Raw genomic sequence first — 137,884 nt, forward strand, 5'->3', positions numbered from 1 at the left:
GCCAAATAAGGGGATAATTCCTCCTCCTCTATTGTTGTAAATCTTGTACTCTCCCTATATAATGCAATGGCTTCTCCCGTGGATGTAGGCGGTTTGCCGAACCACGTTAAATATTGTGTCAGTGTGCTTAGCCTCCAATGGGCAAATATCAGAACATCACCGGTCGGAATTCCCTACATTTTCTGTTTTCTCCCCTCGCTGTCTCGTTCCTCCCCCCTTTTTCACTGTCTTTCTCTGGCTTTTATAGGCCAAGGAAAGCCCTGCGGTGGTAACGGTCACCGGGATAGCAGCCATAAAACGTGCCCCATAATTGGAGCAATTTGCTGCAAAACGTATCCCTGTTTTACTGCTGAAACGACTTTCTTTGAAGGAGACAATGAATAGTGCTCTTTAAGGAAACGGCGCCGTTTCAAAATTTCAAAATGAATATTTTCGATTCGGTCCTTGGATGTTTTGACAATTTTGTAATCAAGCCCCCCGGATGAATTGTAATTGGATCCCTTGATTTTACCGCCTTTTCTGGTTTGGTCCTTGGTTTCGGATTGTTTCAATTAAGTCCCTAATTGGCCAACAAACTTTAATAATTATGCAATTAAGCCCCTGATTTGACCAAATCAACTTTTTAAAACTATAATTGAACCTCAGAACTTTAATTTCTTCCAATAAAAACCTAAATTGAAAAAAAATTAATTTTTCTTGCAATCAAACCCTCCATAAATTCAATTAAACCTTAGATAAAATTTAATTGAGTTCATAAACATCTGATTTTGGACTTTTTCTTCTCAAATTGAATTTTCCTTGTCAACAAGGCTCTCACCAGTCAAAAATATAATGTTAAATTTCAACATTTTGCTTTTTTTAATATTTTCAACCAATTTTTGACCTTTTTTCGGTGTTCCAGCATCCTTTTCTCGCTACTATTTTTTTTGGATTTCTTCCAAATATTTTTTGATATTTGTTTTTTGTATTTTCTCTTTTTTTTTCATGAGAACCCAAAAATGGATAACAACAGTTGTGTTGCACAACATCCGTTGAATGTATTTCAGTTGAAAAAAAAACATGTATGGCGATGAAAAGATTATTTTTTTTTTATTTATTTATTGAGCTTCCTTATAGCATGTTCTAAAAAAACAGTTGAAGGAAACAAAACGCATGCAATTATTTATCTTATATTTTTTAAATTAAATAAATGAACTGTTTAGGCGTTGAATCAGATGAATGATGTATTGATTAATCCTTACTTGAGAGGATGATAACCATAATATTTTTAATAATTTTGATTTTAGTATCCCATTTCAATCTTTGGATGATAATGATTTCAGATAGCACAATATAAGCATTGTTTTGCTTAGTGGATCGACTCGGGAAATCTATGATATGAAATCTAATCTAAGTTGAGTAAAAAAGAATATAGCCATTGACATGATCAACTCCACTGTTAATTTGTTTATAATAGCATATTTAGAGATGGTTTAGCAATCTATTTATATCGAGTAGAGCTGGCTGGTTATTATCATGGTCTTGCTTTCAAGATCAGGCAATCTATTTATATCGAGTAGAGCTGGCTGGTTATTATCATGGTCTTGCTTTCAAGATCAGGTAAAAAGGGAGAAAAGTGTTGATTCAAGTGTATAGAACAAATGGGAAGAACCTCTCAAGATTCCCCCACCCCCCTCCTTTTGCCAAATGACAAGCAGCTCCAGTTTTGCATGAAATATTTGTTCTAAAAACTTGAAATTTGCAACTTATGACTCAGGCCTGACACTTGTAAAGCCACACAACTGAAGCGCCAAATCTGGACATCAATGCTGAACATCAACATCTCAAGGGTGCTTTCAAGACTGCTAGGCTTGATCAATGACCAAGATCCTATTTGGAATAAATGAGAGCTGGAGAGTACCTACGGGCTAATGTCCAAAATATTTACAATTTTGGAAATGTTAGTTTGTGCCATGGGTTGCTGGAACCAGAAACGCAAAAGCTATGCGAAACCAACAAAATATCAGAAATTTTTTACTAAGATCAACCTACTGCATAAGATCATTTCAGAGATCAGGAGAGCAAAAGCAACAGATTTTTTGGGAAGCAATGGCATCGAACATCATGTTAGAAGAAGACGAAGGAAAATAAAAAAAGGAAAATCCGCCAGAATCATTTGCCCTCCTGCAGTTTATCTAGGTTGTCAGCAGTCCCTCCCAACCACTCCTCTAGCTTGGCTTCCTTATCAGCCTTGAAGTCATCGAAGTTCTCTGTTAACAACAATATATTATGACGTGGCAAGTTCACACCAAATTGATCCTCTTCTTCATCTAATTGTTGTCCACCAGCAGTCGGACTTGACAAGGGCAATTCATCAGCTTCCACATCAGGCAGAGACGAGCCAGTGCTAGTGACCGATTGTGATGAAGTAGGACAAGACAGTAGTTTTTCTGCCTGGTTTGTGGTTGATTCTTTCGAATCAAGTGGTGGCCACTTGAAATTGCTTGCCTTTTCTTTGGCAGTCTTAAATACAGTTGAAAAGTAATTGCTCGTCCTTTTGCCATCCTTCTCGGCATCATCTCCATTACGACCCCAAGTGCCAAGTCCCAGTGAGCTGGTTCTTCCCATCTGAAAACCTGAAACTGGGCTATTAATTAATCCTCTTCTTGGTTGTTTAGCTGACATTGTTGCTAAAGATTTCCTGATGTCTCTAATCATCTCATCAGCAACAGGGAAACCACATTCTTTCATTGACTTCACCATGGTGATACAATCCTCCAAGTCTTCAGTGTGCAGATTTGTTGCACGTGACTTCTCCACAACATTATTCTTGAGCCTAATGACATTCGGAATTGCATTTTGAGCATGCTGCTGAACATAGAAGAGCCCTACTGAGGGTTCATTTGCCACGTACTTAATCATCTCAGCCAAGCTTTCAGTTATCTCCACAAAGCCATCGACCGTGGAGAATCCATGCATCTTGTCAAAGGCCAATGGCAGCTCATCACTGGTTTTGTCAAAAATTACAAATCCAAGTGCTATTCAATGTGGAGAAACAAAGAATTCGAGTGGGATCTACTAATACAAATTATACAATAATAGCAAATCGTTCTCTAACATATTCTTTGACCATCGAAGATCAATTTCCCAATTGCTTTCCCCCTCCCTTCACTTAATTTTTTTCCATCCCATCTAACAACTACTTTATCAAATAATTTACTTATTTCAGCAGAGTTGATGTTTTCCCTGCATTCAATTGCATATTACAGTTCATTTTCAGTTGAGAAAATAAAATCCCATGATTATCTCACTGAACAGTTTCCAGACAACATTTTCTAGGAAACAGTGCACAAACAATAAGAAAATCGAAATTAAACCAAATATCAGGCATTTAAATCCTAGCCCACTTAAGAAAATCACCACAAAAGAAGCAAAACTCAGTTCTCATAACATCGAAGTATAACACATCGCAAAAAAAAGGAAGAAGGAAAATCACTTACAGGAAGACCTAGAAAGCGAAAAACAATTACAATTTCAGGTACTTGCTAGGTGAAGCTCAATCTTTCCAACTTTTCTTGTAGATTCAGAGATGATTTAGGCCAGATGGCAGCTTTGCTTAAAATATGCAGAAGATTTGAACCTTTTAGGGTTTGATTTCTTGTATGGCGTAGGTAAAAGTGGAAACAGATAATCAATCTTTCTGTTTATTACCACCGCTGACGGCATAAAGAAACAAGAGTTTTATGTTTCTTTGACAAAAACATGTTAATTTAATGTTATTTCAAAATAAGTATATTTTTAAAAAAATATTTTAAAATAATAATTATCATACTTTCATAATAATATCTTTTTAAAATTAACTTTTTTTATATATGAAGATTGATAATTTAAACTACTCGAAAAAATACAAGATTATTAATTAATTTTTTTTATCATTATAAACTCTTTTATAATTCATTGAGATGATAATAATATAATTGAATACCACTAGTTTATTATCTAGACAAATATTAAAATGATATTAAACTCGTAATGAATAAATATATATTACAAAAATAAATAAGATATTTTAATTTTTTATTTAATTTTACAATTGAATTGATTTTTTTTTTTGAAACAAATTCAATAGCTAGTCTGAAATTTGAGTCATATTTTGGTTATAACATTTCAAACAAATAAATTGAGCTAGCAATTACAAGATTTGAATGCTATTATATCGTACTTAAAAAAAGTTTTAGAGTTAATTGCATTTGGTTTCTTGAGTTATTAATTTGATTTGAATCCAAAAAAAATACGAGAAAAAGTCCTCTAAATGCAAAAATTCAAGCGTGGTTGAAATGTATAAAATGAGAAATCCAAAAAAAAAAAAAAAAACTAGAAATGCAAGCTTACCCCAAAAATTTCGTGACCATTACAAAAGGAAAACAAATTAGTGGATGATATTTTTTTCCCCTACGAGTATCTCTCCAGCTATATGTTAGTTAGCGCTTTAATTTTTTATATAGTACCACGCAAAGGAGAAAAGCATGGTCGTTAAAACTTATAAAATTATCTGATTTTATGAGTCAAAATATATAAATAGTATAAAATCAGGATTAAAATTTAAAAATTAGTAAAATTAATCAAACCCGATACTTAAAAACGGGTCAACTCGGAAAAAACATTAAAAACGTAACGTTTTTACAAGTTAACCAAAACTTTCAACAAATGCAGGATTTTGAAATGCCCTCTGTCCTCTGACTCAGCACAACAGTCTCTTTCTTCCATCCTCTTGAAACGCTCTCTCTCCCGATCGAAAGACCTCCTACAGTCCTATCGATTCCGCTCTCTCCAAATTCATCTCCTCAGTGGCTTAGTCTTTCCTCCTCATTTCATCGACTTTGATTTTCGTGATTTCTTACCCAATCGATTTCATCAGGTATATTTCTAAAATATCGTGTTTATTTTAGTTTTTTTTTGTGTGTTTAATTTTTGTCGATTATTATGCGTTATCCTTAATTTTTTCTTATCGAAACTGGAGTGGAGCCTTTATATTTTACATCATTTTTTCTTGTTCTGTTTCTGTTTTTCTGTTTTTATATTTTTTTCCTGCTTCTATTTTTTTCCTACTTTTATTTTTTGATCAGTATTTAGAAAAATTATATTAAGTTATAATTTTATTTTATTTTATTTCAGTTCTTTTTTCTTAATTAATTTTTTTTACTATGCTTCGATTAAGTTAAAAAACATCAGAGCTGGAAATGGAAGAGAAGTTATAACTAAATTATCACTGTTTTGAATTAATAGCCTCTGTTTTTAGAAGTGCTTCTATTGAATGAATATAAGTATATAACCATATTTCACTTGATAGTTCTTGAACTGTGAATTAAAACCAAAAAAAGGTGTGAATGGAAGAATATTTGAATACGGGAATGGAGCTTGAATTAAGAATGAGTGTGGAAAAGAGGGAGGACTTGTACAGGTGGGAGGAGTTATGGCACATATTCATTCTCAAGGGTCGGTTGTGTTCGGGTAACCATCGCTGCTGGTGCTTTCGTTTCCCTATTAGTTTAGCAATATGCTTAATATAGAATAAAATACCAGTTTTCTGTGTTGATAAGATAACGTTTTTTTTTTGTTCAATCTATGCATCTATGCTTAATATAGAATAAAATACAGTGCTTTGTGATTCAGAAAAGCTATTGTTATATGTAATTACACAACTAAACAATAACTTAAGATATTTCTTATTCATTGTGTTTATGAATTATATCTTATAATTTTTTTGTGTTGGGGTTTAGATGGGTGTTAGTAAATTAAATTAAATTAAATTTTTTAGGGTTTGAAAATGTGAAAGTAATTAATTCACTTTTATAATTTTTTTATGTATAAAAAACAATACCCCCTAAAATTCTTAGTTCTGCCCAAGGTTATTAAAAACACGTTTTGACTCGTAAAAGCGTACGATTTTACGAGTCAAAACATATAAAACATGTGAAATCAGGTTAAAAACCTGAAAACCAGTAAAATTGAATCAAACTCGGTCAAACTTGTACAAAATCGGTCCAACTCGTTAAAATCTGTAAAACCGACCGATTGCACGAGTTTGCTTAAAAAATTAAAAGTCTTCTGACTCTGCTCCCTGCTGACTCCACTCCATCTCCTGATTTCATTGCGCCCGACACCGACACTCCACCCACCCTTTTCTCCTTTCCCTTTTCCCCTTTCCTGGTTTCCCCAAATCTCAAATTCTCAAAATCTCAAGTCTCAGCCCTAACAAATTAATATCAGCATTCAGCACATTCAGGAGCGTAGAATCTCAAGTCTCGACTCTCCACTCACCAGCAGCGCAAATATATAACCAGGTTTGCTTGTTAGATTCTCATCTTTTCTGTCATGTTTTATTATGCAGAAGAGGGCATGTCTTTTTTCTGGCTGTATACAGTGTTTTTGTTGTTAATGGTCATATGACTCCTATCATTTGTAAAACATCACGCCAGCATCTCTGGCAAATACAGTGTTGTTGTTGTTGTTAATCGTCTCTATCTGTTGTTTTATATGACAAATAATCTTAAAAAAATCCCATTAGTAACTTGCGTTCTGCTATATTACATTATCCCTTTCCATTGAATTATCTGTTTAGCACAAAGTTTGTACAAAGGAGGAAAATTAGGAATATGAAAAAGTTATGTAATTTAGCAGTGGTACTGCAGTGCTCATAAGATTTTAATCTTTCATTGCTAGACGCTTCAAGTTCTCTCAGTTCATCCAAAACCATCTGCCTATTTCTGCACTCTATGCTACAAAAGCCTTGATCAACCCTGCAATCACATATATTCAACAACAGTTTTTAGAAATCTTGCATGAAAGATTTAATTACAAAATACAATCTCATATGAAACTAGTCCAGCTGACATGGCTATCTAATTAATTAGTATATACCTTCTTAATCAGGGTTATGTAATTTAGCAGAAAGGTAGAAAGATTCCAAAATAAGCTTTTAGCAGCTGGATGCATGGATCCCTTTTTATAGCTGACACTGATAAGATGATCACCAGGATAACTGGATAACATAGCATAGCATAGCAAAAGCAATAGCTTTTAGTTTGCGTGTTCAAGTTGAGCTCCTGCTGCTGCTGACCTAGAATCAAACCAGTGTGTGTGTGTTTTGACTAGCTAGGGTTGTCTTCTCTATAAGCATATAAGCATATTTTCCCCCCAGATTAGAACACCCTTCCATCTTAAGGCTTCTTAGGCAATGTTTATTAGCAACAAAACGACCCAGTTCATCACTGCATAGAAAAATCAGAAATTTGATCCAATTAGCAGTCATTTCTCAACAGTCTTTCATCACATAAAATTTAATTGGGCGAGGTGAGGAACAAGAAATTATATGATGCAGACCCTAGCCAGCAAATATGCTATTTGAAAAACTGGGAAACAGAACAAAGATACTGATTATATTCCTAAACAATCAGAGGGTCCCATTTTATCAGTTGTTTCATGCTTATATTTCGTTGTTGTTTAGCTATGTGTTTCATGCAAAACCGTCACACACTTTCAGGACTAAACTTCTATTGAAAATTACTGAACAATTAGAACTATGATGTTAGGCAGTTTGTGATGTGCGGCTTTACATAATTATATCAACAGGTAAAACAAAATGTTATTAATTAAGAGCATCTTTCTATCCAATCCACTTGCTATCCAATCCACTTGGACTTGTTCATCTTTAGAATCTGAATAAAGACCGGTGACCTGGAAAGAAACGAAAACAATTTTAACCCACATGACTGGATCTTGCAATTTAGTTAAATTTCATTTTTATTTTAATTGTGTTATATTATTATATATTACTTGACTGGATCTTGCAAATTAATCAAAATATTTTACTTGTGATTTTACGATTTTGGTTAAAATATTTTACTTACGATTTTACGATTCGAGTTTACGATCTGAGTTTATATTGTATGTTCCGTGTCGTGTCAAAAAAGCGTTTTTGACAACCTTGTAGGAAATAATAGCAGTGTTTGATTTTGACTGTGTCAGAGAAAATTGCATGATAGTTGACTGATTTTTTTCTTTTCCTTTTATTAATATCTATCTGTTTTAGGGATTGAGTCTTTATCAAGAGCCAAAAGAAAAACAAAGGGCCTTGCTGGGATGAGCAACGTGTCAAACTGTTGTTAAAGCAAAAGGATTAAGATTGGAATTTTTTATGGGTTGCCCATTCCTCCTGACAAAGCAGTAAGTCGTTTATTCTTTTATTTATTTCGTGGTGTTTTTGTAGAAGTAAGTATAATGCAAGTGTTTTACCATGTTTATTGACAAATGACAACTTTTCTTCGGTTGGAGTTTTGGTTTGTAGGTAGATTTCATATTTACAATCCAAGAAAAAGCCCACTCCAGGCAAAGTATTTATTTCTCGAGACCAATAGGCAAAAGCAAAAAAAAAAAAAAAAACACTAACAACAGCTAGGAAGTCAAAAAAATGGGGAAGAAGCAAAAACGCAACAGTGACAGTGACGAAGATGAAATATTTTACCACCGCTACTCCTCCGCCACCACATCATCACAACACCCACCTTCCTCCACCAAACCCCACGGCGGATCCGGCGGTTTAGCACCATCAAAATCAACCCTGTACGTATCCAATTTGGACTTCTCCCTTACAAACTCAGACCTCCACACACTCTTCTCCACCTTCGGCAAAGTAGCACGTGTAACTGTCTTAAAAGACCGAACAACACGGAAATCGCGCGGTGTCGCATTCATCCAATTCGTATCTCGCAGCGACGCGGTCACCGCCGTTGAACAGATGGACAAGAAGATTCTCAATGGGAGAACTCTGTCGGCGTCGATTGCGGCAGATAATGGTAGAGCGACGGAGTTTATTAAGAAGAGGGTTTATAAGGATAAGAGTAAGTGTTATGAGTGTGGAGAAGATGGACATTTGAGTTATGAGTGTCCGAGGAATCGATTGGGGATTAGAGAGAGGCCTGTGGTGAAGAGAGGGAGGGGAGGCGGTGGTGGAGGAGGTGGCGGCGGCGGAAGGGGCGGGGGAGATTGGGAGGAGGAGGAAGAAGAGGGCGAGTTTGAGGAGGAGAAGTGGGCTGCGGCGGTGGATGGAGGGGTGGAGGAGAGGTTGTTGAAGGGGGGAGAGGTGGAGAAAAAGAAGGTGAAGGTTAAGAAAGCTAGTTACTTCAGTGATGAGAGTGATGAAGAGGAGTGATTTCTGGGATTCTTTTTGGAGGTAATGTTGATTTTCTTGTTATTAAAGTATGAGTTTTGATCATGTTGGTGAAAAAATTTGGAATAAGTTTTGAGTTTCTAAGATTTGTCTATATATTTTTGATGTGATGTTTAGTGAATGTGTTGCTCTTCCTTCTGGTCATTAGGGCCTGTTTTGGTTTGCTTGAGTTTGCATTTAAGTTGGTTGTACAGTTCCTATGATGATTGGCATGTTTTGCTTTGTTTGAGTTTGGGTTTTTCAGTTATGTTAATTTGTTTTAATGGAAGATTGGGTGTTTGTTGGATTGTGTAATTGATTTGATGTTTGATTAATATGTAATCTTCCTGTTTTTTTGTTTCAGTTACCATGTTTTGGTGAGGGAGGGAAGGAGGTTATAGCATGTTATTACTGATACTGGAGATTATCTTCTTAGAGTTTAAAAAGAACACTGGCTAGTGTTAGTGAAAAACAGAGGATTCAATTTGATCATCTGTGATTGATATGGCATTTGTTGCGTCTTAGGTTTTTTTGTTATGACTTGTGGATGACAGTTGTGTTCTGTTTTTTTGATGGAGGAGCATCTTTATGCTGGTTAGTGTTACTGAAACTATTTTTGAGATTGATGTTCTTGGATTGTGAGGGAAATGCTGGTGAATCAGCTGTGACATTTGCTCATCTGATATTCCATGGATAGATGTTCATTTTGATAACATTAGCTTCCAAGACATTTAGCAAGCAGGGAGAAAAAGTTTCCCCCTGTTTTTGTGACTGAATTGATGGTTTCTGCTCTTTGCTTAGAGCTTTCTACCAACTTTCTTGTCTGGCGAGAGGTTGGGGGTGGTTCGTTCTTGCTGCAAAGTTAGAAGAGCTGAAGCCCAGAGAGGAAACCAAGAAATATGTACTTGTCACGTTAAACATGAGAATTGACTGTGAGATAGAAGTAAATTTGTTTTTTTACTCTTTTATTTTTGTCAAGAAATATGTATTTGTAACACATGGAGTGCGAAGATCAGTATAAAGACTTCCTAGATTTTTTCACCAGTGCCCACGACCTTTTGTTGCTTGTACAGAGCTTGAAAATATTTTATAGCAATTGCAGCTACTTGCATGGTTCAGGAAAATATTCCTTTGGAAGTGAAGTAAATATGTATCGTTTGTTGAGTCATTAGCATTTGCATTTAGAGGAACAAACTTTGAATCTTCGTCATTTAACTCACTGGGAATTCCTGCGTGGGACAAGCGAAGAACTTTCATTCAAACGTTACTATGAAGATGTAAACCTGAACTGTGTTGGGCTTGTATGATATGCACAAGATGCCTTCGCATATTCGAGATATCAATAATCTTCTATGAAGATTTAAAGAGCTGGGAAGGTATCTTGGGCTGGCCTTTGTAGTCATTTATCTGGGCTCTAATATGGGCTGTGTTCCTGGTGAGTGGGAGATTATTATCCTACCAGGCTTTGTTGAGTTCGGCCTCTCTCAAATAAACCCAATTTACTTTTGAAATATCTACCGCAGAACTTGGCTGTCGTCAGCATTGCACCCGTTTGTGCAACCTGTCTAGAGGATTTGTAATCTGGGCCACACATATACAGGGAGAGTTCAAATGCTCTGAACCGTACAAACATGCACACAGTATTTGTAACTGCTTTTGAGCATGCGAATCATGCTCTTGTGTGAAAATTGTGAAGTTAGTTTGTCTTGTTCCTTTGGAGTTTAGAGAGTCTATAAATATCCGGTGGTTGGTTCGAGACAAAGCCTGTGGTAAAGGCAAAGCCTGTTGAAGCCTCAAAGTCAAGAGTGTGTTGTGTGTGAAAATTGGAGGGAACTAAAGAGATGTCACTGTTTGTTTTGGTGCCGATTTTTGTTTAGTTTCTTTTACTTGATTCTTCTCCAACATGCAACTAAACGAATATCATGTCTTGGCCGAATGTGAGGATTGGAGGGAATTAAACAAGATTGCTTTGTTCTCTTTTTACTGTTTAATTTCCTCCAATATCTCATGTCTGACCACCTCTTCATTTATAATTCTCGGATATGTTTTCATCTATGGTTCTTGGATGCGATCTTGTTTCTTTTTCAGTGTGTGAGGATTGGATTAAACTGAACAGATTAAAATTGTTCCATGCTTTTTGTTTGGTTTCATAAAAAATTTCCTACCCTGCCTCATGCACAACCTAGGTTGCAAAGACTTTGGGATTTATGGTAGCTGAGACTCGTTTAGAATACTTTTTTTTTTTTATCAAAGCTTTTGACCAACTCTCTTATTTGGCAGGTCAGAGGCGATCGTTTTTCAGATCAATAGTCGTTAGCATTCCGAGAGGAGCCACCTTGGCTGCAGCCAGAATTGTGAAGAGTGTATATCTTGTCGAAGCTCAAAGGGAGAGTCTTGTGTTGAATTTCTTCCATCGGAGGGGAGAATTGCAAATTTACTTCCAGTTGGAGTCTTGTCGTTGATCACACATATAGTTGAATTCTGTATGTCTGATTTATCAGCAATATTGATACAGACATGATATATGAGAATGTACTGTGAAATATGTATCTGTAATGCATTGAATAGAAAGATCAGTATAAACTTTTAGATTTCAGTTTTGTGTGTAATCTTGCTAGTACTCAACCTCGCTTCCATGGTTTGTGCAGTAACGGGATTTGCTATGATAAAGCTTTGGAAGCAGGGTTCGGCTCCTGCTTCTTTTACTTGTTGATAATGATATTTCTCTCACCCTGAAAAAAACATTATCCATTCTGTAATATATGAAGTGATGTAGATAGCAGGTTTCAATACAGTAATAAATATTCTGAGAAAAAAAGAATTCTTCCAACTGATGCAGGCAGCTGTGACTACTTTTCTGATAAATCACAATCAATGAGAACTAGATTGTCCTGGAAACTCCAAAAACTACAGTCTCATCGAGAAAGTAATCTCAAGCCTTCAAATATCTGTTTTCCTTTCGCTTATGTTGAGATAGGTTGATCTGCCGTCTGCACAGGAAATTATATTATATTCGTTGGTGAGAACTGAGAAGATGCAGGATGTTTGCTTAGGAGTTTACTGAAATCAGCAAGATCAGCTTACCAGCCAGAATTCTTTCTATTAATTCTTGTAGTGGTTTATCAGCACTGTTTGGAACAAGAGCTGCAAATACAGCTGGTTGTAGTCCTGCATATATCCAAAAGGACAGGTTTACGCTTGTTGAATAATTCGTAAACTTAAAATTTTCATCTATTAACTAACTAGGAATTCCTGCAGGTGACAAGTGAAAAACTCAACTGAAGCAATACTAATTAGTAAACTTTGAAAGGGAGCCAAGGAAACCTTCAGCAGATGCTCTTGATGGGTGCTTAAGCTCCATGTGATGGCCAGCATCTCTTATTGATAGAGAAGAAACTGGTGATATCTTTGAGGTTGGGTTTGATGAAACCGAAGGAAGCAAAAGATCATGAGAGTTTAAACAATGGTTGGTTGAGAATTTAACAGCAAAAGCCATGAGAGCAATCACTTCTTTTCCTGGTCTTTCGGGAGTTAACTGTTCACATACTCCGTTGCTCTATGTTCTTGATAAAAGTAGCTAACGAAGGTTTGCATCTTTTCCAGTGTTACTGTTCCTTCCAACGTGTCCAACAGTAACTCGCCACTTCAAATTATGCTAATAGGTTTATGATGCGGGGTTCTAAGAGATTTTTGTGGACGCCATGGGAGACCTAGTTCTAATTTAATTGATATGTATATATGTGCTTCCTAAACATCATTATTAAATTCGCCCCAATTTGATGAGTCAATCCAATGCCCACTAATTTATAATTTGATTCAGTTCCAGATAAAACCTAACTATTTTAACTCCAAGACATTAAACAAATTCACTGTTACTAATATAACTCAGATATATATTTTTTTAAAATCAAAATTGTTTAAAACAATATTATTTCATTAAAAAAAACACTAAAACAACTTTGTTTTGAAATAAACTTGAATTAACCCAATGACCAAAAAATTAATCTGACCAGTATTGAAACAAGTTAGATTAGAGTGAATAAAAAATGTTACTATGAAATTACATGGTTCAGTTAAGTTAAATCTTATCCTCAAATAACAGGAAAACGATGGCCCGACATTCAGTACAAGGATCGATTTTTGCCCTAAAAAAATCATTATGTTACCTTAAAAAAAAGGTTTTTCATGCTTTGCATGGAAATAATCTCGCAACTGCAGTGAACAACCACATGGTCCCATATGGTAAGGTGGTAATCTGCAAAAACTGGCATCTTTGTCCTCTAAATATCGGGCTGAAGGAAAACTGTCAAGTACAAGCTGGCCAAAAGTGTGCGCCTCTGTAGGTAGTTGTGGACAAATGCTGCAGTCTCATGTTGATATATCCGGATAGCATGCTGTTAGATGCTAAAATTAAACAAACAGATATTTGCAATGTAAGATTTCAGCACAATGCATAAACGATTTACAGTCAGGTAAGAAGACATGCATCCATAAAACTCTCTGATTCTACGAGTCTATAACCTTCAGAGAATCAAAGGCCATTAAACAAACAGATATTTGCAATGTAAGATTTCAGCACAATGCATAAACGATATTACAGTCAGGTAAGAAGACATGCATCCATAAAACTCTCTGATTCTACGAGTCTATAACCTTCAGAGAATCAAAGGCCAAGATACCACATTGTCTAGGATTCTGTTTGATCGGTGAGAAATATAATATTTACAAGCGTAAAGGGAAACCACATATTACGGTCACTCTTAATAAAGCTAGATAAAAGGCAATCACATCTCAGCAACCAATTGCTGGGGCTCCTGTGTGACTTCCGACAATTTGCCTTGAGTCCACCTCTTCAGCATCTCTAATGAAGCCTCGGGCTGGTCCATGGGAACCATGTGCCCTGCATTGTGGACCTGTTGGCAGATGCATTGTGCAACTAGATTAGCACTGATTATAAAATAGAAGCTATCATTTTTGGCAAAAAAGTCAGAGGCTAATTGTTTCGAGAGAAAGAGAGTGACCTTAAGGAATGCGAGAGGCCCATAACTTTTCAGCACTCCAGCTTCTGAACCACTAACTTCAAAAGGAACTTCAGGAGATGCCACAAACTCTTTCTGACCATACCACTCCATGGCATGAACCCATCTTGAATTACCTGCTCATATAATATTTAACCTTAGCCTTGGATAAAAGTTAAATAAATGAAACTCGCTATACCCTGGTAGTTGGTATTACTTACCGAGCCAGTTGCAGATGAGATCATATTCTCCAGCATACACAAGCAACTTGACTCCATCCTCAAGAAGAGCAGGAATGCCCACTTCAAGATTCCTCATCCAGTCTGTAAGCATCGCCATATAGACTGTAGTGCTACAGGAGACAAAGTCTATATCCCCAACACCAAGTGCCTCCTTAACAGATTTCTGGCCCAGAAATTTCTCCATATTTGAGAAGTCATAGCAGAGGCTCCCCTCGCATTTCTTTCTAACATCATAATACTGCAGCGAGAATATATCAATGCTTGTAATTTTTTGGTTGTTTGTTGCACATGTATTCAGTACGCACATTATTTTCATGTCTATGAAAGTGACTCTGATTAACTTCCCTGAGAACATATTTTAATGAATACAGAGAAGAGTTCCTTCGAGGAGAGGGAGGTCCATTGGAATTTGAAAAAAAAATGATGCACATGAACACTCCAACAGGAGGGTTTATGAGGTCTTACATTTATATTACCAGCAACTGATAAGATGCTGCTGAATATGGTATTGCAAACTAAATAGGAGGCCAAGCAAGAGACTGTACCATCAGTGCCTGAGACAGAAAGCACATGTTCAAGCAAGGAACCACGGAGCTAAAATCAATAAAATAAGACCTCATGCACTGAGAAAACTTCGAAGTTTGAAACAACTAATTTGATTGATACAAAAATATGTGATCTAAAAACAATGAAACAATCAAGAAGGAAATTGATCTCTGAAAGGAATTGGAGCAAATTGAGATGCAACATTACCACAAAGCTTTATTGCCACTTCACAGGCTGGAACTATCTTGTTGATGCGATCATGCTCAGCTTGTTTAATTATTCCCATATCCAGTGCATAATCTGTGTATGCTTTATATTGGATTGCAGGATCAGTAAGCCCATTACCAATGGCAAATCCCTGCTCAAAATTATGAATTGCAATTAATAAAAGTTATACAAATCCATCAAAAGTCAGTATTAGGCAAAATCATTTATATACCTTGAGGTTTACATGAATTCCTTCTTTAGCTTTGTTTCCTTTGTGGACCCGAGCTGCAAAAGCAGGAATATAGTGTCCAGCGTATGATTCTCCAGTTATGTAGAAGTCATTCTCTGCCAATTCAGGATGCTCCTCGAAGAAGGCCTGGTGCCATACAAAGAATGCACTTGGTCCTTTCAATATGTTGCGTTAACAAATCTCAATCATTTCAAAACAACCACCCACCAATCCTTTCACGTTTCACAGTGTATGTTTAGTGTCCCAAACTAAGACTAGCATTCAGTATAGTAAAACTTTAGCAATTACAGTTCTTTCCTCAAGCTATTAATATATTAGAAGTTCATGGGATACCAGAATATCATGCTTTATCTCATTTCTTATCACAGCGAAATACAGGATAACTAACCTGTAAGAAGTCATATAGATCATTACTAACTCCACCTTCATTGTGACGAATGTCACGCCTATCACTACTATAACTGTATCCAGTACCAGTGGGTTGGTCAACATATAGAAGATTTGACACCTGCAAAATCATCATAGCAACATGTTAATTCTCTTGTCAGCAAGCAGGCAAGTTGCAGTTTTTCCAACCTCGTTAATGAAAAGGAATAGCGAACAGAAGTGGAGTTAATAGTGCTAGTGACAAACCATTTTTTTTTCCCAGAAAGCAGCGTTATTTTTATTTGTGCCTCATGTATATGCTAATAAACCATCACGACCAAATCAATGCACTAAGAACCAAGTTACAGTGATCCAGGACACAGAAAGTGCAAATGGGAGCCTAGGTGAAGAAAAACAAAATTTTAAAGTGCAATTATAATTATTTTGGTGGCAAATATTCACAAGATGCAATCAAGAAACTTAAACCAAATAAAACTAGTTGTTCACCAAGCAGCTAGTTTAAGTGTTGCCACAATGAAATCATGCAAATTGCAAAGTTTGTAGGTTGAACGGCTACAAGATAACTACAGGACATATCAATGGATTGTTACCCTAGGTCGATTACTGGCCAAAGTTTGTTAAATGATACACAATATGAAACACACTTTTAATAATATGGGGTAAGAAATTGGATATTTGATTCATTTGGCATAACATGATATGATTTTTCACAAATCATATTTTTTGCTAAACTACGGCAAACTTTAAAAAAAGTTAGGAACAAGAAGGAAAAGACTAAGAAACTATAGTCCAATATTAATTATGGCATCGGCTTAAGAGATTTAACAGCATCTTACCTTGTCCCAACCATACTCATTTCGCACAAGTGACAGGTTATTTGCAATAGTGTAAGGACCATTTTCATAAAACATAGCCAATTCACTGCTACACCCTGGTCCTCCTGTCAACCAAATGACCACAGGATCCTTCTTGCTGGTCCTTGATTCAAAGAAAAAGTAGAACATCCTACAAACCACAATTACACCAATAAGTCACCAGTAATTAGAAACCAACAAACAAACTTTTTAAAAGAAAAACCTCCGAAATATTATACTTCACACAAAATGAAAACCTAATCAGACATTCATTACATCATCATCATCATCAATCATCGGAAACCAACTAAATAAAATATTCCACTCTCTCAACTTTCAACAAAATCAAACATCCAATTACACGACACATTAAAAGAAATCTCAAATAATCACTAATCCACTTAATCTCCAACATCAAAAATTCAACCTTTACCCAAAACACAAAACTTCAAGCAAAATCAAACATTCAATTACATAACACATAAAACATCTCAAATAATCGCCAATAAACACCAACCTCAAAAATTCAACCTTAATCCAAAAAAACAAAACTTTAACCAAAACAAGCAAACACAAAAACCAACATAACCCATCTCCCCAAGCAGAAAACCAAAGAAAAAAAACCTAGGGTTTTTAAAATCAAATACCTAGCATCATGAGAATGCTCAATCTTGTAATAGCCAGCATGATGCCCCAAATCATCAACGGTAAAGCTTTCTTCCTCGTCACCAACTACATTAGGAAACCTAAATTTCCTCTCTACAATCCTCTTATTGTGCCCTGACTCGCTAATAGCACCAGCACCATCATCACCACCGCCGATCACGTTGACTTCTGATTTTGGAAACAAATTCAGCTCCCTTATCATCTTCCCTGCTTGTACGGACGGAAAATTCGACCTCTCGAGATTGAGATAAGGATTGTCTGGTATTCTCGCGTGAGATATCGCGATAAGTGACAGGAGAATGACAGAAAGGAAATTCAGGTTCTCCATTTTTCAGGTTCTCCAGGAATGGAGTGACAGATACGAAGGTAAGATCTTTATATAGAGGAAGTGTACTTTAGTTTGTTTTGGAGAGGGATACGTGGCGAAAGCGAAACTACTAGTCTTTAGAGGCCTTTTGGGAACACGTGGCGTTTTTTATAAATTAAAATTTTTGTTTATTTATTTATTTTTATTTTTTTTGTCTTTAGATAGTTTGTATTAATATTAAAAATAATTTTAAAAAAATAAATAACATTATTATTTTAATATATTTTTAAAAAATATTTTAAAAAATAATTATTATTCCATTCTTCAACTCTTTTACTATTTTAAAAAATGTTAGTCGTTAGCTTATGTGTAGGTTAAAGTACATTTTAGTTCTTATATGGCTCTTTAATATTCCATTTGAATCTTGTGGTTAAAAATTCCTTTGATGCCTAGTTTATTTAGTGAAACGTGAATTTTTTTTGAAAAATGAGTTTCAAGAAAAATATTTTTTAAAAAAAATAATTAAAAAAATAAATAAATTGCCTTTTAATGTTTTGTTTCGTCACGATAAGCTTAAAACAATTTTTCTATGTTTAAGAATGTAATGAAAAGTGAGCTAAACATATTTTAATTTTTAGTTATTAAACTCTTTAAAATATATAATTTTTTAGTTTTTAATTTTCTTAGGTATTATCTATTTATTTTAATTTATTTTTGTCATATTTAGTTGTGTAATGCAAAGATAAATTTATCTGTATCTATGTTCGATGCAATAAACAAGGGAAAAAAAAGCGTTTTTACGACCAAATTCATGCCTAGCCTCTTTTTATGGGATAGTCTTGCATAAAATATTACATTTGTACCATGGATCAAAATTATGTCCGTATCAACAATGTTCAAAAACAATCATAAACTACGAGGTCGTTTTAGAAGGTGGAGAAGAATTGAGAAAATAGTCTCTCATTAGATGTTGTTAACATTCAATAATGTTTGCACAATCCGACAAATTGGAGAATCTAGAATTCACATCGAGAACATTTAACTATGGGAATATAAGTGGAATATCTGAACAAATACAAGGACTAAATTAAACTTTCACCCTATGTTAGGGAGCAAGGGAAACGTCAGGGAGACGACGTGTTGGTGTTGACGATGATGTGGTGTCTCTTTTGCTTTGGATTGCGGGCGGTAAGATAGAAGGGGTTTTGATTACGTGAGAAAGGATCCACTGTTAGAAATGTGCATGCAAATTGATTGTATACACAAGGGACTGTTCTGTGTGTGTGTGTGTGTGTGTGTTCTGAAATTATCTGTTGATTTTATGGATTCAATTTGAGGGTTTTGCAAATCTAATTACTAACAAAGAACTTGATTATTTTGTTTGATGAATTTGTTAGGTCTCGAATGATGGTCAAGAGTCTCAAGACTCTAGTCTTTTGAGTTTTGACCAAGAAATGTGGGTCCTAGTGTATACTGATCAATAACTTTTAGATGGGAGATCATGATCGTTAGTTTATTGGAATTCTTGAAGTCAAGGTTATGAATGGTGAAGATCATTTTGGGTGCGACCATCCAAGTTATACTTGGAACAGAAGAAAGTGGGCTTGAATATAGAAGTGGAAGAAGGGGTAGAGATATTTTGATGGAGAGGAACATGAAATTCGTGCGAGTAATGCTATTCTTAGCTTAAATCTTTTCCAAGGTTACTCTCTGAAAAACCTCAACTACATTAGATTTTAGAACCTTGCTAGAACGATGGAAGAAAATCATGGAAGATGTGAAATAACATCGTGGTAGATCTTGAAGATAATTCTTGACTCCTTATTCAAGGATTTTCTTCTTTCCCTTAACAAGGAAGGTGAATTTAACTTTGGTTATCCATAAATCAAAGTCTTTTATTAATTCATTTCAGACAAATCATTTATTCTTCAGATTAGTATATTCATAACAAGGTTTTCTCATGGATTCGAACTTGAGATAATAAAGTAAGAAACAAATCTGTTTACCATCCCACAGTGCTAATCTCCTCGAGGCAACAGAGAAGTTGAAAAAAACAAATATTTTTTAGAATCAACGACAAATTTTGATTCTACCATATGATTTAAAAAAAAACAGCAAGATTAGAGATGTTTATGAATGTTCATTGTCGACATTGCAACACTTCGTAGACAATATCAATGCCATTACATTGTCGTGAACTAGTTTTATATTAATATCAGCAAAGAAAATTGCAGCTATATATTAACACGACTAAATCTCTAGCAATTTTATATAGTATCATGAAAAATTTGGAAGGAATTGCCTAACTTGCAAAGTTGTGCATCATTCTGCATGCGATGCCAAAGCTATCAAGAACTGAACGAAAGGCTTTCACAGTGAATATGCATCATTTTAGCACTGTAGTCGAACCACTATTTTAAAAGATCTGTTTTTTTCTTTTTAAAAAGCTTCAAATTAATATTATTTTTTTAGGATTTTTTTATTGTTTTAATATGCTCTAAATAGGCAGGTTGTTTGCTACCAACCAAAGTAAAATTACATCTGGGATCTGTAATCCAGGTGAGGATAAGCAGGAAATGAAAAATCCTTGCTAGTCTAATTTGAAATCAATTTCAGGTACATGGCTTTCCATATCAGATTCTACATGGAAGAATCAGTTTCAAGAAATCAGGCTGCCTTTTCGGGTTGTCAAAAATCTTTGTATTCTTTACCTTCTATAGTCTCCGTTACAGTAGAATTAAAACACTGTTTAATCAAAGAGGCCTTCATCATGCCATATATCAACTAAAAAATCTACCATCTCCTGCAAAATTCAACAATCAATTGAATTGTGATCAACAACTGCTTGAGAAAATAAGCGTAAAACTAAGTGGAATGTTCTGAATGATCTCAAAGAATCACCAGTCCAAAATCTTTAACCATGATCTTTCCTGCACATGCTCATGCACACTATGACTAAAAGAAGATTCAAATCCAACAAACAACAAAACTCATCTAGTGTAAGTATGCTTGTCAGAAGAGAGCTTACTGGTAAAGGGATTGGCTCAGGGAAGGGCTCGTGAGTTGAGAGCAAATCTTCATAGGTTGTTGACCAGCTGCCAGAAAAAAAATTCTGCTGTTATGTTTCATCTACCAGCATGTGTGGCTCCAAGGATGCAATGTTTGATCCACCATCTCATGTGAAAAATGCTCAAAGATAGTATTTCTTATATTCTCTCATATTGGTTCACACTTAGGTAGGACCATAAGTGGTAATGATCACTAATTTGAGTAGGTACAAGAAAAAAAATTAATAAACAATATCATAATGTCATGAACCAACAGAATATACAAACTAATTGGGAAGACATTAGCGCAGTAGTTAAGGGGAAAAATAACAACAAAGACCACATATGATAACATGAGCCATCAGAATACACAAACTAACTAGGAAGCCTGAACTTTCTCTTGGCGATGTGGCCAGTGTAATGCTGTTAGTCCTACTTATGAAGCCACTTACTAAAAATTCTTTTTTTTTTTTTTCATGTAGGTTTAGGAAGGACCAAAATAGTCCATCAACTCCCTACTTAACTAAGTTGGTACATGCATTTTTTCTTGGCTGAGTGCAGCAGCCTGCAAAATGCATGTCCAACAATTCATCACACTCTCCAAACCTTTTAGTAGTCTCCATTAACCCTGGTAGGGAAGTGCAATTGTTATTCTTATTCTTTCCCTATTAAATGACGAGAAAAGTTTTACTTCATGCACCTACGAAAACACGATATATGAAATTATTCAGACTAAAGAGCTTCAAGGCTTATAGATTTTAAAATCTCTTGGCCACATAAATAGAGCCCATAGCATTCAAGAAGCTTTACAAATGATTACCTTATAATTGGGTCCTTAATCATTCTTTGTGGCTGTTGAGATTGATCTCCAGTCCACTTTCTTCTGCTCTCATGCCATGCAATTGCAGCTAGACAGTTAATTTGGACAGGTTATGCTCATAGAAAAGAATATTATGCATTGAGAGAAACAAGAAAGGACAAATATGAATAGACAAAGGCTTGTTATTTGGATTCACACTAGGAGAGAAAGATGCACAGAAGTCTCAAAACCATGACCAGAGAGGTACTTACCTTTTGAGACTTTCAGACTTGACAAAGAAACCTATACGTCGCATTGATTTAGAAGGGAATACCAAAAGTTTCCAGGCATTATGTTGCACAGAACATAGTCAATAGTATTTACTCAGATTACTCCGTGATAGTCAAGGTTGGAGAAATAAACTTCTTTAGTCTTTCTCCTTAAGAAGCACAAATTCTCAATTGGCATCATGTGTATATTTTACATAGCAAAAGAAATCTCCAACACCACTTCTAATTAAAAAATATGTTACCATGCAAAAGTGATTTCCAACTCCAAAAAAAAGAAGTATAAAAACTCACATATACAAGAACCCTAAAAACCTGCAGATGTAAGACTATATAAAAAACTTGTGTCAAGCAAAATCACCAAGTGAGTTGTTTAGATGAAGATATGCTAGGCAGGAGATGAATCTAGTGAAATTGCTGACATTTATTACTAAGGCGAGAGACTCACCATGATTGATGAACACGGAAGCACTCTTCTCTTTTTCTGTGTGCTCATGTTCTCCATTGGTAGATGTAGAATGCTCTAACGGTTGCTTCTCATTGGAATGGGAGCGTACAGGATTTACCTCCATTGGCTTTAAACTGAATGAGCATTCCCTACGGCACTAACAGAATAACTGTTGACCAGTAGTCCTTTTAACAAGTTCCTTCAGGGATTTATCAGAAGATATAGCTACTTGGAATGAAGCAAGGCTTCCAGAACAACTGCTTAGCATAAAATAGTCCTTCTGTGTGATTGGCAAATCAAAAAAGAAAGGAAACAGTAAGGAAATACGAGTCAGAATGTCCCTTGAATACCAAGTGGCATGCTGGAAAAAAGTAACCACATTCTTCACGCTGGACTAAATATTAAACTAAAGCCAATTTTTCCATTAATCATATTTCTCTTCTTTCTGCAAAATCAATAATCTGTTAAATTTTTCTTTAAATTAATCACTAAAAGTTCCAGAGTCCACTTATGTTAACACAACAGAAGTCCCACCCTAGAAAAGCAGATGCCTTGGTCTTATCAGTATCCATATCCATCCTCTATCCTTCTTTCTAACATAAGATTCCTTGCGGGCACATAACATGTAAAGCGTTGCTTAAACCAAAGACATCATTGTTTGTCAGGCATCATTAGAGATGTTCTTTTCATCTAAATTCACAACAAAATTTTATTCTCACAGTCAACACAAATTCAGATCTGTTGCAAAAGTATCAGCTTTTCCAAATATAAACCCACAAAATGGAATCACCATATATTTACATTTAGTTCTTCACATCCCCACCAAGCCACTAGGAAAAAACAAGGCAAAAGGCCAACCTTTCCATTGCACAATTCACTAAGTTGGGCGCCAAATATTCAACTCAAATTCCACCATGCTACTATGCAATTCCTCGTTCTACAAATCAAATAATCTTTAACACAATAGATTTCAAGAACCTCATCATTCAATTAACTAACTTTCGCATTCTTAAAGCCAGTCTTCTTTTGCTCGTCACATTAGCCACAGTTTCCCTACTTTTACACTGCTCTTCCTGTTTTCTTCTAGTTTTTTTTTTTCCTTAAAAAAAAAAAGCAAAAATACTGTATCCAATAGGTGCTCAAAATGTGAAAACAAATCAAGCAGACCCTACAAAACAGACGCAAGACTTGAAAAAACAAACCCCATGAGCTCAAAACCATACCCAGAACCCAAAAACATGTCCCAGATTTAACAAAGCATGCATTTAGCCAATCTTTTTTTCTTTTTTGTTAAAAATAACAAACCCATTATGGTTTAAAAACGTAATCTTAAGCAAAAAGAAATCGAAAACCCAAAAAAGAATTGCACCAAGAAAGAAAGAAAAGGTTGGGCCATACCTCGCTGCAGATTCTTTACAAACGCATTGGATTCTTTTAGTGTTTATTTTAGAGAGGGAGAAAGAGAGGGGGGAGGAAATTAGGAGAACGCTCGGTTTTGACTTCTGGTAGTTATTGGCTCATGGTATGGTAATGATAATATAATAATCTTTGTATTAAAAGTAGAAGTCATTTTCTCCGGCTCAAGACTGTTCGAGGAATAACTATAATATTTAAACATATTTTTTTATATTTTTTTTCATTTTATATTTGTCTCTCGTATTGGTAATTAATCCTAAAACACACTAAAATTTCTCTCTCTAGTATACATTATCCTTTTGCTTTAATTTTTTTCTAACAAATATAAATATTTCCAGATCATCTTTCCTATTAAAAATTTAAGACTAAATCTGTCTTGGATTATCTATATCTAGATTAAAGTTTTTTATTTAATTTTTATTTAGTATTTAATGCAATCTTATTCTTACCTTAATTTTAAACCCTCATGGGTAAAAAAATGTCTTTTTAATATCTCTTTCCAGCTGACGTGGATTTGATATGGAATATTTGGAGTGGATGAGCTAAATTGTCTTTGTACCATAGTGACTGATATGCCCTTCACCTACTGCTCAATCCGATGAAAGGTGTATAATCAATGGGTGTCTTGGTCATTTCAAACTTGTACCAATCCAAAATCAACATCTACTTATACCACATGCTGTATTTTACTCTATCTGCCCTTTGCTCGCAAATCTGTCGTCTAGATTAAGGACAGAGGTTTGAACTTGAAACCTAATTTTTGGTGAAGAGTCACGGCTATAGTGGGGATTATGGCATGAGAAATTAATTGGATCTCGTAACTTATTATGTTCGAGCTTGTTTAGAAATATAGTACAAATTATATTTTTAAAAATTTTAAATTTATTTTTAAATAATTTTTTAATATATTTCTAGATCATTTTGATGTGTTAATATTAAAAATAATTTTAAAAAAATAAAAATAAAATTATTTTGATGTATTTTCAAGTAAAAAATATTTTGAACCGTCACAGTTATTACAATTCCAAACAGATGAAAAATAGAGTTTGAAGTATAACTTATTTTATATTTAATTATACTTTATTTTTTGTTTCATTTTTAACCATCTATATCATTTATTAGTATTTTTTTTTATTTGACAAAAGGGTATTTTAGAATCTAACTTAATTGTTGGTTAAAATTAAGTTTTTCTATACAAAATTTATCTTAAATATTAGTTTTAAGATTTAAAATAAAAAAATCAAGAAAGAAAAAAGTAAAATTCCCTCACCACCAATCAATTGAAAATGTACAATTTATTAGTACCTTAACCGACAAGCAATCTTATAAAATTGAATCGAGTTACTGTGTTTATTAGATTTCCAGGACTAAAGAAGGTTATCTTAATTTCTCCTTTTGCTCGAACAAACCATCACCCCTAAGTAACAAAGCTTTGATGCCACATTCACTCACCATCCAACGGGGTCAAAACTCTTCTGAAAACGACTACATAGGCTATCTCGAACTACTAACAATAAACCGACCTTAGCTCAGTTGGTAGAGCGGAGGACTGTAGTGGTTTCTGTAATCCTTAGGTCGCTGGTTCGAATCCGGCAGGTCGGAATTTTTTGCCTCCTCAAAACTTCCCTCATTTTTGACCCATCAAAATTTCGACGATTTGAAAATATTTTCCTTTCTTTTTTTTTTCTTTTTTCGATTTTCCTTGAAAATTCCTTAAATTACACTTTACAAAAGATTAAAATCCTTGAAAAAATTACATTTGGCTAGATTACCAGGAGAATATCTGATACTCATGGGAGGACCAAAACCTTTTGGTTTCCAAATTTCTTCATCTTATGCAACTTAAAATGCTTTGACATTTCCAGACCATGCACGCATTTTCTTCCCCTGCTCTGTCCTGAACACCTCTTCGGTACGTGACAATAAGCAACATCTTGTTTTATGAACAATACATATCTAGTATCGAATTTTGCAGAAAAGGTACAAGTTTTGTCATTCTAAATATTCCTGTGCCCTGGTTAGAAGATGCTTAACATCATCGATCAGGTGATGATGCGGTTCCAGGTTCTACAGGCAAACAACAGGAAGCAATTCTCCATCACTTCACTGCTCACTGCAAAAGTAATACGCAGCCTGACATCGCAAAGCAATGAAAAAAGCTATTGAATTAAAATAAAATGAAACTTGAAAAGAAAGAAACGCAAATTTCTGCCAGATAACTTATCGTGAATGGAAGGTTTCATATCTTCCATTAAATAAATTACAAACATCAAGAAGAACAGGTACAACAGAACAAAAACGGTTGCCTGCTAAATTCTGGATGTCTATAGCCGCAGGTCATTTCACACTCAGAACTCACATTTGAACTGTTGGGACTTGGGAATGAATAAAAGAATATCACACAGGCAATGATGCATTGCTGCCCGTCTTCATCTTCGAAAGAGAACCTTCTTTGATATGATGCTGATTTGTCAAAGTGAACATATCGTGATTCTGTATAATGGCAGATGATTACAGGTGGTGATTGTAACTGCCTCAGATTATTCCCGTAAAGGGTTATCAATGTGCACGATGAAAAAATATTGTGAATGTACAGTGTTGTGTAAGAAAGCTCCGGAATCATCCTTCTCCGTCGCCACCAGTCTGGAACTTCCAATCGCCTATTTCTATGTACAGCAAGTTGAACCCCTGGAAGCTTGTGCTTTACCTGCTTCCATAACATGTCGACTGCATCTTCTTTCATTGGGGGGGTACTGGAATTCAAAGTGATGGGAGATCTTCTTAAACTGCCTCCACATTTTAATCCATCTGTCCTTTGGAAATTGCCGGAGCTGATTAACCATGTAGTCTGGTTGTATTGCCTCGTTTATAGAGAAGAAAATTGAGAATTGGCTATAGTCAATCTCATCCTTACAGGGGAGCTCGATTTGATCACCCATGATGATTGGAACACAGTGGCTAACAATAGCATCGAAAAGCCTTTAGTTGATGAACGAGGAAGGAGTGTCTCCAGCAATGAGTGTAGACAGAACTTCGATGAACGCATCCCTTTAGTTGACTGGTATTTCATGAATGAAAATGAATGAGAAAAAAAAATTAAAGAAATTACTTGGATAAGAAATCAAATGACTTGGGGCTACCCTATATTGAGAAAATGACAACGTAAATTTTTATCATCTCCATCACTGAGTTCATAAATTAATTAACTTCCATAAATGCACCATCTCATTTAACAAGTGAATTTCAGTGAAGTATTTACATATGTCCTAATTTAAATTAATGTAAGAATAAGAAAGAGAGAGTCGTATGCTTCAAGGGAAAAAAAAAAAAGAAAAAGAAGAATACAGTTGATAAATTTGTCTATCATCTCTCCTTCCATTTTTAAAACATCTCCGTGAGATGGAAATGTATAGTTTTTTCATGTTAAATCCCATACCAGATTCATTTAAAAAAAACAAAAGAAGAAAATCATAAGGAAAGAAGCAAATGAGCTTTGAATCATAGTTATAAAATTCAATCCAAAACTCGAACTCGAATTGTGAATTAGTTGAGTCAACTCTCGAGACAAAAATCAACCCAACAAATATTTCTAATTTTTTAAATGAAATAACATCATTTTAATTTTTTTTTAAATCCGGTTTAAAAATTAAATCAATGGATTGCATAGCAGGATTGGACCGAGTGTTATAAATATGCTAGAAACACCTGAAATACTAAACAAGTAGTCCAGTCACAAAACAAAACCAAAGGCCACTTGCTTGAATCCCAGGATACATTCAAGCACAATTGCAATTTGCACTTGTTCTAATTCTGCTAATCTCTCCCGCCAAATGTTTTTCTAAGATGTATGTATCCCTTCTACTATAATATACACATCATGTACAATCTAACTGGCTATCTATTTACATGAACATCGCATATGCTTGAATATACTTAGATTCACTACTCTTGTATCTTGCGACTCATCGAGAAAATTGTAAACAAGACCTCGAAAGTGCTCCAAAAGTCTCTACCTGATCATTGAAAAAGGTAGCATAAGATAAACAGAGTCCGTGAGCTATACTCATCAGATAACAAAGTTACAGCAGTATAGGTTACCATCAGATAAACATACCTCTTTTGTAACAGTTCCGCGGAAAAAAGTTGCAGTTTGTCTTCGCTCACAGAGCCAAGAATACCTGTGTCCTGGTTATGCGCATACTTCACATCAAGGATGGGGTGATGATGTGGTTTAAGATTCTGGGTCACATTGAAACTTGGTAATTCTTTCAACCTCAATCCTCGGGTTGCTTCATCTCCATAGGCAAACAAGGGGAAGCAATTCTGCATGTTTATAATCGCAGTCCTTGCCATTTGACCATTGCTTAAATAGGCAGATGTAGATCCCAAGTTACGATAATGGCTATCAGCTATTCTCTTGACAAGAAGTTGAGAACACAGTGTGGCTGATCCTGGAAAAGGGGATGAATCTGGATCTATACATTGGGAATTAACCGTAGCATTTGATTTCTTGGATTTGGGATGATATGAAGCAACAATGTCATCGCTTAATGGACCATAAGCAAGTGAAGTGCAAATCCCTTGATTTTCAAATCCAGGAACCAGAAATGGCCTTCAGCAAAAGTAAAGGCAAGTCAGGACTGGCCATCCAAATTATTTATGAAAATGAAGTTCAAGTTGACTACCTTTTTCCAGCATCAGTGTTCCAGACGCATGGTCCCAAAGAGGAAGCTGTAAGCAGTTTCTGAGAATTGGAACCAAGAACAGGGTTTTGTGCAAGGGGGTGCATAGTGTGAATTGGCCCGGGCACTGGTCCAACCATGGACTGCAGAGGATTCAGGGTCCCGCGCATGTCAAATACTAAAAGCATGCCATTCTGCAAAATAAAATAAAAAATGATAACATTGAAGCAGTTGTAGAACGTCAAATACCTAAAATATCTGATGGACGTCTAGCAAGTGGAAGAGAAAACAGAGAGAAGAGAAGGGCTTCATCTGATGATTCAAGGCGGGAATCCTAACAAAATTTTAGAAGTGGAGGAGCATGGTGCCATCTAACTTTTCACTCTCTCAATAATATCAAGCAATAAAACTAAGAATATGATAATCTTTCGAATATTGTGAATTACATCACTAAAATATATGGAATGCTATACACAATTAGGGATCAAACCTGTAAGCCAGCATACACATAATGAGGGCTGTTTAGATCCCATGAACATGACCAAGCTGGGACCTGGAAACACAACTTGTAGGGTTAGGAATATCCAGAAAGGTTAAATTGGGAAAATTTAAATAGTCAAGGAAGCCAAACCCTTAGATTATAGGTCACGACAATATTGTTGCTTTCCATGCTAAAACAAAAAAGAACTTGAGTTCAATTAGTTGCAATAAAGAAGTCCAAAAAATGAACTCACTGAACAAAAGGACACAATGATTCACCTAAGTATTGATAATTTCTTCCCAAGTGAAGCCAAAAGGGTGAGTTTACCACAAGGAGAAATTTGTATATCCTTGACAGCTTTGGTGCTAGGAGGAAGCTGTATATCTTCATTTTCACGAGGATTAATCAAGTTAATCTGTAAAAAAATAAACCTTAAACCCATCAAACTTCAAACAGTATAAATCAGATGTGTGTGAATGTTACTAAACTCAGGTTTGTTCTCCCTGTTCAACCAAGAAGTTTACCTTGTTGAGCATATGCATCCCACCCATCCCAGCAATTCTTCGAGTGAGAATCAGATTTTGATAAGAGAAGTCCATGGCAAACAGCCTTCCACCTTCTATGGCCAACTCATGCTGTCAAGGTTAACAACTATTCAACAAAAGAAACAACTTGAAACATAACACTAAGAGAAACCATGGGATTTAAAAGACCACAACCATGTATGGGAGAAAAGAACATATAAAGTGAACATATTCAACAAAATGGGGGAAAACTTGATGGGCTGATGTTGTAAAAGTCTATCAGATAACATTCCAATTCTTTCTTGTCATATATAATGTTCAAACATTATCTAGGAACACACGGTCACCATTGCATCATAAACTCTTAATTAGCCTTTCATACTAACAGTCTAACACTCACATGAAAAAATTTAACTCCAGAATAGTTGAAACAGGCACCCATCGTGTTTAAGAAAAATAAGGAAAGAACAACAGAAACAAACAGACCTGTAATTTAAAGTTGCAATGGAGGAGTTGTTTGGAAGAATATGAGCCGAAGGAACATCCTGCATTATCGAATAACAGCAATTAAAATCAACCTCTAATTCTGTCATGTTGTCACACTATAGAATATCAGATTCATTGAAGAATAGCAGATTTCTTCCAGATCAGTAAAACACACATACGATTTGTTTGTAAATATTAAGGAATAGGAAGGTTGCATTATTTCACAAGAATGATTCAATTCACAATGCTTAGGAAACCTTCTACAACTAAAGATGGTAAAAACCAGATATCAAGAAGGTAATATATATGTGTATCTGCTTTGGAAGCTAACAAGTTGTAAAATGCTTGGGAGAAATCATACAATTAGACTGAAAAAAGAATCTTTACTATTTGTAATCGACGTTTTAAGTTTTTTAAATCCACATTTTACTAGTAAGTCTTTTACTGGTTGTACATCTGCATTTTCACAACTCCTATTGTATATTTTTGAATTGTCATGCAATTTTAACTACATAACTCAGCCATGTCTCCTATTACTTAGCAACAAACTTCCATATGAATGTGCTTATCAGGCAATGGATTAGTCAATCAAAACACTCAATATAAAGATGAACTGCACAAAAAGATATGAAATCTTAGTTTGATTGAACAAGGAAGCCAACAGAGATGAAAATGAAAAATATATGAACTGCAATCATATTCATTAAGTTAATCATGCAGAGATATTACCAGATTGTGCACCCTGAGCTTCTTTTGCATTAAAGAATTGATGAGGTTTACTTCCCATCTGCTCAAATGATGTGTTCTCTGTACAAGCTGGTTTCTGGAAAACCAAAATCAAGCCCGTTAGGACAGAAAAGGGGAGAATGAGGAAAGCCTTATAAGAAACTAAGACAAGCTACTATGTAAGGATACAGCATGCTCGAATCAGAAAAAGTTTGATGCATCAAGAGAGCATGGCTGCTAGGAGAAAGTTATTGATACTTTTAAAAGAAAGTAGATCATTAAGAAACTCAATACCATAATAAGTAGGAATTTAAGATGACATCTTTAACATTTGTCATTGAAAGCTATTGTTTATACATTTAATATTTTTAGGGAAAGTTAACTTCCAACAGAAAACAACAGTGTGATGCACCCAGGAAATTAAGATAGGAAAGAGATAACACGGCGTTATTACTTTTCGTATCATAAAAAGGAACTGATTTTTAAGACCTTGGAGCATTCAGGACTTAAGCCACGAGAATTAGATCCAGGAATTAAAAATCACAGTTAAAGATTTCAATTGGAAGACAAAACAAGATTCTCTCAATGACTATTGACTAGAGGCCCATAACCATAACTGACTCTTTATCGACTATCTAACTACCCCATATTCTTTAGAAATATCTCTACAATTTCTGAAATTCTGATTAAAAAGATTAAGCAGTATGCCATCAAAGTAGATCATACTTCCTTGAGGTTGCGTAATAACTTGAGCAAATTATCTTGTATTTCGAGCAAGTTATCTTGTATATCAAGCAAATCAGATTTCTGCATATAAAAGGGGGGAAATTATAGAATATCAGTTGCTGTTCTTGCAACAGACAAACTAGAACAAACATCCAAAAACAAAATAGAGTATTTTGTATATCATAACCATCGTCATTAATTATCTTACCTCTGTCTTAAGGGAGCCAATTTCATCCTCAAGAGATTCAACTTTCTGCAGAAAGATAAATCTTTATTTAGTTTATATTTCTACATATTTACACAGAAAAAAATGTCATTCCCAAAAGACAATGCCCGAGTACAACCTTTTGTAGCCCTTCATCAATAACTACCACTGGTGTTGTATATAGCTTTCTAATATCCTTGAATTTGCACTTTGCATTGCATTGAGGACACTACGAAGAAGAAATACACCAATGGATCAAGAAAGAGATAAATGACAGCTTCTATAAACTTTTCAGTAGATGACAGGAGTATACCTTCGTAGTAGGCACCGGTCGTTGAAGCCACTTACTAATGCAAGAAAAACCGTACAAATGTCCACAAGGAAGGCAGCTGCCACATTTAATCATTCAAGTTAGATGATTGGGCAAATACATTAAGCAACAATCAAAATAAACTATAAAATAAAGGTGAAAAACTAAAAATATGAACCCATTTTTCAAGATAACAACAGAATTTAGCATTCATCACAATTATCTGCAGTTTAATTGCTTTATATACCACATATTTGAAACAAAGTCCACATTCCAAGAAAACCCAGAAATTAATCATCTTCAGTTGACAATCATTAATCATAAATTCAAGAACATGGTCACTGATTACTTTGTGCATTATTATTGGGGGGGGGGGGGAACTAAACAAATTTTGATCACCAATCATTAATAAAAGGCTTAAAGAACAACCCTTGTAAAATCATGATCAGTTACTTTTTCTAACCTGACTTGATGATCACCTTCAGACCTCCAAGGCTCCATACAAATAGCACAATTCAATCCATCCAAATCATATTCCTCCACTGTATCTTCTCTTCTCTTTGCTTCTTCAACAGTACCCTCATTCTCTTTCCTTGTTAAAGAAAACCCATCTCTCTCTTCTATTCTTCTTTCATTGCTTCCTCTTTCTCCTCCTTCTACAGATTCACTGTCAATCACCATCGGAGTACTCTGATCACCATCACCATAAGTGGTAGATGATCTGGAAGAACGAAACATAAATGGAACTTCTCTTCCACCTTGTTCTTGTGGTCGAATTTCTATACGTAAAGACGCTAACATTGTACCGATGTTTTCTTGTCTGTTTGTTGAACCAAAAGATAAGTAACTGTTGCCATGGCCGTTGTCAGCCATGGCTAGACAAGAAACAGAGACAGGACTTGGTTGGTTTTTTTTCCTTGCATATTTATTGGAGAGAGGCTCTTCTTATATATGACTCGAGTTACCTGACTTAACTTTGACTCTGGGTTTGTCCATTGGTCAAACTTGAGTCGGGTTTCTGAGAATTTATTTACCGTTGGATCATCATAAGTTCTTAAGATTTGACGGTGATTGTTTAGATTTTGACAAGTGAGGTGACCTGTATGGAGCTGAAGGGTACACTAGTTTTCCTCGCGTTCGACTTTATTAATGAAAAAGAAAAGGTCGTGGGATTCCGGTGCCTTTGTCATGTTGTGACTTGCAAGCCATGAAAATAAATAAATAAATAATTCATTAGGGATGACCTCAAATTAGTATCCAATTTTTAAGCTTTTTTTTAATTTGATCCCGAACCTGTGTTTTATGTAATCTGGTCCCCAATCTTTAACCTTAATTTGATCCTTCTCGACCAATATGCCTAAATTTGCCTACAGGCTGGGTACCAAATTGAGAAAAGGCTCAGGCACATTTGATGGTGGAAGGGTCAAATTGTGAAATATTTTGTAGATTAGGGATCCAATTGAGATTGTGGATTCAATTAAGGAGATGCCCCCAATTTATCACATACTTTGTTATGCTAGGATTAACAAGAACAGGAAAAAAAAGAGGAGAAAAAACATAACTGATAATTGCACGCTCCGATATTTTGTTAGCTAGAGAAGAAAATTTCTTATAAAATTAAGAATGTTAATGAATATTTATGATTTTAGTTTCTATTATATTTCTATTATGTTTATTATTTATTGAATAAGAATTAAAAAAATATATTCTATTTATGATTTTGAATATTCATTCAATTACTTATTATCCACGTATAATTTATAATTAAACATAAAAATAAATTAACACACACAGTGCACGAACAGAATATAATTGTAATAATCGCCATTCCTAAATAAAACTTTCATAAGGCAACTGATAGCTATTAACTTCAGTTTGTTTTTAAAAAAAAAGTATTTTTAAAAATAATTATATTTTTTTATTTTATTTTAAATTAATATTTTTTTTATATTTTCATATCATTTTGATGTGCTAATATTAAAAATAATTTTTAAAAAATAAAAAAAATTATTTTAATATATTTTTAAATAAAAAATATTTTAAAAAACAATTATAACCAAACTTTTAAAATTGGTTTGTCCTAACTTATATGGCCTGGGTTCTGGTAGCATAATGGGCTTCCGAATTTCTTGGACTTCTTTTATTTTTCCACAACAAAGCGAGTTCACATCTCATAAGGCCCAACTCCAGAATTTACAGCTCATCGGCCCAAGATAATATATTTGGTCCAAAAGATATTCTGTTCGTCCACTCCTACAGCTCAGCTCCCATATATTATTTTTTTCACAAATCGGGATTTTGATGTTGTACCAGTAATTTATTTATTTATTTATTTATTTATTTAGACAGGTACTTAGTTTTACACATTTTGCAAACTAACAATCTCTGTTTCTTCTCCATGATATTTTTAATAGAGATTTTGCTCACGTTTTCTGATTTCTTAAAACGAGCATTAATTAATCTGCGCTTTATTTCTTTATTTATTTTTATCAGGGATTGACTTGTGCTCTTAATTCTTAACAATATATTTTATATTGTTGACTACTTAAACCGTGTAATAAAGGTCCATTATATTAATTAAACAAAGCATTCCTTGTTTACTACTACTATACGTGTGAATTCAGGAACGAGAACCATGCTCTGCCTAACTACTGTACTACTCTAGTTATTGAACACCGTGCCTCAACATTGTATTCTCTCTCTCTCTCTCTCTCTATATATATATATATATATGAACAGGAAGAAGACCGTGCCTTAATGGAAAAACCTTTTCATTGTTTAATAGGGTTGGATTTGGACCACTCCACTTACATGCCGAATTCAAAGCCTCTCCCTTATAAATACCGCCTCTCCTATCATCCTTCTCCATCCCTCATCCGAGTGTTCTTCTTCCATTCGAACGCTAACCCAATCAACATCTCCTGGTCTCCTCTCTGAAGATGAAGTTCCTGCACATTTTCTTTGTTCTTATCATCATCACATCTCATGTCCTCGACATTGCTTCATTTCCACTCGAGGAAGATCAAGTTCACTATAATATTGACAACGAAGTGATTGAAAGCTTTTCTCCTCGCCAAAATAGAGGAGTTAGCCGCTTTCTTGCTCGTCACAAGAAACCGAAAAATCGAAAACTAACTTGTAATAAGTTCCCTAGGATTTGTCACGCCAAGGGAAGCCCAGGACCTCATTGCTGCAAGAAGAAGTGTGTTAATGTGTTAGCCGATCGTCTAAATTGCGGCTTATGTGGGAAGAAGTGCAAGTATAATGAGATATGCTGTAATGGAAAGTGTGTGAATCCATCGTTCAATAGGAGACATTGCGGGGCTTGCAACAATAGCTGCGGCGGCAATGGGAACTTATGTGTTCTTGGCCTTTGCAACTATGCATGAACTAAGAGCAGTGGATAACAGTCTTTGATTCATTTATTTTACATGCAATTCTTTGTTTATCTAAGCAAGAAAGTTAATATAAATTTAATTTTGTATACCTTATTATTATTAATTAAAAATAAATCTATCTCTAAAATAATTTTAAAAAATAAAAGGAAGAGATAATGGAAGAGATATAAAATAATTATTTTACATGCAATTCTTTTGTTTAGCATAATGGAAGAGATATATATAAAAGGAATAAAAATAAATTTAATTAAAAATATAAAATAAATCTATCTCTAAAATAATTTTAAAAATAAAATGTATTTTTTCAAAATAAAAAAAAATAAAGATACAATTTCTATCTTTTATGTCCGAAAATAATAATGAAACGCTATGTGAATGACGTCATCTTGCAATAATTAAAACAATTAATATATATCATCATCTCCACAGTGCTTCCTCCCCGATCTTCACAGATCACCCCGCAGTTCATGCTGGGAAAGAATTCATTTAAATGTCTAAAGTGTGAAAATTAGAGGTTGCTTGCAATCCTGCTAGTTTCACTCTCCGTTGAAAACACAAGATTAACTTTCTCTTGGTGTTGTGTATGTGAAATGTTAACATGTAACTTCAGTAGTAGATACAGAGAGGTTGAGTGAGAGACGAGAGAAAAATGAAAACCTTATTAACCTTCTTCTTTTCTGTTATTCAATCTTCTTGCTTTCTATAGTTAGTTAGTTATTTATATATACATGCACTGTAACAACTTAACTGCATGTAACTAACTTTTCTAACTAACTAACTAACTAACAGATTTATTAACCAATATTACACTTGTCATTCACTGTACTCTAACATCCTCCCTCAAGATCAGGCTCGTGAAGAAGTAAGCCTGAGATTGCAGCAATGAGTGCGAAATAGAGGGGCACTCAACCCCTTCGTGAGGATATCTGCAAACTGTTCCCGTGAGGAGACAAATTGGACTGACAATTGCTTCTGTGAAACACGTTCACGAACAAAATGCACATCAACCTCAATGTGTTTGGTCCGTTGATGCTGAACAGGATTAAAGGATAGAGCAATGGCAGAGAGATTATCACAGAACATAACAGGAACATGAGGTAAGGTAATATGCAGGAAGACTAGTAACTGCTTGAGCCAATCCACCTCAGCTGCAGTAAAAGATAACGCACGATACTCAGCTTCTGTGGATGATCTGGACACGGTTTGTTGCTTCTTGGAGGACCATGATATAGGATTGTTTCCCAAAAAGATCACCAAACCAGTCGTGGAGCGTCGGTCATTAGGGTCCCCTGCCCAATCAGCATCACTGAAAGCCTTTAACTGCAAATCTCCCTTTGTATAAGAAATACCAACATGCAATGTGCCCTTAAGATAACGTAAAATTCGTTTCACAGCAGTGAAATGAGACACCATTGGATTCTGCATAAATTGGCAAACTTGATGCACAGAAAATGCAATGTCAGGACGTGTAAAGGTCAAGTACTGCAGAGCCCCTACAATGCTGCGATATACTGTAGGATTAGGATATGGTTCCCCATCCTCTTTGAGTAGGCGATGATAAGGGAGACATGGAGTATCACATGGTTTAGCATCAACCATCTCAGATTTAAGCAGCAAATCCTCAACGTATTTAGATTGGGACAGAAACAGACCAGTAGAGGTGTGAGTAATCTGTATGCCCAAGAAATAATGAAGGGAGCCTAAGTCCGTGATATCAAACTCAGTAGTGAGAGCTCGGATAACCTGTAAGATTGCTGCAGATGCACTGCCTGTGATGATAATATCGTCCACATAGAGTAGCAGCACTACGATATGAGGACCAACATGCTTGACAAACAAGGAAGAGTCAGAATAGGTTGTGGCAAAACCTAAGGAAGGCAGAAACTGAGTAAATCGATCATTCCAGGCTCTAGGCGCCTGTTTTAGGCCATAGAGGGATTTATGCAGTTTGCATACAAGCTGAGGATGCAATACATCTTCAAAGCCAGGGGGCTGAGACATGTAAACTTCTTCTTGAAGGATGCCATGCAGGAATGCATTTTTGACATCTAGTTGTCTGAGGGGCCAACTGAAATGAGCAGCAAGTGCAAGAACCAGGCGGACGGTGGCAGGTTTCACCACAGGACTAAAGGTGTCACCATAATCCAAGCCAGGTTCTTGACTAAACCCTTTTGCAACCAGCCGTGCCTTGTGTCTAGCAATAGATCCATCCGAATGACGTTTAATCTTGAAAATCCACTTGCATCCCACCAAGTTCCTTTTTGCTGGTAAGGGAACAAGACTCCAGGTGCCTTGAGTATGTAAGGCATGAATTTCATCTTGCATGGCCTGTAACCATATAGGAGCTTTGATAGCAGATTTGTAAGTAGCTGGTTCTATCAAAGACAGATCAACTGCACTGGAGTCCTGAATACTGGCTAAGAAGGCCTTCCGTTTATTAATGCCACTTTTGCTTCTGGTTTGCATAGGATGCAAATTTAGAGAAGGAATGGACAGGACCACTTGCAAGTTGTCAGGAGTAAATGCAGTAGAACTGATACTAATATCAGGCGCCACAGGAGGAGGAGAAGAAGCTTGAGTGGAAGCAGTAATGGATCGAGGACTAGGAGAAACTGTAGATAAAGCAGGTGTATGGTAGGAAGGAGAACCAGGGAAGGAAGGAATAACTGTGTTCTCTGTATTAACAAGAAGCACAGGACATGTGGAGGAGGAATATGATGGTGAGGACTGAACTGTGGGTGAGGAGATATGGGAGGATTCAGGATATGGAAATTGTTTTTCATCAAATATAACATGTCTTGAAATAAACAATCGTAGAGTAGGCACATGATAGCACAAATAACCCTTGTACTTGATGCCATATCCAAGAAACACACACTTTGATGTTTTTGGCTGCAGTTTGCTATGATTATAAGGGCGAAGGAGAGGAAAACAGGCACAACAAAAAATCCTAAGGTGATTAAGAGCTGGGGAAGACCCAAATAACATCTCAAAAGGAGACTTGTGAAGAAGAACTGGAGTGGGCATTCGGTTGATGAGGTATGTAGCTGTTAAACATGCATAAGACCAAAATTGAGATGGTAATTTGGCAGTGTGCAATAGAGTTATTGTGGTCTCCATAATATGTCTATGTTTCCTCTCAGCTACCCCATTCTGTTCAGGGGTGTGTGGACATGAGAGGTGATGAACAATGCCTTTGTTAGTGAGAAATTGTTTCAGACGATTGCAGGTGTATTCCCCCCCCCCATCAGTCTGCAGAGTTTTAACAGTGGCAGAGTGTTGTGTAACAAGATAGGAATGGAAGGCAACAAATGTAGAAAACAGATCAGACTTATTGACCAAGGGAAATAACCAGCAATAACGTGTACATTCATCAACAAAGATAGTGTAATATTTATAACCATCCACTGAGATACATGGTGCAGGTCCCCATAAATCAGTATGGATAGTGGAAAATGGAGAAACGAATGTATGATGATGCTTAGGGAAAGGCAGTTTGCTAACTTTCCCTGCAAGACAGGGATGACACATCATAGGGGAAGAAGTTTTAGGAACATGAATATGAGCTTTATTCAGCATGAGAGAAACGACAGAATTTGTGGGATGTCCTAACCTATGGTGCCATAGATTGGACTGAACAAGTTGGCCAAGAAATGCCTGAGCTTGTGATGGCTGAGTAGAAGACGCTGGTGAAAAAGCATGGATAGGATATAGGCCATTACTGCACAAGCCTCTGTAAAGAATCCTCCTGGTGGCTTTGTCCTGAATCCAAAAGCAAAATGCATCAAAAATAAGCCAGCAATTATTATCAAGGCAAAGCCGATGGACTGATAATAGATTCTGAGTTAATTGAGGAACAAGTAGCACAGAAGCCAACTTGAGTGAAGACATAGAAGAATTAATGACAGACTGACCAACATGAGATACTGTCAAACCTTCACCATTGGCAGTTTGAATTGTGTCTGTGGTTGGATATGGTGAGGCCAATGTCAGATTATTCAAATCTGCTGTCATGTGATTAGTGGCACCAGAATCAGTGAGCCATACTTGAGAGGATCCTGAAGCATTGGATGCTGGCGGTGCAGAGTTGACCATGGTGTGCATGGCTTGCATAGTAGGCTGTGAGTCTGGAAAACGAGCAGAGGAGAATGAGAGATGTGGTGATGGGGCTCGATATAAGGAATGCTGCATAGTTGGTGATTGTGTGGGATAGGACTGCTGAGAAGGATAAGCAGGAGTAGGATGCATGCCAATATAGTTTGGTCCTTTGTCATTATAGAAGCAGAACCAGGTAGTGTGATTAGGTCTGCCACATATATGACATTTAGGTTTCTTATAAGAAGAAGCATCACAAAACGGGGCAGTATGTCCCTCAGAATTGCAGAGTTGACAGATTGGCATCATGGATGCAGGGTGACTGTGAAATTGCTGATTAGGTGAAGGACCAAGAACGCCAGGATTAGAGTGTGGATGTTCATTTGCCATAGAAGGAAACACTGGTCTAGAGTGAAAGTGTCTTGCTCCTTGAGAAAAACGACCTCTACCAGTGTTTCTATTTCCACTATAAGGCTTAAATCCTCTGTTAACAGCCTGAGATGAACTATGATTCATAGAAAAACCTGTAGTTGCAGCCATTGCTGTCATTAGAGGAGCATGAGGTGATGCCTCTACAATCACTTCCTCTGCAAGCAATTGTGAACGAAAATCATGCAATGAGATCACACTCTCTCGTCCCCTTATAACACATCTAAATGTGTTATACTCCATAGGCAAGCCATTGAGAGCCAGAATAACTATATCTTCATCAGCAAAGTATACACCAGCAGCTGAAAGATAGTCCCTGGCTTCTTTAATACGATGAAGATATTGTGAAATCGAATCTGCTCCTTTTTTGATTGTTTGTAGATTAGATTTCATCTGAAAAATGCTGGTTCTAGATACTGTTGAAAACTGCTCCTTCAGTCGATTCCACAGATCCTTGGAGCTGGTGCTACCAATTGCACAAGACATAGCAATAGGAGATAATGTAGCAGTGATTAATTGCATGATGGCTCGGTCATGCATTTTCCAGACTATGAATTCATCATTTTGAGAAGAAGCGATTCCAGACTCGCATGAAGCTGAGCTGAGTTGAGGTGGACAATGAATTGATCCATCAACATATCCCATAATGCCATTGCTTTCAAGCAAAAGTTGCATCTGAAAGTTCCAATTGAGGTAGTTTGAATCATCCAGCTTGACATTAACAGACGTAGGAATAGAAGGAATGAGAGCTGTGATTGGAGATTGCAGAAGTTGAAGTTGTGAAGCAGTCACCATTGAAAGATTAGCAGATTATCAATCAGAGATCAGAATGTGGAGAAGGAGCAGATAGAATGCGGAAGCAATCAGAAAGGATCTTCAAGCGTGAGCTATGAGCTCTGATACCATGTTAACATGTAACTTCAGTAGTAGATACAGAGAGGTTGAGTGAGAGACGAGAGAAAAATGAAAACCTTATTAACCTTCTTCTTTTCTGTTATTCAATCTTCTTGCTTTCTATAGTTAGTTAGTTATTTATATATACATGCACTGTAACAACTTAACTGCATGTAACTAACTTTTCTAACTAACTAACTAACTAACAGATTTATTAACCAATATTACACTTGTCATTCACTGTACTCTAACATGAAATACATGGTATTTTTTACAGACAAATCATCAAACACCTAGAAAGCAACTCCAATACAACGAAAAATATTACTGTCAAGAAGCCCCAATTTAAAACCAACAGCATAAACAATTCCATGAAAATAATTTAACGTTGTTTTTCGGGCTCTCTTACCCCTTTGATTTCTTTTGATTTTTGCATTGTTTTAAATTTGCTGTAGAATATTGTGACCAAAATACACTGCATAATGAAATCCTGAAGAATAAGAAATAAAAAATAATAATACTATTTGCTAATTAAATAAATTCAATCCAAAAAAAATGTGATTCTCAAAATACCCCTCTTAGTATCACAATTTTTTTCCATAAATTTCCATAGTTTGTATCCCATACCTAAAACAAATCGTGAATGCTTCTAGCTACCAAGTATAAAATCAACTGCCCAAAACAAATATTTCACATGAAACTTACATAAATATTTATTTATATAACTAATCATTAGTCAAAAAGTTACAAGTTAAAGATATACGCTCGCTCTAATTAGTTTTTTCCCTCTAATTAACCTATCTATGTTCATTAATTAGTTAACATCTCTAATGCGATTCTAGTTTTATTAAAGAACTTTTTTTTAATGAAAGTTAAAACATATTTTAAACCATGAATTTCAATTGTTTTGTTAATGAAAAATATTTTTAATCTCTTATTTGATCTTATTTTATTTTTTCTGGTTTATCATTTAAACTTAATTTTATTACCAAGGGAATGTTTAATCATATTTAATATCTCTAACTCAGAAAAGTATAATTTAATATTATAATAATTTATTTTTTATATATAATTCATCCCTATTTTTTATTTATAAATTTAATTATTTTGTAGACATGAAAGAAAAAATAAATTTAAATGAAAAAAGCGTTATTATTTTTAAAAGAAACCAGCTATAAGAGCAATTGCTTCAGGTTACATTATTATGCAAGTAATTAACTGGCAAAAATCTACCTTAGGAGGGAGAAATTGCACGAATTAAATAAATTCAAAAAGAAGAAAATATAAGCATAAAAAGCCCGTCTAGCTCAGTTGGTAGAGCGCAAGGCTCTTAACCTTGTGGTCGTGGGTTCGAGCCCCACGGTGGGCGTTTGTTTGTTCCTATTTTTTCTTCCTTTTGGTTGCTTGAAGAAGATTTTTGTGTGCTACTCTTCGAGATGAGATCTGCCATGAAGACCCCAGAAATAGGCGTATCTTTTATTTTTTTCTCAAAAAAAAATAAAGGTAGATAAGAGATCATTAACGCTACTCCAAGAAACGCCACAAGGTATTACAATTATCAAAATGATATTGGTTGAAGTTTTCAGCTTTGTTGATTTGCTGGCTATTTAACCCACGTTTTTTCATGGGTTATAATTGTTTTTAAGAGAATATTGATTATGAAGGTTGCTTTAATTTTTTTTTATATCAAAAATTCAAAGTAAGAATTGAAAAGTTTATGCAATCATCTAACTAAATAAATCAATAATTATTTATATAAAAAAAGCTATTAAGAATAACAAAAAAAAAACTATAAAAATAAGACATTTAACCGATTGTGTTTATTAAACTTATTTATTTAAATAAATAAAAGATAAATTCACTCTAAAATACTCATGAATTAAACAATAAATACAAATAAAATTAATATAATAAACTCATACCATAAAAAATATTACGTAAGGCCAAACACATCATCAAAATATAAGGAATAAACCCATGACGATATGATGAAAAATTATAAAAAAAAACACCGAGCAAACTCAGCAGTCAACCCAGGTCAACAAATCAAACACATGACTTAGGACATAAAATTGAGATGACCCCATTAATAGAAAAGCAAAAACAAATATTTGAAAAAAAAATGCTTTTAAAAAAGATCAAAATCGATTCAGACTTATTTTTTAAATTTATGATTCAAGTCATGATATCGGAGTGACCCCGTTAAAAGCAAGTCCAAAAAAGCCAAGAAACAAGATTCTTAATCATACAAGTATTGAAAATAAGAAATTGAGAAAAAAAAAATCAATAAAAAAAATGATGCAAAACAAAACAAATAGCAATTAGAAGAATCAGGACTAAATTCGATAAAAAAAAAAACAAATGAAATTAAATGTTTGTGGGGAAATTAAATGTCCAGGGATGAAATTGAAAAAAAATCAATTAAAATAATTATAACCGAATTTGACATGAAAAATTAAATGAAAAATAAATGCTTATGGATGGAATTGAAAAAAAAAACAAATAAATTAAGAAAATGACTTAAAACGAAAAAAAAATAACAATTACAAGAATAAAGACCAAATTTGATTAAAAAAATAACATAGTTAGACCACTATGGATGACATCGAGAATAAAATCCAATTATAAATAATCAATGTAAATAAAACAATTACAATGAAGAGAAGAAGGATTGAATCAAAAGAAAAAATAAATTGAAGGGTTAATATAATTATTTGCATGACCGTCACGGAATCCAAGGAACAAAGAGAAGGAAAGGAAAAGAAAATTGGCACTAAACCATACCTAACTACAATATACGCGCCACTCAAAACAAAAAAGACGACAAGACAATTCAAATGATGTTGTGGCATCACAATTACCATCATTGTAGTCAACCATATGCGCTGTCTAAATACGATGGAGAGGCTAACACGCTAACATGTACAAGGCACGTATCAACAACTTTTTATTTGTACAAAAACAAAAATGCTCCTGGTGCTAAACAATAATAACGAAAAATACCATTATGGAATTACAACTAAGCCACTGAAGTCAGGGTTAAAAAAATTAAACAAAAGAGTAATGTAGTAATTCATCTATTTATTAAATGTACCAAAAGTTCTCATTGTTAAATTTTTAAAAGTAGTATGGTAATTGTACTATTAAAAAAAATAAAAAAATATTATTACTCCAAACAAATAAAAAATGATAAATTGATAGTGTATAAAGATTTTGACTAATAAAATAAAACCTTATAAATTAAAGGGTGAATAGTAAAATAATAATTTTAATAACCTGAAATTCATTTTACTGTGGATTAAGGGACCCTAAAACAACCATGTTATTTAGTTATTTAGTTAATAGTTAATTAGATGTGCACCTGAACAGATTCAGCTGATGAGATATTCCTCCACAGAGTTTATTTGGCTTGCTCATGGCAGTGGTTAAATAACCTCCGCAAAGTCTGGAAGATTTAAATCCTATAAATCTTGCAACTAAAAATAATCTTCCAGTTATTAAACTTAGTTCGTTCGGTAAGTAATAAAATAAATTTATGATTTAAACTAGATTTTAATTTTAATTAAAAAATATATCATGCTCCTAATTTAATTGATCCTATCAAACATAATCAATCAATTTTTTTTAAAAAATATTATTTTAATAAAAAAAAAGGATTAATCCGAGTATTTTTAACAGTCATAGTTAATCTAACAACTCAATCATCTTCTATCCCGAATCCAGAGTAGGGACCGAGCCTGGAAAGTTAATATTTTAGCTTATCGAAAAAACAGTATTTTGTTAGGTTTAATGCTACAAAAGCCTAGATGTCTATAGAGCTGGACTCCAGAATGGGCCTGACACGCCCACAGGTTTTGAACTTAGTCCACAAATTGAAACAACACGGGATTATCGACTGCTATTAAAGTTCCTGGGCTTCAACGAGTGACCCAGAAAAACACAGATGGTGCCGGGAAGAGAGCGACGGTGAAGAGAAAAATAACAAAGCAAATACACGTTTGAATGAGCTCGAATGCAAACGAAACATAGCAAAGAAGAGAGGTGGCTTCGTTGCTGTCAATTTTGCTTTCTTCCATTTTGATCGTTTAATTATATATTAGATATAACTAATAGCAAGAAAAATAAGGAAATGAGAGTGCAAGCCCTCACTTCTATCACACATATTCAAGTCCTTGAACGAAAAGGCACATAGAAACAAGATCATCCTCAACCTCAACATAAATTTCTTCTTCACGTTGACAGAAATTGAAATGTAAGAATGGATTGTAAGAATGGTGAAGAAACCGACCTGTTTATTGCAGACAGTAAATTCACAGCTGCAGGTTCAGAGGTTCAGACTTCTATTACACATAATATTTAAGTCCCCGAGCAAACAAAGACATAGAAGCATACAAAATAAGGCTAGTGCTTATAGAAGGCCAGTGTGCACTTGCAGTTTTATTCTACTCCAGGAAACAGGCACTTCTGCTCCCTCTGGCCTGTTGAACAACTCTCATTTTCCACTTTGATCACCTCGGTCATCTACAGCACAAAACAGAGTGTGAAGTAGCAATCAATTTAATGGATCATTGGTAAGTCTGGTTGTGAATAATCTTAGAATGAATATCAATACAATGATAAGGCTTTACCATCTGCTGAGACGAGGATATCACGCTATCCATGCCTCCTAGTTCCCAGGAGAATGCCCCTAATTCGGTGCAGTTCAGCCACGACATTGCTAATGTTTGTCCTCTCTCTTGGCAAATCTACCGAACAAGAAACTCCTACCTCCATAATTGAAACCAAGCACTCCAGAACTTTGTCATTTCCAATACGCTTCATCCCATCAGAGGCATTAGCACTTGTTTGCTCGATTTCTCTCAGAAGTATGGGATCAACAACCTCCACCACACGGTCAGGCAACGCCATTTTAACATACTTGTGCAGGTTCAGCCCCTCTTTGAACGAGCCATCAGTTGGCGTCTTTCCGGTAAGTATCTCCAACAACAGGATGCCGTAGCTGTACACATCCCCATAAGTTGACACCTCGTTTCCGATACCGTACTCTAAAATTTATATGCATGGTTGTTAACAACCCTGGAAACTAGTAATAAAATGACACTAATTTTATTGCTTCTTTAAGTATTTCAGGACGCTGAAATGTTCAGGGATGTTTATGACTTTGGCAGAAATAATTGTTATCATGTGGAAAATAGTTATATCAATTCGTCAATGCAAGCCAATGGAATATTATTCTAATCACTTAAAACTAAAATAAATCATGTAAAATCTGTCTGGCATTACCTGGGGCAGCATAGCCAACAGTGCCTTTTAAACCAATAGAGCTGTTCTGATTTGATGATAATTGAACTGAAGCTTCTGGACGGAATCTTGCTAATCCAAAGTCTCCAACATGAGCAGTCATATCACCATCAAGAAGAACATTGCTAGGCTTCAAATCACAGTGAACAACAGCCATTTGACAGTGGTAGTGCAAATAATCAAGGGCACTAGCTACATCAATTGCAACGTTTAACCTCTGAATCAGATTCAGGTTTCCTTGCTCGCGTTCCTCGTCTGATGTATGAACTGGATGCAGCCACTCTTCCAGGCTCCCATTGACCATGAATTCATAAACCAGAGCTTTAAAATCATTGCCTCGAAAATCAAGGCTAGAACATGCAGTTAAAATTTTGACAAGGTTTCGGTGCCTGATGTTTATCAAGGCTGCACACTCTGCCATATAGCTTTTGGAAGCTCCTTTACGTAGCAGGTTGAATACTTTCACTGCGACAATCATTCCATCAGGTGCGAGAATTGCTTTGTACACAGACCCGAAACTACCTCCACCAATAAAATTGGATGAGGAAAAGCCACCAGTTGCTTGATAGAGTTCTTCATAAGTCACTCTCCGAAATGAGACCTCCCATGAAGCTCCAGAAGCAGGCTCATTTTTTGTTTTTCTCCAGGAATGGATAAGTAGAGAAGAGATCAGCAAGAGTGCAATGATAAAACCACATGGAATTGAAATTACCAGCTTCAACTTGGGAGAAAATTTTGGTTTTCTCAACTCATTGGACGTGCATCTGGACAAATTCAACTGAGATATTCCTCCACAAAGCTTATCGTTTCCCAAAACTGAGACTGCGCTTACATTCCCGAAAACTCTTTGTGTAGGCATCTCACCTTCGAGGTGATTAAATGAAAGATCCAAACGCTGCAACAACTGGAAGTCTGCCAAAAACCTTGGAATTTGGCCAGTCAAGTTGTTGTAAGAGAGATTGAGATATTGAAGTGCTCTCAAAGAACTCAAAAGCTCCGGAATAGACCCTTGCAAAAAGTTCCCCTCCAGATGCAGATATTCTAGCATAATGCAGCTTCCAAGACTTCCAGGAATTTCACCTGATAACCTGTTATGTGAAACATCTAGATATCCTAGGTTCACTAACCTGCCCACTTCAGAGGGAAGGGGACCTATCAACTGATTATGAGATAGGTCTAAACTCACGGATAAAGAAGCCATACCAATTACTTGTTTGGTTAATGGACCGCTCAAATTGTTTTGAGCAAGCTTTAAAGACATCAAATTTTGGCAGTTTGCAAGACTTGATGGGATGCCTCCTTGCAAATTATTCGCAGATAAATAAAGTTCGACCAATGAAGTAACATTGCCCAAAGATGAAGGGATATTTCCAGAGATTTTGTTTTCAACGAGGGTTAGACCGTGCAAATTTTTTAATTTACCAATGGAAGTTGGTATAACGCCAGTCAATTGATTTGTTTCCAACATCAAAGTATCCAGGCTGATGAGGTTTCCAATATCAACTGGAATGCTTCCCCGCACTTGATTTCTTCCCATGGACAATGTTGTGAACTGTGATGAGAAGTTGCTGATTATTTCTGGAAACATTCCTCCTAAATTGTTATCACTCATACCCAATTCTTCCAAATTGGTGTAGTTTGCAAGGCTCTGGAGAAAACTGAGATCACCTTCCTCCCCATTTCCAAGTTCATTGGAATCAATACCAAGATACTGTAGATTAGGCAGGTTTGCAAATGGGGGCACTTTCCCAGTAAAGCTGTTGTTTCCGAAATCAATAACAGAAAGAGTTGAGGCATTGGAGATCGTCACAGGTATCGGTCCGTTGAATCGGTTGGCATAGAATACAAGCACTTCAAGGCTTGGAAGCTTTTGGCCTAAGTCAGAAGGAAGACTCCCATGAAATTGGTTAATCGCCACAGAGAAAAGTGTAAGAGAAGAGAGATTGTATATGGACGGGGGAATTGTACCACTCAGATTATTTAAGGGAACAGACAATTTTCTTAACCTTTTCAATTTCCCGATACCATAGGGAATGCTTCCTTGCAAATGATTATCCCCCACACCAATAATCTCAACAGACGAGAGATTTTCAAAAGAAAGCGGTATCTCGCCAACTAGATGATTAGTTACTAAAAGACATGCTTGCAGATTTAATAACGACCCCAGTTCTGCAGGAATTTTGCCAATCAAGTTGTTTCCCTTTAAATCAATCAACTGAAGATTAGAGCAATTCGAGATATTGGCAGGGATTTCACCGCTGAATGTGTTGTTTTCGAGGTTCAACTGCTGTAGACGAAGCAGACGACCCAACTCCTGTGGAATATTTTGGCTGAAGCTGTTGTTGCTCAGGTCTAGTATCCTGAGAAAACTCAGGTTGCCAATGTGAGGAGAGAGGGAACCCGCCAGCTTGCAAGAGTGGAGGTCAAGTTCTACAACTCTCTGATGCCGGCGTCCACATTTAGCGCCTGACCACTCACAGATATGCAAGGATTCATTCCACGAGCTGAGTGCACCGAGGGGGTCATCAGTAATTTGAGCCTTAAAAGCTAACAGGGAGAGTCTATCTGTTCCCCCTCCAGATAATGAGAAGGAAGAAGAGATCAGATGCATTATTTGCAGGAAAAGAAGCCAAAACATGCACGAACTCATGCTTGGTAACTCCAATTTTAATTTGATCTAGAGATTTTAGTGATGAAGATGTGGTTTGCAGAGCTCCTCTGTTGATACAAATATGCAGGAAAAGGATAGATGGAGGCTTAGGATTTGTTCAGACAGAAAACATTGTTCAATTACGAATATTCAAAGTCATGAGCAAGTAAACTTACGAGTCAACAGAAGTAGTGCAAGTTAATTGTCTTGTGACTTGTGACAGGTGTTGTATAGTAAGACATGGATTGTATTGTAAATATAAATTAGAAAACTGAGTAAGACAATTATATTAGTCAAATAATAATCATAATAGAGGAGAAATTTTGCACGGACCTCACTATTTATGATCATGAACCAACTTTAAAGCAACTTCCGTAGTTGCGCGCTATAATTTTTTTTTTTTATTAGTGTGTGGTGTTCGGGTCAGCTTGCGCGCATCACGACTAGTCCCCACGGCCCACTGAACATCCTGCAAGCCCAGTGAGCAGGTAAGGCACCGCGGGGATGACAGGCGTGCACATAGAAATCGAACTCGGGCGCGGAGGAAGGGGACAAGCCCCCCACACCGCTAGAGCGCAACCCCAAGTGCGCTATAATTCTATTTTGGTTCGATGGTATGGTGATTTTTTTAAAAAAATATAATTCTTTTAAAATATATATTATATCTTTTAAAAGTAAAAAATATACCTTTTAAAACTAAAATTACATATTTTTTATTAAAAAAACTCACCATACCTCCCACCCAAACACACCCTACGACACAAATGCACACTCCACGAGGTCTATACTTGCAGCAACTGTTATCACTATTTTTTTTTTTGTTTGTTTCGGGTTGATTGCTAAATAAATTTTAAGTTTATAATTTATGGGTATATTATTTGATTTAGATATTTGATATTATTTTGTAATTGATTGAAACTTTGAAATAAACTTGGCCTTTAATATATCAAATGAAAATTAAAAATCTAATTCATAAAAAAAAATGATATTAAACTAGAGCATGTAATGATGCAGGCCTTTAATATATCACAACTCAGATCGCATGCATGTTAATTTGGTGGAAAAATTAAACTAGAGCATGTAATGATGCAGGCGTGTTCATTCAAAGTCGCAAGTGAACATGTAACAAAATGTCAACAAAATATACAGAACTCACCTTTGAAAAGTTTGAGCCCACAATGTGGTGGGGCGTATTCAATTTGTTTGGTCCTAAAATGTACAGTGCGACTAGCACCCAGTGAAAATGAGAGGGTCTGAGGGTGGCCTTGACGTTTTTTCTAAGGTGCAAATATATATTTCTGGCTCGTTTGGTTTGGTATCGTGCTAGCTTCTGGTTTTTTTCAACTATTAAAGATGGCTGATGTATAATCTCCTTTTCTTCTTTTTTTTCCCTTGAAATCAAACATGGAAAAACAACAACTTGAGGTTTCTAAGGATCAGATTTTATGTGTGAAAGTAAGAAAATCCTATATGCGACAGACCAATAAAGAAGACGGTTCTAGAGAAATAGAAGCATGGAAAAAAGCAAGTTAAAACATCAGATCAACTTTCTAAATAAAAACAGAGGGAGACGAACCAAGAAATAATGGAGAAACTCCATCACTCTACCTGTTTATTTTGATTACGCAGTGCATAATTCATAACCTGTTTATGCTCATGGCTATCGTTTGTAAGCAGCAAAATAACAAATATAGCTAGCTAGACTTGACCAAATTTAGCAGACCAAGTTTAATCTTTATTTTCTTCTTCTTTCTTCCCTTTGGTTCGGCTTGCATATGGATTCGACCCTCACAATACCAAAAAGAAAAAAACACAGGTCAAGGTCCTCCACTACTACAGTACTGATTAGTGTGGAAAATGACGGTTCAAAACTCAAATAAATATCTCTAAAAACTTGTTAGTTTTTGTGTTTTAAAAATATTTTTAAAAAATTAAATTTTTTAAATTTTTAGATTATTTTGATGTGTTAATATTAAAAATATTTTTTTAAAATTAAAAAAATATTATTTTAAAATAAAAATACTTTAAAAAAAAATATTACAAAACTTTTAAGAGATAATGGCATCGATTGAACGGGGCCTTGATTCAAATTTCCGACTTCCACGATACGGGAACCACTCGAAGATGCATTCCGAATTTGATGAGAATAAGTGCTCTGATTCGGATGGTTCATTCTGCAAGCTAATCATTGTGGAGGTGAAAAGTCAGTGAATATTTAAGCAATTAATTATAAATTGTATCCTTATGCATATAATTATAAAAACTTTGTATGGAATATTTCCAGCCTTTTAGCTTTTTTCCACATCATATAAATTGAACATAATTCTTTTTGGTGGATTTGAATTTAATAAAATGTTGTCAAATAAAATCTTAAAATATATTTTAACCATTCATTTATTTTTTACAAATTCTTAAGAATTAATCTTTTTTTTTCCTCGCATTCCCTTATAAAATTTTAAATGGCATATTTTCAGCCACGTCACAGTGTTAATTCTTTATCAAAATCTAAAAAATAAATTGAACTAATTATTTTTTCATGGCTTTGAATTTAATAAAATGTTGTCAAATAAAATCTTAAAAAATCAAAATCAAAATTAAAAATGAAACTTATCGGTAATAAAAATCCAATATTAATAACAAAAATGATGAAATATCTAAAATAGATTTTCGAGGGTTCTTGAGCATGACTTTTTAACGAAATGCAGTACCTCATATTTTATTAATTTAATGAGCCCTTAAAAGTTAAAACCACACAGACGAGCCCTAATTAATTTCGTGTGTCATCATTTACTTCTTTTGTTTTAAGATTAATATTATTCAAATTTGACTAAATCATTTCGAACGTTAATTTAAGCTGATGAAAAAATATAATCAAGTTTTGTAAGCGGACTCGTAGTAACAACATTCAAGGCCTGCTAACCAGCACATTCCTGAAAGAGGCAGCTGAGAACCGGGGGCCGTACAGCGGCAGGGACGGATGCAGCCACCACCAAAGACACAAAAATTAAATTGAAACATGGAGAGGTTTTCCGCACTGGAAGTGGGATATTATGTGACCACAGAAACAGAAGCAGCATGTTGGATTAGATTCTTGCTCTGTGTATAACTATACATCATATCCCATTTTAGAAAATTCTAAAATAACAAACATTAAACTAATTGGAAATTCTTCTGACTTAAGTCGGGAGTTTTTTAAATTAACTCGGTTTTGTTTTTATATTTTTTTTATTGATTTTATTTTAATTTTATCCTTTAACATTGTAATGGTTAAAAATTAGAATTATAATTTATTTTGATTTATTTTTTATGAAGTTATCACTCTTATAATTCGAGTCATGGATTTAACATGTTAACTTGAGTTGACCTATATCAATCTAATATATGTTGTTATTTTAATATTAAAAAAGATGTCATCTTGAAGAAACAAAATTAATCAAATTATGTTTTTACGGGTCATCTAGGTTACTTTTGAACCTGTAAAGTCAACAGGATCACATCGAATCAACACCCATAATTTATTTTTTTTCATTAAAAAAAACAGTATTTGAATATTTTTTTATATTAAAAAAATTTGATCCAACCCATAACATAACGCGGGTGAATTATCGGGTTCATGTTTATTTATAACAATTATATTACAAGTTCTCTCTTTTACTACTTATAAGCAAGTCCTTGAGCAAACACAGAGATTTTACAAAGTATGTATTCTATAGACTACGGATAAACAATATGCATTTTCAATGTCAGTCTACATGACCGCAAATGTGAAGATACGGGCACCACTACTCCCTTTTGAATGGCAGCTTTTGTTCGCCCTTTTGATTGCCTCAGGCACCTAAATAGTGCATAACGGATATCGTTACTATAATAGTCTTGGTCTGAATATAGATTAGCATAACGTATCAACTGTACCTTCTGGTAAGACAACGATTTCGTGGTGTTTATGCCTTCTACCGCCTAGGAAAATGTCCCTGATTCGATGCAATTCAGCCACAACAGTGCTCATGGCCATCCTCTCTTTCGGGAGGTCTGCAGAACAAGCCAGTCCTACGTTGATTATTGAAGTCAAACATTGAAAATTCTTGTGAGCTCTAACATCTTGCTTCCTACGAGGGGCATCAGAACTTGTTTCCTCAACTTCTCTCAGAAGTATGGAATCCACAACATCAACTACACGGTCAGGCAATGACATTGCAGCGTAAGTGTGAAGGTTCAGCTCGTCGTTAAACATGCCATGTGTTGGTCTCTTTCCCGTGAACATCTCCAATAATAGGATGCCATAGCCGTACACATCCCCGTAAGTTGACACCTTGCGCTCCATACCATACTCTGCAATCATATTCATGGTTGCAAATATCAGTGATTGTTTATGAAATTTGGCAGGAATAAATGTAATCATGTGCCAAATATCTATATGTGACCTTAAGAATGGAACCAAAAACGAAGAATTACAATCAACCAAATAATGGGAGATTATTCTAATGTTACCTGGCGCTGCGTAGCCAATGGTTCCTTTTATACCAACAGAGCTACTCTGGTTTGAAGATGATTGATGGGAGGCTTCTGGACTGAACCTTGCTAGTCCAAAATCACCAACATGAGAGATCATATCACCATCAAGAAGAACATTGCTAGGCTTCAGATCACAATGGACAACAGGCACTTGGCAACCATGATGCAAATAGTCGAGCGCAGCAGCCACATCAATTGAAATGCTTAACCTCTGAATAAGGTTCAAATTTCTTGCCTCGCATGCCTCGTTTGATACATGAACTGGATGCAACCACTCTTCTAGACTCCCATTGACCATAAACTCATAAACAAGAGCCTTAAAATCATTACCTTCAAAATCAACACCAGCACATACGCCGAGGACTTTGACGAGGTTCCGGTGCTTGATGTTTATCAAGGCTGCACATTCTGTCATAAAGCTTTTGGAAGCTCCTTTACATGGCAAGTTGAATACTTTGACCGCAACAACTGCTCCATCTGATGCAAGAATTCCTCTGTACACAGACCCAAAACTGCCTGCACCAATTATATTGGATGAGGAGAACCTATCAGTTGCTTGAAAGAGTTCTCCATATGTGATTCTCCGCAATGAGATATCCCAAGAAGCTTCAGAAGCAGACTTATCTACTGTTTTCCGAAAGCAACAGACAAGTAGACAAGCGATCACACAAAATACTCCTAGAAAACCACACGGAATTGCAATTAACAACATCAGCTTGGTAGAAGTTTTCGGCTTTTTTGACTCCTTCAACATGCATCTGGATAAATTGAACAGAGATATTCCTCCACAAAGCTTATTGTTTCCCAAAACTGAGACTGCACTTGCATTCCCGAAAATTCCTTGTGTAGGCATCTCACCTTCAAGGTGATTAAATGACAGATCCAAGTGTTGCAAGAACCTGAAGTCTGCCAAAAACCTCGGAATCTGGCCTGTCAAGTTGTTGTAAGAGATATTAAGATATTTAAGTGCTCTCAAAGAACTCATGGACTTTGGAATAGAACCTTTGAATAAGTTCCCCTCCAAAAGCAAATTTTCCAACACAACGCAGCTTCCAAGACTTCCTGGAATCTCACCTGATAAACTATTATGTGAAACATCAAGATATCCTAGGTTTACCAACATACCAACTTCGGAGGGAAGGGGGCCTATCAACTGATTTTGAGATAGGTCTAAACTCACTGACAAGGAAGGTATACCAATTACTTCTGGTGGTATGGGACCGCTAAAATTGTTTTGAGAGAGATCCAATGACAACAAATCCCGGCAATTTCCTAGACTTGACGGGATGCTTCCTTGCAAATTATTTTTGTCTAAATAAAGCAAGACCAATGCGGTACTATTGCCAAGGGAAGATGGTATATTCCCAGCAATTTTATTTCCGCTAAGAGCCAGAGCACCTAAATTTTGTAACTTACCAATAGAAGTTGGTATGATGCCAGTCAGTTTGTTCGACTCAAAACCGAAACCCCGCAGGCTTATTAGATTTCCGATCTCATTTGGAATGCTTCCGCTTATTTGGTTGTTTCCGAATGTCATGAATCTAAGCTTTGATGAAAAGTTGCTAACTATTTCCGGCAGCGCACCTCCTAAATAGTTATAATTCAAACCGATCATTTCCAAACTGGTGTTGTTTGCCAGGGGATAGAGAAAGTTTAGATCGTTATTCTCACCATTTCCGAGATCATTGAAATCAAGTGCCAGCAACCGTAGATTATGAAGCCCTGCTAAAGTAGGCACTTGCCCAGTAAAGCTGTTGAGTCCAAGATCAAGAAGAGAAAGATTAGAAACATTGGAGATTGTTACTGGAATCAGTCCACTGGATTGGCAGGTGTGAATTCTAAAGATTTCAAGGTTTGGAAGAGTTAGGCCTAAGTCACGAGGAAGACTCCCATGAAGTTGGTTTGCTGGCACAGAGAAATGAGTAAGGGATGAAAGATTGTATATGGAGGTAGGGATTGTACCGCTCAGGTTATTTGTGCCAAAAGAGAAGTGCTTCAATCTTTTCAATTTCCCGATACTCTTTGGAATGTCTCCTTGCAAATTATTCTGTCCTCCCGGAATTTCCTCGATGTGTGAAAGATTTCCATAAGCAGGTGGAATCTCACCAAAGAGATTGTTCCTTGGGAAATAAAATGCCTTCAGCTTTGATAATGATCCAAATTCTGCAGGAAGTTTGCCAGTAAGATTGTTGCCTTCTAATTCAAGGCTCAAGAGATTTGAGCAACGCGAGATGTTGGCAGGGATTTCACCACTGAACGAATTGTTTGTGAGGACCAAAGCCTGTAGCCGAAACAAACTACCCAGTTCCTGAGGGATATTCTGGCCGAAGCTGTTGTTTTCCAAGTTCAATGTCCTGAGGAAACTCATGTTGCCGACGTGAGGAGATAAGCTGCCCGAGAGCTTGCAAGACTGTAGGTCAAGCTGTACAACTCTCTGATGCTTCTTTCCACATGTAACACCAGACCACTCACAGAAGTGTGTGGATTCATTCCATGAGCTCAGTTTACCTAAGGGGTCATCAGTAATCTGATGCTTTAAGGCTAGGAGGGAGAATATATCTGTCTCATTTCCTTGAGCTAAGGAGAAAGAAAAGGAGAGTTGAATTATTAGAAAGAAGAGCGGCCAGACTGTGAATGGACTCATGCCTGTAACCTCCATTTTTTATGTTGCCCTAGAGCTCAGCTGTAGAAGATATGGTTAACTAACTTTGCTGTGCCGTTGGTAAATAAATAGGGGAAACGATGGATAGAAGACTCGGATGCACTCGCAAGTTCATACATTAGTTCTCTTACATATTACTCTTTAATGATGATGATTAGAACAAACAAATCAAGCATAGAAAATACTATTCAGAGCGCGTGTTTGTGGAAAAACTTAACCTGCAAGGATGCATGTCGTTTTCTTCATTCAAAATGGCAAGTAAACATGAAACAAAATGTCAAAAAAATCAGGATTAAGAGTTTGAAAAGTTTCAGCCCGTAATGCTTTAAGTCGTACTCAATTTGATTGGCAACAGGGTGTAATATATAGTTTCCATGAATTGATGGTGGCCACGACGTTTTTTTCCAAGGTGCAAAGACTTCAAGACGACGGGTAATATTTTCTTCCTTGCAGTCAAACATCGAAAACAACTTGAAGTTTCTGAGGGTCAAATTTTATGATTGAATCAAAGAAAATCCTCTGTCCGGCCACCAAGAAGATGGTTCTGGACAAGGAGAAGCGTGAAAAAAGAGCAAGTAAAAAATCTAGAGAGAGAAAGAGGGAACAAGATACTCGGATCCTGCACTCTAAAACCAAAGGACAATGATCTGACTAATTTCCTACTTCTATTCTACAGTAAACTACTTTCTCTTTTGTTTCCCAAGATAAATTTATAACATTGCTTTCAGTTGAAGCTGATAGCGAGATATTGCTTGGCCATTTGCCCACAGGATCGCGTTTACTGAACAAATGTTGGCAACTGCTTAGACAATGGGTTTTTTATCCAAACTCTATCTTTCCTCTGCATTTCTGAAATGAAATAATATATTTTTCAACAGTTTCTTGGTAGGTCCAAAACTACTCAAGCTTGGTGAGGAAACCAAGAGGCAAAGCATGGTATTTTGATTACGTAGTGCATAATCCATAACCTGTTTACACTCATGGCTATCCTTTTTAACTAGCAAAATAACAAGTAGCTAGCTAGACTTTAACTAGATTTGACAGACCAAGTTTAATCTTTATTCTTCTTCGATCTTTCGTCTCTTTGGTTCGGCTTGCACGGGTATATTTAGGCAACCTTGGTTACCACTGCAGAGACCATCTTGTTCATGCCACACATACCATGTCCCCTGCAAAGCCGGTAATATCCCTTCTCTCCCCAATGGTTTCCCCATGAGTTCTTGATGATCCAATACGGCTTGTAGCCAAATCTAAGAATGGAGTACCCTCTTGCACCATACCCGACAAGCAGAACACCATGGTTAAGCCATTTCTTGCCGCAAATAAGTGGGCACGAGACTCCCCCGATATAAGTTTGCATGAATATTGCATTCAATCCAACTGCATTTTCCCAGATAAAATGTTTATCAGTATGGGCTATCGCTGACTACGACATACAAATGACAAATACGATGTAATATCGCAATCGATGATATAATGTAATGGAAGACGAAACCATATGTATCCATATATGCTACTCTTCATGATAGAAGGCAACTCACTTGCAAGAGGTCCGTGGTGAACTAAATTTGCCGCAATTTGGTTCTCGTCAACAGCGATACTGGTGAAATTAGCAACTTTTACAGCTATCTTCTCAGGATCAAACTTGCATTCGCCACTTTTACCTGTATAAGGGTATGAACTCTCCTCTTGTAACCCCCCTGCTTCAATCAAATACCTGTAGGCATTGGTCATGAGTCCTCCACCGCAACCATCGTCGCATGAAGCCTTGTCTGTCTTGTCACACTGCGCAAAAATCCAAGGAAATGACCAAACATATATAATAGAGCTTTCAGGCCTTGATCTATATGATAAAACCTCTTCAAATTGAGGTGATGTATGGAGACCAAAATTATTGGTGCTAGCTGTGATGGTATCTAGGTGATCAGAATAAGATATTGAGAGGGCGAATCGGAAACTAACCACCCTGTCACAATCAACAAGCTGTTGTTCACTGAGATTGAGAAGCTTCCCTGTTGCAATAAAATTTGCTCCTTCAACAGATCCAGTGGTACTAAAAGCCCAGCATGATCCACAAGAACCCTGCATTAGACCCACAAGCACATAAACAAATGTAGAAACTATGAATTTGCACATCTCCCCAGCCCTTTTCAGCGCTGCTAAATAAAATTTAGAAAATTAGCCCTCCAATCTAGTAGAAACCGCACCTGAATCTTGACATCAGTGACAGCTCCTTTCTCTCTCCAATCAAAACTATCAGGCAAACCACTTGCATCCATGAAAGAAACAGAACCTTTCTCCACTGGTACAGTACCACCACCCAAAACACCAGCATACATTCTCTCGAATTCCTCCTCGGTCAAGTCCATAAACGGAGTGACCCCATGAATTGCAGTGGGGTCCAGTGCCTGGTGCTCAACAGCTCTGATCAAGTTCTTGCCGAAGATCCCAAAGCGGTGCACGTACTCTTCTCTAGTTGCATATTCTTTGTTGTGCTCTTTTATAAACATCTTGAACTTCTCTTCAGTTCCCAGAAGGTTAAGACCATTTTTCATGAACTTCCTGTTGTCAAGGGTAGGATTGTCTGTGACTTGGAGGATTGTTGGGTCCTGTGGGTTGTCATAGAGATCAGTTACAGCAACTGATACTGATGAAAAGGCTAGGAGTACTGTAAGGATTGCAGTGCATGTTAGAGCTGGGGTTTTGTGGATCATATCTTCTTGTTTGATTTCTTGCTCTTGGAGGGCTCTGGTGTAAGAGAAATGGCAATGCAAGGAAATTTGACGTTTCTTTTTCCGTTTTCTAGATGTGGCTAATCTAATTACTGTCCTATCCTTGTATAGAGAAATTTGACAATTAGTTCTTTACAACTTAAGATTAACTATGTTAGATTATACCGATACTTGAATCAACAAAAACCCGTTTTTGCTTTTATGACTTGATCCATGTGATGGTAATTTCTAAATAAGGTGGTGAATTTATTCTGGCTTGATGGAAATTATGGGAAAGGAGCAAGGGTATTTGAGGAATTAAGTGAAAACGTTGTTGCATGCAAAGGTTATGTTTTCGATGGAAGACACGTAATGGGGCGCGTGTACTATTTAGGATGGCATCAGCTTCAATGGCTTGAATGGCCGCTGAACCTTGGAGGTGCCGAGTGAGAGCTTATCTCGAACAAGCGCACCAACTTTTAAGGATCGCTGCAAAATTTGGTTTTATAAGTTGTTTCACTGTGGCTCTGAATTCCATCTGAATTCAGTTTTAAATTAATTGAAAAAGACATCAATTTAATAATAATCAGATTATCTAGTTCAATGTCAAGAAATTCAGAAAAATAAAATAATATTTTTTTTAATTAAAATATCATCCATGTTAATTTAATAAGCATAGGAGTTAACTCAAACCTTATTACAATATGCTTGGAAAAACAAACTCATAAAGAGATTATATAATGTTTGGAACCGGTTGAAATTATATTTTTAAAAAGTTTTTTAAAAAATTATTTAAATTTAAATTTTTTTATATTTAGATTATTTTGATATGATGATATCAAAAATAATTTTTAAAAAATAAAAAATATATTATTTTAATATATTTTTAAATAAATTAAATATTAATATATTTTAAAATAAATAGTATTTCGATGCTATTATGGGCTGCAGGCAAATTCAGCCTTCTGGCTTAGATCCATCAATAAAGAAGGGCCTTATTTAGTTCTTTTCTTCATCTCTGTAGACTCGGCTTTGTCAAAATCAGGAGGAGCTGGAGGTATATGCATTTTTTTTTTCACAGCTAGAGGTATTTGCAGCCAGATCTTGCGTCCAATTATCTTTCTGACCCAGTGAAAAGTAAACTGTGCACGCTGGAAGTAGGGGATTTATGAGAATATTTTTTTTTTAAGTTGATTAAGGAGTAAAATAATACGTCTTGTTATTTGACCGTATAAATATTGCGTTTTCTATGAGGTTACAGATTAGCAGCTTGTTGGTGTGAGACCAAGCTTGCCTCTCTGGGAAGAAACCTACAAGGCTACAATGGTCACAGAGGACCATCCCCTTCTGGCCAAGAAAAACAATACTGCCGATGTTGACTGGTAGCTAGAGTGTAATGAAATTAGACAGGAGAGAACTGGGCTATGAGAGTTTTAAAGCCCAGTACGAGGACTGGATCGGTCACCTCACTACTCCTTTATGTTAGCTGGTTTCCTTGGTGGTGTTGCGGCTCTAGGCAAATTCAGCCTGCTGGCTGGACCCATTAATAGCTTTTCTTTTTCGTGCTGTCAAGGCAGGCAGGATGCCAAGCTGTTCACTTCAGCAGTAGCAACTAGGAATTTCTCTGTGGAAATTAGCATCAATCTGTTGACTAATTAAGTAGATGCTTTTATCAGCAACTTGCTGGGGTGGGAATCATTCTTGCCTCTCCCGCAAGAAACCTGCACTGGTCAAGGAGTACCAGCCCGTTCCGTGTGAGAGAAATAATACTGCCGACGTTGACTGGTAGAGTGTGATTTCTCTCTGTTAAGCTAATACATAAAAAGGTTGTCTGATTGTCCCCCATTGTAAGCAGCACCTTCTGGATTAATTTGTTTGACTACATACTTTTTTTTTTTATCATGAACGTACGAATGTTTGATTATAAATCCATTCTTGATCATTATTTTATAGTACTAAAAACAGAAATACAAGAGGTGCGTGGTTACTGTTCATACGAACAGTAAACCTAGCACCTCACTCTAGCGGTTGTGTGGCTCGAATTGTTAGTAGATTTATCATCGTTAATATTTTAATTTAAAGGGATATTGCTGCACACCACGTCAGGAAAGAGGCTTAAAGACAAAAGCGTCTATGGAAATTTGGTGGGTAGCAAGATTCCCTCGCAAATGCCTGTTGATTTGGTTTCTGAAAGTTGGATCATGTGGTTTAATTTTGCCATAAAATTATAAGTGTTTTTTATTTCCTTGCCATAAAATTATCACTAACAATTTTATTAGGTCTGATTAATTTCAGTTCGGGTTTTATAAATAAAAAATAATCAAACCAAAATCAGTTCAAACCGGCCGGTTTGGTTTCGGTTCGGTTTTTTATGACAAAAACCGGTTCAAACTGGTTTGGCTCGGTTTTTTTCCGATTCAGTTTTTCGGTTTTAGACTTATAAAACAGAACCAGTCGGTTTTTTAAAATTTTAATCGGTTTTTTTTCACAGTTTAATTTTTTCAATTATTTTTTTTTCAGTTTTCTCAATTTTTTAGTTTTTTTCTCTATTCTAAATTTTATTTCCCCAGCTCATGGTATTTTTTTTCATTCATTAGCTTGCGATGAAAATGGCATGGACGTAGTTATTATATCTAGTCTGGTCTATAAATGGATCCAGTGATATACTTATATAGAACCTTGTATGAGCTAGATTTTTTTTCAAACCATCTTAAACATTGACCAGTCAAAATCAATGATTTGGTTGGTGACTTGTTGATTCGATAAAATTTTGGATAACATTTAACTAGGTTAATTTTAATTTTTTATCAAAAAAATAATATAATTTTATTTAAAAAATAATATTGACACTGTTATTTTTTACTAAGCCAACTTGAAACCTTAATCCAATCAGATCTTATAAACACGGATATAATTAAATCATGCATGCAAGAACATACTCCTTCAAGATCCGTTTATTTGCTAGAAAGTAGTTTCTTTTTAGAAAATGAATTCCGGAAAAATAAATTCTGGAAAAGTGAATTATTTTAAAATGTTTGGTGGTGTAATGGAAAATAACATGGAAAACACTTTCCAGTGTTTGGTTATGTCATGAAAAATAAACTGAAAAATAACTTATTAATATTTTATTTTTTTCAAGTTTATTAAGATAACGAGGAACAAATCTTACAAATTAAAAGGTTGAATGAGAATGAAATTGAAAAAAATATATAATTTCATAAATTATCTCAAAAAAAATAAATAATAATCAAAATAATAGAGATCAAATCTAAAAAATGAAAAGATGAAAAGATGAAAAAATTAAAATAATAATAATTAACATTTCATAAATTATTTCAAATAAAATAAGTAACAATCAAAAGAATAAGGATTAAATTTGATATATAAAAAATTTTAATTAAAAAATAATAAGAAAAAAACAAGTAACAATTATAAAAATGAAGACCAAAATTAATATAAAAATTAAATTCTAAGAGATGAGATTGAAAAACAAAATATATATAGCAATCAAAAGTTTGAGGACCAAATTTGATATAATCAGCAAATAATATGGCATTTTTAATTTTTTCACAACTTACAGAAAATGTTTTCCGCCCAAAATAAAAGGAAAACACTTTTCTAAAAACCAAGCTAAATTTTTTTTGACCGGAAAGTGTTTTCCGTTGACCAACTTTTCTAATGACAAACAAATACAAGAAAGTTAAGAAAATAATTTTTTAGAAACCACTTTTCAAAAAATAAACGCAGTCTAAAATATGCTTGCGTGTGCAAGCATGCGGATAATTTTATTTTTTTTTCCTTTTCTTTCGCTTTTGAAATACTTATTAAAATATTGTTATGATTGTAATAAAATATAAAAAAAATATACCACACAAACTATTGAAATTACTTTTAATTTGGACTTCAAAGAACCAATTAAAAGATAGTTAGCAGCTTGAAAATGTCATTGTAGCCAACAATTTCATTGAGTGCTTTGGACTTGTTCCACCGTGGTCGATTATAAAATAACAACATGGCAAATCAGTCAAAATGACTTGTCAAGCTGTGGAATTGCGTAATTCACGATTATTTATGTGGTCGGTTTGAATTAAATCATTATAAATCATAGGTTATAAAATAAAAAATAGAATTTCAAATCTGATAGATGGCATCTTTCTTCCCGTCTAGTATTGTATTTCCCTGCCTATCCAGCAATTTAAATATCATTAACTAAATAGTTATTCCATTAATTGCAGTTCAATTCACACGTCATTCATGTATGTTTTTTTAAATACTCAGGCTCAACCTCTTGAAAAAATAGGGTAACATTGAATCAATTACTAGTAGCCGAAGGACCAGATGAAACCCTACTCGACAGGTTGACCGTGGGGGTCATGCTTTATTTTGCCCCGAAATCAAACAAAGGAGTGACATGTCGCTATCTGATTGGTAAATCAATTACCTCGCAAAACGGGGGCAGTTAACAGGATATTTTAATCGAGCACGTGCGTGGACAATGCAGAAAGCATCCACGTGGCAGTAACCTTGTTGCGTAAGAAAACGGATGGGTGGTAGGTGACCAAATATCCACCAAACATATCGTGATACGATTCGTTTCTCGATTGTAAATATCGTATTCCAGGTTTCCCGGAAACGAGTTTTGGAATCTGACTGGAATATTCACATTGGTTTTAAAGGAGATAAGCCAAGAACCGGCCGGGCCTTGCCTTACATGAACCAGTCGGCTCCAGCGAAGAAACTTGAGTCAAAATACAAAGCTTTGCCAATTTAGCTTTGATTGTAATAGGTTGTTTTTTAAAATATTTTTTATTTAAAAATATATTAAATAATATTTTTTTAATAAAAATAATTAATTTTAATATTAGCGCATCAAAATTATCTAAAAACACCAAAAACATATTAATTTAAAGTTAAAAAAAAATTAAATTTTTTCAAAAACGCTTTTAAAATATAAAAATAAACAGAAACTGAAAGTTTGCTATTGTGGTTCTATTTGGATAGTGAGTGAGTATTTGGAAGCATGACCACCTTTGTTTTTATTGGGTGTATTTTATTTAAAAAATATATTAAATTAATTTTTTAAAATATTTTTTATGGTTTTTACATGCTAATATTAAAAATAACAAAATCTAAAAAAAATATTAAAACACTTTCAAGTAAAGGATACTTTTTAAAAGCACTCTACATCACAATACCAAATATATGCTTACTGATACTACCATTTACTTCCTTAATTTATTTTTTATTGTTTATAAAATCTGGTAAAGAGATAACTTTTTTATAAATATATTAGTTTTGATATAAATGACATATTTAAAATTTGCTACGATTAAATTTAGTTTATTTGTTTAGAATTCAACCATCATAATATTTATTTTAGTTGCATGTAAATTTATTCAAGAATAAGATTAAAACTAGAAAAAGGAAATTACTACTGGTTGTTGAACCACTTCTTCCTTGCTATAACTACACACATATAGATAAATGGCTTGCATACGAGCCAGGTTAATTTTTTATAAGCATAAAAAATTATGTTCATGCGATATCAATATTTTTAAATAAATAAATAAAATATAAGAATTCGACAATTTAAAGAGATTGCATGCGCTGTCATAATAGTAATTTGAAAGGCAAAAAATAAAAAAAACTTTGGGTGGAGCTTCTCATGCCTACTCCCATACAATTAATTTGATTTAATTAAGAAGTAAAAGTCCCTTTTAAAAGGCTAGATTAAAAAAAAAAAGTTAACTCTAGTAAGTTCCAAAACCACGAGAAATCTCAGAAACATTGAATAAAAAAATAACAAAATGTAGGTGTATGCAAAAAAAAAAAAGAACTAAAAAAAAAATCAAGCAAGTTCGAGTGAACCTTTTAAACCCAGGTTATTGTTTCAAACTCGTGGCCTGTTAAATTGGAGACCTGAGTTAATCCAAGAAACTCAACACCCACCAAATTAAATGTTGAGGGATGAAATTAAAAATTTTAATTTAATTTAAAAATAAAATTCCTTTTAAAAAAAGCTAAATTTAACGATGACCAAAAAAATCATTAAATTCTCGACCCAGACTCAACCTAAAAGTTCAACACCTGAAGAATTAGATGCTGGAGGATTAAATCAATTGATTTAATTTAATTTAAAAATAAAAATCTTTTAAAAAATCTAAATTCAACAAAGACCATGAAAAAACCAACCCGTGTTATTTTCAAAACAACTAAAAAATCCTATAAAAAATGAATAAAAAATAACAAAATGCTGGAAGATGAAGAAAAAACTTTAAAAAAAGGAAAAAAAAACAAGAAAACCCGTGTCAATTCTGTAAATCCAAGTTAATCTCTTAAATATGCAACCTATTAAATTCTAGAATCGGACTTGACTAGAAAGTTAAATACTTGGTCAATTAAATATTAGAGAATGAAACAATAAAAAAAATTGATCCAAAAAAATCTTACAAGGTAAAAAAAAATTAGAAGCAGTGTAAAAAAACAGAATTAGATTTGATTGAGAGAAAAAAACTCAAGAATGATGAAATTGTAAACAAAAAATTCATAAAACATGTGAAATAAACACAAATAAATTTGACATATTAAAAAACCTATCAAGGATGAAATTGAAAAAAATTATTAATTTCATAGATTATTATGGATAAAAAAAATTACAATAAAGAGAATAGAGTTGAAATTTCGATAACATCAAACTTCTAGGGTTCATTTGATTTTTTTTAAAGGTTAACACAAGCACGAGTGAGGGAAAAAAAAGATCACAAATGCCAAACAATCAACAACTAAGACACACGTGCCACTTGTACATGGAGGGGATGCCGAGATGCTTCGAATGCCATACTAGAAGCAAGTTTTTGGCCACTGGATGGTGTCACACACACCATCCAAACCTAGTGAACATTGCTAACATGCTTCTATATTTTTTTATTTATAAAATTATTTTGTTGTTCTTAATAACACCCAATATCTATAAAAAAAAAAAATCAAATACAAAGGACAAAAGAATCCCAAAATCAAAGGCAAGACTCTTTAATTTCAAGGATAATGGCATAATTTAATTGTTTTAAAATCAAGTCAAGGATTAAAAAGTCCCTTGACTAAAATTTAACTTTTTGTTGTTGTCAAGATTATTGAAGTAATTACACTGTAAAATAAAAACATAAAAAAACTGTCTAACCCATTAATTCTCATAATGATTAATGAATTCCATGCAAAAACCTCTCCGCCGCTAAAACAAAGCTAAAAGATTGTCAGTATGTTTTATATATTTCAATGCTATAGTAATAGTTTTTTAAATTAACTAAATTGTCAGTATACTGAATTCACATATTATTTTAAAAGGAATGGTTATATAAATTCACAGGGAAAGATATAATTTAATATTAACATTAATTTTTATATATATTTTTGGATTATTTTAAGATGTTGGTTTTAAAATTAAATAAAAAAATATTTATTTTAAAAATCACTATAACATTCTTAAACATCCGGTCATGTGTCAGAGATTTATTATGTTTGCAATAGAAGAGTCAGACCCGCCACTAACATGTGGGTGTCCGAGAAATTCGAAACTGTTGGTAATTAGCTAGTTGCTTTGAAAAGTATTGCCTAAAAAATGGAAATTTAAAGTATAGGGAAATATATATATATATATATAACTATTCCTTTTAAAATAATATGTGAATTTAGTATATCGACAATTTAGTTAATTGAGCAATTAAAAAACTATTATTATAGCATTGAAATTACATGGAAATAATAACAGCGCACCTGCTCAAGAATGAGATGATTGCTTACTTCACTCGTGCGTGTAAAATGCATCATAAAAATTGTAAAATCATTATATTATTCGCACTGATCACCGTTATAGAAATTGTAAAAACAATCAACGCCACAGTCCAACATTAAATTCAATCAATGCTATTATGCTAGCATGATGGGCTGAGTTTCTATCAAGTAAACAATAAATTAAATTCAATCTCTCTGGTTGATCTTGTAAAGATTTTGTAATAACTCCGAGGGATAGGAGTTAAATGGTAAAGTTTTGTGTTTGTTTTTTATAGAGATTATCGGTTCGAGTTTTATAAATTTTAGAATTATTATAAATTTACATGGTCGTTAATTTTAAAATTCATATGATTAATTGAGATGCGTATAAATTAACCTGTACTTCGTAGTAATAATAATAATAATAATAAATTTTATACTGCCTTTTAAATCTGGCACAACAAACACGTTGATCCGTGGATAGTAATAGGAAAGATACAATTACCTCAAAACACGCAGATTTGGAAAAAAATTCGAATACTTTCCAAGGAAGACCTATAAAGAACGTGCCATAAGTGAGGTAAATTAGGGCCATGCAGTTCCTTTAAAATCAATTAAATAATCTTGACTGGATTTCAAAAAGATTTTGAAATAGGATTATCATTAAATCCCAACTGGATCCAAAAAAATAATCTGCGCTTGAATCGGCACGTTTATTGGACATTAATACATTGCTTAAAGTTAAATACCCTCCTTTTAACTTTGTTTTTTATTTTATTTTTTTTATTTTACGATCATAAAAAAGGATTTTCATGGTTTTAAAACGACATTGTCTTGTGAAATATTTCAATGGCACCCTGAATTGGATAATATTTGTTAGAACACGTGTTGAATTCTCATTTTTCTAATAAATTTGTTGGTAAAAAATAAAACAAAACGTGCAAATTTAAACCAGATATAAAAGGACAGTGTTTTTCTCTATAAAAAAATAAAAAAGGGACTCAATCGTTATTTCGATATAGAAAGGAATCTTCTAAGCAATGTAATTTAAATTTCCATTTTTCAGGCAATGCTAATCAAAGCAACTCGCTAATTACCAATGGTATCGAAATTCTCGGACACCCACACGTCACTGGCGGGTTTGACTCTTCTGTTGCAAACATAATAATAATCTCTAAAATATGGTGGGGTATTTGAGAATGTTCTGGCATTTTTTTTAAAAAAAATATTTTTTATTTATAAATATATTAAAATATTTTTTTTTATTTTAAAAAATTATTCTAAATATTAGTAGCTCAAAATTATCAAAAGTATATAAAAAAATTAATTTAATTTTTTTAACTAAGCTCTATTTAGCTGTAATCCCAAAAGGTGGGTTGTGTCTTCGTTAAATGAACGTTTGGAAACGCGGGTCAACTCGTATTTTAAAAAAAAATTAATTTTTTTTTGTATATTTTGGATTGTTTTGATGCGCTGGTCTCAAAAATAATTTTTTTTAAAATAAAAAAAAATATTATTTTAATATATTTCAATATAAAAAACACTTTAAAAAGAAACTACACTTAACTTCCAAACAGGCAAACTGGTGTAGTAGCTGATAAAATGAAAAAAAAAAAACTTTATTTCAGTACCTAATGTTCAGAAATACCCAACTCTGACTCCAATAAATTTTTCAATATTAACTCCTCAGTCTTCAATAATAATAATAATAATAATAATAATAATGCGATCAATTAGTTTATAGATGCCAGATTTAATAGCAAAATCACTTGGTTTAAGCTTTTTTACAAGAAGTAAATATAAAATTAATACTTTTGTGAAATAGTATCATATATAGTTAGGGTTTGGAATAAAAGTTTAAAATTAAAATGAGAAAAACTCCCAGAGAAAAGATGAAAATTAGTTAATCCATTTTGATGAATTCTAGATAATACATAGGATTGAAAACAGAAAGATTTTGTTGGATATAATCATATTCATTAGGATTTAGGAGAAAAATAATAGATACATACAGGGAAAAACAGAATCTACCTGGTCAATTTATCTTGCTATTCATAGTTTGAGAGCCAAAATAAAATCTTCTGAAAATTATAGCTATTATTGAAAAATGTGAAAGTATAAGAGCTGAAATAATATATTTGATAATTACAAGGACTAAAAACATAGAGTTAAGCTATAATATCGCTGCATTCGACGTTAGCAAGGAAACGAAAAGGGACGAGAAATTGAAACCCTATGGAAAGACAGTTGAGAACTTGAGATATTATTTTGCATTGCGGTTTAAACAAGATTGACTAAAGTTTAATATTTTTATTTAAAATTTTTATTTTTATATTTTTTATATTTTGATATATTTATATTAAAAATAAATTTTAAAAAATAAAAACAATATTATTTTAATATATTCTTAAATATAAATCACTTTAAAATATAAATGTTACCGCACTAGAGACCAACATCCATTGATTCCATTCATCAGTTCTCTTGTTGTTAAAGTACTTTGGTTTCTGCTAACTTTTTTGGGTCTCAAAAGTCTTGAATATCGCAGCAACAAAGAGAAAACACAGTAGCTAGAAACAAATACCGAAAAGGATGAGGGAAACTCCGAAATGTAAAAAAAACAAAAACAAAAGCAACCCTTCTTGTTAAATCTTGCTTTTTTTTTCCTTGAAGGCAGAGAGAGAGAGAGAGTAGTGAGAATGGGGATATTGCAAGAGGATGTTGTTGTGATAAGTCAAGCGGAGAAGCCTGGAGAGCCGGCTGTGATTACTGTGAATTGTCCTGATAAAACTGGACTTGGTTGTGATTTGTGCAGGGTTATCTTGCTTTTTGGATTAAGCATTTGTAGAGAAGGTAAGTTTTTTTTTTTTTTTAATGTTTTTGAAATCATTAATTTTGAGTTACTTTAGTTGGGGACTGTGATTTGTAGGAAAAAGATTGCTGAGTGTTTTCTTTTTTTTCTAGATTTTATTGGTAGGATTTATTTTACTGTCGGGATCTAATATTATTAATGAGAAAATAAATAACGATGGTTCTTATGTTTTTGTAAATTTGCTGTAGCTGAATGATCAATTTGGTGTTTTGATCGAATATCTGAAGGAGAACTAAATAAAAGGGAAATAATATATTTCTTGTTGGCACCCTGCCTTTATCTCTGCTTTGAAGGAGGTAGTTGGGATTTGCAGTTGAAAAAGTAGGTAGTTAATCTTACATTTTCTGTCATACTGAAACATAAATTGTGCATATTTAGGTTGCTGATGTTTTGTCTGATATCAAAGATAAGTTCATGGTAAATTATACATGCATCTAACTGTTTTTTCCTTGCTGTTTTTCCAATTTCATATCATTATTTGAGATAGTTAATGAAACATGAGATTGCTCCTGGAGTTTTATTGTTTGTACACTTTTTCCTTAATTTCTCCTAATCCGTAGTTGATTAGTTTTTTTGAATTGATTTTGTATGGTGAAGATGCACAAACGGACGGGAAGTGGTGCTATTTAGTGTTTTGGGTGGTGGGGAAGCCTAACACAAGGTGGGATTTGTTGAAGAAGAGGCTATTGGAGGTGTGCCCGTCATATTTTTCAACCTCAGAATTTGACTACTACAAGCCTGAGAACCAACAGCCAAAGCCGCCTGATGTATTTCTGTTGAAGTTCTGGTGCGCTTATGACCGTGAAGGCCTTTTACATGGTAACCCAAAAATTCTTTCTGGAGAAATTGTGCCAACTTTAAAATCGGCTCTGCCTACATGGGAGTTTTGCTTTATGAGTATATTATTTCTAAAAATGCATGCCTGTTGAAATCTTTTGAGAACTTGGGAGAAGGAGTCTTGCTATATGAAGTATATTGTTTCTCTATATGTATGCCTGATTGACACCGGGAAGCATTGAGATTCATAACGTAATTACTCTGTTCTGATAGATGACTTTGAAGTGGATGGAAAGGGAATGATTTAATGAATTCCTTCAGCCGAAAATTTTTTGCTATTGGAAATATAGGAAAGTAGTGATCTTTCTCTTAATTTGCCTTAAAAAGGAAAAATGACCTCCTCGTTGCGCTGTACTGTAATTATGTTTGTTCCTTTTACCCCTATCTTCTATAAATGAGCATTCTTATCCATTATATGTGTTTTAATATAGGATCACAGCATGTAGAACAATCTCCATTTACCAATCTTTGCTAACTAGGTGTGTTTTTTATTTTTTTTCCTATTTAGATGTAACTGAGTTTCTATGGGAGCTGGAGCTAACAATAAAAAGAGTGAAGGTGTCCACTGCTCCAGATGGGAGAGTGCTGGACCTCTTTTTCATCACAGATAATAGGTTGGACATTCTCCGAAACTTTACTCAACTATGGTTATACATTTCTGTTTCTCTGTATTCCATTTCTGCTTTTGAAAGTGTAATATTTGTAATTATATGTTCTTATGGTTGCTTTACCTAAGGAAAAACAAGGCTAATTGCAATATGAAAACCACACTGTTATAACTTCTGAGTCCAGAAATTGTCTTCGGTAACTGCAAAAATGCTATCCACTCTGAATGTGCACTTATAAGTAATGGATTTGTGTGTTTGGAGAGAGAGAATCTGATGGTTCTCTTTCTTTTCACTTGCTAATCGATGGAATTTGACCATTTGTTATTAGGGAACTTCTTCACACAAAAATGAGACAGGAGGAAACAATTCATTATCTGAAGAATGTGTTAGGGAAGGCCTTGATTAGTTGTGAGATCGAATTAGCTGGGGCAGAAGTTACTGCATGTTCTCAATCATTTCTTCCTCCTGCAATCACAGAAGACATGTTTAATTTGGAGCTTCCCAATAAACACCGGAGTGGCTTTCTTGCTCCCAATCCTGTCTCTGTTACAGTGGACAACACCTTCAGCCCTTCGCACACTCTCATTCAAATTCTCTGCAAGGATCACAAGGGTCTCAGTTACGATATAATGAGAACACTAAAGGATTATCATATCCAGGTAAGTAATTCGAAGTATGAACTATTTATATGTACTTGATGATTATAGCCTTTATTTAGACTAAAAAATCATCATGGCTTTGCTCATGGAACCTGGTGCAGAACTCTTAGAAAAAGGTTCTGGGTTTCATTGAGCAATGGAAGTTCCCTAATGCTTCTCTTTCCTGGTGAGTCTCCCATTGGTTACCAATAATATTTATATGTGAAACATGAATTTATCTCAGATTTCTTATGGGCGTTTCTTTGCGAACCGAAAAGGAAACTGTGAGGTGGACTTGTTCTTAATGCAAGCAGATGGCAAGAAGATAGTTGACCCCAACAAACAGAATGCCTTGTGTTCTCGTTTGAGAATGGAGCTTCTGCGTCCTGTAAGACTTGCTGTGGTTAGTCGAGGTCCTGATACTGAGCTGCTTGTTGCAAACCCTGTTGAGCTGTCTGGCAGAGGCCGGCCTCTTGTCTTCCACGACATTACTCTGGCTCTCAAGACTCTAAACACCCGCATCTTCTCGGTACCATTCTTCTTCCTTTCTTTGAGTGCACACATGATTCTATCCAAGATTATCTCACAGTTTATGCAATCTTTTATTTTCTCAGGTAGAGATAGGGAGACACATGATTCACGATCGGGAATGGGAAGTCTACAGAATACTACTCGATGAAGGGGATGGTTTACCTGTGTCCCGGAACAAGATTGAGGAGGGTGTTAGAAAAGTATTGATGGGCTGGGAATAGATTGAGATGTTAACTTCAGTTAGGGCCCCTCACCGTCTCCGTACAGTTTATCCTTTCGAGTCTCTAGTACAGCTAGGCGCTAACCGCATGCTAAATACAGATCAAGAAATTTCTCAGGAGTAATGACAAGTTCTTTTATCTCTGTTGAAATGTTAAAAAAAAAAAAAACATGATGCAGGTGCATTATTTTTTCTTTTAAAAAGCTAATATCTTTTTCATGACTTCTTGTTTTTGGTCTTTGTGTTGATAAAAGCCATGCTATCATTGCCGCCATTACCCTACGGACATCACTAGCTCACCACAACCATTACTATCACAAGATTTATGACGAAAATGCTCAATGACATTACACTGCCATTTCTCAGGACACTGATCAATGGTTGATGATAGGAATCTTGTTGATGACGCTAGTTGGTTGTTGACAAGAATGTGTCCCAGAATAATGATGCCAGCAAGGTTATTGTCTCACAATGCGCCGTGATATTACAGTGATCCGGTCACCAGAAATTACAGGCCGTGGAGAAGATATTTTTATATTTTATAACAAATTATATATACAAGTTTTTTTTTAATGTACTTCAATAATTTAAAAATTTTAAATTCAATTTTTTTTTAATGAATGCATGTAATCCATACACAATTATATATATATATATATATATATATATATATATATATATATATATATATATATATATATATATATATATATAGAGAGAGAGAGAGAGAGAGAGAGAGAGAGAGAGAGATTGTTTTGGAAAATAAGATCATGAGTTAATTAATTGTTTGTGAAATGCAGTAATGATCTAGAATCGTTGTCATCCCATTAAATTGTTTTGAAAAGTGTCACATTTACTTGATAATTATATATCCATTTCGAAATATTTTACAGTTGATTCAGAAAAGAAAAACGCAAAACAAAGTGATATTCCAAAAGCACGGTAGAATTTGGAGTAAGCAATATTCTATATTCAGCGCAAAGGAGGCCACTGATGTTGTGTTGTGTTATTAATTCTTTTTTTTTTATTTGATGGGTTAACACGTGATTATTTATTAATATGGTCTTTGATTAAGGTTAAGTTTTAAATTAAATTGGATAGGAATTAATTTGACCATGATTCGATTGACCTGAAAAATTATCTTGTGGTTAGATCAATTCTTTCAAAATCTAATGCGAGCTTCTCAAAACAAGGTTATTTAAACTTCTAAAAAAATAATATTAAAACAAAATTATTTTAAATTACCTTGGATCATCCATAACCGGGACTTGAGTTGGAAAATTATTTCAAAACTTGGTTTGCGAGTGAAGAATAAGAGAATATTTTTTAAAAAATGTTTTTTATTTTAAAAATATATTAAAATAATATTTTTATTTTATTTTATTTTTTAAAATATATTTTTAACGTTGACAAATCAAAACAATCAAAATATAAAATAAAATAATTTAAATTTAAAATATATTTTTTATGGAACGATAATTACATCGTTGCACCAAACACATAATATTGAGAGTGTTTGATTACATGGCTAGTTTTAGGTTTTTCTATTGTATTTTCTAAAGACACATGCTATTAAGAAACTTTTAAAATTTAGGGTTTTTAAATTACAGGGGTTGTTAGAGTGAAATTTTCTGACTATCTTATTTGTCCACTGGGAAAATCATAATTAATTGATTTCTCATAACGTGGAAATAAAACACGAACCTAATTAATAATAATTTACTCTCTAAATAGACTTTTTTTTTTGTTCTTATATATAGGTAGCTTCAATGTTTTTTCACGTGATATACTTAAATTGGATTTTTTAAACTTTTTTTTGTGAAGTAATATTTTTTACTCGATATGGTTAAATACAATTATTTTTATGAATTTGATGACCTGATAGAGTAAGAAAATCAATTTAGGAAAAGATATTTACATTTTCTTGTTAATGGATAAACAAGAAAATAAAAATATCAATATTTTTTAATATTAATCTAATCTAACTCGAGGAATCTAATTAAAATTTACTTTTAACCTCTAGATTTACTATAGTTACTTTAATTAATATCCTACATGTAGTCACCTTGAAGTCCTTGCAAGTTTCATTCCATTCAATTGTCTTTGCAACTTAAAATTTATTCATAATTGGGATTTTTTTACTAGAAAAAGAGTGCATCTTTTGGAAAACAGTAAAAGATGGAGGCTAAATGGAAAGGATTGTTACTTCATTTCTCCTATCCTATGGAATAATTAAATCATTTTTACGAACTATAGGTCTAATTTACAATTAACTCTTTAGCTATTGATGGTTAGGTTGGAAAGGCCTAAAACTCTCGAGGCGGCCCAACTTTGTCGGTTGAGGGCTTGAGGCCCATATACTGAAGAGGGTGGGCATGGGCGTCCATGTTTGTTTGTTTTAATTTTTTTAGCATTTCCTGTGGGCTGTGGCCATCTTCTTCACTGTCAGTGTCTTTTCCTTGCCCTCTTTTGAAAACCGGTCCATGGTCATAAGTTATGACTCATAACTGCTCCATGTGTTTGGGAGTTAACATGGTGATTGTTTTTGAAAAAACTTTGTATTTAGAAATATATTAAAATAATATTTTTATTTTAAAAAAATTATTTTTTATATTAGTACATCAAAATGATCTAAAAAAATAAAAAAATTATTAATTTCAAGAAAAAAAAAATTCAAATTTTTTCAGAAACATTTTTTAAACGTAAAAATAAATAGACCAATCTTAAGTCAAATACAAGAGCCATCATGTGATGATAGTCGAATTCAACTTATGACTTAAAAAACTTACTCGAATTAAATGAAATATAATACATTCTTTTATAAGTAAATGTTTGATTAGTATTTAAAAAAAACCATGTCCAAATAAAAAAAACATAATTGGTTGAAAAGACTCCAACATGGATATAAAATAAATTTATTTCTATAATAATTTCAAAATAAATTTATCTCTTTTTAAAACACAAGTACAAAATGACATGTCCTCTCTAGTTTTATTGTTTCTATATTTTTTTGTTTTGAAATCATAACAAGATAATATATAATAGATTTTTGTTGGTACATAATTTAAAGTTTTCTTTTTATTTATTTTATTTTTTATTAATGTAGATGTCCAGGTTAATTTGCGTGCATTTCGACTAATTTCATAGGCTATTGAATTAATGACCATATAAGTTTTAAGTGACTGTGATATTAATAATCATAGAGTTCGAACGTATATAGCATGCGGTATTGCAATCATATGAAGTTGCTGGAAAGGCTGTGGGAAAAAATTATAAACAACTAAAAAAAATTATTTTATGTCGCTTTTATGTTATTAGTATGGCAGTGAGACTTTTAAACACGAACTCAAGAATTTTCCAACCAGCCAGGCACCAGACTTGAGAATCCTTTTGCATTAGAAAATATCTCATTGGCTGAAAAGGAATTATGCTTCAAGCAGACGGAAAATTCCTCTTGTCCTTCCCTCATGTCTTCCCTTGTCCGCTTTGAAGATTGCTGTTTGAATAAAGAAGGAAAGAAAAGTCTTTCAACACTCGCATCTAAATCCTTTTTATTTTTAAACACAACGATTAAAATACTTCATGCAAGGCTTTATATATTCAAATCAAATGCATGTTTGATACTGATTAATATATATTCCAGTCGTCAACTTTTATTTTTTTATGTGTTTTATTTGAAAATAAATCAATTTAATTTTTTTTTATGTTTTAATGTGTTGGTATTAAAAATAAAAAAATATTATTTTAATATATTTTTAAATAAAAATATTTTAAAAAAATACCGTAAACTAAAATATCAAACACACTAATGTGAACAGAAACTATTTAAAAAAAATGGATTTGATTTTGAAACAAAGTATGATGACCCTTGCTTGTAAACAAAAAACACATCTACTTTTCCGTAGAGTTTATTATTTTATTTAATGGAAATAATAGTTTTTCTTGGTATTCTTTAATCACACAACAAGTATTCTAGTATTTTTATGTAATTATATTTCAATATTTATATACAATTTATTTTCTCATATATATTATCATTCTAATATTTTTTATAGTTTTTTGGATAAAAAAATCATTTTCACAAGAAAAACATGTATATATCACACGAGTTTAAGAAATAAAAAATTACTTTATATAAATAAGAATATTTTTAATATGAAATGATAATTATTAATCATTTTATATCTTAAAAATACAATTAAATAATTTAATAAAATACTAGTTAATTTAAAATATTTATAAGCATAACAAGGCAACCGATTATAAAAAATAAGATGGCTTGAAGAAGGGCCTCACCTTGAGAGTTCCATTCAACGGAGCCCAGTCTCCAAACACAACACGAAACCAACTTCCTCTCTGCCAGAACATGTGGTCCGCAGCCACCACGTGTCCCCTCATTTCTCTTACACGAGCGGTCGTTAGTTGTTTGTCCTGTAGTGTCTTTCTACTTTTGTTTGTGGACTCCACTCTCTTCTCCAATCCAAGAGGAGATCCCTTCGAATCTTCCTCCATTACAAATCTCCCCCTCTCCATTCTGCTCCGCTTCAAAAAAAGCGAAAATCAGAAAACACAGAACAGAAAAACAAGAGACGACTCATAACAATAACAGAAACCTTGAAAGAAAATGAGATCAATGAATTCGCGTTTTTTACTCATTGATCTACAAAGCTCATGTTATTCAGCTCGGCAAATCCCACTATCAACAACACTCACTTACCTCTCAACAATCACGTCATCATTTCGTCAAACACGTGGTGTGCAGCGTCGAATTGCCTCCTCAAAGTCACCCACGCCGTCGGTTGTACGGGCTCCGGAGATACGGAGACCGGGGGATCGGTACAGGACAGGAAATGGGTCGGTGATAGATTTGGAGAATTCCGCTTCTACTTCGAGTTTAGTGAATAGTAATAGTGAGTTGGATTTGTTTCTTGAATTGTTGCCGTTGAGAATGAAGGGTGAGTTATCTGGGCACAGAGAGATTGGCGAGTTGATTGAAGTGGTACTGGATTTGGGAAGGAAGCCTATTGCCAGATTTCCATCTGGGGATTTTGTCATTTGTGAGCAGCCAGTGAGGCACGAGGATTTAAAGCATGCTATATCAAAGGTGATATTTAAGAAGGAATTTAATCGTTTGTTTTTCAAGGTTTTGATTTGATTAAATTTATACGTAAGTTTATTTATTGGTGTCTTTATTAGTTTGTTTGTTTTATATGGAAGATTATCTAAGCAAATGATTTGTTTACTTTTTTTATCGTGACATTGCTTAATTTGCCAGACTTATTTTTTTATTTCTATCCTATGATTGCATTATTTGTGTGAATATATAATTATATATTACCTGGTTGTGAGGTTTGACACCCTTTTAGCTTTTTTATATATGAAGCTTCTCTGTTTGTATTATAGCTAATCAGTGACACTGTGCGCATGTGTATGCACTTTTTGTAGTGCAAATCCAAAACTGTATGTTTTAGCTAAGCTTGTGTAGAATGAAAGTGATCCAACAATGCCTTTCTGTCGAGGAATCTCAGTAGTGACATTTGTGTGATTGGATATGCTGGTTATTGATTCATCTACATGAAATATGGTGTTAGCGTTAGGATATTTGTTGGGAGGAGATTGTAGTAAACCTCTTGTCTGAAGTTAGTTGTTGTTTGTGATTAGGTTGGTGATTTTTCTGATGACAACCGTTCGGGTATTGATAGTTCTTTGCATCGTATAAGTGCCATTCGAAACCGTAAAATGCAAATTATTGGCCTTACTTGTCGGGTTGGTCGTGCTGTATCTGGAAGTGCTGAAATTATCCGTGACTTGGTTGAGGGGGGAAGTTCTATCTTGGTCATAGGTCGTCCAGGAGTGGGTAAAACAACCTTAATCAGGTATTGGTGTTTTCATGTTTGTAGAATTGAGATGCTGAGATGAATTTCATTTTGGAATATTATTTCATGGATGCTAGATTGGTACTATTGAACACATGCATGTGTATAGTTCATGTATAACGCTTCCATTAAAAACTATGTAATATTGAGAATTCTTTATACTAGTTATGATAATTTATCCCGTTTCACTTGTCATTTTTATTTTTGTTTCCTTTAACATTAAATGTTCTATCTATCATGAACTTGGATCCCCATATGTTATGCTAAAAAATCTGTAGTGGGAAAACTGGAAAAAAGAGAATAAATGGAGATAGTCTAGTCATTCAAGTTTATAGAAACTCTTAGGATAAATTTGAGGTGCTGAGAATTCAAATATTTTCATATAACCCTGTGTTAATGCCTGCTTTCTTTTGTTTTTTTTTCTTGCGTGCACAGAGAAATAGCCAGAATGTTGGCAGATGACCAGCGGAAACGTGTTGTAATTGTAGATACATCAAATGAAATTGGGGGTGATGGGGATGTTCCTCATGCAGGAATAGGTCGTGCAAGGAGGATGCAAGTTCCAAATGTTAATATGCAGCATAATGTGAGCATCAAAAAGCCTCATTGCTGTGATATTGCACAAATCACTAGAAGCTTCACTTATTTTATACCATCGCTTCATGAACTTCCATGCAGATTATGATTGAAGCAGTTGAAAATCATATGCCCGAGACCATCATAATTGATGAGATTGGAACAGAGCTTGAAGCCTTAGCTGCCAGCACTATTGCTCAACGTGGAGTTCAGCTGGTTGGAACAGCCCATGGAATGACCATAGACAACATAATAAAGAATCCTTCTTTGCAGATTCTTGTTGGAGGCATAGAGGTATGATTAGACCTTTTTTATTTAATTATACAATCTCATGTTGATGTGCTTATACTTCTACCAAGATTGTGCTGTCTGTTGACTGTGCCATCAACATAATTTTTACTTGGTTCCACTTTGTATGGTGTCACATACATAGGGGATCCCTGTGCATAAAAGTTTCTGATTAATCCGATGTTCATTCATTTGTGTGCAGAGTGTAACTCTTGGGGATGAGGAAGCAAGGAAAAGGAAAGTGCAGAAGACAATTCTTGAGAGGAAAGGGCCTCCAACATTTACATGTGCTGTTGAGATGATAACTAGAACAGAGTGTCGTGTTCATCACAGATTAGATGCAACGGTAGATGCTATATTGGCTGGTATGTCATATTTTAAATTGAGAAGCTCTTATTACACAATGTTGTACCCGCATAACTTCTTTTCTGTAATAGGAAAATCTCCTCTGTTTGAAATCCGACACGTAGATACTGAGGGTGATGATTCTCTTAAGTTAATTCCAATACTTCAAGAGAACCTTATAGAAGAAAGTGATGATTCTCTCAAGTCCATTTCAATACTTCAAGAGAACTACGTAGAAGAAACTGAGGTGATAATTAGTGATAAAGAAAGATGTGATGAAGTAGAGTCTGATGAGGAAGATGAAGATTATTGTCCAAAACAATCCAAAACATGGAAATCCAGTGGAACTGAGCGCAAGAGGAATTCACCAGTATGCGTATACACTTGCAAGGTAAACTAGTCAAAGTTTCCTTCCTGAAGTTTCTTTTGCTTTGTGATTTTTTCGAAGTTGCTTTTAGGGAGTCAAAAAAATTCGGAGCAGGTAGTTTTAATCTTTTATCAGATTCCAAAAGAATATTTCCAAGAGTGACAAACTTCCTGGTAATATCAAAATTGAAAGATGGCATTGACAATCATTCTGTTGTATTTCGTTGTGCTTAGATTGTTGATTCTGATCTACTACAAGTGGCAAAAGTAATGGGGATAGAGAATGAGATAGATGTGACTGATGACATTGGAGCAGCAGATGCAATACTAGCATCCAGTTCAGAAATGAAGCAGAACCCATGGATCCGTGGTGTTGCTAAATACCACCATTTACCTGTATTTGTTATCAAGGTATTGCTCATCGTTTGTTCTCATTCAATTTTGAAGTAGTTATACTTGTCACAACATGATATCTTAACAACTTTCACTGTTTATGTTGGAACTTGGAACGAGCCCCCATTAACGATGATATATTTACTTGCACGCCAGCTTTGCTTTAGGATCAGAAATGTTCCATAGAAGGTTACGACTTGCGATTAAAATTTTACCCATTGAAAAAATATTGCAAGAATATTGTATTCTTTCTATATTAACGGATGGTGTATATTTAACGTCATCATGGTTTTGCAGTCAAATACCATGGCACAAATGGTGAAGGCACTTCGTATGATTCTTGGAATGGAATCGCTTGGCTCTTCATTACAACAGCCACTCAAAAGTTCTTTTGACATAGAAATTGAAGATGATGCACCAAAAAGGAAACCTACCTTGGAAGAGATTGATGCCTTGGAGGTGCAATTCCTTTGAGCATTTTGCTTTCTGTCTTCTCATTTTGTTTCATAACATCCAAGCATTCAGGTGTTGCATTCTTGTATGAACTCCTCTCCTTCTCTCTTACAGGAGGTTCGCCTGGCAATTGAGTATATTGTCATCCCTGGCGGAGAGCCAGTGGAGCTTCTTCCTAGACGCTCTGAAATAATTGCTCGGCAGCTAGAGCTCGTGGAAAGCTATCAGTTGACAGCAGAAAATTCAGGCACTGAAGTTAACCCTAGGTTGCAGATTCTTCCCATGAGGACAAACAAGAAAACAACATCTAGACCTCCAAAATCTAGTTCAACTTCACAGGCAGTGACAAGCTTGGAATCACTAACTGGAAGCGGTGGCACTAGTGTGACCAGGCTGCCCCTTCTTCCTGAATAATCTACACCACCTTCCTAATTCTTACAAATTTCATTGCAACCACTGGTTGATACATGTTCATTTCCTGTACAGTCGTGTAAATTATGTATCTCCTGAGATGCAATTATTTAACGTTGTTAATGTGTAATTCTATTATTGTCACTGTTTCATCAAATGGAAAATCATAATCTCTCATTGCAATTCAGACCATGTACCATGATGTAATTACAAAATCTATTTCACATACCCGAATCAGATGCATCTTATATCAAGTTGACCTATGTTATAGAAATTTTCTTCGAGGAAAAATATGAACAAAAAATTGAACTGCCTGTTTCATATTAACGGTGTTTTAGGAAACTTGATGCAAACTACGTTCTTTTAAAATTTGAATTGTTTTTTTGGTTAAAATAATTTTTTTTATATATTTTCAGATTGTTTTGATGTGTTGATGTTAAAAATAATTTTTAATTTTTTTTAAAAAAATTAATTTTGATGCATTTTAAACGAAAAGTATTTTGAACCATCACTGTTACTACAGTTCCAAATACAAAAACATCGACCAAAAGAAGCCTATAAAAATTAATTCTCATACTAACAAAAAAACCTAGTTCAAGTGTAGGAACACATGAGGGTTCGAATAGATATTAACACTGTTCCATTCATTATCATCTCTCTGTGTCAAATTTCTGTAAGAAAAAACCGTCAGTCATGACTTTTTTTTACAACAAGAGAAGAGAAGAAATATATTTAGATTAACTCATATCAATTTAGATGAAAATACATTTTTTAAACAATAATAATAAAGATAGATTCCTACGACAGTAATTTTATACGTTCTAGATAAATAAATTACATGATGATGAGATGAGATGTTAAGTTCTATTTAGTGATGAATAATTTAAATTAGAACTAAAAGAATTTATTATTTTAAATTCAAATTCCATGTAAAAAACATGAAAAAGGAGAAATTATCGTGTTTATAAATTTTATAAAGATTGTATGAATTTAAATAAAATCTGTTTTGTTTTTTAATTTACATCTAATATGCTTTTATTATTATGTGGGCCATGAGTACAGGCCAGCCGTAAATTTAATATAAGCCCACGGTCCAGGGTCCATCTTTAGGAAGATACTGATAAAGTCTCTCTCAGAAAAAAAATAAAATAAAATCATAGATTATTTTAGGGTTTCCACACGAGCTGGGTGAGGCACAAAAAAAGGTAACAAATTTCTTCTCTTTCCTTCTCTTATTTCTTATTTTCTTGTTTTTCTCTTTCGCCTGTTCAATTTCTTGCCAAAAAGGGGATCGTTTTTCGCAGTTTTTATATGATATAGAGAGAGAAATGGCCGGAAAGGAAGAGAATCGGATATTTGTCGGAGGTTTGTCATGGGACATCACTGAACGGCAGCTCGAGAATGCGTTTGATCGCTTTGGAAAAATCGTTGAGAGTCAGGTACGGTACTGTTTTTTCTTTTCTTAAGAGATTCTGTTTGGCTGGTGAGAAAACGAGGAGAAATAAGTTGTGAAAAATTGAAATTTTATAGGTCCTTTTAATTAATTAAATAAAAAAACTTAAGAAAAATAAAGTGTGTTTGTCTCTCTGTGTTTTTTTAATTATTTATTCAAGTTTCTGTTTCTGTTCTCGTTGATTTAGAGGATAATAATTATAATTTCTCTGAATTATCTTTATGGTTCCATCTTATTAATTCTTTCCCTTTGTTGTTCTTGGTTTGCTGATTTATGATCTTTTGAGATGCTGTGTGTTTAGAGATATTTTTCCACCAGAGTGGTTGCTGAAGCACAGCGACATTTGTTTGATGGATTAGATTAGTTTGGTCGGATCCTTATTTTAGTTTTGCAAGCAAGGATGTAGCAGTGGTTTCTGGATATGTGGAATTTTGAAGTTAATACGCCTGGTTTTGTTTTTTTAAAATGGCTATCGGGGTAAAGAGTTGTTTTTTGAGGAAGATATGTTGTTGGAAAAGGTGGGAATGAGCATGATTGTGGTTTTTCTGGTCAAGTGATTGATTGGCTTTGACAGTTACAGTAGATCTGGATTCATGGATGATGTACTGGGGAGTCTAGCTGAAATTTCATTTACACGAAGAGCTTTATTTTATCAAGGATCACGTACATTCTCTTTCAGTTGGTGTTTCCCATGCTAGTTGGACCAGAACATCAAAAAGGTTTTGGGAGAAGATTTTTCATGCTGGACACTTGTCTATGCGGTTCTTTCTTGGATGTTTGTTAATGGGCTTTTATGTCATGCTTTCATTCTCTGAGATTCTCGATGGTTACCTAGTGCCGTTTGATTATCACTCTATGGTATAGCATTCGGGAAATTTCTGTTAGGACTTCTATTTTCTCTTGTCTCTTTGCCGTTCTTGACTTGACTTTTCCTCCAATGATAATCAGAAATGCTGCATCCCTTATGTTTTGACCTCTTTTGTTATGGTGCGCATGCGCGAATTTTGACTTTGATATGTAATTTGGGTGAGATACATTCATGGTTGTCCCAAGTATAGAAACCTAGTTCTGATGCATCATCATTCTTGATGCTGCAACTCATGTGAAGCAGTTAAAGCTGTCTCTTTCTGCATGGAAATGGATCCTTTTACCATGGTAGTGCTGTTCGAGTTGAGGTTCCAGCTTTTCATCCTTGCATTTACTCCTCATCTTTGAACTGCATTCAGCTTCTTGCTTATTACCGATAACAAGATTGCTGTTGGTGGACTTATCCATTCAGTGTTCAGGATAATTTTTCAGACCATGGACATGGCTCGTTAACATTGATTAAATCGCACACTGCATCCTGCATTCCAGCATATGTAGGTCACCCTGTTCGTGGGCTTTGTTTGTTTGTAAATCCCTTGCATTTACTTGTGTCTGTTGGAAGCCTCAGGAGTCCTAAATTGTATTTATTGCTTTGATGTATCGGAACTGCATTCTGCATGGAAGAGGACAGATTCAGTGCCTTCTTGGCAATACAGAATTGGGTGCCTTGTAGCTTGCCAGTGACTGTTTTGTTAATCTAAAATCTGCCTTTAACAGTTAGTAGCAGAGCTGTCTATTCTTGGAAACTGGAAATGCTTATATGTGGATCTTTTCAGACCTGCACATTGAATATATGTAGTTTTTAGCTGCTGGAGTTGTTTCCCCTCTCTCTGTCTCTCTCTCCTCGTTTTCACCGCTCTTTATCCGCTTTGTAACTCCTATGGAAGGAATGGACATAGGCCACCTGCTAGCACAAGCACTGAAAGTTTTCAACATTAAAGCACGTGACAGTAGTCCTGGTTCTCTGGTTTATAAGGTTTCACCTGAGTGGACCTGGACAAATCCACGACTGCATAATTGACTATTTGAATCAAGTTTAAGAAGTCCTGCTGTTTGTCCATTCATTGCGTGGCAGATGCGTTGGCAAAAAAATGTTGTTTCTTGATTGCATGGTTGAGTTGATTCTTTTGTCAGCTTGCCAGCGGAATGATGAGCTACTGAAGAAGGATCCAGAATGATGGAAATGGTCATGTCCATTCTGTATTGGTGAAGGATTGATTAGTTTGAGATGTTTCATAGTGGATAATTTGGTTTTATGAGAGCCATTAGACTGATATGATGTTTAAATTATATTTTGGGATTTTATTTTAGTGAGATTTGATGACCTAGGCTGGAACACGATCATATTCAGTAGAATACTTGCAGGGATAACCATCTTTAGTGGGATGTTTGATGAAGATTGATCCATTCAAGTTTATGGAAGGTATGCGATGGTTATTATGGAACCCTTATCTTGGATTCTGTGGAACATAGTGGTCAGAGGTCTACTTGCTAGATATCAGTTACTGTTTTGAAGATTCTTCTGTTTTCCTTAAGAACTCTTTGCAAAATCAAACATTTGGGATCCCTTACCATTCCATATAACAAAGTGAAAGTAAGTTATCTACCTGACTATCAATCATCTTCTTCCTGATTATTTTTTCATGCAAATCAATCTCGTGCTGTTTGTTTTTTGATCCCACCTTTCCCTTTTTGTTGAGAGAAGATGATATCACATTTGATAGCACATTCTAAAACCAATCACTCAGTCATGTACTTTAACTTATGTGCTTTTGCATCAGTATTGCAGGTTTGTTTACTGGTGGTGAGCTGAAGTTATTTTTGTGTTCTGTAGTTTTAAGTTGGGGTGATATTTTTCACCCATTATTGTTACTCCCTGACCTGTTTTGTTGGCCCAAATCCACTTCCTTTTGTTGTCCCAAAATTTGTCCATAGTTGATAGTCGAATGTCAAGATTTAAGAATAAAAATGAGTACATATGAAGTGTATTCAATGCTGTTCCTTGATCATTGTGCTGAAAGGAAAATGGACCAACATAGCGAAATAAAGGGAGTAATGTATTGTGTTGGTACAGTCCAATCTGAAAGCTCTCTCGAGTCTGATAATTGTTTTAAGAGAAATAGTATCTCCTAAATAGCATGAGACAGCATATAGCATCCTCTTATTCTCTTCATGTAATAATCCAATCGCATCAGCTGGTTTTCTCCAGCATGTTTCACCTGAATTGATTGATCTTTCATCATCTCCTGCTTCAAGTATGCACAGCTTCAGGTTTTCCTGACACTGCTAAAATGATAAAGTGAATTCACTGTATAGCAGTATATATACATTCTAGCCCTTCATGTTCAATATGCATCAGATAAAAAGTGTTGCTGCGTCATCCTTTGCATAGTATGATTATTGCACTTCAGTTACTGCCTGATTTTCTTACATTCATATAATTGCCTGCCGTATCACGTTTTCCTATTTGGTGTTTCTGCAGGTGATGTTGGAAAGAGATACAGGCCGTCCACGTGGATTTGGATTTATTACATTTGCAGATCGTCGAGCCATGGACGATGCTATTAGGGAGATGCATGGGCGGGACTTTGGTGACCGTGTCATCTCAGTGAACAAGGCCCAACCTAAAATAGGAGGAGATGATTCAGACCATGGCTACAGGGGAGGCTACTCAACTGGAAGCAGGGGAGGCTATGGGGGAGGAGACAGACCTGCTGGACAAGATGAGTGCTTCAAGTGTGGGCGTTCAGGGCATTGGGCTAGAGATTGCCCTTCAGCTGGTGGCCGAGGTGGTGGTGGAGGTTTAATCTCTTCGCGTTCTAGGTTTGGAGGGGCTGGAGACCGTGGGGATCGTTTTGGAGGAGATCGTGATCGATACATAGATGACCGCTATGATGGGGGACGCTATGGTGATAAGGATCGTTTTGACAGTAGAGACAACAAGTATGGGGGCCGTGATCGTTATGCTAGCGACAGGTACCTTAAGTTTTGAGGATTTGAAAATGCTAGAATGGTATTGCATGCTTCGTGTCTTTATCCTTAGTATTGTAGTAATTGCTTGCTTTTATCATTCTGCCACCCCTAATATTTAATTTTGTCGTTTGCTTCTAGATATGCATGTTGGAATTCGATTGCGAGGCTTTACCCTTTTTGTATTCTAGGGACATCCCTGGACGAATTCATTTATCCAGTACCTTATGTAGCATGATGAACTAGTTATGCCTTTTACTTTTCATAAACAGTGTGGTTCTTAATTCGTAAACCATGCAGGTACCCACCAAATGGAGATCGATTTTCTGGGGATAGGTATGGTGGGTCAGATCGCTATGCACAAAATGGTTATGGCAAAGACAAAGGCTATGATAGGGATGTTGGTCCACGAGGGGGCAATGATAGGTATGGAAGTGGAGGGCCTCAACGCAATGATAGGAGCAGCTACAGAAACAGGCCAGCACCTTATGACCGCCCCAGCAGAGGTGGACACCCGTCTTCTTTTGAGCGCTACTAATTGTTTGCTTGTGGTCAGTGTTATCAAACTTGTAGATCTATGCTGTATTTTACGTAATCAGTTTGAACAATCTGTGATGTAGGATGGATGGTCTGTCTTTAATTTTCAATCTGTCAAGTCTTGTGTAGGATGACGCAATTGTTAAAATAGTTGCATTCAGATCTGATTTTTTGGTTGGCTTCCATTTTTAACTTAATCGAAACCGAATGAGTGCATTTGCAAACTATATCATCCTTTTACTGCTGCTTTTTTTCTGAAGGGACCAAGTTACCGTGATGCTTGTTTGTTTGGCTAATTACTGTTTGTTTTATAAAGTTTATAATATGTGTGTGTATTAACAAAAATAATAATAATAATAATGGTAAAACTACCATTTGGGGTGGTGAGCTCTTCACTGAACTCTGTATCTTGCCACAACGAGTCGGGTTTACATCTGACTTTATTTGATTTCGATCAGTGGAAGCCTGATCTGATCAATGGATATGTGGTGATGCATTAGTGCTCTCGGTATTCGGTATTGTGATAGTTAATGTTTTTCCTCAACTGATAAAAATAGATTGGCTAGCTAAATAACATTGGATTTCACGTGTAATTGTGTTTTAGATTTAATTTTATAGAAACTAAAATAATTCTTTTTTAACCGGACATTAAAATCTTTTTGTTTTTTTTTTAAAAAAAACCTCTGTAACTAGAAGTGTATTTTTAAAATTGTAAAAGCTATTACAAAGCTATATAAAATCTCTCTACCTTACCATGAGCTAATGATCTGTTTGGCTGTTTAATCCTCCTGAGAATCAAACTAAATTTAATCCGGTTAATGAGTCAATTCAGGTTCTTAATCAGCTTAGCCAGTTCATTTCTTCTATTAATTTTTTTCTTTAACTTGGATCGGTCTGAGTCTCTCATCAATTTTGGTTGATATGGGTATTACAATTATACATGTGTGTGTTTTATGTCAATATCAAGATATGTATATGTTATATTGTATTAAAAAAAATCTAAATTTTTTATAAATATATCTATATAATATAAAAATATATTTGGAACTAGGTTCAATTAGGTTATGATAATATTCATACTTTATTTATTATCAATTAAATAACATAAATATTCACTTATTCGGTTTGAATCTGATCAAGTCGGTATCATCTTCTTATCTTCCTTAAATTCACATCCTTATTGGACAGGGTAATGATAGTTTTAAATTTTGTTGAGGGTATCATTTTCTTATCTTCCTTTTTTTTAATTCAATATTGTTTATTCTTGGATTTAAAATTATAATTTTTACATGTTAATATAAAGAAATTAAAAAATAAATATTTTAATATATTTTCAAATAAAATTAATTTTAAAAAATATTTTACACTGTAATAATAAACTTACAATACGAGGAAAATATCCCACCATTCTATCAATCCAAGATATTCAAACTTATCTTGTCAGTCACAATGGATTTTTGAGACTCGTTTTTTTTAATTTTTTTTTTTGTGTACAGATTGATCAAGAACACAACAAACTAATAGCAATAAATAAAAAAATTAAAATGGGCAAACGAATGAGTTATGCTTGCTGCATTTACAGGCCCAAAAGTTCTCTTAAAGGTGAGAAATCCACTTTCCTTGTGTTCCATCGAGTACCGAAACAAACGATTTTTTCCAGATGTGCAAGAAGGAGAGCTGGCAATTGACATAAACTGCAGTACCGAGGTTAACTCAAGTGTCCTTCGTGTTTTTTTATATTTTAAAAATGTTTTTATTTTTTTTAAAATAATATTTTTTGATATTTTTATATTATTTTAATGTATTAATATCAAAAATAATTTTTTAAAAATAAAAAAAATATTATCTATCTATCCATCAAAAATTAGAAATGATATCAAAATTTCACTTAATGTGTTGATTGGTTGCTTGAATTGATTTATTTAAAAAAAATAAAACAAATAATTAATTTAATTGACTAATTAAAAATTTAAGTTAACTTGTAATTCAATTCATCCGAGGAAAAAACATTAACAATTAAATTTTTTTATAAAATAATATTATTTTTTTAAAAATTAATTTATCAAATTTATGACTTGAACCAACCATATATCAAATTTTAATATTATAGATTTTATGATTGTTTAAACTATATATTAATTTTTTTATTTTTTAAAATTAATTTTTAATTTTAGTATATTAAAATAATTTAAAATTATAAAAAAAATTAATTTTAAAAAATTCATAAACTTTTAAAATCACTCTTTCTACACAAAAACAAACTCTTGTGATGAAGCCCATCAGCCATGAAGAGACCTGTTTCAAATTTTAAGACATCTAGGCTTCTAGCTAAATGGTCACTCATTTTTATTCCTATTTTGCCCATGCAAAAAGGTTAAAAAAAAGAATGCCATCCCTGAAAGGAAGGTCACTAGTGTAAATCAATAAATATTCCTTCCAACAATTATAACTGCCAGAGCTCAGTGACTCCCAGTCTCTCACACACCTAACACGCTTGTACAGTTGTACGTTGTACACAGAACCCAGACAGTCTCTCTGTTTTTCTTTCTTCTATGCAAATCTTTTTCTCTGTATTTGTTTTTCTTAAAACGAAAAAATAAAGACAAAACCCTGACTCCTTGACATTGTCACGGCAAAATGTCGTCGAATGGGAAGGGTAAGGCCGTCGCCTCCGGCGGAGGAGAACGGAAACGTGGCAGTGGTGGTGATGACGATAAGACTGGTGGTGGAAATAAGAAGAAGAATCGCGCGGTTCTTCGGTTCTTCGAAGATGCAGCTGATTTTAGTGATCAAGATAGTGATCGCGACAGCGATGATAGTGATCTTAATTTCGACATTGAAGGTTTTAAAAAAATTTCTCATTTCGGATTATTTTTATGCTCGACTCTCCTGGGGTCTTGAGCTGGTAAAGCGGTGGTGTTTTTAAGGTTTTTGAATTTTGATTCGTAAAGTTTGACATTTTAGGGTTTTGACTGAAAATGAGACTGGCACTTGGTGGCTTAATGTGTTTTTTTTGGCGGTGCATGTTGAATTTTTGGTAATCTTTGTTTGAGTATTGATTTTTCAGGTAAGGTTTAGGGTTTTGAGTGGAAACGTGTGTTGTTGTTACGATTCTGAGATGGTATAATGGGGTGTTTCACCTTTATTCTTTGTTACTTGTCTTGTTTTTGTGCTGCACGATGGTTCATTAGGGTTTGCTTTAGGGTCTTCTGTAAGGTTCTTTTAGTCTAGGAATTTCTAAAGAAATTTTGGGTTATTTGTTATCCCTGTGAAGTGGTTTTTTTTTCAGTCAAGGTTTTTGCTTTGGGGCTTCTTGGTCTTATATGAAAATGATGTTGCTTTAAGGTTAAAATAGAGTGTTTATGTAAAATATGAAATGTATGGATGCTTTTTACCTGCTCACAGAAAATGGAAAGTGCCTGTGTTTTTAAAAAGTTACTTGTCTGTGCAAATTGGTCCGTGTAGTTGTTTTTGAGCTTGTTGTGCTGTAAAAATGTTCATTGAGGATACCGGAGTATTTACTTGTTGGAACTTAAACGGATTTGCTTGATTTTGCCACAGATCCACTGGAAAATTTAAAGAGATAGGATTTAGGAATCAATATTACAGAAAATTCAATGGAAAGATGGAAGCAGTTAGGGTTTGTTTTGCATTGCGGAGGTTCATTTTGAGATTTGTGTGCACAAAATGAGTAGTTTTGTTATATTGACCGGGTTTTGAGTTAAATGGAACACCTTTTTGGGGGGTCATGCTTGTACCATGTTCCTTTTCCATTTCCAATGATACAATATCATCCAGGTTACCTTGCTTCGCTGCTTTGGATCAGGAAAGCATATTTTACTAACTTTAATCTTCTCCTAATTGTGGAGAACAGATTTTATGGACGAATAATATGATGTAGAGTTGAAAGTCAAGAATGATCCACCAATATCCCAAAATGTTCCAATTGTTCCCAAAGAGGAGGATATGGATGAGCGAGAATTTGATAAGATGATGGAAGAGCGTTACAAGAACAATCCTAGATTTCGCTATGCCGAAGATGCTGATGAGGCTAAAAGATCCATGGAAAGAAATTTTCTCGAGCCTTCTGCAAAGGACCCAACTGTCTGGAAAGTCAAATGCATGGTAGGATGTTCATTATATAGGCAAATAGCTTGGTTCTTGCCATTGTATTTTGAATTGCATTCCTTAACATTCTCCTGCCATTGCCTTTACATGTTTTATTTGACTGACTTCTTGGTTGTAGGTTGGACGCGAGAGGCATTCAGCTTTTTGCCTCATGCAGAAGTTTGTTGACTTGAAATCTCTGGGTACCAAACTTCAGATAATATCTGCATTTGCCATTGACCATGTAAAGGGTTTTCTTTATATTGAAGCTGACAAGCAAATTGATATTATTGAGGCAAGGCACATTTTTTTTCATCGAATAAGCAATGAGGAATTTATCCTTTTTAGATTGTTTTGCCAGCAAACTAATATTGTTCTAATAATTCTGATCTTAGGCATGTAAAGGGCTTTGCAGCATATATTCTAGCAGAGTGGCACCATTTCCTAAAAATGAAGTGTCTCATCTGATCTCCATCCGGAGAGGTTGTAATCAAGTTACCGAGGGCACATGGGCTCGTGTAAAGAATGGGAACTATAAGGGTGACCTGGCGCAGGTGCAGTGCCAATGAGCTTGTTAGCTGATTCCTCGCTTTGTTCTGAAATTGAATCTGTCTTTACTCTGAATTAATTTTGTTTCTGTAGATTGTGGCTGTAAATGATGTGCGGAAAAAAGCAACAGTGAAGCTGATTCCAAGAATTGATTTTCAAGCGTTGGCACAAAAATTTGTAAGGAGACTTTTAAATAGCAGAGCTGATATCCTCTGCCTGTAATAATATAGTTTAGAATTTTGTTTGTTTTGTTTCGGGTCTTCAAGGTTAATGGTGGTTTCTTGCATTATGTTCCAATGGTAAAATAGACATAAATTGATTATATGGTAGTTTGAAAGTGATTCCCCTGCTTCTAATTTGCAAGGATACTATTGACAGTTAACCCATCCACATATCTATATTTTCAAACCTGTGTTCTATTCTGAAGACATTGTTTGCAGAATATAACATGCACATGGTGGCGAGTTTGATGCTTTACTTGTGATTTATATGGAAAGCATTTTTTGATCGATTTGCCACCCAGGGAGGTGGACTTGCAAAGAAGAAAGCTGCCATACCAGCTCCAAGATTGATCAGCTCAAGTGAACTTGAGTAATTTCCAAGTCCCAGATATCTTAGTTTATTTAACTTCTAATGTCATGACTTCTGACATGCAATTATATTTGACTTGTATAGGGAGTTCCGGCCTCTTATTCAATATAGACGTGACCGTGATACTGGCAAGATGTTTGAGGTTCTTGATGGCTTGATGCTCAAGGATGGATATTTATATAAAAGAGTATCTATAGATTCTTTAAGCTGCATGGGTGTTATACCTTCAGAAGAGGAGTTGTTGAAGTTCAAGCCTTCTGAGAATAATGAATCAGAGAATTTGGAATGGCTTGCGCAGATTTATGTTGGACAGAAGAAAAAACAGGTAATTGGAAATGAGAAAGGTGGTGATAAAGGAGAAAGCTCGTTATCATCTGGGCAGAAATTTGAACTGTACAATCTTGTGTGTTTTGGGTAAGTTCTACACCAATTAGTGTTTTTTTGTGATCTGATTATATGTATTTATTTACAATGACTTCGTATTATTGGCTTGCAGCCGCAAAGATTTTGGTCTTGTTGTTGGTATGGAGAAAGATGATTCTTACAAGGTATGGAATCTAGTTTACTTGCCTTGCGGCATTGCTTATGGCATTTAACTCTCTTTAATGTTCTATGTGAGGATTAGTATTCTTTATAATATAACTTGTCCATTTCTCCAGATTCTAAAACATGGACTGGAAAAACCTGATGTGGTGACTGTTGCATTACGTGATCTAAAGAATGGGCTCACTGATATGAAGTTTACTGCTTTAGATCATCACAAGAAAACCATATCAGTTAATGATTCTGTCAAGGTTTTGGAAGGTCCATTGAAGGTTTGGCACCAATTTTTCTTCTGTTTTTTTTTCTTTTTTTAAAAAATGTTAATCTGAAGCGAGTATGCCATGCTAGGCTAGAGGCTATCATGCAGTTGCTCTTTGCAGGATAGGCAAGGAATTGTTAAGCAAATCTACCGAGGCATCATATTTATATATGATCAGAATGAAACAGAAGATGGTGGTTATTTCTGTTTGAAAGCTCAAATGTGTGAGAAAATCAAGCTTTCTTTTGATGCATGCTGTGGAAAGGTTGTACATTTTGAAAAGAGTAATCACATCATTTTGTCTACGCCATCGTCTTCCCTTGAATTGTTTCTGGTGCTTTGAATGATGTTCTCTTTGCTTTCATTTCAGGATGGAGAATCAGGCTCTTTAGATTTTGAAGATTTCCCATCATCTCCCAAATCCCCCTTATCGCCTAAAAGACCATGGCAAGCGAGAGAAAATAACCGTAACTGTATGTATTATAACTGTGCTATTTATAGTTTTGTAAATCTATTTTCAGTTTTGACACCATTGTTAAGTTTCTCTTACTGGCTTTGTTTATTTCTTTGCAGTCAACCAAGGGGACAAGGATGGATTGTTCTTCATTGGTCAAACCTTGAGAATTCGAATAGGACCTTTGAAGGGGTATCTATGTCAGGTCTTGGCCATACGCTATTCTGATGTTACTGTGAAGCTTGGTTCTCAGCAGAAAGTTCTTACAGGTTCATAACAAAAAAGCTACTTTTGGTTCTGTTTGATTTTGAGTTTACCAACTTTCTGATGTTTTTGGTTAATGTTCCTGAAGTTAAAAGTGAGCATCTTTCTGAGGTTCGTGCAAAGAGCTCTGCCGTGTCTGTAAGGTGCATATTTTATAGCTAATCCCATTTGTCTCAGCTTGTTTCATAAGTATGATTTGGATAGCCTTTTGAAGTTGCTCTGAAGTGGTACTTTTATATCTATGATAGTGATGAACCTGGATCCAGCTCTTTCAAACCATTTGATCTAAGCGGAACTGAAGGTGGTTCTGGAGGTGGGAATTTGATTACTCTCGTAACATAAACAATTTCTGATGATATTTTTGTTAAAGTGTCATCAATTTATACGTAGCACGGTATTTATGTGGTGCACAATCTTAATAAGTTTGTTCTCTCTCTCTCTCTCTCTCTTTTTGACATGATATCTGAGATGTGTACTTTCGTTTTTAACTTTGTATGTTTTGAAGGTTGGACAGGTGGTGCTGGGGCATCGACAGGGGGGTGATGGCTGGAACACTGGTGGCCTCTCCACTGAAAGGTTTTGCTTTTCTTTTTAATATTGAAGTTCTGTTCATGCACTTGCTGGTGATGTATACTTTAAAGTAGTTATTGGTTCTGCCATCATAATTCTTAGTGGGCTTAATCTATAAATGGGATATGACTGTTGAATTTAGTGCTAGTTATGCTGCTTATAATTGTCATAGTCGCAATTAATTATTTCAGGTTTGCATGTAGTTTGTAGTCTTTAGTTGGCTTTTGTTTTGTTCTTGCTTGATGCCTGGTTGCAGAAGTTTGCTCTGCATTGTCATTCAATAGATCATGGCATGGTGTTCAGTGAAGTAATGCCAAGATGCACTTGTTTTTGGTAAGAAAACGGAGTTCATCTCGAAAGAATCCCTGGTTACCATGCTATGTAGCACCTGATAAAGGAGTGTTCGCTGAAGGGGGTCATTAAAACACTGTCATGTGCTGAGCTTGTGCTGGGATTTAAGTTCGCTCCACAATGTGCATGTACTGTAATGTAGATGGAAAACTGTTATTCTGTTGAAATTTGTGAACAAGAGATTCTGTATGCTTGGGTGATGGGAATGGGAAAATCAGTGGTGAATCCAGCTGTTTTGATTATGGGCTGGTCAGTTTGCGAGTATGATTAGTATGCTTGTTATTGCTATGCAAAATGGAAATATGAAGCTAAGCCTATGACTATGAGGACGGGATTGGAAGATCTGAATTGTGTTAATTTATGGAATTCATGTTTGAACTAAATTTATTGAATTAAATTATCAAACAAAGCAATGGTTCAGGACCACATGCTGGTCAATTTGGAAAGTAATTGATATCTCTCTGACTTTCACATTTCCATACATGTAACTTATTTATGTGGTGTTCTTTTTTCTATTGTTACTTTTCTTGTTGATTTGTACTTTTATCTATAATCTGATGTTGTAAGCATTTGCTTGCAGGACTTCTTGGCCTAGCTTGGGCCTCATGGTTAGCGAACTCTCTCTCTACCTCCACCCCAAACAACGGCTTACTGATATAATTTCTAGTGTGACTATATAATGAAGTTATAAACTCCTGAGCTTTCTGTTTATTGCAGGATCAACCCAAAACCAGTCCTATAAATCCATCAAGTTCTGCAGATAATGAACTAAGCAAAGGTACAAAATTATTCCTCATGTTGGCGGTCAAGCCATGCCATTTTAGTGTTTCATAAGCACCAACTACTTTTGCAATAAACATCTACATTAAGCAATATATTTTGTGATGAATGTATCACAAGTGCCAAAGTGGCTAATCTGCATGTTTTGGAATGTGTAGATGGTGCTTGGGTAAGTCAAGCGACCGGAAATCAGACTTCATCTTGGGGTGCAGTTGCAGGTGATTCTTGGAACAAAGCTGCTTCTAACTTTGGTTCTACCAGTGGTGCATCTGTCGGATGGGGTAAAGCAACTTTACCCAATGAAGATCTGGCAGGCTCTTCAAGAGGTACTGGAGACAACTGGGGTCGAGGAAACCTCAGAGCTGAAAATTCTTTGATCGATTCTGCAGTAGCTTGGGACAAAGGAAAGACTGTTAGTGGAAACCAAACCAGCAGTTGGGGAGATGCAGCTACAGGGAAGAATCAAGTGGATTCTTGGGGAAAATGTAATGATGCAATTGGAGCAGGATCCTGGGAGAAGAAAAAAAGGTCTGGAACTGGAGAAGACTGCTGGAGTAACAAGAGTACTGGATGGAATCAACAGAAATCACAAGATGGAGGAGACACTTGGGGTGAAGCTGCGGAAAACCAAGAGAAGGGCACTGCTCAAAATGATTCTTGGGGTGAAGCTGGGGAGAAGTGGGAAAGCAAAAATAGCTCAGAAAAGCCAACTGAGGCTTGGGGTAAGGCAGGCGGGGGCAGCACTCAAACAGAAACTGAAGATGTTAATAAAGGAAGTGGCTGGATGAAAGCTGAAGTTGATAGTGCAACTCAAACTGCAAATTGGAGTCCTGGGAAAAAATTTAGTGAAGATGCTTCTGGGTGGAATAAAGATGGATCTAGTAACCAGAATCAAATTGATAGTTGGAATAAACCAAAGCCTTCTGGTGCTGATAGGGGATCTTGGAACAAACAGGGGGAATCCTCTTGGGGTAAACAAGAGGGGGGGTCTTCTTGGAATATACCAGACAGAGATCAAGAGTTTGGTGGTTGGAACAAAGAATCAGATGGGGGTCGTGGGTCAGGTGGGAGGAGGGGAAGAGGAGGTGGTCATGGTGGTAGAGATCACTTTGGCCGAGGAAGATCCTTTGGTGATGGTCAGTCTTCAGGTTGGAAAGCTGGAGAAGAAAACTCCACTGCCTATGATCAAGGAGGTGGCTGGGGTAAATCCAAGGGGTTCAAGGAAAGTAGAGATGATGGGTGGAAGCCTATTTCTTCTGGGGGTGATAGTGGATCAGGTTGGAACAAGAACTGGGGAGCAGATAAAGAGATTAGTTGAAGTGGGGACAAATGGAACAGTGGAAATCCTTCTTTTGGGGACAAATCAAGTTGCAACAGTGATCAAGCTGAATTTCACAGCGGGAGCAAAGGTCTTGCTGCTAATCTATCTTCAGGAGGACAAATTGATGGTGCTGGTTGGAATGCACCCAAGTCAGTTGACAGGAACTCATCTTCTGGATGGAACGATGGTTCTGCTGCAGATGAAGTACCTGGTGTAAGTTTGGGTGGAGGCAGCCACTGGAAAACAGGGAAAGCTTCATCAGGTGACAATACAACTGGATGGAAAAGTGGAGCAAGTGGGATTGGCACCCAGAAGTCTGACTGGGGTGCCCCAAAAACTACCGAGGTAGACCAGTTATCAAGCTGGGATTCTAAAGTGGGTCATGTAGATGCCAACCAATCATCTGGTTCGGGTAATAAAAGCAGCTGGGGTACTCAAAAGTCTTCTCAAGAGAAGCCTGGTTGGAATCAGGAATCTCCTGAACTTGAAAAGGACAGCAAGAGAGATGGAAACCAGGAATCTAGCTGGGGTAATAAAAGCGGTTGGAACTCTGGATCAAGTGATGCAGGAAGAAATTCCGACTCTGCTTGGGGCAAGAAGAGCATTTGGAACTCTGAATCCAGTAATGCTGATGGAAATCAAGATTCTGGTTGGGCCACCAAAAGCAACTGGAACTCTGGGTCGAAAGATGCAAACCAAGGTTCTAGTTGGGCCAAGAAAAATAATTGGAACTCTGGATCTAGTGATGCAAACCAAGAATCTGGTTGGGGCAAGAAAAGCAGTTGGAGCTCTGGATATGGTGATGGTAACCAGGATTCATCTGTAGCCTGTGATGGTAAAGGCCAAACAGAGACTTATGGTAATAGGGCAGGTGTTGGGGGCTGGAGAGGTGGCGTTGGTGGCAGGGTTGATCCAGACAGAGGGGGCTTTAGAGGTAGAGGCGATAGAGGAGGTTATGGAGGTAGAGGCAAATCTGACACGGGTGGTTTTGGAGGTAGAGGTGGTTCAGACCGAGGGGGCTCTAGAGGTAGAGGGGACAGAGGCGGCTTTGGTGGTAGAGGCAGAGGAAGGAGAGATCAAAATGGTGGTTGGAGTGACAACGGTTCTGCTGAAGATAGTACCTTTGGCTGGAAGAATGGGGCAAACAATAGCAGTGGAGGATGGAAAAATAATGGTGGTGGAAGCAATTGGAACCAAGGAGGTGACGATAAGGGCCAACATAATAGCTGGAATTCTGGTGGTGGTGGAACAAGCAATCGAGCTGGTGGTTGGAGCAGCCAAGATTCAGACTGGAACCAGTCAAGAATGGCCAAAGATAGTTGCAGTAATGACCTTGCTGGTGGTTGGAACAAGGGAACTGGTGCAAATAGTGATGCTGCCTGGGGTCAAGGAAACAGCTGGAAGTCATCAAATTCTTCTGGTGGGGACTGGAATTCAAACAAAGAATTAAAGGTTCTGATGATCAAGGAAGTGGCTGGAACAAAGGATCTGGTTCTTGTGTTCCAGGTGATGGCTGGGGGAACAAAGGAGCTGGTTCAGGAGATGCAGGGACAACTGGAGGTGATGCGAAGCCCTGGAATCAATCTAGTGCGAAGCCCTGGAATCAATCTAGTGCTTCTGGCGGAGGCCAATCATCTGGCTGGAGTCAATCAATGGAGGTAAAGGAAGGAACTAACGCTGGTGGAGAACCAACCGGTCCATGGGGTAAAGCATCGACAAATTCTTGGAATCAATCAAGCAAAGACATAAAAGGTTCTGATGATCAAGGGAGTGGCTGGGGGAACAAAGGAGCAGGTTTGGGAAGTGCAGGGGCAACTGGAGGTGATGCCAAGACCTGGAATCAATCCAGTGCTTCTGTTGGAGGTCAATCATCTAGTTGGAGTCAATCAACAGAGGCAAAAGGAGCTAATGCAAGTGGGGAACAAACTGATCCATGGGGTAAAGCACCAGCAAGTTCTTGGGGAAACAAAGGGAATGATGGAAGTTCCAAAGGAGGGTGGTAATTGCTTTGCAAACTAGCAATGTAACTTATTTTTTGAAGTTTAACGGTTCTGTATATAGTAACTTATTGTGTTATTCACTACTAGGAAGGATCCAACAGCAGTATCTCCTCTTGAAACTCTGCACCAGTGTCCAATAATTTATGTATGTTTCCTTGAGGCATTTTGAATTATGGTACTCCCCAAAAGAAGCTGCTCTTGGAGCATTGATCATGGAGACGGTTTCTAGTTTATGACAGTATGTACATAGTTATGTTATCCTGTACACGGGCATTATTTATATATTATTTGTATGTCGTGATGCTAAATCTAGTGCCAGAAAATGCCTTGTAGGTGAAATTGCATGGGTATCCATGTTTGCATGAAGCGTTGTGCTTTGTCCACTTCAACAGAAAGCAGTGGAATCAATTTTTTGAATGCTTATGTTGAACAGATGATAAAACAGGTTGTGTGAAGGAAATAAATTAACATGCATGGCGAGCTTCATTCTTAAAGAAACTTGGTGAGCTTAATCTTCATTTATGGAGGAAATAAATAGCATTTGCCTGCTATTTTTCAACGTTGTAGCGGCTAGTGAAGGCTGCCAAAGTGGGCGTGTCACCTTTGGTAGCTTTCTCCTGCAAACGATAAACGTTGCTTGCTTGCATTATGAACAACCCACGAGGGGTTGATGTTGAGATTTGGCGATTTTGAGCTTTCTCCTGCAAACGATAAACGTTGGGCGGCCCCTTGTGTGATGTGCTTTTCATATCCTCACGGGCCGAAAAGCATTCGTGGGCCCTACTTTCTTGGAGGATCTCGTTATTTTCCCTAGAAAGTTGGTCATGGTGCCCGTAGAGTCGTAGACATGTTATGAAGTAAAGGACCTCGTGAATGAATGATCTTTGCTTGATTCGAACAGAAAATCTTCAAACGAAAGATATTGATATGTAAAAGCCCTACATTCAAGATGCCGTCTTAGCTCAGCTGGTAGAGCGCATGGCTTTTAACCATGTGGTCGTGGGTTCGATTCCCACAGACGGCGGTGATATGATTTTGTTTTTAAATTCAACTTTCGTATTTCTATCACAATAAAGTCTACTAGGACGGTTTGGCAATATAAAATCTACTAGGACGGTTTGGCAAGTTTCTCCGACAAGACAGCCCCTGTTAACTACATTATTAACTCATGGAAATGACAGACCGATGGCAAATAAAAAGACTACAAAAGAAAAGGGAAGCAAAAATATCCTGAAATTGACATTAGATCCGAAACGCCACCTCAGCCACCCATATCCTATCTGGTATCTATCCCTTGCCAAAATTTTATTTCAGTCACTTCTTTAGTTAGGCGAGAATGGACCAATCCACATGCATCGTTTGTATTCTTCATATTGACCCAACATGACGGGGCTAGTATTAGTGAAAATTTGATGTTATATCTATACAATTGTAGCATTCAGCAGGGCTTGTAATGGAATCCAAGTAGTTGTGATGACATTTTCCCCTTTAAATCTTTAATATTGATGATGAATTTTTCTCTCCTTCAATTTAGACTTCTATAATGATAATAATGGGAAAGATTCCAAGGCAACATGGTTGGTGATGGTGCACAGAATTAAAATAATTAGAAGGGACAAAAAGATTAAGCTGGTAGATGTGGGTGGTGGAGCACCGCTCCCGAATATCATTCCGAAGTAATCGCCGCCACCACCGCTGGACCCGGACCCCTGGACGCCGGTGTTGGTTGTGGAGCTAGTCCCACCTCCGCTGAATCCCGGAGTAGAAATGCTCCCACTGTCATCTCTGTGCAAATGATTGAAAACCAACTAGAATACATTATTTTGAAGATCAAATGATGACATGATTCAATAGAAAATGATGCTTGCTAACGAATCTAACAGTAGAAGCGTTTAAAAAAATGGTTGGCCCTAATGCTTAATGGCCAAAAGGGTTGGTGTAGGGGCGGTCGTATATGTGGAGACTGTTTGGGCCATGGAAGGTCTACATGGGACAACCACAACAGAAGCGACTGCCCATGGCATTAGAAAAACAACAGCAGATAATTATTATGGAGTAGACAAATTAGAACTGGAGTGGAGTCTCACGTGAGATTAAGGGGTTGTGGGGCTTAAGCTAGAGCTTCTCTTGACATGTTTGAATTGCAGCTACATTTTCCAGCAACAAAGGGAAAAGGAACACAACTCATAAAGATGATAGCATATGTATGTTAAAAAAAAAAGGTAATGGAGAACCAGAGAAAGTAAAGAGGAAATTTAGAGAAGCTTAACAAGCAAAAGTCAAGCATCAGGAAAACGCACATCAACTAGGTCATAAGGAAAGCTCCTTTTCCAATACTGATGATGCACACCTACATGTCCATGTCCAGTTAATACCCCACCAATTAATGAGTGGGAACCACAGTGTGTTGAAAGCCATGGACTTGGCCCCATACATATTTGCTGGAAAGCAGATCAAGAGAATATAACTGCGTCACCTTCCCATACAAAACACTGAAACACACCACCACACTAGCATATGTCCTTTGCCCTATGTGGGTCTACTAAAATTATCTCTAGAGGAAAAAGCCAGACTTTGCAACTAAGCTCATTTTTCTTCACCCCTCCTGATTTAGACACCTCTGTTTGACACAGACATATAAACCTACACGGTACATGGCAAACTTAAAACTACCACATGGCAGTGACAAAGGGAAGAATTTCTATCAACAGTTTCATTTTCTGGACAATTAAGAGTTCCCGGAGACAAATTGCAATCGGAGTTAATTCAAGTCCATGTTTAATTAAAAATCCCTACCAGAAGCCCCTTTACGTGAGCCCACGCTCAAAGGGCTACAGGCTCCAGTAATGCAAGCATGGGTTCTCTCACACAAGAAGTTCATAATAATGCTCGAGGGCTAAGAACAGCGACACGGTAGCGGATCACATGCAACAAATCTTGTGCCCGATTCACACATTCGGCTAAGATCCACAAATGCTTAGCAAAGATGTAGTGGAACCAAGTTTTAAGGCCTAAACCCTAAAGCGAGCAAGTCCAAGAGGGTCCACCAACACGAGATACAATGAGATCCAACGGTAACAAAATCAAAAGCACGGAACTTAAATAAAAGAAGACCCTATTTGCCATGCAGTAGCAGTACTGGAAAGGCACAGGAGAGAGTGGAGACCACCAAATGAACTGTAAGGCTGTTTTTGGTGGTACTAGCTAGATTCCCAATGCAAACGCATGATCACGTGCACCAGTGTAAAAAAAGTATTTTATATAGGCAAGGACTCTCGCTATCAAGAGGCGTTTGTTTGTTTTTGCGCATAGAGGTTCGCATGAAATAAATAAATAAGTTTATATATTATGTTTTTAGTATTTTGATGTGATATGGAAAAAAAAAAAAATATATATATATATATATATACAATAAAAAATAATTTTAATATATTAAAAAAAAACACATTTAAAAAAACCATACTACTAAAAAACTCCTATCAAATTTTTTGGTTGGATCCAAAAGCCATCTTTGCAAGCACAAAGCTAAGCTAACAATAAAAACACAGAAAGCTTTCCCTCAACAAAGATTAGGCATAGATTGCCAAAAAATCAGACTACGAAATGTCTACTTTTATTCACTCCACACAGAATAAGACTGATCAAACCGAAAGATTTTCCCTGAAAAACTTTCAGCGATGGAGTTTCTGGAATAGTGACACTACAGGGAATTATTTCAACACCTAATAAAATGCAATTAATTAGGGGAAGGGTCATTAAGAGTAACAGGTAATTCTTTAAAAATAAAAATAAAAAAAGAGTAACAGGTAATTCAGTTGACAAAAGGCGCTCAAAAAGTTGAAAAAGAGAACACAAAGTGGGGTCAAGTTAGTAAGGTTTACCTAGGGTCACCGAAGACACCAGCATTCAAGGTGAGTTGTTGAATTAAACCAGCAGACTTGGGTTCCACACTGGAGGCTTTACTATACTGTGCACTCAGACCGGCTCCTGAGGGCACAAAGAACGCTCCGTTTACCATTATGTCCCCATCTGTTCTCCAATTCCAACCTGCCCAGTCTCCCTCGTTTGTGTCCACCCTCTTTGTTACCTGTAAAGATTTCATGAGGTCACCGTCAGAGATTGCGCTCCACGTTCCGAAAGTGAGAGTGGGAGCATGCAGGGGATTTTGTACTGCATTTTAATGGCTGGCAGGCACCAAAGAGATCACTCTCATGCTGACAGTGGTTTCGATTTATTTTTTATGGGGGTAACAGCTTGCTTTTCATGGATGTTGCCATCAACTTTACTTAATCGAGATCATTAATCAATCATATTCTACTTTCCTTAAATGATGAGAAATAATTCAGAGCAGACTAACCTCTTTGGCATTATCATCAGTTGGTGCGGTATATCGATTCCCTTGACTATTTATGGTAGGATTCGCACTACCACCAATAGCATACATCTCCCAGGCTGTAAAATCATTGTTCACCACATGTATATACCCTCTTCTACACCTTGGCATACGTTGCACCAGCCCTTGGCCGAAGTGATTAAAGGCTATGGTAACTTGCATACCTGTGTCCAGTGCATACTTATCATCATGACCCAATAGCATCACTTCATCATGGTGGGTAAAATGGTTGTTTGATATGGTAATCCCAGTGGACCCCATTATAGCATCAATCAAACCATCAGTGCAATAAGATAAAGAACAGTGATCGATCCAAATCTTCTGGGCCCCAAAAATGGAAATGCCATCACCGTCTGATCTCCCTCTCCATCCAACATGTGTTGGTGATGCTGCTATGTTAGTATTTCCAGAAGGCTTGCAGTGGTGAACGTGGATGTTGTGGATAATAATGTGTGATACGTATTGAAGTGTTATGCACCCATTTCCTGTAATGTGAACATTTGCGCCACGGCCATCAATAGTTTTGTAACTATTGAAAATAAGCTCATGTTTGAGCTTAATGACCATATTTGAAGAGAAGATGATCCACAGGGGTTGGTCTTGGATGACACCGTAACGTAAGGTGCCTGGTTTTGGGTTGGCTGGATCATAGTCAGAGGAGTCAGTGACCACATAGATCTGACCACCTCTTCCACCTAACGAGCCTTGACCAAATCCAATGGCGCAGTCAGCTAAACGTTGGCGGTTGTTAGCCCAATTAGAGTTGCATCTCCAGCAATCGTCGATGGGGTTTCCAGTTTGGCATTGGTCCTTCTCTTGAATGGACAAAAGGTGCCTTCTTGATAGAGATGCATTGACTCTCCTGCATGATAAAATATAAAAAAATATCAATAATGTGATAAAAGTATGGAAATAACATTTGGTTGGCTTGAAGAAAATGTAAAATTGGGGAAGATAAAATAAGCCATGTAGCGAGATGACTTGGGGTAAAAAGGAAGGTTAAAAAAACAGGGGAAACAGGGTATGCTCTGTTTGTTTCCCGGGAAAATGCAATGACAGCAAGAAAAATGACAACTTTGTTTTGTTTTGGTGTTGTAGATCGGTAAAGAGTTGAAAATGAGAGGCACCCGTGAGACAGAACCCTTCAATGAACAGAACCCAGACGGGGTTTTGTTGGACTGTCCCCTGTTTGGTTGCTGAGAAAATATGGCAAATCAAGAAAATGTGGTTTTATTTTCCATTTCCAGCTCAAAATCACTGCAAAAGAGAGATCCTAAAGCAATGAGAACAACCCAGGTAAGAATTTGTTCAAAATCAGGAAAACAGAAACTACCATAAACACCAGAAGCAAAACCCAAGTTAGCATTTTTCTCTAGCTAGTAGGCTGAAAGTTGGAAACTACAAAAAAACCATGATGCAAAACCATAAAATGAGCTAACACAAGTTGGGTTTCTAGTGATTTGTAGCAGAAGGCTGTAAAGGCCTCACCGTTTTACATCTTCAGCAACAGCCTCAGGGTCTGGATGTTGGTGTGGAAGGGTGAGATTGAAGGCAGTAGTTTCAACAATGAATCGAGTGAAAGAAGTAAAGAGGCAAATTAAGAGAATGTAGATACTGGGAAGCTTCATCGAAGTAGCAATTAAAATGGCTTAGGTTATTAGGTCTTCGTTGTTTAACCTTGAGCTTCTCTGTAGAAGAAGATTCTTCAAAGAAGGGGTGGATGTGTGTTTCTTGAAGAAGAACCCAAAAAAACTTAGGAAGCTTTAAATTTTGGGAAAATGTGATGTGTTTGCAGAAGCTTATATAATGAAACAAGATTATAATAATATGACATGGCATAAAAAAACTGTCACTTCCTCGGCAGGGCTCTCCGGTTTGTCTTTTCAATTATGCCAACAACGAAGAAAGGAAGAACAGAGAGGAGGGGCGTGGTGGCTGTGACGGAGACAGACAAGGGGGGTGGTTATATGGGAGGAAGAGAAAATGTTACTCTCCCTTTCTCTCTTGTCTTTGCAAGAGGTTAATTTTTTTTAGTGTGGGAGAGCTTATCCAGAAAAAATGCTGAGATTTCTTTCTTTTCCTTGTTCTGGTTTGATTTTTTTTCTTTTTCTTTTTAGATTCTTGCAGGAATGGCTGCAAGTAATTTATGTTCTGTTCTAATCTACTAGTAAAGCCTACTTCTCAGGTGGAGACAGAACCCACTTCTCTGCTGGCTTGGCTAGACTAATAAAAGGGAGATTAGATTAAATTATGCTATCAAGGTTGCAGCTTTTCAGTAATTTCTCTGTGCAAGTTGAAAACTTAAAACTAAGAGCCTTTACTTTGTTATCAACTATCTAGGGTTCTCATTTCCCTAGGAAGCGGAAAAGGTCAAATTACTCCAAAATCTTTAGGGTGGTCCCAGTTATTTGCAAGATGATTTGAACTGTCTGGGCCTTGCAGAGATAGCATGTGGGCTCAAGTGTCATCCTATCAAGGAATAGGTTAAAGATGAATTATCTAGACGATAGTTCAGTAATAAAAACTTGGGATCAAAAGATTTATTTTTTATATAGTTTCAGATTCGAGTCCTGTGATTATTTATATGATGGTCACTAGAGACTTATATGGTCTTTAACTTCAGGGCCCGTGGGATTAGTCGAGGTACACGCAAGCTGACCCGGACACCCACATTAAACTAAAAAAAGGAATAGGTTACAGATGCGGAGGGCAATTTTTGCAACAGAAGAAGAGTGGGTATTTATTCTAACACTGATATAAAAAATTTAAAAATAACATCGTAAAAAAAATATTTAAAAAATAATATATTTTTGACTTAATTCCTATTGGAGAAGATGGTTTTATTGATAATAGTGAATGATGTAGCTGTTGTAAACTCTTGTTAGCGGTTATTAACAATAGTTAATAATAATAATATTGGGTGTTTACAATTATTAATTAATTGATATTGTTAATGGTAGTGGTGTCAAGCAGCATAATTCACTCTAGAATTTGGTATAAAATAAAGTTTAAACCATCACAACTAAAAGCTAAATAAAATCACAATGTTTACACCACCACAATTAAAAGCAAAACAAAACCATAAATTATCAAACCTCAAACATATAATTAAAACAAAAGCTATTTTAACATCATTTTTATTTGTTAATTATAATTCCCAGTTAATGCGTGTGTTTTTTAAACATTGTTTTTATCCATGTGTATTTTTAAAGTTGTCAATAGATGATTTAAAATTTTAAACAACTTGTTCACATGTTTATTTGTTAATTAACGATATTAAACAATAAAAATGCATCATATGCAAGATAACTTTAAAATCAACATGATAATTAGCAAAAACAACATTACAAACGTAGTAATAATAAAAATAATTGTTGGCTAGAAAATAACATAATATTATAATACATCTGGATCTATCTATGTCTTTTGCAATGATAAGTGGATGTATTAACTCCATCAATGGTATGACTTCCACCTGTATGTGTAGTCTCCTCCTCCAAGACAACATCATGTAAGCTTAATGTCTCTTCTAACAAGTCAAAAATTGTATGACATATCTCTAACCAAGAATATGCGTAATAACAAGTAAGTCTATCGTCATCATCGATATCATAAAGACTAACCGCAACACATTTGCTACCACGTAACAATTGTCAAACCTAATACGAAACAAATAAAAGTCATTAACCAATAAAAAAAATATAATGTTTTTTTGTCAAAGCCTATAAAAAGTAACAAATACTTACAACATTTTAAATTCTACGTGCATATGGCTCATACTCCATCTCCTCGTATGGAGGGACTTGAGCTGGGTTAATTATGATGATTCAACGTGTTATACTCCAATGTATTCTTCCTCATAAATTACAAGACACGCCTCTCTAGAAATAAAATTTATTTGTGCATCTCACATCGATACATGCTGAAGATGGTGGATCATCCAATTATAAGTAAAGTACCTACCCAAACGACTGATGATATGCAATTGAACGCTCGTATCCATGTCAGACAAGATATGTTGCTTTAAGCTAAATTATCGCATTGCACCCATCAAACAAACAAACAATACTAATGTCTTGCCTTATTTTTATGACGTGTAGGTGGTAATTCCACTAGTTGTGGCGGAGGAGAGGCTGGACACGAAAGCTTGGGCCAACGGTCTGCGGTATAAAAAAGGTACAAATACTTGTGGAAACAAGGGGAAGATGATTCTGATGTTTTGGTGAGGGATTATTTTGGGCGATTGAAGGTTGTTTTTTTTTCCTGATTTCTAGGGATTTTTTATTTCATGAGCAGCGCCCATGAAGAAAAAGAGGGGTGTTTATAAATACACCGTAAACACAATTCAGAATCGAGGTTTTGTTATAAAACCGATATTATAAACAAGGATTGTATTAAAACTATAATTTTGAATCATGATTTTTATTTAAACTATTATTATTTAACAATCATGATTTTCAACAGCGATTCTTTACCCAAATTTTTTCAAAATTATGTCATTTTCTATTAACTTTCTTGAATCTGTGTTATTTTAAAACAAATCCAACAAGAGTGGCAGCTGCACGTCACGCAAGTGCAATTATACCCCCACCTCAACCAACGTGTGTTTCTTTTTAAAACAATATATATATTGAATTACTATTTTTTTCAATGATTTTATACATCTATATTAAAAAATTAAAAAATATTATTTTAATATATTTTTAATTACAAAAACATTTTTAAAAACAACAAAACACGCTAAACATGCAAATGTCCCAACACTGTATTATGTGATAGCTCTCGAGCACATTATTAATAACGGCAACAAATCTGCTGATGATAGCTCGGTCAGATATCTCGGCTGGCAAGCTTAGTTACTTGGACAAACTCCTAAGATGGAGACACTTCGCCCAATTCAATAATACCCTTCTTATCTTGCTCGAAACACCGAGTGATGATAAATTCCATCACATCCCCAGTGTTTTCGGTGGTAATTTTAAAAAATAGGTTCTAAAAGGTATTTTTAATTATAGTTTTAAGAAATTTATAAATAATTTAAATTATTATAAGATTAATTTTTACATATAAAATAAATAAAAAAATATTTTTTTGACTAAAAAACATAAATTTTAAAACACATTATTTGTAAGCCCCGGTGCAAAAGACAACAACCATACTTGGGCATCTGGTGGTTCCACTAAAATACTACTTGTCTAAAATTTAAATTTTTTTATTTAAAATTATTTTTTATATATTTTTATTCATAAACTAAAAATATTTTGGAAGACAATCTTTTATCAGTAATCGAATAAAAAGCAGATGCTATCCTTATAACAAGCTTCTTAAAATTCAAGGTGATCATGGCTAAGGGAACGTTTGGGAACGCGGCTGCAGCGTTTCTAAAAAATTAAAATTTTTTTTTTACTAAAATTTAATATGGTTTGTATGTTTTGGATTGTTTTGATGTGCTGATGTCAAAAATAATTTTTTAAAAATGAAAAAACATCATTGGCATGCATTTTGGCACGAAAAGTTATTTGAAAAGCACACGCAACCACACTGCCAAACACGCTCGTTGAATATATCGCTAAGAGGACGAGTAGATCACGAGAAATGATTGAAAGGTTTAGAGCGTGTTTGGCAGTGTGGTTGCGGGTGCTTTTCAAATAACTTTTCGTGCCAAAATGCATGCCAATGATGTTTTTTCATTTTTTAAAAATCATTTTTGATATCAGCACATCAAAACGATCCAAAACATACAAATCATATTCAATTTTAATAATAAAAAAAAATTAAATTTTTAAAAAACACAGTCACAGCCGCGTTCCCAAACGTTCTCAACCAGTCACCAGGCCAGGGACGGTTGAGCTTCTTCCATGCTTCGAAACTCCATGGGGCCTTTTTTCACGTCATTTTAATTATCAACCTCGGCCAAGGAGCATCAGAAACTTCGGTGGCTTTCCACTCCGAGGTTAACAAAAGTGTGTGGAGATTAAGGATTAGTTAACTAACACAAATCATGTCTTAACTTTGACAGACAGTGCTTTCAATTTTTCACCTCTTTCCCTGTCATGTTGCGGTCTACCATTTATTTTGGTGCCCTGCACTGTGGAACCAAACGCAGTGAATTAATGGCATTCGACCACTGATTTTACGCTGAAAATTTCTTCGTGAGGTTAAAGCTAGCTGCTCTAGTAACAATAATTATGCTCCTTGCCATTAGCCATCGAGCAAGGGAAGCTAGTTAAGGAGTGTAATGATAAGTATTAAGCACAAGGGTTGTTTTCTCTGCCTTTACACGTCATACATGTTTGAAATTCTATGAATTTAGAGATTTTAATTGAATCTCACGTTTAAAATCATTTTAGATGCCGATAATTTAATTTTAAATATAATTCAATATCTAAAACTAATACAAAAATAAATCAAAATTTAATCATTAATTTGTTTACTACACTAGATACAAGATATTAATATTAAAACTATTTACTTATTTTTTTAGAGACATTTAAGTGAATAAAAAGAAGGCAGCGAGGGTAATATAAAAATTAAAATGAATTAATTATATATCTTAAAAAAAATTAATTTATTTATAATTAAATACTATGATTGAATTCAAAAACATGTTGGATGTGATATCAGCATAAGATTCTTCACAAAATCACCATTAAATTTATGATATCTATTAATTGAAGACACACTCATACAACACGAGATTTTTCTACAGGGAAAATAATAAAAATAAAATACAGGGACCAGAGTAAATGTTTTAATAAATACAGGGATATTAAAATATATTTTTATAGTACATTTTTTTAATTTTTCATTGATTTTTTTTCCCTCAAGACATGGATGATAATCAACAATTGACAGCCCTCGTGACTAGATAAGACTAGAATAACCTACTTTCTTTTCTAATAAATCACAAAAGAAACCAAACGATGACGAATTTCAATACGTTTTTCATTGGTCGGCTTGGAAGAGGAGAAGAAAACGTATACAGAGCAAAACGGCTGCTTTTCAATTTTCCTGGGTAGAATCAGAAGAAGTAAGCTTTACAATTTATCTTTAGGATCCCTGTAACTCTTTATTTTTTTCTATTAACATAGATCCGGACCAACTTATATACACCTTAATTAATTTTACGAGCCATGAAGTTAACGATTATGTAAGTATCTAGTAACCTTTAAAAAAACTCAAATTTATAACTATTAAAAAAACAAACTCAAAATCTAACCAGTTAAGTTACGTCTCAAGATTACATCCCTGCAATGCGGTGGCCATGCAGGCCAGTCAGGAGATATAAAGCTAGCTGTGCTATGGATAAAAAGAAGAGAAGATTATAAGAGGGGATCCATTGACCTTTTGGGATGTGCAAAACCAACTTTCACTTGCAAGGTATAAATGCTTTACGTGAGGTTGGCTATGGCTAGAGGATTCCTCGCAACTTTTATATGCCACAATTAAGTGCTTTAATTTTCGATCTTTTCGGCCAAGAATATGTTTTAGGATTTGTTTCAGCTTTAGGTATAAAATCCATACCATCCACATACGGGTTTATCTGGGACTCAGTTAAATTTGAAGTCTTAATTAGTTCGGATTAAAAAAAATATGATTGATATTGCTTGTCTTAATTAAAAATTCATGTTAATTTGTGATTTAATTGACCTGATCAAAACTTAATTTTTAATTTAATGATTTTTTATTTATTCAAACAGTATCATTTTGATTATTTAAAAAAAAAACAGGTCAAACAAGTTGACACTCTTGTCACCTAACTTAAATCTTGTTTTTTTATACTTTTATGATTGCAATATACTAGTTTCTTGTGTTGTTATTTGGGATGTGAATTGAAAAAAAGATAAACTACGGGAGCAGTATGTAAGCTAGGTGATTTATTTAAAATCTGATTTTGATGCACAAAAATAGTATTGTGGTTGAAAAAGAAAAACATTTATCTTTTTAAAGAATCAATCTTACGAGTAAAGTTCTCTTTTCTTCGCCTAGTATTCAGGGCCTGCGTTAGGCATGCCCGCTACCTTTGTAGCTCCACAGGCCTCACATGGCGGAACATTTTTTTCTAAACAATTTTCCAACCCAAAACAGTTCTTGTTCAAGTTCTGTAAGCTGAAACAAAAAAAGGTTCAAATTCACTTTAATTTAGTCCCTACAAAATTAGTGAAAAGTAGGCATAACCGCAGCCACTACCTCTCTTTTCACGGAAAACAAGTCAAATCTCGACATCAAACCCAGCCGGAAAAATTGAATTGAAACTAACTGAGTGATTGATCTTAGGACTTCAAGTAAACTACAATCATCATGTTGCCATCCTTTCTCTACCCGTGAGCTTTCACTTCAACCTTCTGAGTTAGATTCACTCCGCGATTCATATCTTTCATTAGTCTTTTTTAACTCCATCTTCTCTTGTGATTCTTTTCCCTCCTCTGTCGCCTGTCATTTCATGAATTCCATTTTCAAAGAGATGAACGAAGGAGGGAGATCAGAGTTATTATCGATTTGTATGTGTGGATTTCTTGAAGAGTATATTGCAAGTTGCTCTCATGATCCTCTCATCTAGATCCTTTGAATTATTTTTTTGTTGTCGTTACTTTCTACTTCATAATTGAAGAATTAGAGTATATGTTTATCTCAGACAGACAAAGGAGTGTGGATATCCACGTGTATTTTGTCTCCACAGCAAGAAAAGCTTCAACGCATTGCCTCGAGGTGGAGAAGTAGACAAGAAAAACGCCAGCCGAAGTTTATATTCCAAGAATAAATGCTCGTTTTTTAAAAGGGCGACTGACGGAAGAGATAATATACTTTGCATTTGTCAAAAAGTTAAAAACAGAAAAAAAAACGAGAATAAAATAAATTTATTTTTTAAATAATTTTGAATCCAACTTTTATAATTTTAAAATATGAAGTATAACTCACGTCTTCGTCTCTACTATTTAAAAACAGTAACTAAATATCATCTATAAGTTTCATAAGTTTCATGTGATATGACAATACCATGCGATATAGATCATAGATAAAAATAAATAATTGAGGTGTAAAGTAAACCCATTAATTATCAAATAATGACAAATATAATGTGATAATATCTGATAATGTTTTAGTGTCAATACATGGTAATCGTTTCCTGTAACAAAATATTTAAATTAGTGTTTTAAGAATGAATAAATCTCGAATCATTAATCACTTTTTTGGAAAAATATAAGAACTCAAGGGCAAACGCGAAACTACAAATATTATATACTTTAATGATGATGTAAAAGGCAAGGCTAAATAGAAGGCAATTTAGGGGGTATGAACTAGGAAAAGGCCCTCCCTAGTTCTGTAGCCCTAGCTTTTGATTTCAGGAAAGATTGTAATAATCATCCAATTTAGATTAGGAATTAGGGTATAGGGTAATTCGACGCCGTACGAATCCAGGTCAGTAAAATGCTTTCCATTTCAAAAAAAAAAAAGTTGGCCCATTTAACACAGAAATGAAGGCAGTCATGATATGACAGCCCAGTCGAAGAATTGCTTGACCAACATTGTCCAGTGTCCACTCTAGGTGCGTTTCTCTACTTTTGGCCCGATTTGTTTTTAGATTTTAAAAACGTTTTTTTTTTAAATAATTTTTTTAAATTTTTTTCTTTATTTCAAACTAATATTTTTTTTTGTGTTTTTAAATTATTTTGATGTGCTGATATTAAAAATAATTTTTAAAAAATAAAAAAATATTGTTTTGATACATTTCTACGTAAAAAACACTTTTAAAAACAACCATAACCATAATCACAACCACACTTCCATACATTTTGCATCTGTTTGATTTTAAGAGGTTACGGTGTAATATCGTTTCTCAGCAAAAAGCATCAGATTTTTTTAATATGAAACATCGGATGCATCATGAGTATAAACATTATTTGTTTTTGTATTTGAAATTATATTTTGATATGTTTTAAAAATATATTTATCTGAAAAAATATCTAATTAAATATATTTTGTAATGATTTTAATATATCAATGTAAAAAAAATATATTTTGATATATTTTAAAATAAAAAATACCATACACAACACTATCAAACTCATATACCTATCTATTGTTAATTCAATTTTATCTAGAATTAAGTTTCGTTTTCTCATAATAACTAAAAGAAAGAGTTGATTATTTTCCAGTTCTAAGTGACAATAATCTCTTGATATTACAAAGAGATCACATGCTGAGTTTCTGGCAAATTAGGTGCATTAAATTTGCTTACACGTCATCTTAAAAGAAACAAAGTTAACCACAAACAATTATATTCGTGAGCATTAGGTATTCTTAGATTAATCTATATACATCAAAACTAAACCCACCTTCTTATTTAATCAACATTCCAAACAATTTTCACCATCAAAATATATATCTTTTTATTTGATTATAAAAAGAACATTCAAGTCAGTAATATATTGATTAAAACTAAGTTTTTAAAATAATAAAATTTTCATATCGATCTACAGTATTCAAATAAATAAATCCTAACACCAAAATAGTAGAAAACTTGAAAACTATATATATATAATCCCGAAAACTTAAATCTTGCTAAGAAATTATTATCCGTTTGGCACAAATAATAAAACGCCACGTGGCCTATCAACGCATTCGATTTCACTCAATTAAACGACAGCCCGTCACCTTTACCTCGGGAGCATGGATGGAGGTTCAGACTTCAGACAGCGAATTCAAAAATAAAACTGGCTCCCTCCCAAATTGACAAATACATATTTCCATTTCTACCCTTCATTTTCCCTGCTCTCCAGTCTCCTCCATTTTGACCATTTCCCTCTCTCACGAAAAATCGATTTTCTTGGAGAGAGAAACACATAATTAGGGTTTATAGAGAGAGAAAAATAGAGATAAATTCTAGGGTTTTAGCTTATGGAGGGTGTTCCGGTTCTTGACACAGAAAACATTAATGTTGCAGGTACTCTTTCCTTTCTCTCTGTAATCTTGTTTCATTTTTTTGTGTGTAAAATTTCGCAAAATCTCTAATTTTTTTTATACTATTGATGAATCTTTATGCGATATTTATTCGGTAAAATCGATTTGTTGTGTTTAATTCAGGGCTTTTATTGATGTTAGAATTGCGAAGGGTTAGAAAAAGTTAAAAGTAATTGTGCATCTCTGTTTGATCTCTGAGAAAATTAGTAATGATTCAAATCAGAGTTGGTATTGCTGTGTATAATAGCTTAAATTGCGTGATCGATGAAATTGGGAATGTGTCAGGTGACAAAATAAAGGGAGAGAAGCTGGAAAAGGGGTCTTTGGTTGGAATTGCGCAAAGGAAAACGCTTGTTGACATTAACAATTTTCCTGCGCAAAGGAAAATGCTTGCTGATATTAGCAACCTGTCACAGCGAAACCAATATGGGAAATCACAATCTGTTTTAGTTAGTAAAGAGCATGTTGAGAAGCTCCAACGGGTATGTTTTGAGTGTTTCAATATCTAGATGTACATGTATTGATGTGTTTTCTTGAGTATTGATTAGAATTTAGCTTATGGGTTTTATTTTTTCTGTTGAATATTGTTGTCACAGGATATCATGGCATTGACAAAGCTTGTTGCAGATAGGAAGTATCCTTTTTGTTTTGATTTTGTTTGTCTTTCTTTCCCCTAATTTTTGTTGTCTCTTGTTGGTGATTTCTTGTGCCATTTTTTCTTAACTTTGGTCAACAGTAAAATCATCGAGTTGAGTGCAATTGAGTTGCAGAAACTGAGAGTCAATTATCAGCAACTACAGCAACAGAATCTGCAACTTGCCCAAACCAACAGCCAGATGTTAGCAGTAATGTCATGCACTAATCAATTTCTTAATCACATTTAAATTGCATCAAATTTTGAGTCCTTGGTGAGGCTAAATTATTCCCTTAAAATGCAGGAACTAAATGCGGGTAAAGATAAGGTATGTTTTTATGTATGCAAGCCATTGGATTGTCATGCTCAATTTGCTGTGTTGCAACGTTTATGTGGTAACTATTTGGTTCATTTCTATTCAGCTTAAGGCATATCAACATGAGTTGGGGTGCAAGAATGGCCTGCTTAATGCCAAAAAATTGGAGCTGAAGGTATGTTTAGCTGCTGTTCCTTTTGCCTCGCTGTTGAATACGTTCATCAAGTTGCTGTCACCTGTCAGTAATATTGGCGACGGACTTCTAAAACCCTCTCTGTTTTAGGAGAAAACAAAGAAAGTTAGAAGCCAGAATATGAGAAATGAGGTATTTGAGCAAGTGACCTCAATGGAATTTATGGGAAGCTGGTGTATCCTGCATAGTATTTCATCCTGTTTTGTCATTTCTTGTAGGTTGAAACCATCAAAGGTGACAACGCAGCGCAATTCTCTCAACCAGAGGACAATAAACCTTGCAACACAAAAAGGAAGCGCCAATCAAAAGTTCAATGTAACTAGTATGCTATACATGTATTCAAAATTTTAGAAACTCTTTTATAAAGCCAACCTTTTCTATATTGGTTCCGTGCAGCTTTGGATTCCAGTGCTGTTAAACCAGGTCAAACTGAAGATAATGTTGAGAAGAAGAGGTTTGTATTGCAATTACTCTATCGCTGCTTGAAATTTGACATGCTGAGTGATCTAGCATTTCTCTAGAGTTCTGAGTTTGCATGGTATTTCTCTTGACAGTGTTTGTTTGAGAAGGCAATCTGCTATGTTTAAATCTGGAGAAGAACCCACTGAAAAGAACATTGTTACAAAGAGGTTTGTTCTGACATGATCCAGAATCCTGTATGGTTTTAGTTCACAAATGTCTTTATGAGTTACTTTAGTTTTTCTCTAAAGTTTTAAGTTTGCTTAGTATTTCTCTTGACAGCGTTTGTTTAAGAAGGCAATCTGCTAGGCTTAAGTCTGGAGAAGAACCCAATGAAAAGGATATTGATACAAAGAGGTTTGTTCTGACATGGTCCAGAATCCTGTAAAGCTTTAGATCACAAATATATTTATGAGTGATTTTAGTTTTTCTCTAAAGTTTTTATTTTGCTTAGTATTTCTCCTGACAGTGTTTGTTTGAGAAGGCAATCTGCTAGGTTTAAGTCCGGAGAAGAACCCACTGAAAAGGATACTGATACAAAGAGGTTAGTCCTGACATGGTCCGGAATCCTGTATAGTTTTAGTTTGCAAATGTCTTTTGATTTGAGCATTCTAGAAATAATTTAAGAGAAATGAAGGATTTGTACACGCTTTTATGCTTGTTTCAGCAGGATATGTACAGGAAGGCAATCCACTAGGGTTAAATCTGAGGATCAAATACAAGAACCAGCTGAAAATTTGTTTCAGACAGATGATGCTAAATTTCATATTCCTCCATTACATGACGATCCAGTGCATGAAAGTTGTCCTACATCATCAGTTCCATCTGTTAAAATTGAATCTGAAACAGGGAACAGTGTCCCTAGATTTGAAACTCAAGAACTGCAAAGGACATCCTTTCGGCCCACACGTCGAGCAGTCGAGAAAGTTCAGACCTACAAGGAAATTCCACTTAATGTTAAGATGCGAAGAAGTGAGTGAGTTGAAATTCTACAAATTCTACCTTTCATTTTATAGCGGAGCATGGCAGAGGAGAGGATATGTATGCAAATTTTCTACGTTCTGCTCTTTTTTGATCCCCTGGATGTTGTGTTCTGGAGGAAATCTATTTCACATGCTGACCCTGTAAATGTTCAAGCTACTGTATTTTCTTTTATTATGGTTCGAGGTCAGTTGATGATTAGGAAGTGCACAAGATCAGTCTACGTTTAGTTCATCAAGTATTTGAGGTGGACCTTAACATAAGTAACACATTTACGTGCAATTTTACATTTCTTTCCCTTTCCAGGAAAAAGAGACCATATCAAACTTCCTTCTAAATGACTCTGCTGCATCTGTCATGTATCATTTTATCTTGTTCATATCTTTTAAATCACAGAGTCGAAAGAACATTGCCAACAGCTACCCATGTCTAACATTTGTGTCGCTGTGATCCTGATTTTAATCTTATAAAGCAGAATGTTGATGTTGAATACTTAAATGCTGTATTTACTAGAAATAGAAATTGCTGGTGCTAATGTCGGTGTAGCAGTACGTGCTGGTTAATGAAAGTACGACCTGGCCCCAGCACCTCGGTTCCCATTCTCTCCCATAAATTTTGCTTCCTTGTCTAAGATATTGCAGACATTAAATAAAACTCGTTTTGTAGTCTTCTTATTTGTTCGAGTATAGGCTTATTTTGCAAAGCTGTGAAGCATTTTTGTAATCAGAATAATTAGTTATACATTGGCATTCATGACATGGTAGTAGTTTATTTCTTCCTTGATGTACATGGATTCGTATGACCCATAAATCTATGTCATTCAATCATTACTGGAGTACAAACTGGCACCATTTGACACTTGCTGAGGCCAGGAATTCAAACGGCTCGGAAATGGTGATATGGGTGTCGAGGAGGAAAAGTAAATTGGAGAAACAAGAGTAAGGGTGGATGAGTTTGTTTTTGCTGTTGAGGTTGAGAGGTTCACAAATATTTTTAGAAAAAATAAGAAAAAATAGTTTTTTATGGTTGAATTTTGTATATAATTGTATTGTATTCAACTACAAAAATAAATACACTCTAATTAGAATAACAATTGGTCAATAAGATGAGATTAGTGTATTGAGAGACGGTTTGGTGCAAGGATTGAATCATCATTTATTTTGTTATTTTTAAAAAAATAAAAAATATATTATTTTAATATATTTTTAAACAAAAATTATTTTGAAAAATAACTTTTACAACTTTGCCAAACACCACCTTTGATTTAAATTGATGAAGAACCTAGATTTTCTTTTGATCATATCTGATCTTGGAACTTGGATGAAGGATTCTAAATTTCTAACCATTGATTAGCAAAAATTGAGTTTGCTTTATTGTTGTGTTATGCTTGACTGTTGAAAGACAATTTCTAGTAATTTTTTTTTCCATGCTTACTAATTATCCAATTACTATACTTCGGTGGAGTAAAACATAGGTTAAAAATAAGAAATCTGAGCAAAGAAAGGGACCGAAAAAAAGGAAAATCGTGACGTCTGGGTCCAGCAACTATCACACCGTCTCACATGCAAAGAGAAAAAAAAGTAAGGTGACAAAAAGGAGCTGATTTAAACATCATTTTCCACATCTCCAAACCGCGTTTTGTGCACGAAGAGGGAAAAGGAAATAAATAATTAGATTAAAAAAGGTTACTATTATAGATTTTTTATATATATAGATGGAGGGAACTTTAAATTCATTTCTTTTTCTTGATTTTAAAATTTATTTACTATATATGTGTCAAAGATCTTGTGTTTTCTATTGTAGTCCCTGGAGATTTTCAATGAAATTGTACACTAATACTTCATGAAAAATTACGCATGCCCTAGGAAAAATTTGGTCATAATTAATAATTGTTTAAATACAATATATATATATAGGAACTGCGACCTTTTAATGTGTTCATATCATACACATGGAACTTCTGAAACCTCCGGTCAATGATGGATATATATTATGCCTAGATTTGAACACTTTAATTTGGTTTCATATCGACGTCGACCTAGCTAGGGTTTACTAGGTTTCGTATTACCTTTTTGCATATCATGATACACACAAACCACAGTGGACTTTACTCCCTCTCTCCTTCCATACAATTCTTTAGGTAACATGCAATTAGTTGTTCTAGTACTTCTACCACGCAAGACCCGATGAACCCTAAAATGGCAGTACTTGACCAATTCTCATCATTTCAAAAATGTTGAAGCTGTAGATAGTTTTCTCGCACCGCTTGAGACCCCACACCACAAACCTAAAGGACAGATACAGTATGCTGAAAATGAACTTGCATGCATGTATACATGTGAGTGAAATACAACATAACGTGTAGGTGGGACAACAAAGCAAGGCATGGATTAATTAGATTTTTGCTCCTAAATTGTTCGTTCTTTTAGATTGGTCAAATTGGAAGCCGCTTATTCTTTTTCCCTTTCAAGGATAACTTTACTGTCCAAGAGGACACGCATGAAAGAATTCAGACCCTACCGTTAGCTCCTTTGCCACAACAATTTTTTCGGTTCAGCTTCTTTTGCTGACTGTAATATTTGTGCGTGTGTGTGTGTGTGTGTGTGAGAGAGAGAGAGAGAGAGAGAGAGAGAGAGAGAGAGATGCATGCAGACATGATTTCAAGTGGGATAAGAAAGAAATAATGGTTTAGACGTTAAGTTCAGACATGATTCCAAGTGGGACAAGAGAGAAAGGATGTTTTAGAAGTTAAGCTGTAGTCTCTGGCAAGGCAAATTTTGAAGGATACGTCGTGTCAAAATATGAACTGTATCAAAATGCTTGCTTATATGGTTAGTTTCCATGCTCCAGTGTAGTTTGATTAGGCTAAAAAATGTGGTTGCATTGATTTATCTTGATCGTTGCTGATGGGAATGAAATCATTCCCACGATCTTTTTGCCGAGCTCTTTTGATAGACCCTATGATCTAAAGTAAGGTAGAGTTTAGCAAACATTGTTTCTAGAAAAGTATTTACATATACTAATTATTGAGGAGGGGAAAATTCACTTTTCCCTCCTCACACTATTCACTTTGCAGTTTTTTTTTAATTTATCTTTTAATAAGCATTTATTTATTCTAGTTTTATAATCTGAATTATATATGAGTTTGACTGGTTAACTTGAATTTTTTTATTTATATTTAATCAATTTAAAATTAAACTTCATAATTTTTTTGGTTTGTATTTTTTGAGGTTATCTTGATCTTATTACTTGGATCATGAATTCGATAGGTTAATCCGGATATTTTTTGTGGCTTTTATTTGATTGATTTTTTTCAATTATGTCCCTCATCATAAGATTTGTTGGGAATTAAGTTTCATAATTTGTTTCGATTTGTTTTTTATAGAGTTATCACAGTCACATCAACTAGATTGTGAGTTTGACATATTAACTTAAGTTGATTCAAGTTATTTGATTTTTTATATTTTTTTAATTGATTTTTCTTCAATTTCATCATTCAACATTGAATTGATTGAGAATTGAGTTTTATAATTTGTTTCGATTTGATTTTTATAGGGTTATTCCTGTTCTATGATCCAGGTCATGAATTTAATAGATTAATCCGAGTTGACTAGGTCGATATAATATGTTTTTGTTTTAACATTAAAAAAAATATCATATTAAAAATTATTTTAATCAAATTATATTTTTAACAGTTGTTTTTAATTAAACTTGTTAAATTAAATGAGTCATTTCAAGTTAAACCCCACGCAATTTAAATTTTTTTCTTCTAAAAAAACACGTTACGAAGACTTTAATAACTTATTGCATTGAAAAAATCAATCAGAACAGTGTAAAGTGCTAAATAACTATTAAGAACCTATGTACTTGTACACCTGTGAGAGTCAAAAAGAGAAATATAAGCGGGTTGGGTATATACTTTCAAAGAAAAAAAGTTTAAGATCAGATAGCTTTAACCATTCGTCATGTTGGACTTCCCCTTCTAGGATATCACAAAATCTGATTTGAAGATATACCTTGTACAAGTCAAGTCTCAGAATAAACTCAATCAGTACCAAATCAATTCGGTGGCAGAGAATTTTTTCATTCGAGGTAAAATGAGGAGAATGATGCTGGCCCTTTTAGCTTAAGAATTACAAAGAGGCTAAAGGGGAGGACATATTTTTCTTAATTGGTTGTAAAATAGTCTGCAAATTATTTATTGCTCTCATGAACTGTATTTTGATGATTGTTCTATTTAAGGGGACAGATCAAGCACTTATTTCAGCAACATCTTAAATTTTACTTTCACTTCCACACGTGAGTTCACCGTGCTTACCCTCTGCAGCTCTTTTGTAGTAAAAAAGAGGGGCTATATCAGCCACTTTTACTGCTGTTTACATTCCCTCCTCAAGTAGCAGCAGCGGTCCTTTGTGTACATAAAATCTGATGGCACAAAGATTTTACCTGCCTTTTCTTGAGGCAATTTCCATGGTTTTGGCCTTTAGTGTGTATTTTGTCCAACCGCATGTCCCATGATAGAAAATAAAGCAAAAGAGAGAATAAAAGGAAAGTAAACAGAACTCAGCTACCTTGTTTACCTAGTAAAATATTCAGGTCCTATAAGAAGTTGCCTTCTCTCCCATTCTCTACTTCTCTCAAGACATACATCCCTTCAACTGATATAGACAATAAAGAAAGAAAAATGGAAGATCACTGCAGTCTTCTTAACTGGTCATGCTTCTACCAAGATGAGGTAAGGCTATCAGCATGTATTCTTGTCTATTTCTTGTTACTGACCTTGTTCAATTCTGTTTCTTGTACTTGTTTTCAGACTAATGTAGATGTTTTTAACTTCTTTTTTACTGACTGCAGGGGATTGAAGACATAAGGCATCATCTCCTGTATACTACAGAACTTGAAACAGCAATTGTATCGGCAAAGGAGGAGATAGCAAGAAGAGAAATTGAGATATTCCACCTCAAAAATCTTTTGAGCAGGACAGTTAAGGAAAGAAATGACGCCCAGATACAATGCCGGAAACTAGTTTTGGACAAATTATCCTTCGAGCAACAACTGCTGCAAAATCAGCAGCAGCAGCAGGAAATGCAGCAATTGAAGCAAGAATCTGCTTCACTCGCTATAACTTACAGCAGTGAAGATGAATCCAAGGCTAGTGATTCCAACAATCACATCAGCTCTCCTGATTCTAGCAAAGTCATTGTTCCCTCGCAGTTTAGTGACCCAATTCCCCAGCAACCATCGCAATCATCACTTCCAGATGTGATACTTAAGTTAGCAGCAGACAAACCACTTCCAGAGAAAGGGAAACTCTTGCAGGCAGTGAAGGAAGCCGGTCCGCTCCTCCAGACCCTTCTCCTGGCTGGACCACTCCCTCAATGGCAGCACCCACCTCCCCAATTAGACTCCATCGAGATCCCACCAGTAACCATTTGTTCGCCAACATCTCGGCTAATACACGAAGACTCTTTCAACAGTTTCACTTCTTGTTTGAGCAAGAAGAGGGATCGATACTTCGGCGAAGGTCCTGATTCTTCTTCACCTGCCACCAAGTATCAGAAAGTTGTCCTCCATTAACCAAAACCTTAGTTCTTACACATAGTTCTCTAGTACTGTGGTGCATCCATCCTTTTCATTACTGTTAATCATGACAAGGAAAGCAACTGGAAACGGATGGCCTAGCTATTATGCATCAGTTTGGAATTTGTAAACTACTTTTGTCTTAGATATTAATGATTCTAACTTCTCTGGAAAGTCAGATGGAGACTAGAGTACTGTATAATGTGAAAATGGGTACTGAATTCTCCATGTTAGCTGGGAAATTTTGTATCAATATATTGCTTTTCTTTCACACAAATTTTGCAGCAATCTTTGCTCCATGTAGCCAAATTTTGAGTGGTGCTCATGCTATTTCCTCATGCTTTTGCTTTTCGGGTTAAATGTTACAAGTAAAGAAATGATGTTAAGTATGACCATGACTAGTAATCATATAAATAATTTTTTCCCCTTAGATTTTTTCCCTTTCCATGAAGCACACCAACCATTCATGGTGAGTACTGTCTGCCATTATAAGTGCATCTAATTAGACCCACTATCATGCACGACCAACACTTTGAGCTGGACCAGTTAAAGAGCAACAACGATATCAGCAAGACCCATCATCATCACAAACTTTACATTAGCTAAGAAATTATTCACCTAACTAGGCTAAAGTTCCCGAGGAGACTTTTTTCTCTGGCATCAAAGGCGGGGAACAAACTAGAAATTAACGTTTCTTCGTCGGAGCAAAGCAATCCCAACCATATTATAAGGTTTCTAGCAGATGGTGTCTTGACTCAACACCGTATCCTTGAATTCACACAACCATTTTCTTCTCGACATGTATGCCTCGTACCAACCTCCCATTGGCGAGACGAAAGCCTGGTCAGTTAATGTTAAAACTGGGCATGAATTCTTCAAAGCTGCTACAGCCTGCTTTCACATGCAAAGAGAGGTCATGGTCACAGGTCATTGTTTTGCTTTAGACCACTAATGCATCGAGCCAATGAAAAATCTAGGAACCAAATAGATTTCATGGATGTTAATTTTCTGTGACCCTTTATCACCATCATTATGGATTGCACATGCATGGAATTGTATGTTTCTCAAATCTGGTCCCACGCGCTTTGCTAGATCAACTTAAGTTGTAAATTACTGGATAAGAGTCACAAGACTAGACAAATCCATGGTCTTTACAGCTAATTGAAAGGAATATACACCTGGTCTCTTAACAACTAGACCAAAGCTAGTCTTGAACCATACTTTGGATTGCTGACATTACCGTAACATACAAGCATCCAGGCTAGCTACCAGACATTCCTTTCACCAGGAAAATAAAATTAAAATTAAAAATTTACCAGACATTCTATATGGGCCTCTGAAGATGATGAATGGCTGTATTTCGAGATTTATCATCTCGGGCTTGTCATGTAAACTCTCTCAGCAAATTGCCTTGGGCTCTAGCCTGGTTTCTCTAGATCTTTTGTCCAGCAACGCAGGGCATGCAGTAGATTGTACCGCAGCAGAAATATACTGTTTGGTATTTTGTTAATCAACTGCATTGACAAACAGCACTGATAGTACATTCGAGATTGTATTGTAAAATGTTTTTTAAAATAATTTTTTATTTAAAAATAAATTAAAATATTTTTTTTTATTGATACGGGAACATAAAATCTATAAAAACACTAAAAAACATATTGATTTAATATTTTTATAAACCAAGGTATTTTTTTTTAAATATTTTTTTTAAAAAAACGGTGCTCAATTTGTCCCAAGGCATATGATATTATGCCACGAAGCCACATGCACTTCCTTTCAATGATGAACCAATGTATATGACACAATATCTCATGAAAACGTGCACGAGAGGCAATTCAACTCTTGGTCATTTCCCCATGTATATTCTTGTCGTGAAAAACGAATTCATGTGCCCTATTATTTGTTTTTGGAATCATGCGTGTTACAGCTGAACCGTGCTAGAAGGGCTTGCTTATTTTTTGAGTCATGTATACGAACCCATGTGTTTTGTTTTCGAATAATGTTACTTTTATCGAAAAAAAGTTTCTTTTCACTCGCAACGACTCGACCAGAGGACTTCCCTCCTAAAGTGATGTCCTTTCGATGCTAAAAAAGAAGAAATTTTTTTCTTGTTATTTCTCAGTTTTTTCTTTTACGAAGTAATTCTATCCAATTTATGGGATTCATTTACAAGAGCATTTAACATATGAAATTCCATAAAACATGATTTCGGTAAAATTACATTTATTCTTTAATTTTTTTCTTGTTATTTATCATTTTTAATTAAAAAAACTAACCCTATCCAATTTATTGGATTTTTTCACAAGACCATTTAATACATGGGATTATATAAAACATAATTCTGGTAATATTACTACTATTCTTCAATTTTTCTGCCTCAATCACATAGATTATAATACGATGGAACCGTGCTAGGAGGGCTTGAAGTGAAACTAGACACTAGCAATCAAAGAACTTGGCCCAAATCAAGAAAACAAGAACTTATTTTATTTGATTTGGTTCATGAGTTTTGATCCTCTGGCCCATTAATAAACATAAGGAAATGTCGATAATACCACTTCACTCAAAACTTGTAAAGACAACATTGGGTGGGTGCTGTGATGATCAACTGTGAAGTGGCAATCCCATTGGGCTTTCCCTGAACGAGAGGCTGGGTGATTTTATGGGCCGTAAACTACGTAGAAAATCATTTTTTGGGTTTTCTCAAGTCCAGAAAATGTTCGCAATATTTGGGTCTAGGCCCATTTTCCTATATTTTGCCCGGGATGTAAATATCTGACTTGATTTTCTGTTTATAAAAAAAATCTACGTCGGTAAAATAAATATCCCGCCTCCCACAAGGAGAGAGAAAATCACCTGATGGTATAAAGTATAAACATTCCGTCTCGCATAAGGAGAAGAAGAGCCAATCAATGATGGTGCTTACTTCGCTCTCCTCTTCCCTTCTCTCGTCATTATCATCACTGACCGGTCCGCCTCCTTCAAATTCCAACGTTTATTTTTCTTCTTCACTTCCTTCTCCACGACGCCGTCTCAATCCAGAACCAAACCACCACCACCGCAACCGCCATCTCTCTCTTCCTCTCCTCTCAAGAACCTCGCCTACACGCTCCATTCACTGCTCCTCTTCCTTCTCTTCCATGCCTCTAGAAGTTTCAACATCCCCTTCCCAGGTTCTCCTCTTAAATCAATGAGTTAATTCGTTTCTTGTGACTTAAATGATGATTATGATTAAAAAGGTTGATTCAGTTACAGGACAGTTTGCTATATTCAAGGGCATTTTGGGTAACTCAATCTATAATCGCGTGGAATGCGGATGTTGTTAGAGACGGTTCTTGTTATTTATACGCTAGCCAAACCGCTGCATTATCCGTTACTGATGGTGAAGTTGAAGGTCATGACTTTAAAATCAAGCTCGAGGAAGACAGCGGCGGCATTCCACAAAATGTAAGGCTTATTTAATTTATTTTTATTTTGATGATGATGATTTATTTTTGGACATTTTTTAGGTGATTGCGAAATTTCCTCATGTTAGAGATTACAAAGCTTTCAAAGTTCCTTCAACTGTGGATGCCAAATCTCTTGTCAAATGCCAGCTAGCCGTCGCAACATTTGGCTGTGAGTTTTTTGTTCATTGCTTGTTTTTTCTAAGAGATTTTGTTGGTTGGCCTAAACCTAAAGATTACTGTGAATATGCACATAGACTTAATGATCGAACATGCGGTTAGAAGTTAATCATGTGATATTGCGGTCTGTTGTTTTATTTGGTTATATTATTTAGCGGCATGTAAGTATATTAGAGATAGTTTTGTAAGTATATTAACGATGTAATGCTTCATGGTTAGGTAGGTTATTTTCATGATACTGTGTTCTCTTCATTTTTGGCAGCTGATGGGAAATGCAGCTATGCTACTGGTTTGCAGTTACCTGGTGTTCTAGATGAATTGTTTGCATATGATGGTCCCCTTGGTGCGCATTATTCAGAAGATGCTGTGTCCCTCTACCTGTGGGCTCCAACTGCTCAAGTATATGACATTTCGCAACAGATTCTTTATGGTCAGTTTGTTTTTTGTCAAGCCGTCTTCTTCTACACTGTAAGTCATGTTTTTTTTTTCCTGCTTCAAAATAGGCAGTGTGTGCCTGTGTTTACAAGAATGCGAACAGCAGGGATCCCGTGGAAGTTGTTCAGTTGAAGGAGGTTAATGGAGTTTGGAGTGTTGAAGGATCAAAAGACTGGGAAGGTTGTTATTATGTGTATGAAGTGTCTGTCTACCATCCTAGCACTTTACACGTTGAAAAATGCTATGCAAATGATCCATATGCTAGAGGGTATGCTTGCTGTCTAAATTTGCCAACAATTCTCTGAAATAGTGAAGTTGTTTGCAAACTCTGATTGTAGTAGCATTGCTAATCGTAATATAGTATTGCCAATCATCATATTATGTTTGCATTTGTATTTTGTGTATACAGATGTGAAATTCCTCTGATTTTATGCTGTTTTTTTGTTGGAACAGGCTCTCACCAGATAGCCAGAGGACATTATTTGTGAATCTTGATTCAGATACTTTAAAACCTGAAGGATGGGAGAAATTAGCTGATGAAAAACCCATTATACTTTCTTTTTCAGACATAAGTATCTATGAATTGCATGTAAGGGATTTCAGGTAAAAAAACTAACTCCCTTGAATCCTGGCTCTATAATCTGGCTCATCTTCAATGTTAGATTTCTGGAAGGAAAGAAAAAAAAAATCCAGTTTCAGGCTTATGTGCTAGTAAAAAGAGTTAGCCGAAGTTTAATTGCTCTGATGACATGCTGAAGTTTGTAGGTTCTTATTCATTCTAAAATCCTATGTGCCTATTGTAGTGCCAATGATCATACTGTGCATCCTGACTTTCAGGGTGGTTATCTGGCCTTCACGCTGGAGGTAGTTCTGCTCTTTTGACCCCTTATATTAGAATCTACTGCTCAAAAGTGTGTTGGATTGTTTTGCATGTATTAGAAGTAACTGATATGATAGTGACTTAACACCGCTAAGCACATTCTTCTTGAAGGATTCAGCAGGTGTACTTCATCTAAAGAAATTATCAAATGCTGGTATCACTCATGTCCATTTGCTGCCTACCTTTCAATTTGCTGGTGTTGACGATGTCAAGGAGAACTGGAAGTGCGTGGGTAAGTATTTTATCTTAGCTCATATTCTAGTGACCGTGTGCCTTCACATGTAATGCAGTTTATGGATTGCCACAACCTTAGTTCAGCAAAATCGTTTAAATTTTTTAATGTACCTAAATTGCTGAAACTCATTTTTGAAATTAGATATGCTGTCATGTGTTGGCTATCATTAATTTGTATGACATTTAGGCTTCAACAGATAGCACAGTGCTGGAAAAATTACTGCCGGATTCAACTGAGCAACAAGCTCAGATCACATTAATCCAAGATGATGATGGGTATAACTGGGGGTATGCTCCTAAATCCTGACTTGGACAAATATCACCGAGTTTATTATGTCTTCATGTTAAAACAGTTTTATCGTTTTGTTTTCCTTGTGGAGGTACAATCCTGTTCTATGGGGGGTCCCTAAAGGAAGTTATGCTAGCAACCCAAGTGGTTCATGCCGCACAATTGAGTTCAGAAAGATGGTTCAGGTCTGGCTTTCTTATTCTGTTGCTGATGCCTTTTGTCCTTGTCTTCCTAATGTCAGGGCAGCCATTTTGTTTTTTAACTATCTGTGGCATGGACCACTGGTATACTGCTTTGATGGTGTAGGTATTCAACTTAGTTAATGCTTAACCATTTTCTTGTAATTGAATCCTTTTGATTTGCAGGCCCTTAACCATATCGGCCTTCGTGTTGTGTTGGATGTTGTCTACAATCATTTGCATGGAAATGGTCCCTTTGATGAGAATTCTGTTCTTGACAAGGTTTGTATAGTTATTATTCTTTTAATATCCAGTCCAACTATGCTTTTCTAATAGTACTTGTGGTTGTAGGATTAATTTACTGAGAAAATTACTAACAAGGCCGATACGTTTGGTTATTGTGGAAGGTTAGCCCTGGCTTCTGTCGTAACTCTTAAGTTTTCCATGTAGATTGTTCCAGGTTATTATCTGAGAAGAAACACTGATGGGTTTATCGAGCATAGTACATGTGTGAATAACACTGCTAGTGAGCATTATATGGTTGAGCGGATGATCATTGATGATATGTTAAACTGGGCTGGTAATTATAAGGTAGTTATTTGCTTTGTGATGCCATTTTGTTTTTACATTCCCTGACTTGGCTTCTCTTCCTCTTATATTTTGAAATATACTTTCCTTCTCGTTTTACAATAAGTGATAGTGATTTTCCGAGTTCATAAATTGAATTGTTGCTGGCTTAAGGTAGAGCTTATGAAAGTCATTTTTCCATCTGTTGGAATTTCAATATATGTTTTTTATATGTTGACGACAGTTCATTGTATGCCATTTTGTCAGGTTGATGGGTTCCGCTTTGACCTTATGGGTCATATAATGAAAAGCACAATGGTACGTGACTCTTGAATCCGTGTCTTCCCTTTTTACATATATCAATTTACATTAATTATTTGCATGGGAGAATTCTTGTAATATTAATGCTCTGGTTTCCTCTAACATGTTTAGGAGTTATATCAAGTTGCTAAGTAACATGTTTTCTGTTAGCCTGCCACACAAGTCATTATCAAGAGAAAATGATTTCCTCTGTTGCTGGACCAAGGAGCAGAACTAATTATATAGCGTTGTGTCTTTTTGACGCATGGATTCTTTGACATGCTAAACAATTCTAGGAGCTGAAACTTGTATTGGATTTGAAAGGGGTGAGCATTTTTGGTTTGGTTCGGTTTTGAACCAAAAACTAACCACACCAAATTTATTTTTTTAAAAAAAATTTAAACTGAAACAGGTTCAAACCGACCAGTTTCGGTCCGGTCCGGTCCGGTTTATATTGTTGAAAACCAAAAAAAAAAACGAAATAACACAGATCTAATCTTGCGCTAGAAATAATCTTTCCCTTCATTAGATTCAATCTTTGACCTTTAAGACAAGCACAAAAAAAAACATGTTATTGCCTCTGATGCTTTCATCAAGATAGAAGACATGCTCTTGTTTTACCCCTGCTTCTGGTGGGTCTGCCCTTGCTACTCTCTTATAGTAATTAGCAGTTATCCCAAGCAAATTGTAAATACTACTCTATTGTGGGCAGATCAATGACTACTGGACTTGATGGCCTCCTCGACATTTGACAGAAAAATGATACGCTAATTGCACTTGCAAGATACTTGTTACTAAGGTTATGAAAGAAGGCAACTAAATCAACAATAGAATATAACTCCAGATATATGAATAGCCAACAAAGAGCAGCGCTCGATTACTGGAACTAAACAGCACCCCTACCTTACTTATCAAGAAGGAGAACTGGGACCAATTTTTCAAAGAGAATGAAAGACAAAGATTAGGAGTAAGAAAGTTGAAGAGAGAGTCTTGATGGTTTGGGGCACGGCGGCTAGGTCTGATTAGGGTGGGAAGAAAAGAAAGTTTAATATTTATACCCTTGTCTTTTTTAACTCGGTTTAGTTCGGTTCATTCTGTTTTAGCCTTCTAAAACCGAACCTGAGCCGAACTGATTTTTCTTTTTTAATTTTTTCTAATTGGTTCAATCGGTTTTTTTTCACAGTTCGGTTTTCTCGGTTATTTCTTTTTTGGTTTTTGTGCTCACCTCTCGGACTTGATGCTCAAGCAGTTCTTTATTGGATCATGCCAACAAAAATCAAGAGCCATGCCCACTCAACCTTTGTTATTTGTGTGTAGGTGAAAGCAAAAGATGCAGTCAACAGGCTGACAAAGGAAAGAGATGGAATTGATGGTTCAAGTGTCTATATGTAAGTTTGGAGCATGAAGTGAATTTTTTTCTTTCTGCCATAAACTTTATGAGTTGTACTGTTAGTGCACCATAATTCCTTTGTTTTCTTCTTTTCTCTTGGATGAGGGTCTTGGAAATTGTTTGTTGCTTCCGATGCACATTCCAATGGCATAAATTGCTGATTGACTCTTCCATTTATATAGATATGGAGAAGGTTGGGACTTTGGTGAAGTTGCTAACAATGGGCGTGGGATAAATGCTTCACAGTTCAATGTTGGTGGGACTGGAATTGGAAGGTACTATCTGTTATTTTAGATTTTACAATATATTGCTCCTTCTGTGCCAAAAAGAAAATTTTCAGACACATGGATATTATACAGGCATTTCCCTTTTGTCAGCGTTGCATGGTTGATCTTGTAACAACTGAAAGAATTCTACCAACTTCAACTGCTTCTTGGGACTGATTTTAATTTATTAGAAACCCCTTGTTGTTAGGAAAAAAAAGTTTACAATTCTTTTATGTGGAGTTGAAGCCTTGGAAATGGCTTTACCCAGAATCAATTCCTAAAGTTATCTTTTGATTTTTGTAATTTGCACAGGAAAAACACCCATCTTCTCACTTTAGTGATTTAAGTTTGATTAGTTTTCAGAAGCACTTTGGCTTCATGAAATATTGGGAAATCCAATTTCAGTTTTAATGATCGAATTCGGGATGCAATGCTTGGGGGATCTCCATTTGGCCATCCTCTCCAGCAAGGATTTGTGACTGGGCTAATGTTGCAGGTAATCATTATTAACGGAAAGGCAATGAACTTTCATGGATAAGTGACTTGCTGACAATTCTGAAGAAATATTTTTGGGCAGCAAAGAAAAAATTATTTTATAGCTAAAATTTTAATATCTTTTACACAAGGGTTTTCCTAAATTAATATTTTCTTGGTTCATGTAGAAGTTTCTTCCCCTATTCTATTGTTCATTATCTCTGAAATATTTACTATGCATCTGGAAACATTTTGTTGCGTGTCTGCTGGTTGAATCTTCATGCCACTTTTGGCCTATTAACAACAGCCTTTTTTCTAGTCAAGGGTTTGATTTGCCAGGTTGTACAAAGGTCTGATATTGACTAATTACAAGAAGGACAACTAAACCAACCCTCAATCCCAAACTAACTGTGGTCAGCTAAATGGATCCTATTACGCCATTCTGCGCGATCATATACCAGATCTGCCTCAATATGGAGAGAATTTAAACCCTTCTGATGTTGACTATTCTTAGAAAAGTTGTTGCTTTCTTTTGCAATTTCTGGAGAACATATGGATTCAGTTTCAAAAGTTTGTAAAAGGAGCTCATTATAAATATATTTATACTGAACTCATCTGCCATCACTAGGTGGTCTTTGTTTTTCCTTAAAAGTCATTTTGTTAAGCAAACTATTTTGCAGCATTTTGTCAAGTAGTTTGTCTGTATTACATCTTGCTTTGGCAGCATCTTTGAAATGCTTAATTGGACAATTATGCTTTTAGTTTGAGGGTGTAATACTGTATGATCTTTCAATTCCTGTATATTTGTGGTTACAGCGGCTTTCCTGAATAGTAATTGATTCTTCTGTAGCCTAATGGTCATGATCATGGTGGAAAAGACGTTGAAGAACTCATGCTTTCTGCAGCAAAAGATCACATCCAGGTTAGTTATCTTAATGCTGTCCCATATTTGATGATGGTGTTGAATAGATGAACTTTTAAGTTCAGATGAGTTTGTGCAGCGTAGTGTCCATGACTTCTGTAATGTTCTTACAAGCATGGAAAATTTCAAATGAACTTATATTTAAAACACCCAGTGCTTTCCTTGGACTGAAAATGCTATGGATCTATTGGCTGCACGCCATATAAAAGCTTAAGTATAAAGGTTCAGTTATGTGCTTTTTTTGCTCGGCATTGGAAATATGCGACTGATTTATTTAGGAAATGTTTCTAGGCTAGAAATAGAAGCAAATATAAATAATTTTTTTTCCACATTTTCTATCCACGTATTGGTTGATAACTTAGAGAAAAAAAAAAAGCTTTTAAAATGCTGATCACAGAATGGCCCTTTTCATGGAAAGATTAGATTTGTTGGGAAGATAAGGACCAGGAAGCCTCTTTGGGCCTGTGTACATTTATCTTTCTGTCACCCTCAGTATTAAACCTTTTGTTTACTCATTTTTTGATAACCAATAAGTCATTTGGGTCATTTAATTATCCAAAGTCATGATTTTATCATTAATTACTTGATTTCATGTTGTCCAGGTTGGGATGGCTGGAAATTTGAGGGATTATGTACTGACCAATAGTGATGGGAAAGAGGTATACATCATCCTGCAGTGCAGAGATCTGTTTTACTGTCGAATATTTTTTACTGTACATCTAGACTTATTGGTTCAACCGCATGGTTAATATGAATAATTAAGCTATCCTCAATTGGCTTCTCCAAATGTTGAAAGTACATAGAATATTTAATCCACACAGTAAGATACACCTTCTCTCAAGCCTACAATAGATCAGGCATGCCATATATTTATGGTAAAAAAAATTTAACGTGTCTCTTTTGGGTAATTCCTTACCTATAAATATTTGAAGATCGGCTAACCTTAAAATTTTTGTTATATTGCTTTTCTCAGGTAAAAGGGATGGAAGTTTTAACTTATGGTGGGGCACCTGTTGCATACGCTCTACACCCTGCAGAAACAGTAAGGACCTTAGCATCTGTGATTATGTTTATTATGACTTTCAAGGAACTTTTCATCTTGTTCTGAGATGATGCAATAGGAACACATATGAAACATCACTCAAGACACATTTTATGGTTTGCCATAATGCTTTTACTAAATAAATTCCTTACATATGCTCTCCGGCAAGCATTATTTCCCTTCACTGGCCAGACATGTATCATTTAATACTTGTTTGCAATTATCTAGACTCTGAATCATGCATTAGCACTTCCCTTTGTCAGAGTGTTTGTTTTGCTGCTGAACTCAATAATTTTTTCAATTTTAATTGTCATCACTGTTAATACATCTCCATCAGATAAGGATAAGGTTTTGCTAAACATTGTTATCGACTTTTTTGGTTGTTTTTCAGATCAATTATGTTTCTGCTCATGACAATGAAACCCTATTTGATGTTGTGAGCATGAAGGTACGATCAGCATGCTTTTAGAGTGTTTGATTTTAGCCATTTCTCACAGACCCAATGTTGTTTTACAAGAGTAGTATATATGACACTGTTCTAACTCATCTCCTTACTGTAGACTCCAATGGAAATTTCTGTGGATGAGAGATGCAGATTAAATCATTTGGCAAGTAGTGTAATAGCATTGTCACAGGTAGAGTTCATGTCATTTGTTGTTCAGCGATGTATTTTCATGATTCAAACTAATGATTTTTTTTTAAAATTTTCATCACGAGTATAATAAATGTCCTTTTTAAATTGTGCTTCTTGAGGATAATGTTAGATAGCTTGTCATCTTCAATGAATGAGGCTCTTTACTTAGTGCATTAGTAATATCTTCAACATGTTAACATGTTTGAAAATGGTGGAAGGTTTTACATAATGAATTGTTAACGTAGCTGGTTAGAATTTGGGTTCCTTTCAACACTTGTATCCTGTGTAGGACATGTTTGTAATCAGGCTGATAACTTAAACTGTACAACCAAATCATGTAACCTGTTTTACAGGACTCCCAAACTTTCCTTCCCAATAATCGTTTATTAGTCAGTTGTCATAAATACTAGAGTTTTTTGTTTTTCCCCATTCTACTCTTCTGTTCCTGAAGAAAATAGAAAAAGGAAGCTAGCGAGCACATCATGCAAACTACATTTACTTGACCATTTTAATTTACTATAATTTAATTTTGTCTTGTACTTTGTTTGCTAGGGTTTCAAGGCATAAGAAAGCCATGCAACATTATCATGATTAAAGGTCAATTTGCTCTGTACTTGTTATCTTATGATGACTTGACAGTGTTTCCTGCTTGTTTAAGGGAATACCGTTTCTCCCCACTCTACTCTTCTGTTCGTGAAGAAAATAGAAAAATGGAAGCTAGTGAGAAAATCATGCAAACTACATTTACTTGACCATTTTAATTCTCTAAAATTTAATTATGTCTTGTACTTTGTTTGCTAGGGTTTCAAGGCATAAGAAAGCCAGGCAACATTATCATGTTTAATGTTCAATTTGCTCAGTACTTGTTATCTTATGGTGACTTGACAGTGTTTTCTGTTTTTTAAGGGAATTCCATTTTTCCACTCTGGTGATGAGATGCTACGCTCAAAATCGCTTGATCGTGACTCTTACAACTCTGGTGATTGGTTCAACAGGTCTTCTGTTATTCTTGTTTTCAAGTTGCTATCTCAATTAATTAAATCTGACTCCAATATTTATCTTCTAATTAATTATAAATTTGTCATTACGATAATATTGCATGTTTTTAACCTTGTGCTAGTAGATTCTATTCATATTTTCTTGTTATGTGGTGATGCCTGTCATGTTCCTTAGTTTACTTGTAACTAATTTCAGGCTAGATTTCACTTACAATTCCAATAACTGGGGTGTCGGCCTTCCTCCAAAGCAGAAAAATGAAAAGCACTGGCCACTGTAAGCAAGAATTTAGTGTTAATCATTATCATGCGATTTGAAGTACCTGGTTGTGTTGATTAATTTCTTTGCTCTACAAAATACTGTTATAATATATATAACTGGTTTTCATGGTACTTGGTATCTTGGAGGAGGAAAAAAAGAACTGCTTTTCATGGTTTGTCCTCTAGAGCATCTAACACAACGTTTCTCGTGAAATTCTGGATGTCTCTTTTCCTCAGAATAAGACCAAGACTGGCTGATCCATCCTTCAAGCCTCAGAAGAATCATATCCTTGCCGCTATCAATAATTTTTTAGATGTGTTGCAAATCCGATATTCGTCTCCACTTTTTCGTTTGACGACAGCTAATGCTATTCAGGTAAGGATTTTCAGTTATAACTTGCTGATTTGGGATGGTTTTGAGATTAAACATATTTAATGGCTTTAATATGAACACTGCCTATGTAACAAAAAGGTCCTTTCTGCTATTGGTCTCTTCTTGCCCTTTATTGAAACCTTAGTTTTAATCCTCCTATACCTTGGAGGAACCTCATGTGACAGAACTTGATAGTTGACTATTCAATTACCTAAAGTGTAAACATGTTCGGCTTGACCTAGGTTGGCCTTATGCATACCATCTTTTGATTGTATGGACTATGAGAAGGACCATGATCGTGTGATCTCAACTCTTGACATGGCAATAAAGCGTGGCAGTAGTTTGCTACATAAGGGTGTTAACTGTCTTATGTTTTTTGTTTAGTTTTTAATTAAGACACAGTAAATTACTTAATCAAGTTAAAAAAGCTATTTTAATTTTCAGAATTTAAAATAACTAAATAGTGGGAGCCACCTTTGAATATGTGGCTCATTTTCCATTATCCATGTCATTGAATCGAGAGTTGGGGCCACTCTACCTTTTCCCTTATGGGAAACACTTTTTCCAAGCCAAAATGAACTTCAATTTCCATGCATATGGTCTCCACTAGATTTATTCTCTCTAATTTTCTTGGAAAGTTACATGGAGAAAAGTGTACGTTTTAGGCTCTAAATAGTTGATGTTCTCCATTTCCATCTTAATCTTCAGAGTAGCTGTGATCAAATAACTATGGCCTGCATGATCTTGAAAACTTTGTGAACTAGAACTAGATTGATGTCATTCCTTGATTATTCAACAATTCAGTTCATTCTTTAAAAAAATCACTCATATTTGATTGTTATTTTTCATGATATTTTCTTCTTTCTTTTCCTACATTTTCAGTGCTTAATTATAACTTTGGTTTGTTCTCAAAATAAAAGCAATAACTAAAATTGCAGTGGTGTCTTTCACCTAAACTCTCACAATGCTCTCTTCTGGGTTTGTCCCTTGTCCTGTCTTTTTATATGTATCAGATTAGTAGTGAGCATATCATTATTATGACACACTAATTGGCATCCAGGAACGGGTACGATTCCACAACACCGGTCCTTCATGGGTCCCTGGTGTTATAGTGATGAGTTTTGAAGATGGCCATAGAGGTGTTCCAGGATTAACTCAACTGGATCCCATGTGGGTGAATATATATCACTGCTTCTACTATGATTCTGAATTGTGTAATTACTGATAGTATTATGGCCTGTTCTACAGCTACTCTTTCATTGTGGTTATCTTCAATGCCAGTCCATCTGAGGTATCTTTTGCCAGTCCTGTATTGCGGGCAAGAACTTTTCAGCTGCATCCTATACAGGTAGTTATTTCTTGGTTAAGCTTGGCTTCCGAAATTCTTTTGGGACAGAATACTGCTGACCTAGTTTTCAGTGGAACTCTCGAAATAATACTTCTAATAGAGCATTAAGTTTCCTGCGGTCTCTCTCTCTCGGTGGACTAGCTGGGATAAGTTTAGGGTAGCTGAGGTTGTAGAAAATACCGCGTTTAACTTGGACAAACAGTGACAAATATGAGAGGGATGGTGCCCATAAGTTTTTTGTTCCATGCTATTTTTGTCTTTCATTTGGATGTTAATTTCTGTTGGAAAATGTTGTTTTCTATTTAACGTTTTTTCCTTTATGGGAATTTCGATGCAGGCTATGTCAGCTGATGAAGTTGTGAAGAACTCATCATATGAAACATCCACAGGGTGCTTCACTGTGCCCCCAAGGACAACATCAGTTTTTGTGGAGTATCGGTAAATTGACACCATCCACCACCATACACGGTGGTGAATATGCATCTTTTATTTCATATTTCGTAAGGTGAGCATAATAATCAGCAATTGATCCTGCTGAAATCCCACACCAGAAATAGACATGTACGAATTGAAAACTTGGTGGTATGAAATGAAATATAAATTTAACATTTAACTGGGTTGAACCATTGAATTTCATTAGAAAAGCTCCTTTTCTTGTCTCGGTCTTCTCTTAATTGATCATTGGGGTGGCTCGATTTTTTCCTCGGGAAGAGTCCTAGGCTGTTGACATCGTTAGATGGAGATTTCTGTCCTCAATTATTCCAGTCTGTGGTTCGGTGAACGAGAGTTAGTTAAGAAGTTGCTTCATAAGACAAGTGAGTGCAAGAGGAGCCCAACTATCAGAGGTGTGAACCAAGCTTGGTAGAGTAGTTTTTATTTTTCCAAATGTTTTCTTAAAAGGAATATATTAAAAAAAAATATTTTTTTATTTTTTAAATTTTATTTTTAAAGTCAACACATTAAAACAATAAAAAAAATTTTCTTTTATTTTTTTTAATGGCAACACCTTAAAACTATTAAAAAAAATTAATATAAACTTTCAAAATTTTCAATGACGTTTAAACCCCTATCAAATTGTCAATTGGAAGCAAAAAAAATATTTTATTTTTTATATGACCCACGTCTGTTTCAAGGAGTACCTCACACTGACAGCCTAGAGAAATAGAGCCAACGCATAATAACACATGATCTGATAACCATAATTCCATGTTGAAATAATCAGTTCGTACTAGGGCTGCTTTCAGTCTGCCACCCTGTAGATGTTGGTATTTTTCATCACCAAATTCATGCGGTGGTTGGTTTTAAAACACATATATTTTTTATTTTTAAAAATTATTTTTAATATCACCTTATCGAAATGGTTTAAAATTATAAAAAATTAATTTTTCAAAACATTGTTTAGAATGCAAATTCAAACTGCAACTAAATAATAAGAGATTATTTGGGTAGCTATTAGTAATTTAACAGCACTAGAGTAATTTTAGGTTTGGAGGTTGTGATTTATCCAGGGAAGAAAGGGGAGAGAGTAGATGTGATTTGCAATATTATAGCAGTCCAATCAGTTATATCTCGCCTCTTTCTAGTGATTTTACTCACAAGTCAACTGAGCTGAGTTGAGCATTAGAGTAGATCTACTTACAGGTGTAGATGTATAGTGTTAAAGAAAAGACTTGGTCTATTGACTTCTCAACTCCTTGATCCTACGTTGCAAGCATAAGACACCAATAAAGTTCCAAGAAATATGTTGTTAGAATTGCAGCCGCAGTCCTCACTTTAACATAATGAGTTCAAGATATTTTTTATTTAAAATCAATTGAAGTAATATTTCTAAAAAAAATTTAAATTTATTTTTAATATCAATGTATTAAAATAATTTAAAAAACAAAAAAAAATCCAACTAA

The 137,884-nt window shown here is 35.2% G+C and overlaps 18 protein-coding genes and 3 non-coding genes across 45 annotated transcripts; 11 read left to right on the top strand and 10 right to left on the bottom strand.

Moving 5' to 3' along the window:
* Positions 1-1,982: 1,982 nt before the first annotated feature.
* LOC7463453 (uncharacterized) lies at positions 1,983-3,706 on the bottom strand. Of its 2 annotated transcripts, none has more exons than XM_024609474.2 (2): positions 3,480-3,706; positions 1,983-2,958 (listed from the first exon to the last, which is right to left on the bottom strand). In XM_024609474.2, exon 2 carries the CDS (start codon positions 2,956-2,958, stop codon positions 2,152-2,154), a length of 807 nt encoding a protein of 268 aa, XP_024465242.1. In that variant the 5' UTR covers positions 3,480-3,706; the 3' UTR covers positions 1,983-2,151. The 2 variants fall into 2 exon arrangements, with proteins under 2 accessions (XP_024465242.1, XP_024465241.1); XM_024609473.2 differs by having other exon boundaries at positions 1,983-2,986.
* Positions 3,707-4,676: 970 nt separating this feature from the next.
* On the top strand, positions 4,677-11,796 carry LOC7463454 (U11/U12 small nuclear ribonucleoprotein 31 kDa protein). Of its 5 annotated transcripts, none has more exons than XR_008060205.1 (5): positions 4,973-6,323; positions 8,072-8,205; positions 8,327-9,211; positions 9,989-11,124; positions 11,468-11,796. XR_008060205.1 is itself a non-coding variant. In XM_052456029.1 (4 exons), exon 3 carries the CDS (start codon positions 8,450-8,452, stop codon positions 9,188-9,190), a length of 741 nt encoding a protein of 246 aa, XP_052311989.1. In that variant the 5' UTR covers positions 4,677-4,897; positions 8,072-8,205; positions 8,327-8,449; the 3' UTR covers positions 9,191-9,211; positions 11,468-11,796. The 5 variants fall into 5 exon arrangements, 3 of the variants coding, with proteins under 3 accessions (XP_052311989.1, XP_052311988.1, XP_052311987.1); XR_008060204.1 differs by having other exon boundaries at positions 4,978-6,323; positions 9,552-11,124; XM_052456029.1 differs by lacking the exons at positions 4,973-6,323; positions 9,989-11,124 and adding an exon at positions 4,677-4,897.
* Positions 11,797-11,939: 143 nt separating this feature from the next.
* LOC7468440 (uncharacterized) lies at positions 11,940-13,598 on the bottom strand. Its single transcript, XM_052456030.1, has 3 exons — positions 12,512-13,598; positions 12,272-12,355; positions 11,940-12,177 (listed from the first exon to the last, which is right to left on the bottom strand). Exons 1-3 carry the CDS (start codon positions 12,681-12,683, stop codon positions 12,128-12,130), a joined length of 306 nt encoding a protein of 101 aa, XP_052311990.1. The 5' UTR covers positions 12,684-13,598; the 3' UTR covers positions 11,940-12,127.
* Positions 13,599-13,728: 130 nt separating this feature from the next.
* Positions 13,729-17,756, bottom strand: LOC7463455 (serine carboxypeptidase-like). The gene is made up of 9 exons (XM_002316356.4): positions 17,339-17,756; positions 16,674-16,842; positions 15,839-15,958; positions 15,433-15,576; positions 15,201-15,351; positions 14,913-15,001; positions 14,427-14,685; positions 14,209-14,342; positions 13,729-14,100 (listed from the first exon to the last, which is right to left on the bottom strand). The coding sequence occupies exons 1-9, from the start codon at positions 17,683-17,685 to the stop codon at positions 13,972-13,974; spliced, it is 1,542 nt and encodes a 513-aa protein (XP_002316392.3). The 5' UTR covers positions 17,686-17,756; the 3' UTR covers positions 13,729-13,971.
* Positions 17,757-20,230: 2,474 nt separating this feature from the next.
* Positions 20,231-23,803, bottom strand: LOC7463456 (uncharacterized). Of its 2 annotated transcripts, XM_024610016.2 has the most exons (6): positions 23,644-23,768; positions 23,104-23,182; positions 22,246-22,525; positions 21,532-21,619; positions 20,693-20,759; positions 20,231-20,467 (listed from the first exon to the last, which is right to left on the bottom strand). In XM_024610016.2, exons 3-6 carry the CDS (start codon positions 22,367-22,369, stop codon positions 20,414-20,416), a joined length of 333 nt encoding a protein of 110 aa, XP_024465784.1. In that variant the 5' UTR covers positions 22,370-22,525; positions 23,104-23,182; positions 23,644-23,768; the 3' UTR covers positions 20,231-20,413. The 2 variants fall into 2 exon arrangements, with proteins under 2 accessions (XP_024465784.1, XP_002316393.1); XM_002316357.4 differs by lacking the exon at positions 23,104-23,182 and having other exon boundaries at positions 23,644-23,803.
* Positions 23,804-25,179: 1,376 nt separating this feature from the next.
* On the top strand, positions 25,180-25,263 carry TRNAY-GUA (transfer RNA tyrosine (anticodon GUA)). Its single transcript is given in 2 exon segments — positions 25,180-25,216; positions 25,228-25,263. It is a non-coding gene; the product is annotated as a tRNA-Tyr (tRNA).
* A 2,057-nt stretch (positions 25,264-27,320) lies between these two features.
* On the bottom strand, positions 27,321-32,710 carry LOC7463458 (uncharacterized). 2 transcript variants are annotated; one of them, XM_024609216.2, is made up of 14 exons: positions 32,265-32,710; positions 31,805-31,880; positions 31,631-31,720; positions 31,495-31,539; positions 31,287-31,367; positions 30,564-30,657; positions 29,835-29,893; positions 29,349-29,459; positions 29,103-29,239; positions 28,975-29,014; positions 28,834-28,896; positions 28,347-28,537; positions 27,776-28,273; positions 27,321-27,674 (listed from the first exon to the last, which is right to left on the bottom strand). In XM_024609216.2, the coding sequence occupies exons 1-14, from the start codon at positions 32,672-32,674 to the stop codon at positions 27,671-27,673; spliced, it is 1,899 nt and encodes a 632-aa protein (XP_024464984.2). In that variant the 5' UTR covers positions 32,675-32,710; the 3' UTR covers positions 27,321-27,670. The 2 variants fall into 2 exon arrangements, with proteins under 2 accessions (XP_024464984.2, XP_002316395.2); XM_002316359.4 differs by lacking the exon at positions 31,287-31,367.
* A 9,203-nt stretch (positions 32,711-41,913) lies between these two features.
* TRNAK-CUU (transfer RNA lysine (anticodon CUU)) lies at positions 41,914-41,986 on the top strand. Its single transcript has one exon. It is a non-coding gene; the product is annotated as a tRNA-Lys (tRNA).
* A 2,906-nt stretch (positions 41,987-44,892) lies between these two features.
* On the bottom strand, positions 44,893-48,756 carry LOC7463459 (probable LRR receptor-like serine/threonine-protein kinase At3g47570). Of its 2 annotated transcripts, XM_002316360.4 has the most exons (3): positions 45,901-48,756; positions 45,246-45,662; positions 44,893-45,138 (listed from the first exon to the last, which is right to left on the bottom strand). In XM_002316360.4, exons 1-2 carry the CDS (start codon positions 48,566-48,568, stop codon positions 45,271-45,273), a joined length of 3,060 nt encoding a protein of 1,019 aa, XP_002316396.4. In that variant the 5' UTR covers positions 48,569-48,756; the 3' UTR covers positions 44,893-45,138; positions 45,246-45,270. The 2 variants fall into 2 exon arrangements, with proteins under 2 accessions (XP_002316396.4, XP_024466064.2); XM_024610296.2 differs by lacking the exon at positions 44,893-45,138 and having other exon boundaries at positions 45,415-45,616.
* A 3,401-nt stretch (positions 48,757-52,157) lies between these two features.
* LOC7463460 (probable LRR receptor-like serine/threonine-protein kinase At3g47570) lies at positions 52,158-55,832 on the bottom strand. 2 transcript variants are annotated; one of them, XM_024610150.2, is made up of 3 exons: positions 53,057-55,831; positions 52,481-52,897; positions 52,158-52,403 (listed from the first exon to the last, which is right to left on the bottom strand). In XM_024610150.2, exons 1-3 carry the CDS (start codon positions 55,737-55,739, stop codon positions 52,396-52,398), a joined length of 3,108 nt encoding a protein of 1,035 aa, XP_024465918.2. In that variant the 5' UTR covers positions 55,740-55,831; the 3' UTR covers positions 52,158-52,395. The 2 variants fall into 2 exon arrangements, with proteins under 2 accessions (XP_024465918.2, XP_024465917.2); XM_024610149.2 differs by having other exon boundaries at positions 52,158-52,897; positions 53,057-55,832.
* Positions 55,833-56,529: 697 nt separating this feature from the next.
* On the bottom strand, positions 56,530-58,555 carry LOC7463461 (probable cysteine protease RD19D). The gene is made up of 4 exons (XM_002316362.4): positions 57,950-58,555; positions 57,705-57,824; positions 57,284-57,527; positions 56,530-57,122 (listed from the first exon to the last, which is right to left on the bottom strand). Exons 1-4 carry the CDS (start codon positions 58,454-58,456, stop codon positions 56,851-56,853), a joined length of 1,143 nt encoding a protein of 380 aa, XP_002316398.3. The 5' UTR covers positions 58,457-58,555; the 3' UTR covers positions 56,530-56,850.
* Positions 58,556-68,669: 10,114 nt separating this feature from the next.
* On the top strand, positions 68,670-72,148 carry LOC7463462 (ACT domain-containing protein ACR10). The gene is made up of 6 exons (XM_002315291.4): positions 68,670-69,073; positions 69,690-69,911; positions 70,438-70,543; positions 70,866-71,196; positions 71,420-71,704; positions 71,790-72,148. The coding sequence occupies exons 1-6, from the start codon at positions 68,920-68,922 to the stop codon at positions 71,925-71,927; spliced, it is 1,236 nt and encodes a 411-aa protein (XP_002315327.2). The 5' UTR covers positions 68,670-68,919; the 3' UTR covers positions 71,928-72,148.
* A 3,124-nt stretch (positions 72,149-75,272) lies between these two features.
* LOC127905872 (uncharacterized) lies at positions 75,273-76,459 on the bottom strand. The gene is made up of 2 exons (XM_052456499.1): positions 76,223-76,459; positions 75,273-75,422 (listed from the first exon to the last, which is right to left on the bottom strand). The coding sequence occupies exons 1-2, from the start codon at positions 76,457-76,459 to the stop codon at positions 75,273-75,275; spliced, it is 387 nt and encodes a 128-aa protein (XP_052312459.1).
* Positions 76,403-80,821, top strand: LOC7468442 (protein SEEDLING PLASTID DEVELOPMENT 1). Its single transcript, XM_024609195.2, has 9 exons — positions 76,403-77,030; positions 77,588-77,802; positions 78,238-78,388; positions 78,481-78,672; positions 78,869-79,031; positions 79,104-79,402; positions 79,612-79,788; positions 80,068-80,229; positions 80,338-80,821. Exons 1-9 carry the CDS (start codon positions 76,551-76,553, stop codon positions 80,635-80,637), a joined length of 2,139 nt encoding a protein of 712 aa, XP_024464963.1. The 5' UTR covers positions 76,403-76,550; the 3' UTR covers positions 80,638-80,821.
* Positions 80,822-81,707: 886 nt separating this feature from the next.
* Positions 81,708-86,688, top strand: LOC7468443 (glycine-rich RNA-binding protein RZ1C). Of its 2 annotated transcripts, XM_002315294.4 has the most exons (4): positions 81,708-81,839; positions 81,939-82,073; positions 85,437-85,930; positions 86,225-86,688. In XM_002315294.4, exons 2-4 carry the CDS (start codon positions 81,963-81,965, stop codon positions 86,460-86,462), a joined length of 843 nt encoding a protein of 280 aa, XP_002315330.1. In that variant the 5' UTR covers positions 81,708-81,839; positions 81,939-81,962; the 3' UTR covers positions 86,463-86,688. The 2 variants fall into 2 exon arrangements, with proteins under 2 accessions (XP_002315330.1, XP_024466168.1); XM_024610400.2 differs by lacking the exons at positions 81,708-81,839; positions 81,939-82,073 and adding an exon at positions 82,662-84,548.
* Positions 86,689-89,086: 2,398 nt separating this feature from the next.
* Positions 89,087-98,558, top strand: LOC18102764 (protein RNA-directed DNA methylation 3; the record flags this gene model as incomplete). Its single annotated transcript, XM_024611301.2, is given in 20 exon segments — positions 89,087-89,303; positions 90,336-90,586; positions 90,708-90,863; positions 90,964-91,122; positions 91,211-91,294; positions 91,641-91,708; positions 91,793-92,122; positions 92,205-92,256; positions 92,368-92,523; positions 92,632-92,775; positions 92,881-92,983; positions 93,084-93,233; positions 93,317-93,371; positions 93,477-93,541; positions 93,734-93,762; positions 93,764-93,804; positions 94,730-94,757; positions 94,867-94,927; positions 95,088-97,694; positions 97,697-98,558. Coding segments are annotated over 20 exon segments (5,313 nt in total), but the record flags the coding sequence as incomplete, so codon positions are not given.
* A 643-nt stretch (positions 98,559-99,201) lies between these two features.
* TRNAK-UUU (transfer RNA lysine (anticodon UUU)) lies at positions 99,202-99,274 on the top strand. Its single transcript has one exon. It is a non-coding gene; the product is annotated as a tRNA-Lys (tRNA).
* A 444-nt stretch (positions 99,275-99,718) lies between these two features.
* On the bottom strand, positions 99,719-104,862 carry LOC7468445 (probable pectate lyase 13). Of its 3 annotated transcripts, XM_024611300.2 has the most exons (5): positions 104,132-104,861; positions 102,608-103,505; positions 102,132-102,337; positions 100,338-100,397; positions 99,833-100,035 (listed from the first exon to the last, which is right to left on the bottom strand). In XM_024611300.2, exons 1-4 carry the CDS (start codon positions 104,269-104,271, stop codon positions 100,361-100,363), a joined length of 1,281 nt encoding a protein of 426 aa, XP_024467068.2. In that variant the 5' UTR covers positions 104,272-104,861; the 3' UTR covers positions 99,833-100,035; positions 100,338-100,360. The 3 variants fall into 3 exon arrangements, with proteins under 3 accessions (XP_024467067.2, XP_002316399.3, XP_024467068.2); XM_024611299.2 differs by lacking the exon at positions 100,338-100,397 and having other exon boundaries at positions 99,719-100,058; positions 104,132-104,862; XM_002316363.4 differs by lacking the exon at positions 100,338-100,397 and having other exon boundaries at positions 99,719-100,035; positions 104,132-104,857.
* An 8,438-nt stretch (positions 104,863-113,300) lies between these two features.
* LOC7463463 (SHUGOSHIN 2) lies at positions 113,301-116,526 on the top strand. 12 transcript variants are annotated; one of them, XM_024609799.2, is made up of 13 exons: positions 113,301-113,588; positions 113,891-114,087; positions 114,202-114,239; positions 114,342-114,450; positions 114,544-114,567; positions 114,662-114,730; positions 114,851-114,880; positions 114,967-115,063; positions 115,145-115,202; positions 115,303-115,377; positions 115,475-115,564; positions 115,662-115,751; positions 115,875-116,526. In XM_024609799.2, the coding sequence occupies exons 1-13, from the start codon at positions 113,543-113,545 to the stop codon at positions 116,185-116,187; spliced, it is 1,236 nt and encodes a 411-aa protein (XP_024465567.1). In that variant the 5' UTR covers positions 113,301-113,542; the 3' UTR covers positions 116,188-116,526. The 12 variants fall into 12 exon arrangements, with proteins under 12 accessions (XP_024465567.1, XP_024465564.1, XP_024465565.1 ...); XM_024609796.2 differs by having other exon boundaries at positions 113,302-113,588; positions 114,839-114,880; XM_024609797.2 differs by having other exon boundaries at positions 113,302-113,588; positions 114,839-114,880; positions 115,878-116,526.
* A 4,228-nt stretch (positions 116,527-120,754) lies between these two features.
* LOC7468446 (uncharacterized) lies at positions 120,755-122,045 on the top strand. Its single transcript, XM_002315297.4, has 2 exons — positions 120,755-120,923; positions 121,043-122,045. The coding sequence occupies exons 1-2, from the start codon at positions 120,873-120,875 to the stop codon at positions 121,763-121,765; spliced, it is 774 nt and encodes a 257-aa protein (XP_002315333.1). The 5' UTR covers positions 120,755-120,872; the 3' UTR covers positions 121,766-122,045.
* A 2,576-nt stretch (positions 122,046-124,621) lies between these two features.
* On the top strand, positions 124,622-136,596 carry LOC7468447 (pullulanase 1, chloroplastic). 2 transcript variants are annotated; one of them, XM_052456685.1, is made up of 27 exons: positions 124,622-124,941; positions 125,018-125,215; positions 125,278-125,386; positions 125,657-125,793; positions 125,898-126,097; positions 126,283-126,432; positions 126,633-126,693; positions 126,821-126,941; positions 127,141-127,231; positions 127,324-127,417; positions 127,598-127,693; positions 127,862-128,002; positions 128,246-128,296; positions 129,596-129,666; positions 129,851-129,943; positions 130,340-130,430; positions 131,259-131,330; positions 131,933-131,989; positions 132,304-132,372; positions 132,764-132,820; positions 132,933-133,007; positions 133,913-134,001; positions 134,201-134,278; positions 134,500-134,638; positions 135,696-135,805; positions 135,884-135,983; positions 136,321-136,596. In XM_052456685.1, exons 1-27 carry the CDS (start codon positions 124,681-124,683, stop codon positions 136,423-136,425), a joined length of 2,916 nt encoding a protein of 971 aa, XP_052312645.1. In that variant the 5' UTR covers positions 124,622-124,680; the 3' UTR covers positions 136,426-136,596. The 2 variants fall into 2 exon arrangements, with proteins under 2 accessions (XP_052312645.1, XP_052312646.1); XM_052456686.1 differs by having other exon boundaries at positions 125,024-125,215.
* Positions 136,597-137,884: the final 1,288 nt, after the last annotated feature.

This window comes from Populus trichocarpa, chromosome 10, assembly GCF_000002775.5.
Source record: "Populus trichocarpa isolate Nisqually-1 chromosome 10, P.trichocarpa_v4.1, whole genome shotgun sequence".
In the NCBI taxonomy this organism is placed as follows: domain Eukaryota; kingdom Viridiplantae; phylum Streptophyta; class Magnoliopsida; order Malpighiales; family Salicaceae; genus Populus; species Populus trichocarpa.

Coding starts and splice junctions, on each gene's coding strand:
- LOC7463459 (XM_002316360.4), bottom strand. CDS start 48,568: ATGAGTTCGTGCATGTTTTGGCTTCTTTTCCTGCAAATAATGCATCTG. Junction 45,663..45,900: donor TGTTGGCTATGCTGCCCCAG/GTAATGCCAGAC, acceptor TATAAATTTTAG/AGTACGGTATCGGAAACGAG.
- LOC7468446 (XM_002315297.4), top strand. CDS start 120,873: ATGGAAGATCACTGCAGTCTTCTTAACTGGTCATGCTTCTACCAAGAT. Junction 120,924..121,042: donor CATGCTTCTACCAAGATGAG/GTAAGGCTATCA, acceptor TACTGACTGCAG/GGGATTGAAGACATAAGGCA.
- LOC127905872 (XM_052456499.1), bottom strand. CDS start 76,459: ATGGAGAGGGGGAGATTTGTAATGGAGGAAGATTCGAAGGGATCTCCT. Junction 75,423..76,222: donor CGTTGAATGGAACTCTCAAG/GTGAGGCCCTTC, acceptor TTATTCAAACAG/CAATCTTCAAAGCGGACAAG.
- LOC7463456 (XM_002316357.4), bottom strand. CDS start 22,369: ATGGAGGTAAATCCTGTACGCTCCCATTCCAATGAGAAGCAACCGTTA. Junction 20,760..21,531: donor ATTAAGGACCCAATTATAAG/GTAATCATTTGT, acceptor TTTTTCTGGCAG/CTGGTCAACAACCTATGAAG. Junction 20,468..20,692: donor CTGAGCCAATCCCTTTACCA/GTAAGCTCTCTT, acceptor TGAATTTTGCAG/GAGATGGTAGATTTTTTAGT.
- LOC7463460 (XM_024610149.2), bottom strand. CDS start 55,739: ATGGAGGTTACAGGCATGAGTCCATTCACAGTCTGGCCGCTCTTCTTT. Junction 52,898..53,056: donor CATTGGCTACGCAGCGCCAG/GTAACATTAGAA, acceptor ATATGATTGCAG/AGTATGGTATGGAGCGCAAG.
- LOC7463458 (XM_024609216.2), bottom strand. CDS start 32,674: ATGGCTGACAACGGCCATGGCAACAGTTACTTATCTTTTGGTTCAACA. Junction 30,658..31,286: donor TATTACGCAACCTCAAGGAA/GTATGATCTACT, acceptor TTGGTTTTCCAG/AAACCAGCTTGTACAGAGAA. Junction 29,240..29,348: donor GGATGCATATGCTCAACAAG/GTAAACTTCTTG, acceptor ATTTTTTTACAG/ATTAACTTGATTAATCCTCG.
- LOC7463453 (XM_024609474.2), bottom strand. CDS start 2,958: ATGCATGGATTCTCCACGGTCGATGGCTTTGTGGAGATAACTGAAAGC.
- LOC7463463 (XM_024609796.2), top strand. CDS start 113,543: ATGGAGGGTGTTCCGGTTCTTGACACAGAAAACATTAATGTTGCAG. Junction 113,589..113,890: donor AGAAAACATTAATGTTGCAG/GTACTCTTTCCT, acceptor GGAATGTGTCAG/GTGACAAAATAAAGGGAGAG. Junction 114,451..114,543: donor CCAACAGCCAGATGTTAGCA/GTAATGTCATGC, acceptor CTTAAAATGCAG/GAACTAAATGCGGGTAAAGA.
- LOC7463461 (XM_002316362.4), bottom strand. CDS start 58,456: ATGATCCACAAAACCCCAGCTCTAACATGCACTGCAATCCTTACAGTA. Junction 57,825..57,949: donor TCACTGATGTCAAGATTCAG/GTGCGGTTTCTA, acceptor GGTCTAATGCAG/GGTTCTTGTGGATCATGCTG. Junction 57,528..57,704: donor TTGTTGATTGTGACAGGGTG/GTTAGTTTCCGA, acceptor ATTTTTGCGCAG/TGTGACAAGACAGACAAGGC.
- LOC7468443 (XM_002315294.4), top strand. CDS start 81,963: ATGGCCGGAAAGGAAGAGAATCGGATATTTGTCGGAGGTTTGTCATGG. Junction 82,074..85,436: donor GAAAAATCGTTGAGAGTCAG/GTACGGTACTGT, acceptor GTGTTTCTGCAG/GTGATGTTGGAAAGAGATAC. Junction 85,931..86,224: donor GATCGTTATGCTAGCGACAG/GTACCTTAAGTT, acceptor TAAACCATGCAG/GTACCCACCAAATGGAGATC.
- LOC7463462 (XM_002315291.4), top strand. CDS start 68,920: ATGGGGATATTGCAAGAGGATGTTGTTGTGATAAGTCAAGCGGAGAAG. Junction 70,544..70,865: donor TTTTTCATCACAGATAATAG/GTTGGACATTCT, acceptor ATTTGTTATTAG/GGAACTTCTTCACACAAAAA. Junction 71,705..71,789: donor TAAACACCCGCATCTTCTCG/GTACCATTCTTC, acceptor TTATTTTCTCAG/GTAGAGATAGGGAGACACAT.
- LOC7463454 (XM_052456029.1), top strand. CDS start 8,450: ATGGGGAAGAAGCAAAAACGCAACAGTGACAGTGACGAAGATGAAATA.
- LOC7468447 (XM_052456685.1), top strand. CDS start 124,681: ATGATGGTGCTTACTTCGCTCTCCTCTTCCCTTCTCTCGTCATTATCA. Junction 126,433..126,632: donor TTGCATGTAAGGGATTTCAG/GTAAAAAAACTA, acceptor TGCCTATTGTAG/TGCCAATGATCATACTGTGC. Junction 131,331..131,932: donor CAGCAAAAGATCACATCCAG/GTTAGTTATCTT, acceptor CATGTTGTCCAG/GTTGGGATGGCTGGAAATTT.
- LOC7468440 (XM_052456030.1), bottom strand. CDS start 12,683: ATGGCTTTTGCTGTTAAATTCTCAACCAACCATTGTTTAAACTCTCAT. Junction 12,356..12,511: donor ATCAAGAGCATCTGCTGAAG/GTTTCCTTGGCT, acceptor GGATATATGCAG/GACTACAACCAGCTGTATTT. Junction 12,178..12,271: donor AATAGAAAGAATTCTGGCTG/GTAAGCTGATCT, acceptor TTTCCTGTGCAG/ACGGCAGATCAACCTATCTC.
- LOC7463455 (XM_002316356.4), bottom strand. CDS start 17,685: ATGGAGAACCTGAATTTCCTTTCTGTCATTCTCCTGTCACTTATCGCG. Junction 15,959..16,673: donor ATGAGTATGGTTGGGACAAG/GTAAGATGCTGT, acceptor ATGATTTTGCAG/GTGTCAAATCTTCTATATGT. Junction 14,101..14,208: donor GGCCTCTCGCATTCCTTAAG/GTCACTCTCTTT, acceptor ATCTGCCAACAG/GTCCACAATGCAGGGCACAT.
- LOC7468445 (XM_002316363.4), bottom strand. CDS start 104,271: ATGAAGCTTCCCAGTATCTACATTCTCTTAATTTGCCTCTTTACTTCT. Junction 103,506..104,131: donor GTTGCTGAAGATGTAAAACG/GTGAGGCCTTTA, acceptor TTTATCATGCAG/GAGAGTCAATGCATCTCTAT. Junction 102,338..102,607: donor CTGATGATAATGCCAAAGAG/GTTAGTCTGCTC, acceptor AAATCTTTACAG/GTAACAAAGAGGGTGGACAC.
- LOC7468442 (XM_024609195.2), top strand. CDS start 76,551: ATGAGATCAATGAATTCGCGTTTTTTACTCATTGATCTACAAAGCTCA. Junction 79,032..79,103: donor GGTAGATGCTATATTGGCTG/GTATGTCATATT, acceptor TTTCTGTAATAG/GAAAATCTCCTCTGTTTGAA. Junction 80,230..80,337: donor AAGAGATTGATGCCTTGGAG/GTGCAATTCCTT, acceptor TCTCTCTTACAG/GAGGTTCGCCTGGCAATTGA.